Genomic DNA, 140031 nt, shown 5'->3' on the forward strand with positions numbered 1-140031 from the left:
AGTGGAGACGGGTATGTCGGGGAACTTCTTGAGTTGCAGCAAGGGTGTGAAGGACCCTTTGAAAGTTCCGGTGGTTAGATGTGATTAGCCTCGAGAAGCCTCAGCGGAAATGGGCCACATCTCGCCTGGAGGGCAAAACCACCTGGATTTTCTCGAGTTGCGGCAGTTGCTCTCGACTTACGACGGGGATCTCGGGGACCCGCTCTGGTGGCCTCAGGAAAGGCCAGTCCCCATGCGAGTTCCTCGGGGGCCTCTCGGAATTCCTCTCCCGTCGATGCCGGGGCCTAAGACCTTGAGTGGAGTCGGGGCCGGAACCTGAGGATTCCTCTCCAGTGCTGACATGGATTTTGGGGTACTTCTGGTGTCTCCCCAGGGGAGTCAGTCCTCGTGTCGAATGCGGGCATGCACTTGCGCTTTCCTCCAGAGCGGTAGCAGCAGTGTCACGCAGTCCGCCGCGTGGATCAAAGGATCTATGTTTTTCCCTTGAGTCTTTCCCACCAGGCTTTCCCACGAGGCTTTCCCACAGGGCTGTCCCACGTGCACACGTGGTGGGAGTCGATCCTCGGCTTGAACGTCAAGGCAGTGCAGGGAAAACAGGTTCCTCTGGAATGGACTGACACGTCTGGGGGACTCTTGGAATGGTGACACGACCCTGGACTTCCTCTCGCCTTTACTGTGGAGAGCGACTCCTTTTGAGATGCGACGGGAAAGCCGGGAATTCTTTCCCTACGAAACAGGGAAAGGATCCCTCATCTCGAGCTAGGAGGCGGAAACGGGGCTCCGCTGGATGTGTGTGCGACCCTCGTGCTTCCTCTCGAGTGGAGACGGGTATGTCGGGGAACTTCTTGAGTTGCAGCAAGGGTGTGAAGGACCCTTTGGAAGTTCCAGTGATTAGATGTGATTAGCCTCGAGAATCCTCAGCGGAAATGGGCCTCATCTCGCCTGGAGGGCAAAACCTCCTGGATTTTCTCGAGTTGCGGCAGGTGCTCTCGACTTACGACGGGGACCTCGGGGACCCGCTCTGGTGGCCTCAGGAAAGGCCAGTCCCCATGCGAGTTCCTCGGGGGCCTCTCGGGATTCCTCTCCCGTCGATGCCGGGGCCTAAGACCTTGTGTGGAGTCGGGGCCGGAACCTGAGGATTCCTCTCCAGTGCTGACATGGATCTTGGGGTACTTCTGGAGTCTCCCCAGGGGAGTCAGTCCTCGTCTCGAATGCGGGCATGCACTTGCGCTTTCCTCCAGAGCGTTAGCAGCAGTGTCACGCAGTCCACCGCGTGGATCAAAGGATCTATGGTTTTCCCTCGAGTCTTTCCCACGAGGCTTTTCCACGAGGCTTTCCCACAGGGCTGTCCCACGTGCACATGTGGTGGGAGTCGATCCTCGGCTTGAACGTCAAGGCAGTGCAGGGAAAACAGGTTCCTCTGGAATGGACTGACACATCTGGGGGACTCTTGGAATGGTGGCACGACCATGGAGTTCTTCTCGCCTTTCCTGTGGAGAGCGCCTCCTCTTGAGATGCGACGGAACGCCGGGAATTCTTTCCCTACGAAACAGGGAAAGGATCCCTCATCTCGAGCTAGGAGGCGGAAACGGGGCTCCCCTGAATGTGTGCGCGACCCTCGTGCTTCCTCTCGAGTGGAGACGGGTATGTCGGGGACCTTCTTGAGTTGCAGCAAGGGTGTGAAGGACCCTTTGGAAGTTCCAGTGGTTAGATGTGATTAGCCTCGAGAAGCCTCAGCGGACATGGGCCTCATCTCGCCTGGAGGGCAAAACCTCCTGGATTTTCTCGAGTTGCGGCAGGTGCTCTCGACTTACGACGGGGACCTCGGGGACCCGCTCTGGTGGCCTCAGGAAAGGCCAGTCCCCATGCGAGTTCCTCGGGGGCCTCTCGGGATTCCTCTCCCGTCGAGGCCGGGGCCTAAGACCTTGTGTGGAGTTGGGGCCCGAACCTGAGGATTCCTCTCCAGTGCTGACATGGATCTTGGGGTACTTCTGGAGTCTCCCCAGGGGAGTCAGTCCTCGTCTCGAATGCGGGCATGCACTTGCGCTTTCCTCCAAAGCGGTAGCAGCAGTGTCACACAGTCCGCCGCGTGGATCAAAGGATCTATGGTTTTCCCTCGAGTCTTTCCCACGAGGCTTTCCCACGAGGCTTTCCCACAGGGCTGTCCCACGTGCACACGTGTTGGGAGTCGATCCTCGGCTTGAACGTCAAGGCAGTGCAGGGAAAACAGGTTCCTCTGGAATGGACTGGCACATCTGGGGGACTCTTGGAATGGTGGCAAGACCATGGAGTTCCTCTCGCCTTTCCTGTGGAGAGCGCCTCCTCTTGAGATGCGACGGTAACGCCGGGAATTCTTTCCCTACGAAACAGGGAAAGGATCCCTCATCTCGAGCTAGGCGGTGGAAACGGGGCTCCCCTGGATGTGTGCGGGACCCTCGTGCTTCCTCTCGAGTGGAGACGGGTATGTCGGGGTACTTCTTGAGTTGCAGCAAGGGTGTGAAGGACCCTTTGGAAGTTCCAGTGGTTAGATGTGATTAGCCTCGAGAAGCCTAAGCGGAAATGGGCCTCATCTCGCCTGGAGGGCAAAACCACCTGGATTTTCTCGAGTTGCGGCAGGTGCCCTCGACTTACGACGGGGACCTCGGGGACCCGCTCTGGTGGCCTCAGGAAAGGCCAGTCCCCATGCGAGTTCCTCGGGGGCCTCTCGGGATTCCTCTCCCGTCGATGCCGGGGCCTAAGACCTTGTGTGGAGTCGGGGACGGAACCTGAGGATTCCTCTCCAATGCTGACATGGATCTTGGGGTACTTCTGGAGTCTCCCCAGGGGAGTCAGTCCTCGTCTCGAATGCGGGCATGCACTTGCGCTTTCCTCCAAAGCGGTAGCAGCAGTGTCACGCAGTCCGCCGCGTGGATCAAAGGATCTATGGTTTTCCCTCGAGTCTTTCCCACGAGGCTTTCCCACGAGGCTTTCCCACAGGGCTGTCCCACGTGCACACGTGTTGGGAGTCGATCCTCGGCTTGAACGTCAAGGAAGTGCAGGGAAAACAGGTTCCTCTGGAATGGACTGACACATCTGGGGGACTCTTGGAATGGTGGCAAGACCCTGGAGTTCCTCTCGCCTTTCCTGTGGAGAGCGCCTCCTCTTGAGATGCGACGGGAATGCCGGGAATTCTTTCCCTACGAAACAGGGAAAGGATCCCTCATCTCTAGCTAGGAGGCGGAAACGGGGCTCCCCTGGATGTGTGCGGGACCCTCGTGCTTCCTCTCGAGTGGAGACGGGTATGTCGGGGAACTTCTTGAGTTGCAGCAAGGGTGTGAAGGACCCTTTGAAAGTTCCGGTGGTTAGATGTGATTAGCCTCGAGAAGCCTCAGCGGAAATGGGCCACATCTCGCCTGGAGGGCAAAACCACCTGGATTTTCTCGAGTTGCGGCAGTTGCTCTCGACTTACGACGGGGATCTCGGGGACCCGCTCTGGTGGCCTCAGGAAAGGCCAGTCCCCATGCGAGTTCCTCGGGGGCCTCTCGGAATTCCTCTCCCGTCGATGCCGGGGCCTAAGACCTTGAGTGGAGTCGGGGCCGGAACCTGAGGATTCCTCTCCAGTGCTGACATGGATCTTGGGGTACTTCTGGTGTCTCCCCAGGGGAGTCAGTCCTCGTGTCGAATGCGGGCATGCACTTGCGCTTTCCTCCAGAGCGGTAGCAGCAGTGTCACGCAGTCCGCCGCGTGGATCAAAGGATCTATGTTTTTCCCTTGAGTCTTTCCCACCAGGCTTTCCCACGAGGCTTTCCCACAGGGCTGTCCCACGTGCACACGTGGTGGGAGTCGATCCTCGGCTTGAACGTCAAGGCAGTGCAGGGAAAACAGGTTCCTCTGGAATGGACTGACACGTCTGGGGGACTCTTGGAATGGTGACACGACCCTGGACTTCCTCTCGCCTTTACTGTGGAGAGCGACTCCTTTTGAGATGCGACGGGAAAGCCGGGAATTCTTTCCCTACGAAACAGGGAAAGGATCCCTCATCTCGAGCTAGGAGGCGGAAACGGGGCTCCGCTGGATGTGTGTGCGACCCTCGTGCTTCCTCTCGAGTGGAGACGGGTATGTCGGGGAACTTCTTGAGTTGCAGCAAGGGTGTGAAGGACCCTTTGGAAGTTCCAGTGATTAGATGTGATTAGCCTCGAGAATCCTCAGCGGAAATGGGCCTCATCTCGCCTGGAGGGCAAAACCTCCTGGATTTTCTCGAGTTGCGGCAGGTGCTCTCGACTTACGACGGGGACCTCGGGGACCCGCTCTGGTGGCCTCAGGAAAGGCCAGTCCCCATGCGAGTTCCTCGGGGGCCTCTCGGGATTCCTCTCCCGTCGATGCCGGGGCCTAAGACCTTGTGTGGAGTCGGGGCCGGAACCTGAGGATTCCTCTCCAGTGCTGACATGGATCTTGGGGTACTTCTGGAGTCTCCCCAGGGGAGTCAGTCCTCGTCTCGAATGCGGGCATGCACTTGCGCTTTCCTCCAGAGCGGTAGCAGCAGTGTCACGCAGTCCACCGCGTGGATCAAAGGATCTATGGTTTTCCCTCGAGTCTTTCCCACGAGGCTTTTCCACGAGGCTTTCCCACAGGGCTGTCCCACGTGCACATGTGGTGGGAGTCGATCCTCGGCTTGAACGTCAAGGCAGTGCAGGGAAAACAGGTTCCTCTGGAATGGACTGACACATCTGGGGGACTCTTGGAATGGTGGCACGACCATGGAGTTCTTCTCGCCTTTCCTGTGGAGAGCGCCTCCTCTTGAGATGCGACGGAACGCCGGGAATTCTTTCCCTACGAAACAGGGAAAGGATCCCTCATCTCGAGCTAGGAGGCGGAAACGGGGCTCCCCTGAATGTGTGCGCGACCCTCGTGCTTCCTCTCGAGTGGAGACGGGTATGTCGGGGAACTTCTTGAGTTGCAGCAAGGGTGTGAAGGACCCTTTGGAAGTTCCAGTGGTTAGATGTGATTAGCCTCGAGAAGCCTCAGCGGACATGGGCCTCATCTCGCCTGGAGGGCAAAACCTCCTGGATTTTCTCGAGTTGCGGCAGGTGCTCTCGACTTACGACGGGGACCTCGGGGACCCGCTCTGGTGGCCTCAGGAAAGGCCAGTCCCCATGCGAGTTCCTCGGGGGCCTCTCGGGATTCCTCTCCCGTCGAGGCCGGGGCCTAAGACCTTGTGTGGAGTTGGGGCCCGAACCTGAGGATTCCTCTCCAGTGCTGACATGGATCTTGGGGTACTTCTGGAGTCTCCCCAGGGGAGTCAGTCCTCGTCTCGAATGCGGGCATGCACTTGCGCTTTCCTCCAAAGCGGTAGCAGCAGTGTCACACAGTCCGCCGCGTGGATCAAAGGATCTATGGTTTTCCCTCGAGTCTTTCCCACGAGGCTTTCCCACGAGGCTTTCCCACAGGGCTGTCCCACGTGCACACGTGTTGGGAGTCGATCCTCGGCTTGAACGTCAAGGCAGTGCAGGGAAAACAGGTTCCTCTGGAATGGACTGACACATCTGGGGGACTCTTGGAATGGTGGCAAGACCATGGAGTTCCTCTCGCCTTTCCTGTGGAGAGCGCCTCCTCTTGAGATGCGACGGTAACGCCGGGAATTCTTTCCCTACGAAACAGGGAAAGGATCCCTCATCTCGAGCTAGGCGGCGGAAACGGGGCTCCCCTGGATGTGTGCGGGACCCTCGTGCTTCCTCTCGAGTGGAGACGGGTATGTCGGGGTACTTCTTGAGTTGCAGCAAGGGTGTGAAGGACCCTTTGGAAGTTCCAGTGGTTAGATGTGATTAGCCTCGAGAAGCCGCAGCAGAAATGGGCCTCATCTCGCCTGGACGGCAAAACCTCCTGGATTTTCTCGAGTTGCGGCAGGTGCTCTCGACTTACGACGGGGACCTCGGGGACCCGCTCTGGTGGCCTCAGGAAAGGCCAGTCCCCATGCGAGTTCCTCGGGGGCCTCTCGGGATTCCTCTCCTGTCGATGCCGGGGCCTAAGACCTTGTGTGGAGTCGGGGCCGAAACCTGAGGATTCCTCTGCAGTGCTGACATGGATCTTGGGGTACTTCTGGAGTCTCCCCAGGGGAGTCAGTCGTCGTCTCGTATGCGGACATGCACTTGCGCTTACCTCCAGAGCGGTAGCAGCAGTGTCACACAGTCCGCCGCGTGGATCAAAGGATCTATGGTTTTCCCTCGAGTCTTTCCCACGAGGCTTTCCCACGAGGCTTTCCCACAGGGCTGTCCCACGTGCACACGTGGTGGGAGTCGATCCTCGGCTTGAACGTCAAGGCAGTGCAGGGAAAACAGGTTCCTCTGGAATGGACTGACTCATCTGGGGGACTCTTGGAATGGTGGCACGACCCTGGAGTTCCTCTCGCCTTTCCTGTGGAGAGCGCCTCCTCTTGAGATGCGACGGGAACGCCGGGAATTCTTTCCCTACGAAACAGGGAAAGGATCCCACATCTCGAGCTTGGAGGCGGAAACGGGGCTCCCCTGGATGTGTGCGGGACCCTCGTGCTTCCTCTCGAGTGGAGACGGGTATGTCGGGGAACTTCTTGAGTTGCAGCAAGGGTGTGAAGGACCCTTTGGAAGTTCCAGTGGTTAGATGTGATTAGCCTCGAGAAGCCTCAGCGGAAATGGGCCACATCTCGCCTGAAGGGCAAAACCTCCTGGATTTTCTCGAGTTGCGGCAGTTGCTCTCGACTTACGCGTGGGATCTCGGGGACACGCTCTGGTGGCCTCAGGAAAGGCCAGTCCCCATGCGAGTTCCTCGGGGGCCTCTCGGGATTCCTCTCCCGTCGATGCCGGGGCCTAAGACCTTGAGTGGAGTCGGGGCCGGAACCTGAGGATTCCTCTCCAGTGCCGACATGGATCTTGGGGTACTTCTGGAGTCTCCCCAGGGGAGTCAGTCCTCGTGTCGAATGCGGGCATGCACTTGCGCTTTCCTCCAGAGCGGTAGCAGCAGTGTCACGCAGTCTGCCGCGTGGATCAAAGGATCTATGGTTTTCCCTCGAGTCTTTCCCACGAGGCTTTCCCAAGAGGCTTTCCCACAGGGCTGTCCCACGTGCCCACGTGGTGGGAGTCGATCCTCGGCTTGAACGTCAAGGCAGTGCAGGGAAAAGAGGTTCCTCTGGAATGGACTGACACATCTGGGGGACTCTTGGAATAGTGGCACGACCCTGGAGTTCCTCTCGCCTTTCCTGTGGAGAGCGCCTCCTCTTGAAATGCGACGGGATCGCCGGGAATTCTTTCCCTAAGAAACAGGGAAAGGATCCCTCATCTCGAGCTAGGAGGCGGAAACGGGGCTCCCCTGGATGTGTTCGGGACCCTCGTGCTTCCTCTCGAGTGGAGACGGGTATGTCGGGGAACTTCTTGAGTTGCAGCAAGGGTGTGAAGGACCCTTTGGAAGTTCCAGTGGTTAGATGTGATTAGCCTCGAGAAGCCTCAGCGGAAATGGGCCTCATCTCGCCTGGAGGGCAAAACCTCCTGGATTTTCTCGAGTTGCTGCAGGTGCTCTCGACTTACGACGGGGACCTCGGGGACCCGCTCTGGTGGCCTCAGGAAAGGCCAGTCCCCATGCGAGTTCCTCGGGGGCCTCTCGGGATTCCTCTCCCGTCGATGCCGGGGCCTAAGACCTTGTGTGGAGTCAGGGCCGGAACCTGAGGATTCCTCTCCAGTGCTGCCATGGATCTTGGGCTACTTCTGGAGTCTCCCCAGGGGAGTCAGTCGTCGTCTCGAATGCGGGCATGCACTTGCGCTTTCCTCCAGAGCGGTAGCAGCAGTGTCACGCAGTCCGCCGCGTGGATCAAAGGATCTATGTTTTTCCCTTGAGTCTTTCTCACGAGGCTTTCCCACGAGGCTTTCCCACAGGGCTGTCCCACGTGCACACGTGGTGGGAGTCGATCCTCGGCTTGAACGTCAAGGCAGTGCAGGGAAAACAGGTTCCTCTGGAATGGACTGACACATCTGGGGGACTCTTGGAATGGGGCACGACCCTGGAGTTCCACTCGCCTTTCCTGTGGAGAGCGCCTCCTCTTGAGATGCGACGGGAACGCCGGGAATTCTTTCCCTTCGAAACAGGGAAAGGATCCCTCATCTCGAGCTAGGAGGCGGAAACGGGGCTCCCCTGGATGTGTGCGGGACCCTCGTGCTTCCTTTCGAGTGGAGACAGGTATGTCGGGGAACTTTTTGAGTTGCAGCAAGGGTGTGAGGGACCCTTTGGATGTTCCAGTGGTTAGATGTGATTAGCCTCGAGAAGCCTCAGCGGAAATGGGCCACGTCTCGCCTGGAGGGCAAAACCTCCTGGATTTTCTTGAGTTGCAGCAGGTGCTCTCGACTTACGACGGGGAACTCGGGGACACGCTCTGGTGGCCTCAGGAAAGGCCAGTCCCCATGCGAGTTCCTCGGGGGCCTCTCGGGATTCCTCCCCCGTCGATGCCGGGGTCTAAGACCCTGTGTGGAGTCGGGGCCGGAATCTGAGGATTCCTCTCCAGTGCTGACATGGATCTTGGGGTACTTCTGGAGTCTCCCCAGGGGAGTCAGTCCTCGTCTCGAATGCGGGCATGCACTTGCGCTTTCCTCCAGAGCGGTAGCAGCAGTGTCACGCAGTCTGCCGCGTGGATCAAAGGATCTATGTTTTTCCCTCGAGTCTTTCCCACGAGGCTTTCCCACGAGGCTTTCCCACAGGGCTGTCCCACGTCCACACGTGGTGGGAGTCGATCCTCGGCTTGAACGTCAAGGCAGTGCAGGGAAAACAGGTTCCTCTGGAATGGACTGACACATCTGGGGGACTCTTGGAATGGTGGCACGACCCTGTAGTTCCTCTCACCTTTCCTGTGGAGAGCGACTCCTTTTGAGATGCGCCGGGAACGCCGGGAATTCTTTCCCTAGGAAACAGGGAAAGGATCCCTCATCTCGAGCTAGGAGGCGGAAACGGGGCTCCCCTGGATGTGTGCGGGACCCTGGTGCTTCCTCTCGAGTGGAGACGGCTATGTTGGGGAACTTCTTGAGTTGCAGAAAGGGTGTGAAGGACCCTTTGGAAGTTCCAGTGGTTAGATGTGATTAGCCTCGAGAACCCTCAGCGGAAATGGGCCTCATCTCGCCTGGAGGGCAAAACCTCCTGGATTTTCTCGAGTTGCAGCAGGTGCTCTCGACTTACGACTGGGACCTCAGGGACCCTCTCTGGTGGCATTAGGAAAGGCCAGTCCCCGTGCGAGTTCCTCAGGGGGCTCTCGGGATTCCTCTCCCGTCGATGCTGGGGCCTAAGACCTTGTGTGGAGTCGGGGCCAGAACCTGAGAATTCCTCTCCAGTACTGACATTGATCTTGGGCTACTTCTGGAGTCTCCCCAGGGGAGTCAGTCCTCGTCTCGAATGCGGGCATGCACTTGCGCTTTCCTCCAGAGCGGTAGCAGCAGTGTCACGCAGTCCGCCGCGTGGATAAAAGGATCTATGGTTTTCCCTCGAGTCTTTCCCACGAGGCTTTCCCACGAGGCTTTCCCACAGGGCTGTCCCACGTGCACTCGTGGTGGGAGTCGATCCTCTGCTTGAACGTCAAGGCAGTGCAGGGAAAACAGGTTCCTCTGGAATAGACTGACACATCTGGGGGACTCTTGGAATGGTGGCACGGCCCTGGAGTTCCTCTCGCCTTTCCTGTGGAGAGCGCCTCCTCTTGAGATGCGACGGGAACGCCGGGAATTCTTTCCCTATGAAACAGGGAAAGGATCCCTCATCTCGAGCTAGGAGGCGGAAACGGGGCTCCCCTGGATGTGTGCGGGACCCTCGTGCTTCCTCTCCAGTGGAGACGTTTATGTCGCGGAACTTCATGAGTTGCAGCAAGGGTGTGAAGGACCCTTTGGAAGTTCCAGAGGTTAGATGTGATTAGCCTCGAGAAGCCTCAGCGGAAATGGGCCTCATCTCGCCTGGAGGGCAAAACCTCCTGGATTTTCTCGAGTTGCGGCAGGTGCTCTCGACTTACGACGGGGACATCAGGGACCCGCTCTGGTGGCCTCAGGAAAGGCCAGTCCCCAAGCGAGTTCCTCGGGGGCCTCTCGGGATTCCTCTCCCGTCGATGCCGGGGCCTAAGACCTTGTGTGGAGTCGGGGCCGGAACCTAAGGATTCCTCTGCAGTGCTGACATGGATCCTGGGGTACTTCTGGAGTCTCCCCAGGGGAGTCAGTCCTCGTCTCGAATGCGGACATGCACTTGCGCTTTCCTCCAGAGCGGCAGCAGCAGTGTCACGCAGTCCGCCGCGTGGATCAAAGGATCTATGGTTTTCCCTCGAGTCTTTCCCACGAGGCTTTCCCACGAGGCTTTCCCACAGGGCTGTCCCACGTGCACACGTGGTGGGAGTCGATCCTCGGCTTGAATGTCAAGGCAGTGCAGGGAAAACAGGTTCCTCTGGAATGGACTGACACATCTGGGGGACTCTTGGAATGGTGGCAGGACCCTGGAGTTCCTCTCGCCTTTCTTATGGAGAGCGCCTCCTCTTGAGATGCGACGGGAACGCCGGGAATTCTTTCCCTACGAAACAGGGAAAGGATACCTCATCTCGAGCTAGGAGGCGGAAACGGGGCTCCCCTGGATGTGTGCGGAACCGTCGTGCTTCCTCTCGAGTGGAGACGGGTATGTCGGGGAACTTCTTGAGTTGCAGCAAGGGTGTGAAGGACCCTTTGGAAGTTCCAGTGGTTAGATGTGATTAGCCTCGAGAAGCCTCAGCGGAAATGGGCCTCATCTCGCCTGGAGGGCAAAACCTCCTGGATCTTCTCGAGTTGCGGCAGGTGCTCTCGACTTACGACGGGGACCTCGGGGACCCGCTCTGGTGGCCTCAGGAAAGGCCAGTCCCCATGCGAGTTCCTCGGGGTCCTCTCGGGATTCCTCTCCCGTCGATGCCGAGGCCTAAGACCTTGTGTGGAGTCGGGGCCGGAACCTGAGGATTCCTCTCCAGTGCTGACATGGATCCTGGGGTACTTCTGGAGTCTCCCCAGGGGAGTCAGTCCTCGTCTCGAATGCGGACATGCACTTGCGCTTTTCTCCGGAGCGGTAGCAGCAGAGTCACGCAGTCCGCCGCGTGGATCAAAGGATCTATGGTTTTCCCTCGAGTCTTTCCCACGAGGCTTTCCCACGAGGCTTTCCCACAAGGCTGTCCCACGTGCACACGTGGTGGGACTCGATCCTCGGCTTGAACGTCAAGGCAGTGCAGGGAAAACAGATTCCTCTGGAATGGACTGACACATCTGGGGGACTCTTGGAATGGTGGCACGACCCTGGAGTTCCTCTCGCCTTTCCTGTGGAGAGCGCCTTCTCTTGAGATGCGACGGGAACGCCGGGAATTCTTTCCCTACGAAACAGGGAAAGGATCCCTCATCTCAAGCTAGGAGGCAGAAACGGGGCTCCCCTGGATGTGTGCGGGACCCTCGTGCTTCCTCTCGAGTGGAGACGGGTATGTCGGGGAACTTCTTGAGTTGCAGCAAGGGTGTGAAGGACCCTTTGGAAGTTCCAGTGGTTAGATGTGATTAGCCTCGAGAAACCTCAGCTGAAATGGGCCTCATCTCGCCTGGAGGGCAAAACCTCCTGGATTTTCTCGAGTTGCGGCAGGTGCTCTCGACTTACGATGGGGACCTCGGGGACCCGCTCTGGTGGCCTCAGGAAAGGCCAGTCCCCATGCGAGTTCCTCGGGGGCCTCTCGGGATTCCTCTCCAGTCGATGCTGGGGCCTAAGACCTTGTGTGGAGTCGGGGCCGGAACCTGAGAATTCCTCTCCAGTGCTGACATGGATCTTGGGCTACTTCTGGAGTCTCCCCAGGGGAGTCAGTCCTCGTCTCGAATGCGGGCATGCACTTGCGCTTTCCTCCAGAGCGGTAGCAGCAGTGTCACGCAGTCCGCCGCGTGGATCAAAGGATCTATGGTTTTCCCTCGAGTCTTTCCCACGAGGCTTTCCCACGAGGCTTTCCCACAGGGCTGTCCCACGTGCACACGTGGTGGGAGTCGATCCTCGGCTTGAACGTCAAGGCAGTGCAGCGAAAACAGGTTCCTCTGGAATGGACTGACACATCTGGGGGACTCTTGAAATGGTGGCACGACCCTGGAGTTCCTCTCGCCTTTCCTGTGGAGAGCGCCTCCTCTTGAGATGCGACGGGAACGCCGGGAATTCTTTCCCTATGAAACAGGGAAAGGATCCCTCATCTCGAGCTAGGAGGCGGAAACGGGGCTCCCCTGGATGTGTGCGGGAACATCGTGCTTCCTCTCGAGTGGAGACGTTTATGTCGGGGAACTTCTTGAGTTGCAGCAACGGTGTAAAGGACCCTTTGGAAGTTACAGTGGTTAGATGTGATTAGCCTCGAGAAGCCTCAGCAGAAATGGGCCTCATCTCGCCTGGAGGGCAAAACCTCCTGGATTTTCTCGAGTTGCGGCAGGTGCTCTCGACTTATGACGGGGATATCAGGGACCCGCTCTGGTGGCCTCAGGAAAGGCCAGTCCCCAAGCGAGTTCCGCGGGGGCCTCTCGGGATTCCTCTCCCGTCGATGCCGGGGCCTAAGACCTTGTGTGGAGTCGGGGCCGGAACCTGAGGATTCCTCTGCAGTGCTGACATGGATCCTGGGGTACTTCTGGAGTCTCCCCAGGGGAGTCAGTCCTCGTCTCGAATGCGGACATGCACTTGCGCTTTCCTCCAGAGCAGCAGCAGCAGTGTCACGCAGTCCGCTGCGTGGATCAAAGGATCTATGGTTTTCCCTCGAGTCTTTCCCACGAGGCTTTCCAACGAGGCTTTCCCACAGGACTGTCCCACGTGCACACGTGGTGGGAGTCGATCCTCGGGTTGAATGTCAAGGCAGTGCAGGGAAAAAAGGTTCCTCTGGAATGGACTGACACATCTTGGGGACTCTTGGAATGGTGGCAGGACCCTGCAGTTCCTCTCGCCTTTCCTGTGGAGAGCGCCTCCTCTTGAGATGCGACGGGAACGCCGGGAATTCTTTCCCTACGAAAAAGGGAAAGGATCCCTCATCTCGAGCTAGGAGGCGGAAACGGGGCTCCCCTGGATGTGTGCGTGACCGTCGTGCTTCCTCTCGAGTGGAGACGGGTATGTCGGGGACTTCTTGAGTTGCAGCAAGGGTGTGAAGGACCCTTTGGAAGTTCAAGTGGTTAGATGTGATTAGCCTCGAGAAGCCTCAGCGGAAATGGGCCTCATCTCGCCTGGAGGGCAAAACCTCCTGGATTTTCTCGAGTTGCGGCATGTGCTCTCGACTTACGACGGGGACCTCGGGGACCCGCTCTGGTGGCCTCAGGAAAGGCCAGTCCCCATGCGAGTTCCTCGGGGGCCTCTCGGGATTAATCAACCGTCGATGCCGGGGCCTAAGACCTTGTGTGGAGTCGGGGCCGGAACCTGAGGATTCTTCTCCAGTGCTGACATGGATCCTGGGGTACTTCTGGAGTCTCCCCAGGGGAGTCAGTCCTCGTCTCGAATGCGGACATGCACTTGCGCTTTCCTCCAGAGCGGTAGCAGCAGAGTCACGCAGTCCGCCGCGTGGATCAAAGGATCTATGGTTTTCCCTCGAGTCTTTCCCACGAGGCTTTCCCACGAGGCTTTCACACAGGGCTGTCCCACGTGCACACGTGGTGGGAGTCGATCCTCGGCTTGAACGTCAAGGCAGTGCAGGGAAAACAGATTCCTCTGGAATGGACTGACACATCTGGGGGACTCTTGGAATTGTGGCACGACCCTGGAGTTCCTCTCGCCTTTCCTGTGGAGAGCGCCTTCTCTTGAGATGCGACGGGAACGCCGGGAATTCTTTCCCTTCGAAACAGGGAAAGGATCCCTCATCTCAAGCTAGGAGGCGGAAACGGGGCTCCCCTGGATGTGTCGGGACCCTCGTGCTTCCTCTCGAGTGGAGACGGGTATGTCGGGGAACTTCTTGAGTTGCAGCAAGGGTGTGAAGGACCCTTTGGAAGTTCCAGTGGTTAGATGTGATTAGCCTCGAGAAACCTCAGCGGAAATGGGCCTCATCTCGCGTGGAGGGCAAAACCTCCTGGATTTTCTCGAGTTGCGGCAGGTGCTCTCGACTTACGATGGGGACCTCGGGGACGCGCTCTGGTGCCCTAGGAAAGGCCAGTCCCCATGCGAGTTCCTCGGGAGCCTCTCGGGATTCCTCTCCCGTCGATGCCGGGGCCTAAGACCTTGTGTGGAGTCGGGGCCGGAACCTGAGGATTCCGCTCCAGTGCTGACATGGATCTTGGGGTACTTCTGGAGTCTCCCCAGGGGAGTCAGTCCTCGTCTCGAATGCGGGAATGCCCTTGCGCTTTCCTCCAGAGCGGTAGGAGCAGTGTCACGCAGTCCGCCGCGTGGATCAAAGGATCTATGGTTTTCCCTCGAGTCTTTCCCACGAGGCTTTCCCACGAGGCTTTCCCACAGGGCTGTCCCACGTGCACACGTGGTGGGAGTCGATCCTCGGCTTGAACGTCAAGGCAGTGCAGGGAAAACAGGTTCCTCTGGAATGGACTGACACATCTGGGGGACTCTTGGAATGGTGGCACGACCCTGGAGTTCCTCTCGCCTTTCCTGTGGAGAGCGCCTCCTCTTGAGATGCGACGGGAACGCCGGGAATTCTTTCCCTACGAAACAGGGAAAGGATCCCTCATCTCGAGCTAGGAGGCGGAAACGGGGCTCCCCTGGATGTGTGCGGGACCCACGTGCTTCCTCTCGAGTGGAGACGTGTATGTCGGGGAACTTCTTGAGGTACAGCAAGGGTGTGAAGGACCCTTTGGAAGTTCCAGAGGTTAGATGTGATTAGCCTCGAGAAGCCTCAGCGGACATGGGCCTCATCTCGCCTGGAGGGCAAAACCTCCTGGATTTTGTCGAGTTGCGGCAGGTGCTCTCGACTTACGACGGGGACCTCGGGGACCCGCTCTGGTGCCCTCAGGAAAGGCCAGTCCCCAAGCGAGTTCCTCGGGGGCCTCTCGGGATTCCTCTCCCGTCGATGCCGGGGCCTAAGACCTTGTTTGGAGTCGGGGCCGGAACCTGAGGATTCCTCTCCAGTGCTGACATGGATCTTGGGGTACTTCTGGAGTCTCCCCAGGGGAGGTAGTCCTTCTCTCGAATGCGGGCATGCACTTGCGCTTTCCTCCAGAGTGGTAGCAGCAGTGTCACGCAGTGCGCCGCGTGGATCAAAGGATCTATGGTTTTCCCTCGAGGCTTTCCCACGAGGCTTTCCCACTGGGCTGTCCCACGTGCACACGTGGTGGGAGTCGATCCTCGGCTTGAACGTCAAGGCAGTGCAGGGAAAACAGGTTCCTCTGGAATGGACTGACACATCTGAGTGACTCTTGGAATGGTGGCACGACCCTGCAGTTCCTCTCGCCTTTCCTGTGGAGAGCGACTCCTCTTGAGATGCGACGGGAACGCCGGGAATTCTTTCCCTACGAAACAGGGAAAGGATCCCACATCTCGAGCTAGGAGGCGGAAACGGGGATCCCCTGGATGCGTGCGGGACCCTCGTGCTTCCTCTCGAGTGGAGACGGGTATGTCGGGGAACTTCTTGAGTTGCAGCAAGGGTGTGAAGGACCCTTTGGAAGTTCCAGTGGTTAGATGTGATTAGCCTCGAGAAGAATCAGCGGAAATGGGCCTCATCTCTCCTGGAGGGCAAAACCTACTGGATTTTCTCGAGTTGCGGCATGTGCTCTCGACTTACGACGGGGACCTCGGGGACCCGCTCTGGTGGCCTCAGGAAAGGCCAGTCCCCATGCGAGTTCCTCGGGGGCCTCTCGGGATTCCTCTCCCGTCGATGCCGGGGCCTAAGACCTTGTGTGGAGTCGGGCCGGAACCTGAGGATTCCTCTCCAGTGCTGACATGGATCTTGGGCTACTTCTGGAGTCTCCGAAGGGGAGTCAGTCCTCTTCTCGAATGCGGGCATGCACTTGTGCTTTCCTCCAGAGCGGTAGCAGCAGTGTCACGCAGTCCGCCGCGTGGATCAAAGGATCTATGATTTTCCCTCGAGTCTTTCCCACGAGGCTTTCCCACAGGGCTGTTCCACGTGCACACGTGGTGGGAGTCGATCCTCGGCTTGAACGTCAAGGCAGTGCAGGGAAAACAGGTTCCTCTGGAATGGACTGACACATCTGGGGGACTGTTGGAATGGTGGCACGACCCTGGAGTTCCTCTCGCCTTTCCTGTGGAGAGCGCCTCCTCTTGAGATGCGACGGGAACGCTGGGAATTCTTTCCCTACGAAACAGGGAAAGGATCCCTCATCTCGAGCTAGGAGGCGGAAACGGGGCTCCCCTGGATGTGTGCGGGACCCTCGTGCTTCCTCTCGAGTGGAGACGGGTATGTCGGGGAACTTCTTGAGTTGCAGCAAGGGTGTGAAGGACCCTTTGGAAGTTCCAGTGGTTAGATGTGATTAGCCTCGAGAAGCCTCAGCGGAAATGGGCCACATCTCGCCTGGAGGGCAAAACCTCCTGGATTTTCTCGAGTTGCGGCAGGTGCCCTCGACTTATGACGGGGACCTCGGGGACGCGCTCTGGTGGCCTCAGGAAAGGCCAGTCCCCATGCGAGTTCCTCGGGGGCCTCTCGGGATTCCTCTCCGGTCGATGCCGGGGCCTAAGACCTTGTGTGGAGTCGGGGCCGGAACCTGAGGATTCCTCTCCAGTGTTGACATGGATCTTGGGGTACTTCTGGAGTCTCCCCAGGGAGTCAGTCCTCGTCTCGAATGCGGGCATGCAATTGCGCTTTCCTCCAGAGCGGTAGCAGCAGTGTCACGCAGTCCGCCGCGTGGATCACAGGATCTATGATTTTCCCTCGAGTCTTTCCCACGAGGCTTTCCCACGAGGCTTTCCCACAGGGCTGTTCCACGTGCACACGTGGTGGGAGTCGATCCTCGCCTTGAATGTCAAGGCAGTGCAGGGAAAACAGGTTCCTCTGGAATGGACTGACACATCTGGGGGACTCTTTGAATGGTGGCACGACCCTGGAGTTCCTCTCGCCTTTCCTGTGGAGAGCGCCTCCTCTTGAGATGCGACGGGAACGCCGGAAATTCTTTCCCTACGAAACAGGGAAAGGATCCCTCATCTCGAGCTAGGAGGCGGAAACGGGGCTCCCCTGGATGTGTGCGGGACCTTGGTGCTTCCTCTCGAGTGGAGACGGGTATGTCGGGGAACTTCTTGAGTTGCAGCAAGGGTGTGATGGACCCTTTGGAAGTTCCAGTGGTTAGATGTGATTAGCCTCGAGAAGCCTCAGCGGAAATGGGCCTCATTTCGCCTGGAGGGCAAAACCTCCTGGATTCTCTCGAGTTGCGGCAGGTGCTCTCGACTAACGACGAGGACCTCAGGGACCCGCTCTGGTGGCCTCAGGAATGGCCAGTCCCCATGCGAGTTCCTCGGGGGCCTCTCGGGATTCCTCTCCCGTCGATGCCGGGGCCTAAGACCTTGTGTGGAGTTGGGGCCGGAACCTGAGGATTCCTCTCCAGTGCTGACATGGATCTTGGGGTACTTCTGGAGTCTCCCCAGGGGAGTCAGTCCTCGTGTCGAATACGGGCATGCACTTGTGCTTTCCTCCAGAGCGGTAGCAGCAGTGTCACACAGTCCGCCGCGTGGATCAAAGGATCTATGGTTTTCCCTGGAGTCTTTCCAACGAGGCCTTCCCACGAGGCTTTCCCACAGGGCTGTCCCACGTGCACACGTGGTGGGAGTCGATCCTCGGATTGAACGTCAAGGCAGTGCAGGGAAAACAGGTTCCTCTGGAATGGACTGACACATCTGAGTGACTCTTGGAATGGTGGCACGACCCTGGAGTTCCTCTCGCCTTTCCTGTGGAGAGCGACTCCTCTTGAGATGCGACGGGAACGCCGGGAATTCTTTCCCTACGAAACAGGGAAAGGATCCCTCATCTCGAGCTAGGAGGCGGAAACGGGGCTCCCCTGGATGTGTGCGGGACCCTCGTGCTTCCTCTCGAGTGGAGACGGGTATGTCGGGGAACTTCTTGAGTTGCAGCAAGGGTGTGAAGGACCCTTTGGAAGTTCCAGTGGTTAGATGTGATTAGCCTCGAGAAGCCTCAGCGGAAATGGGCCACATCTCGCCTGGAGGGCAAAACCTCCTGGATTTTCTCGAGTTGCGGCAGGTGCCCTCGACTTATGACGGGGACCTCGGGGACCCGCTCTGGTGGCCTCAGGAAAGGCCAGTCCCCATGCGAGTTCCTCGGGGGCCTCTCGGGATTCCTCTCCGGTCGATGCCGGGGCCTAAGACCTTGTGTGGAGTCGGGGCCGGAACCTGAGGATTCCTCTCCAGTGTTGACATGGATCTTGGGGTACTTCTGGAGTCTCCCCAGGGAGTCAGTCCTCGTCTCGAATGCGGGCATGCAATTGCGCTTTCCTCCAGAGCGGTAGCAGCAGTGTCACGCAGTCCGCCGCGTGGATCAAAGGATCTATGATTTTCCCTCGAGTCTTTCCCACGAGGCTTTCCCACGAGGCTTTCCCACAGGGCTGTTCCACGTGCACACGTGGTGGGAGTCGATACTCGGCTTGAATGTCAAGGCAGTGCAGGGAAAACAGGTTCCTCTGGAATGGACTGACACATCTGGGGGACTCTTTGAATGGTGGCACGACCCTGGAGTTCCTCTCGCCTTTCCTGTGGAGAGCGCCTCCTCTTGAGATGCGACGGGAACGCCGGAAATTCTTTCCCTACGAAACAGGGAAAGGATCCCTCATCTCGAGCTAGGAGGCGGAAACGGGGCTCCCCTGGATGTGTGCGGGACCTTGGTGCTTCCTCTCGAGTGGAGACGGGTATGTCGGGGAACTTCTTGAGTTGCAGCAAGGGTGTGATGGACCCTTTGGAAGTTCCAGTGGTTAGATGTGATTAGCCTCGAGAAGCCTCAGCGGAAATGGGCCTCATTTCGCCTGGAGGGCAAAACCTCCTGGATTTTCTCGAGTTGCGGCAGGTGCTCTCGACTAACGACGAGGACCTCAGGGACCCGCTCTGGTGGCCTCAGGAATGGCCAGTCCCCATGCGAGTTCCTCGGGGGCCTCTCGGGATTCCTCTCCCGTCGATGCCGGGGCCTAAGGCCTTGTGTGGAGTTGGGGCCGGAACCTGAGGATTCCTCTCCAGTGCTGACATGGATCTTGGGGTACTTCTGGAGTCTCCCCAGGGGAGTCAGTCCTCGTGTCGAATACGGGCATGCACTTGTGCTTTCCTCCAGAGCGGTAGCAGCAGTGTCACACAGTCCGCCGCGTGGATCAAAGGATCTATGGTTTTCCCTGGAGTCTTTCCAACGAGGCCTTCCCACGAGGCTTTCCCACAGGGCTGTCCCACGTGCACACGTGGTGGGAGTCGATCCTCGGATTGAACGTCAAGGCAGTGCAGGGAAAACAGGTTCCTCTGGAATGGACTGACACATCTGAGTGACTCTTGGAATGGTGGCACGACCCTGGAGTTCCTCTCGCCTTTCCTGTGGAGAGCGACTCCTCTTGAGATGCGACGGGAACGCCGGGAATTCTTTCCCTACGAAACAGGGAAAGGATCCCTCATCTCGAGCTAGGAGGCGGAAACGGGGCTCCCCTGGATGTGTGCGGGACCCTCATGTTTCCTCTCGAGTGGAGACGTGTATGTCGGGGAACTTCTTGAGTTGCAACAAGGGTGTGAAGGACCCTTTGAAAGTTCCAGTGGTTAGATGTGATTAGCCTCGAGAAGCGTCAGCGGAAATGGGCCTCATCTCGCCAGGAGGGCAAAACCTCCTGGATTTTCTCGAGTTGCGGCAGGTGCTCTCGACTTACGACGGGGACCTCAGGGACCCGCTCTGGTGGCCTCAGGAAAGGCCAGTCCCCATGCGAGTTCCTCGATGGCCTTTCGGGATTCCTCTTCCGTCGATGCCGGGGCCTAAGACCTTGTGTGGAGTCGGGGCCGGAACCTGAGGATTCCTCTGCAGTGCTGACATGGATCTTGGGGTACTTCTGGAGTCTCCGCAGGGGAGTCAGTCCTCGTCTCGAATGCGGGCATGCACTTGCGCTTTCCTCCAGAGCGGTAGCAGCAGTGTCACGCAGTCCGCCGCGTGGAACAAAGGGTCTATGGTTTTCTCTCGAGTCTTTCCCACGAGGCTTTCCCACGAGGCTTTCCCACAGGGCTGTCCCACGTGCACACGTGGTGGGACTCGATCCTCGGCTTGAACGTCAAGGCAGTGCAGGGAAAACAGGTTCCTCTGGAATGGACTGACACATCTGGGGGACTCTTGGAATGGTGGCCCGACCCTGGAGTTCCTCTCGCCTTTCCTTTGGAGAGCGCCTTCTCTTGAGATGCGACGGGAACGCCGGGAATCTTTCCCTACGAAACAGAGAAAGGATCCCTCATCTCGAGCTAGGAGGCGGAAACGGGGCTCCCCTGGATGTGTGCGGGACCCCACGTGCATCCTCTCGAGTGGAGACGGGTATGTCGGGGAACTTCTTGAGTTGCAGCAAGGGTGTGAAGGACCCTTTGGAAGTTCCAGTGGTAAGACGTGATTGGCCTCGAGAAGACTCAGCGGAAATGGGCCTCATCTCGCCTGGAGGGCAAAACCTCCTGGATTTTCTCGAGTTGCGGCAGGTGCTCTCGACTTACGACGGGGACCTCAGGGACCCGCTCTGGTGGCCTCAGGAAAGGCCAGTCCCCATGCGAGTTCCTCGGGGGCCTCTCGGGATTCCTCTCCCGTCGATGCCGGGGCCTAAGACCTTGTGTGGAGTCGGGGCCGGAACCTGAGGATTCCTCTCCAGTGCTGACATGGATCTTGGGGTACTTCTGGAGTCTCCCCAGGGGGGTCAGTCCTCGTCTCGAATGCGGGCATGCACTTGCGCTTTCCTCCAGAGCGGTAGCAGCAGTGTCACGCAGTCCGCCGCGTGGATCAAAGGATCTCTGGGTTTCCCTCGAGTCTTTCCCACGAGGCTGTCCCACGAGGCTTTCCCACAGGGCTGTCCCACGTGCACACGTGGTGGGACTCGATCCTCGGCTTGAACGTCAAGGCAGTGCAGGGAAAACAGGTTCCTCTGGAATGGACTGCCACATCTGGGGGTCTCTTGGAATGGCGGCACGACTCTGGAGTTCCTCTTCCCTTTCCTGTGGAGAGCGCCTCCTCTTGAGATGCGACAGGAACGCCGGGAATTCTTTCCCTACGAAACAGGGAAAGGATCCTTCATCTCAAGCTAGGAGGCGGAAACGGGGCTCCCCTGGATGTGTGCGGGACCCTCATGCTTCCTCTCGAGTGGAGACGTGTATGTCGGGGAACTTCTTGAGTTGCAGCGAGGGTGTGAAAGACCCTTTGGAAGTTCCAGTGGTTAGATGTGATTAGCCTCGTGAAGCCTCAGCGGAAATGGGCCTCATCTCACCTTGAGGGTAAAACCTCCTGGATTTTTTCGAGTTGCGGCAGGTGCTCTCGACTTACGACGGGGACCTCAGGGACCCGCTCTGGTGGCCTCAGGAAAGGCCAGTCCCCATGCGAGTTCCTCGTGGGCCTCTCGGGATTCCTCTCCCGTCGATGCCGGTGTCTAAGACATTGTGTGAAGTCCCGGCCGGAACCTGAAGATTCCTCTCCAGAGCTGACATGGATCTTGGGGTACTTCTGGAGTCTCCCCGGGAGAGTCAGTCCTCGTCTCGAATGCGGGCATGCACTTGCGCTTTCCTCCAGAGCGGTAGCAGCAGTGTCACGCAGTCCGCCGCGTGGATCAAAGGATCTATGGTTTTCCCTCGAGTCTTTCCCACGAGGCTTTCCCACGAGGCTTTCCCACAGGGCTGTCCCACGTGCACACGTGGTGGGAGTCGATCCTCGGCTTGAACGTCAAGGCAGTGCAGGGAAAACAGGTTCCTCTGGAATGGACTGACACATCTGGGGGACTCTTGGAATGGTCTCACGACCCTGGAGTTCCTCTCGCCTTTCCTGTGGAGAGCGCCTCCTCTTGAGATGCGACGGGAACGCCGGGAATCTTTCCCTACGAAACAGGGAAAGGATCCCTCATCTCGAGCTAGGAGGCGGAAACGGGGCTCCCCTGGATGTGTGCGGGACCCTCATGCTTCCTCTCGAGTGGAGACGTGTATGTCGGGGAACTTCTTGAGTTGCAACAAGGGTGTGAAGGACCCTTTGGAAGTTCCAGTGGTTAGATGTGATTAGCCTCGAGAAGCGTCAGCGGAAATGGGCCTCATCTCGCCAGGAGGGCAAAACCTCCTGGATTTTCTCGAGTTGCGGCAGGTGCTCTCGACTTACGACGGGGACCTCAGGGACCCGCTCTGGTGGCCTCAGGAAAGGCCAGTCCCCATGCGAGTTCCTCGATGGCCTTTCGGGATTCCTCTCCCGTCGATGCCGGGGCCTAAGACCTTGTGTGGAATCGGGGCCGGAACCTGAGGATTCCTCTGCAGTGCTGACATGGATCTTGGGGTACTTCTGGAGTCTCCGCAGGGGAGTCAGTCCTCGTCTCGAATGCGGGCATGCACTTGCGCTTTCCTCCAGAGCGGTAGCAGCAGTGTCACGCAGTCCGCCGCGTGGAACAAAGGATCTATGGTTTTCCCTCGAGTCTTTCCCATGAGGCTTTCCCACGAGGCTTTCCCACAGGGCTGTCCCACGTGCACACGTGGTGGGACTCGATCCTCGGCTTGAACGTCAAGGCAGTGCAGGGAAAACAGGTTCCTCTGGAATGGACTGACACATCTGGGGGACTCTTGGAATGGTGGCCCGACCCTGGAGTTCCTCTCGCCTTTCCTGTGGAGAGCGCCTTCTCTTGAGATGCGACGGGAACGCCGGGAATCTTTCCCTACGAAACAGAGAAAGGATCCCTCATCTCGAGCTAGGAGGCGGAAACGGGGCTCCCTTGGATGTGTGCGGGAACCTCGTGCTGCCTCTCGAGTGGAGACAGGTATGTCGGGGAACTTCTTGAGTTGCAGCAAGGGTGTGAAGTACCCTTTGGAAGTTCCAGTGGTTTGATGTGATTAGCCTCGAGAAGGCTCATCGGAAATGGGCCTCATCTCGCCTGGAGGGCAAAACCTCCTGGATTTTCTCGAGTTGCGGCAGGTGCTCTCGACTTACGACGGGGACCTCAGGGACCCGCTCTGGTGGCCTCAGGAAAGGCCAGTCCCCATGCGAGTTCCTCGGGGGCCTCTCGGGATTCCTCTCCCGTGGATGCCGGGGCCTAAGACCTTGTGTGGAGTCGGGGCCGGAACCTGAGGATTCCTCTCCAGTGCTGACATGGATCTTGGAGTACTTCTGGAGTCTCCCCAGGGGAGTCAGTCCTCGTCTCGAATGCGGGCATGCATTGCGCTTTCCTCCAGAGCGGTAGCAGCAGTGTCACGCAGTCCGCCGCGTGGATCAAAGGATCTATGGTTTTCCCTCGAGTCTTTCACACGAGGCTTTCCCACGAGGCTTTGCCACAGGGCTGTCCCACGTGCACGCGTGTTGGGAGTCGATCCTCGGCTTGATCGTCAAGGCAGTGCAGGGAAACAGGTTCCTCTGTAATGGACTGACACATCTGGGGGTCTCTTGGAATGGCGGCACGACTCTGGAGTTCCTCTTCCCTTTCCTGTGGAGAGCGCCTCCTCTTGATGCGACGGGAACGCCGGGAATTCTTTCCCTACGAAACTGGGAAAGGATCCCTCATCTCGAGCTAGGAGGCGGAAATGGGCTCCCCTGGATGTGTGCGGGACCCCACGTGCTTCCTCTCGAGTGGAGACGGGTATGTCGGGGAACTTCTTCAGTTGTAGCAAGGGTGTGAAGGACCCTTTGGAAGTTCCAGTGGTTAGACGTTATTAGCCTCGAGAAGCCTCACTGGAAATGGGCCTCATCTCGCCTGGAGGGCAAAACCTCCAGGAATTTCTCGAGATGCGGCAGGTGCTCTCGACTTACGACGAGGTCCTCAGGGACCCGCTCTGGTGGCCTCAGGAAAGGCCAGTCCCCATGCGAGTTCCTCGGGGGCCTCTCGGGATTCCTCTCCCGTCGATGCCGGGCCTAAGACCTTGTGTGGAGTCGGGGCCGGAACCTGAGGATTCCTCTCCAGTGCTGAAATGGATCTTGGGGTACTTCTGGAGTCTCCCCAGGAGAGTCAGTCCTCGTCTCGAATGTGGGAATGCCCTTGCGCTTTCCTCCAGAGCGGTAGGAGCAGTGTCACGCAGTCCGCCGCGTGTATCAAAGGATCTATGGTTTCCCTCGAGTCTTTCCCAAGAGGCTTTCCCACGAGGCTTTCCCACAGGGCTGTCCCACGTGCACACGTGGTGGGAGTCGATCCTCGGCTTGAACGTCAAGGCAGTGCAGGGAAAACAGGTTCCTCTGGAATGGACTGACACATCTGGGGGACTCTTGGAATGGTGGCACGACCCTGGAGTTCCTCTCGCCTTTCCTGTTGAGAGCAATTTCTCTTGAGATGCGACGGGAACGCCGGGAATTCTTTGCCTACGAAACAGGGAAAGGATCCCTCATCTCGAGCTATGAGGGGGAAACGGGGCTCCCCTGGATGTGTGCGGGACCCTCGTGCTTCCTCTCGAGTGGAGACGGGTATGTCGCGGAACTGCTTGAGTTGCAGCAAGGGTGTGAAGGACCCTTTGGAAGTTCCAGTGGTTAGATGTGATTAGCCTCGAGAAGCCTCAGCGGAAATGGGCCTCATCTCGCCTGGAGGGCAAAACCTCCTGGATTTTCTCGAGTTGCGGCAGGTGCTCTCGACTTACGCCGGGGACCTCAGGGACCCGCTCTGGTGGCCACATGAAAGGCCAGCCCCCATGCGAGTTCCTCGGGGGCGTCTCGGGATTCCTCTCCCGTCGATGCCGGGGCCTAAGACCTTGTGTGGAGTCGGGGCCGGAATCTGCGGATTCCTCTCCAGTGCTGACATGGATCTTGGGGTACTTCTGGAGTCTCCCCAGGGGAGTCAGTCCTCGTCTCGAATGCGGGCATGCACTTGCGCTTTCCTCCAGAGCGGTAGCAGCAGTGTCACGCAGTCCGTCGCGTGGATCAAAGGAGCTATGTTTTTCCCTCGAGGCTTTTCCACGAGGCTTTCCCACAGGGCTGTCCCACGTGCAAACGTGGTGGGAGTCGATCCTCGGCTTGAACTTCAAGGCAGTGCATGGAAAACAGTGTCCTCTGGAATGGACTGACACATCTGGGGGACTCTAGGAATGGTGGCACGACCCTGGAGTTCCTCTCGCCTTTCCTGTGGAGAGCGCCTCCTCTTGAGATGCGACGGGAACGCCGGGAATTCTTTCCCTATGAAACAGGGAAAGGATCCCTCATCTCGAGCTAGGAGGAGGAAACGGGGCTCTCCTGGATGTGTGCGGGAACCTCGTGCTTCCTCTCGAGTGGAGACGTTTATGTCGGGGAACTTCTTGAGTGGCAGAAAGGGTGTGAAGGACCCTTTGGAAGTTCCAGTGGTTAGATGTGATTAGCCTCGAGAAGCCTCAGCGGAAATGGGCCTCATCTCGCCTGGAGGGCAAAACCTCCTGGATTTTCTCGAGTTGCCGCAGGTGCTCTCGACTTACGACGGGGACCTCAGGGACCCGCTCTGTTGGCCTCAGGAAAGGCCAGTCCCCATGCGAGTTCCTCGGGGGCCTCTCGGGATTACTCTCCCGTCGATGCCGGGGCCTAAGACCTTGTGTGGAGTCGGGGCCGGAACCTGAGGTTTCCTCTCCAGTGCTGACATGGATCTTAGAGTACTTCTGGAGTCTCCCCAGGGGAGTCAGTCCTCGTCTCGAATGCGGGCATGCACTTGCGCTTTCCTCCAGAGCGGTAGCAGCAGTGTCACGCAGTCCGCCGCGTGGATCAAAGGATCTATGGTTTTCCCTCGAGTCTTTCCCACGAGGCTTTCCCACGAGGCTTTGCCACAGGCCTGTCCCACGTGCACACGTGGTGGGAGTCGATCCTCGGCTTGAACGTCAAAGCAGTGTATGGAAAACAGGTTCCTCTGGAATGGACTGACACATCTGGGGGTCTCTTGGAATGGCAGCACGACTCTGGAGTTCCTCTTCCCTTTCCTGTGGAGAGCGCCTCCTCTTGAGATGCGACGGGAACGCCGGGAATTCTTTCCCTACGAAACAGGGAAAGGATCCGTCATCTCGAGCTAGGAGGCGGAAACGGGGCTCCCCTGGATGTGTGCGGGACCCCACCTGCTTCCTCTCGAGTGGAGACGGGTATGTCGGGGAACTTCTTGTGTTGCAGCAAGGGTGTGAAGGACCCTTTGGAAGTTCCAGTGGTTAGACGTGATTAGCCTCGAGAAGCCTCAGCGGAAATGGGCCTCATCTCGCCTGGAGGGCAAAACCTCCTGGATTTTCTCGAGATGCGGCAGGTACTCTCGACTTACGACGGGGACCTCAGGGACCCGCTCTGGTGGCCTCAGGAAAGGCCAGTCCCCATGCGAGTTCCTCGGGGGCCTCTCGGGATTCCTCTCCCGTCGATGCCGGGGCCTAAGACCTTGTGTGGAGTCGGGGCCGGAACCTGAGGATTCCTCTCCAGTGCTGACACGGATCTTGGGGTAGTTCTGGAGTCTCCCCAGGGGAGTCAGTCCTCGTCTCGAATGCGGGAATGCCCTTGCGCTTTCCTCCAGAGCGGTAGGAGCAGTGTCACGCAGTCCGCTGCGTGGATCAAAGGATCTATGGTTTCCCTCGAGTCTTTCCCACGAGGCTTTCCCACGAGGCTTTCCCATAGGGCTGTCCCACGTGCACACGTGGTGGGAGTCGATCCTCGGCTTGAACGTCAAGGCAGTGCAGGGAAAACAGGTTCCTCTGGAATGGACTGACACATCTGGGGGTCTCTTGGAATGGTGGCACGACCCTGGAGTTCCTCTCGCCTTTCCTGTGGAGAGCGCCCCCTCTTCAGATGCGACGGGAACGCCGGGAATTCTTTCCCTACGAAACAGGGAAAGGATCCCTCATCTCGAGCTAGGAGGCGGAAACGGGGCTCCCTTGGATGTGTGCGGGAACCTCGTGCTGCCTCTCGAGTGGAGACAGGTATGTCGGGGAACTTCTTGAGTTGCAGCAAGGGTGTGAAGGACCCTTTGGAAGTTCCAGTGGTTTGATGTGATTAGCCTCGAGAAGCCTCATCGGAAATGGGCCTCATCTCGCCTGGAGGGCAAAACCTCCTGGATTTTCTCGAGTTGCGGCAGGTGCTCTCGACTTACGACGGGGACCTCAGGGACCCGCTCTGGTGGCCTCAGGAAAGGCCAGTCCCCATGCGAGTTCCTCGGGGGCCTCTCGGGATTCCTCTCCCGTCGATGCCGGGGCCTAAGACCTTGTGTGGAGTCGGGGCCGGAACCTGAGGATTCCTCTCCAGTGCTGACATGGATCTTGGAGTACTTCTGGAGTCTCCCCAGGGGAGTCAGTCCTCGTCTCGAATGCGGGCATGCATTGCGCTTTCCTCCAGAGCGGTAGCAGCAGTGTCACGCAGTCCGCCGCGTGGATCAAAGGATCTATGGTTTTCCCTCGAGTCTTTCACACGAGGCTTTCCCACGAGGCTTTGCCACAGGGCTGTCCCACGTGCACGCGTGTTGGGAGTCGATCCTCGGCTTGAACGTCAAGGCAGAGCAGGGAAACAGGTTCCTCTGTAATGGACTGACACATCTGGGGGTCTCTTGGAATGGCGGCACGACTCTGGAGTTCCTCTTCCCTTTCCTGTGGAGAGCGCCTCCTCTTGAGATGCGACGGGAACGCCGGGAATTCTTTCCCTACGAAACTGGGAAAGGATCCCTCATCTCGAGCTAGGAGGCGGAAATGGGCTCCCCTGGATGTGTGCGGGACCCCACGTGCTTCCTCTCGAGTGGAGACGGGTATGTCGGGGAACTTCTTCAGTTGTAGCAAGGGTGTGAAGGACCCTTTGGAAGTTCCAGTGGTTAGACGTTATTAGCCTCGAGAAGCCTCACTGGAAATGGGCCTCATCTCGCCTGGAGGGCAAAACCTCCAGGATTTTCTCGAGATGCGGCAGGTGCTCTCGACTTACGACGGGGACCTCAGGGACCCGCTCTGGTGGCCTCAGGAAAGGCCAGTCCCCATGCGAGTTCCTCGGGGGCCTCTCGGGATTCCTCTCCCGTCGATGCCGGGCCTAAGACCTTGTGTGGAGTCGGGGCCGGAACCTGAGGATTCCTCTCCAGTGCTGAAATGGATCTTGGGGTACTTCTGGAGTCTCCCCAGGAGAGTCAGTCCTCGTCTCGAATGTGGGAATGCCCTTGCGCTTTCCTCCAGAGCGGTAGGAGCAGTGTCACGCAGTCCGCCGCGTATATCAAAGGATCTATGGTTTCCCTCGAGTCTTTCCCAAGAGGCTTTCCCACGAGGCTTTCCCACAGGGCTGTCCCACGTGCACACGTGGTGGGAGTCGATCCTCGGCTTGAACGTCAAGGCAGTGCAGGGAAAACAGGTTCCTCTGGAATGGACTGACACATCTGGGGGACTCTTGGAATGGTGGCACGACCCTGGAGTTCCTCTCGCCTTTCCTGTTGAGAGCACCTTCTCTTGAGATGCGACGGGAACGCCGGGAATTCTTTGCCTACGAAACAGGGAAAGGATCCCTCATCTCGAGCTATGAGGGGGAAACGGGGCTCCCCTGGATGTGTGCGGGACCCTCGTGCTTCCTCTCGAGTGGAGACGGGTCTGTCGCGGAACTGCTTGAGTTGCAGCAAGGGTGTGAAGGACCCTTTGGAAGTTCCAGTGGTTAGATGTGATTAGCCTCGAGAAGCCTCAGCGGAAATGGGCCTCATCTCGCCTGGAGGGCAAAACCTCCTGGATTTTCTCGAGTTGCGGCAGGTGCTCTCGACTTACGACGGGGACCTCAGGGACCCGCTCTGGTGGCCACATGAAAGGCCAGCCCCCATGCGAGTTCCTCGGGGGCCTCTCGGGATTCCTCTCCCGTCGATGCCGGGGCCTAAGACCTTGTGTGGAGTCGGGGCCGGAATCTGCGGATTCCTCTCCAGTGCTGACATGGATCTTGGGGTACTTCTGGAGTCTCCCCAGGGGAGTCAGTCCTCGTCTCGAATGCGGGCATGCACTTGCGCTTTCCTCCAGAGCGGTAGCAGCAGTGTCACGCAGTCCGTCGCGTGGATCAAAGGAGCTATGGTTTTCCCTCGAGGCTTTTCCACGAGGCTTTCCCACAGGGCTGTCCCACGTGCAAACGTGGTGGGAGTCGATCCTCGGCTTGACCTTCAAGGCAGTGCATGGAAAACAGTGTCCTCTGGAATGGACTGACACATCTGGGGGACTCTAGGAATGGTGGCACGACCCTGGAGTTCCTCTCGCCTTTCCTGTGGAGAGCGCCTCCTCTTGAGATGCGACGGGAACGCCGGGAATTCTTTCCCTATGAAACAGGGAAAGGATCCCTCATCTCGAGCTAGGAGGAGGAAACGGGGCTCTCCTGGATGTGTGCGGGAACCTCGTGCTTCCTCTCGAGTGGAGACGTTTATGTCGGGGAACTTCTTGAGTGGCAGAAAGGGTGTGAAGGACCCTTTGGAAGTTCCAGTGGTTAGATGTGATTAGCCTCGAGAAGCCTCAGCGGAAATGGGCCTCATCTCGCCTGGAGGGCAAAACCTCCTGGATTTTCTCGAGTTGCGGCAGGTGCTCTCGACTTACGAGGGGGACCTCAGGGACCCGCTCTGGTGGCCTCAGGAAAGGCCAGTCCCCATGCGAGTTCCTCGGGGGCCTCTCGGGATTACTCTCCCGTCGATGCCGGGGCCTAAGACCTTGTGTGGAGTCGGGGCCGGAACCTGAGGTTTCCTCTCCAGTGCTGACATGGATCTTAGAGTACTTCTGGAGTCTCCCCAGGGGAGTCAGTCCTCGTCTCGAATGCGGGCATGCACTTGCGCTTTCCTCCAGAGCGGTAGCAGCAGTGTCACGCAGTCCGCCGCGTGGATCAAAGGATCTATGGTTTTCCCTCGAGTCTTTCCCACGAGGCTTTCCCACGAGGCTTTGCCACAGGCCTGTCCCACGTGCACACGTGGTGGGAGTCGATCCTCGGCTTGAACGTCAAAGCAGTGTATGGAAAACAGGTTCCTCTGGAATGGACTGACACATCTGGGGGTCTCTTGGAATGGCAGCACGACTCTGGAGTTCCTCTTCCCTTTCCTGTGGAGAGCGCCTCCTCTTGAGATGCGACGGGAACGCCGGGAATTCTTTCCCTACGAAACAGGGAAAGGATCCGTCATCTCGAGCTAGGAGGCGGAAACGGGGCTCCCCTGGATGTGTGCGGGACCCCACCTGCTTCCTCTCGAGTGGAGACGGGTATGTCGGGGAACTTCTTGTGTTGCAGCAAGGGTGTGAAGGACCCTTTGGAAGTTCCAGTGGTTAGACGTGATTAGCCTCGAGAAGCCTCAGCGGAAATGGGCCTCATCTCGCCTGGAGGGCAAAACCTCCTGGATTTTCTCGAGATGCGGTAGGTGCTCTCGACTTACGACGGGGACCTCAGGGACCCGCTCTGGTGGCCTCAGGAAAGGCCAGTCCCCATGCGAGTTCCTCGGGGGCCTCTCGGGATTCCTCTCCCGTCGATGCCGGGGCCTAAGACCTTGTGTGGAGTCGGGGCCGGAACCTGAGGATTCCTCTCCAGTGATGACATGGATCTTGGGGTACTTATGGAGTCTCCCCAGGGGAGTCAGTCCTCGTCTCGAATGCGGGCATGCACTTGCGCTTTCCTCCAGAGCGGTAGCAGCAGTGTCACGCAGTCCGCCGCGTGGATCAAAGGAGCTATGGTTTTCCCTCAAGGCTTTCCCACGAGGCTTTCCCACAGGGCTGTCCCACGTGCAAACGTGGTGGGAGTCGATCCTCGGCTTGAACTTCAAGGCAGTGCAGGGAAAACAGGTTCCTCTGGATGGCCGGACAAATCTGGGGGACTCTTGGTATGGTGGCATGACACTGGAGTTCCTCTCGCCTTTCCTCTGGAGAGCGCCTCCTCTTGAGATGCGACGGGAACGCCGGGAATTCTTTCCCTACGAAACAGGGAAAGGATCCCTCATCTCGAGCTAGGAGGCGGAAACGGGGCTCCCCTGGATGTGTGCGGGACCCCACGTGCTTCCTCTCGAGTGGAGACGGGCATGTCGGGGAACTTCTTGAGTTGCAGCAAGGTTGTGAAGGACCCTTCGGAAGTTCCAGTGGTTAGACGTGATTAGCCTCGAGAAACCTCAGCGGAAATGGGCCTCATCTCGCCTGGAGGGCAAAACCTCCTGGATTTTCTCGTGTTGCGACAGGTGCTCTCGACTTACGAGGGGGACCTCAGGGACCCGCTCTGGTGGCCTCAGGAAAGGCCAGTCCCATGCGAGTTCCTCGGGGCCTCTCGGGATTCCTCTCCCGTCGATGCCGGGGCCTAAGACCTTGTGTGGAGTCGGGGCCGGAACCTGAGGATTCCTCTCCAGTGCTGACATGGATCTTGGGGTACTTCTGGAGTCTCCCCAGGGGAGTCAGTCCTCGTCTCGAATGCGGGCATGCACTTGCGCTTTCCTCCAGAGCGGTAGCAGCAGTGTCACGCAGTCCGCCGCGTGGATCAAAGGATCTATGGTTTTCCCTCGAGTCTAGCCCACGAGGCTTTCCCACGAGGCTTTCCCAGAGGGCTGTCCCACGTGCACACGTGGTGGGAGTCGATCCTCGGCTTGAACGTCAAGGCAGTGCAGGGAAAACAGGTTCCTCTGGAATGGACTGACACATCTGGGGGACTCTTGGAATGGTGGCACGACCCTGGAGTTCCTCTCGCCTTTCCTGTGGAGAGCGCCTCCTCTTGAGATGCGACGGGAACGCCGGGAATTCTTTCCCTACGAAACAGGGAAAGGATCCCTCATCTCGAGCTAGGAGGCGGAAACGGGGCTCCCCTGGATGTGTGCGGGACCCTCATGTTTCCTCTCGAGTGGAGACGTGTATGTCGGGGAACTTCTTGAGTTGCAACAAGGGTGTGAAGGACCCTTTGGAAGTTCCAGTGGTTAGATGTGATTAGCCTCGAGAAGCGTCAGCGGAAATGGGCCTCATCTCGCCAGGAGGGCAAAACCTCCTGGATTTTCTCGAGTTGCGGCAGGTGCTCTCGACTTACGACGGGGACCTCAGGGACCCGCTCTGGTGGCCTCAGGAAAGGCCAGTCCCCATGCGAGTTCCTCGATGGCCTTTCGGGATTCCTCTCCCGTCGATGCCGGGGCCTAAGACCTTGTGTGGAGTCGGGGCCGGAACCTGAGGATTCCTCTGCAGTGCTGACATGGATCTTGGGGTACTTCTGGAGTCTCCGCAGGGGAGTCAGTCCTCGTCTCGAATGCGGGCATGCACTTGCGCTTTCCTCCAGAGCGGTAGCAGCAGTGTCACGCAGTCCGCCGCGTGGAACAAAGGGTCTATGGTTTTCTCTCGAGTCTTTCCCACGAGGCTTTCCCACGAGGCTTTCCCACAGGGCTGTCCCACGTGCACACGTGGTGGGACTCGATCCTCGGCTTGAACGTCAAGGCAGTGCAGGGAAAACAGGTTCCTCTGGAATGGACTGACACATCTGGGGGACTCTTGGAATGGTGGCCCGACCCTGGAGTTCCTCTCGCCTTTCCTGTGGAGAGCGCCTTCTCTTGAGATGCGACGGGAACGCCGGGAATCTTTCCCTACGAAACAGAGAAAGGATCCCTCATCTCGAGCTAGGAGGCGGAAACGGGGCTCCCCTGGATGTGTGCGGGACCCCACGTGCATCCTCTCGAGTGGAGACGGGTATGTCGGGGAACTTCTTGAGTTGCAGCAAGGGTGTGAAGGACCCTTTGGAAGTTCCAGTGGTAAGACGTGATTGGCCTCGAGAAGACTCAGCGGAAATGGGCCTCATCTCGCCTGGAGGGCAAAACCTCCTGGATTTTCTCGAGTTGCGGCAGGTGCTCTCGACTTACGACGGGGAACTCAGGGACCCGCTCTGGTGGCCTCAGGAAAGGCCAGTCCCCATGCGAGTTCCTCGGGGGCCTCTCGGGATTCCTCTCCCGTCGATGCCGGGGCCTAAGACCTTGTGTGGAGTCGGGGCCGGAACCTGAGGATTCCTCTCCAGTGCTGACATGGATCTTGGAGTACTTCTGGAGTCTCCCCAGGGGAGTCAGTCCTCGTCTCGAATGCGGGCATGCATTGCGCTTTCCTCCAGAGCGGTAGCAGCAGTGTCACGCAGTCTGCCGCGTGGATCAAAGGATCTATGGTTTTCCCTCGAGTCTTTCACACGAGGCTTTCCCACGAGGCTTTGCCACAGGGCTGTCCCACGTGCACGCGTGTTGGGAGTCGATCCTCGGCTTGAACGTCAAGGCAGTGCAGGGAAAACAGGTTCCTCTGTAATGGACTGACACATCTGGGGGTCTCTTGGAATGGCGGCACGACTCTGGAGTTCCTCTTCCCTTTCCTGTGGAGAGCGCCTCCTCTTGAGATGCGACGGGAACGCCGGGAATTCTTTCCCTACGAAACTGGGAAAGGATCCCTCATCTCGAGCTAGGAGGCGGAAATGGGCTCCCCTGGATGTGTGCGGGACCCCACGTGCTTCCTCTCGAGTGGAGACGGGTATGTCGGGGAACTTCTTCAGTTGTAGCAAGGGTGTGAAGGACCCTTTGGAAGTTCCAGTGGTTAGACGTTATTAGCCTCGAGAAACCTCAGCGGAAATGGGCCTCATCTCGCCTGGAGGGCAAAACCTCCTGGATTTTCTCGTGTTGCGACAGGTGCTCTCGACTTACGAGGGGGACCTCAGGGACCCGCTCTGGTGGCCTCAGGAAAGGCCAGTCCCATGCGAGTTCCTCGGGGCCTCTCGGGATTCCTCTCCCGTCGATGCCGGGGCCTAAGACCTTGTGTGGAGTCGGGGCCGGAACCTGAGGATTCCTCTCGAGTGCTGACATGGATCTTGGGGTACTTCTTGAGTCTCCCCAGGGGAGTCAGTCCTCGTCTCGAATGCGGGCATGCACTTGCGCTTTCCTCCAGAGCGGTAGCAGCAGTGTCACGCAGTCCGCCGCGTGGATCAAAGGATCTATGGTTTTCCCTCGAGTCTTTCCCACGAGGCTTTCCCACGAGGCTTTCCCAGAGGGCTGTCCCACGTGCACACGTGGTGGGAGTCGATCCTCGGTTTGAACGTCAAGGCAGTGCAGGGAAAACAGGTTCCTCTGGAATGGACTGACATATCTGGGGGGCTCTTGGAATGGTGGCACGACCCTGGAGTTCCTCTCGCCTTTCCTGTGGAGAGCGCCTCCTCTTGAGATGCGACTGGAACGCAGGGAATTCTTTCCCTACGAAACAGGGAAAGGATCCCTCACCTCGAGCTAGGAGGCGGAAACGGGGCTCCCCTGGATGTGTGCGGGAACCTCGGGCTTCCTCTCGAGTGGAGACGGATATGTTGGGCAACTTCTTGAGTTGCAGCAAGGGTGTGAAGGACCCTTTGGAAGTTCCAGTGGTTAGATGTGATTAGCCTCGAGAAGCCTCAGCGGAAATGGGCCTCATCTCGCCTGGAGGGCAAAACCACCTGGATTTTCTCGAGTTGCGGCAGGTGCTCTCGACTTACGACGGGGACCTCAGGGACCCGCTCTGGTGGCCTCAGGAAAGGCCAGTCCCCATGCGAGTTCCTCTGGGGCCTCTCGGGATTCCTCTCCCGTCGATGCCGGGGCCTAAGACCTTGTGTGGAGTCGGGGCCGGAACCTGAGGATTCCTCTCCAGTGCTGACATGGATCTTGGGTTACTTCTGGAGTCTCCCCAGGAGAGTCAGTCCTCGTCTCGAATGCGGGAATGCCCTTGCGCTTTCCTCCAAAGCGGTAGGAGCAGTGTCACGCAGTCCGCCGCGTGGATCAAAGGATCTATGGTTTCCCTCGAGTCTTTCCCACGAGGCTTTCCCACGAGGCTTTCCCACAGGGCTGTCCCACGTGCACACGTGGTGGGAGTCGATCCTCGGCTTGAACGTCAAGGCAGTGCAGGGAAAACAGGTTCCTCTGGAATGGACTGACACATCTGTGGGACTCTTGGAATGGTGGCACGACCCTGGAGTTCCTCTCGCCTTTCCTGTGGAGAGCACCTTCTGATGAGATGCGACGGGAACGCCGGGAATTCTTTCCCTAAGAAACAGGGAAAGGATCCCTCATCTCGAGCTATGAGGGGGAAACGGGGCTCCCCTGGATGTGTGCGGGACCCTCGTGCTTCCTCTCGAGTGGAGACGGGTATGTCGCGGAACTGCTTGAGTTGCAGCAAGGGTGTGAAGGACCCTTTGGAAGTTCCAGTGGTTAGATGTGATTAGCCTCGAGAAGCCTCAGCGGAAATGGGCCTCATCTTGCCTGGAGGGCAAAACTTCCTGGATTTTCTCGAGTTGCGGCAGGTGCTCTCGAGTTACGACGATCACATCAGGGACCTGCTCTGGTGGCCTCAGGAAAAGCCAGTCCCTATGCGAGTTCCTCGGGGGCCTCTCGGGATTCCTCTCCCGTCGATGCCGGGGCCTAAGACCTTGTGTGGCGTCGGGGCCGGAACCTGAGGATTCCTCTCCAGAGCTAACATGGATCTTGGGGTACTTCTGGAGTCTCCCCAGGGGAGTCAGTGCTCGTCTCGAATGCGGGCATGCACTTGCGCTTTCCTCCAGAGCGGTAGCAGCAGTGTCACGCAGTCCGCCGCGTGGATCAAAGGATCTATGGTTTTCCCTCGAGTCTTTCCCACGAGGCTTTCCCACGAGGCTTTCCCACAGGGTTGTCCCACGTGCACGCGTGGTGGGAGTCGATCCTCGGCTTGAACGTCAAGGCAGTGCAGGGAAAAGAGGTTCCTCTGTAATGGACTGACACATCTGTGGGTCTCTTGGAATGGTGGCACGACTCTGGAGATCCTCTCCCCTTTCCTGTTGAGAGCGCCTCCTCTTGAGATGCGACGGGAACGCGGGGAATTCTTACCCTACGAAACAGGGAAAGGATCCCTCATCTCGAGCTATGAGGGGGAAACGGGGCTCCCCTGGATGTGTGCGGGACCCTCGTGCTTCCTCTCGAGTGGAGACGGGTATGTCGCGGAACTGCTTGAGTTGCAGCAAGGGTGTGAAGGACCCTTTGGAAGTTCCAGTGGTTAGATGTGATTAGCCTCGAGAAGCCTCAGCGGAAATGGGCCTCATCTCGCCTGGAGGGCAAAACCTCCTGGATTTTCTCGAGTTGCGGCAGGTGCTCTCGACTTACGACGGGGACCTCAGGGACCCGCTCTGGTGGCCACATGAAAGGCCAGCCCCTATGCGAGTTCCTCGGGGGCCTCTCGGGATTCCTCTCCCGTCGATGCCGGGGCCTAAGACCTTGTGTGGAGTCGGGGCCGGAATCTGAGGATTCCTCTCCAGTGCTGACATGGATCTTGGGGTACTTCTGGAGTCTCCCCAGGGGAGTCAGTCCTCGTCTCGAATGCGGGCATGCACTTGCGCTTTCCTCCAGAGGGGTAGCAGCAGTGTCACGCAGTCCGCCGCGTGGATCAAAGGAGCTATGGTTTTCCCTCGAGGCTTTTCCACGAGGCTTTCCCACAGGGCTGTCCCACGTGCAAACGTGGTGGGAGTCGATCCTCGGCTTGAACATCAAGGCAGTGCATGGAAAACAGGTTCCTCTGGATGGACGGACAAATCTGGGGGACTCTTGGTATGTTGGCATGACACTGGAGTTCCTCTCGCCTATCCTGTGGAGAACGCCTCCTCTTGAGATGCGACGGGAACGCCGGGAATTCTTTCCCTACGATACAGGGAAAGGATCCCTCATCTCGAGCTAGGAGGCGGAAACGGGGCTCCCCTGGATGTGTGCGGGACCCCACGTACTTCCTCTCGAGTGGAGACGGGCATGTCGGGGAACTTCTTGAGTTGCAGCAAGGTTGTGAAGGACCCTTCGGAAGTTCCAGTGGTTAGACGTGATTAGCCTCGAGAAACCTCAGCGGAAATGGGCCTCATCTCGCCTGGAGGGCAAAACCTCCTGGATTTTCTCGAGTTGCGGCAGGTGCTCTCGACTTACGACGGGCACATCAGGGACCCGCTCTGGTGGCCTCAGGAAAGGCCAGTCCCATGCGAGTTCCTCGGGGCCTCTCGGGATTCCTCTCCCGTCGATGCCGGGGCCTAAGACCTTGTGTGGAGTCGGGGCCGGAAACTGAGGATTCCTCTCCAGTGCTGACATGGATCTTGGGGTACTTATGGAGTCTCCCCAGGGGAGTCAGTCCTCGTCTCGAATGCGGGCATGCACTTGCGCTTTCCTCCAGAGCGGTAGCAGCAGTGTCACGCAGTCCGCCGCGTGGATCAAAGGAGCTATGGTTTTCCCTCGAGGCTTCCCACGAGGCTTTCCCACAGGGCTGTCCCACGTGCACACGTGGTGGGAGTCGATCCTCGGCTTGAAGGTCAAGGCAGTGCAGGGAAAACAGTTTCCTCTGGAATGGACTGACACATCTGGGGGACTCTTGGAATGGTGGCACGACCCTGGAGTTCCTCTCGCCTTTCCTGTGGAGAGCGCCTCCTCTTGAGATGCGACGGGAACGCCGGGAATTCTTTCCCTATGAAACAGGGAAAGGATCCCTCATCTCGAGCTAGGAGGAGGAAACGGGGCTTCCCTGGATGTGTGCGGGAACCTCGTGCTTCCTCTCGAGTGGAGACGTTTATGTCGGGGAACTTCTTGAGTGGCAGAAAGGGTGTGAAGGACCCTTTGGAAGTTCCAGTGGTTAGACGTGATTAGCCTCGAGAAGCCTCAGCGGAAATGGGCCTCATTTCGCCTGGAGGGCAAAACCTCCTGGATTTTCTCGAGATGCGGTAGGTGCTCTCGACTTACGACGGGGACCTCAGGGACCCGCTCTGGTGGCCTCAGGAAAGGCCAGTCCCCATGCGAGTTCCTCGGGGGCCTCTCCGGATACCTCTCCCGTCGATGCCGGGTCCTAAGACCTTGTGTGGAGTCGGGGCCGGAACCTGAGGATTCCTCTCCAGTGCTGACATGGATCTTGGGGTACTTCTGGAGTCTCCCCAGGGGAGTCAGTCCTCGTCTCGAATGCGGGCATGCACTTGCGCTTTCCTCCAGAGCGGTAGCAGCAGTGTCACGCAGTTCGCCGCGTGGATCAAAGGATCTATGGTTTTCCCTCGAGTCTTTCCCAAGAGTCTTTCCCACGAGGCTTTCCCACAGGGCTGTCCCACGTGCACACCTGGTGGGAGTCGATCCTCGGCTTGAACGTCATGGCAGTGCAGGGAAAACAGGTTCCTCTGGAATGGACTGACACATCTGGGGGTCTCCTGGAATGGTGGCACGACCCTGGAGTTCCTCTCGCCTTTCCTGTGGAGAGCGCCCCCTCTTGAGGTGCGACGGGAACGCCGGGAATTCTTTCCCTACGAAACAGGGAAAGGATCCCTCATCTCGAGCTAGGAGGAGGAAACGGGGCTCCCCTGGATGTGTGCGGGACCCTCGTGCTTCCTCTCGAGTGGAAACGGGTATGTCGGGGAACTTCTTGAGTTGCAGCAAGGGTGTGAAGGACCCTTTGGAAGTTCCAGTGGTTAGATGTGATTAGCCTCGAGAAACCTCAGCGGAAATGGGCCTCATCTCGCCTGGAGTGCAAAACCTCCTGGATTTTCTCGAGTCGCGGCAGGTGCTCTCGACTTACGATGGGGACCTCAGGGACCCGCTCTGCTGGCCTCAGGAAAGGCCAGTCCCTATGCGAATTCCTCGGGGGCCTCTCGGGATTCCTCTCCCGTCGATGCCGGGGTTAAGACCTTGTGTGGAGTCGGGCCCGGAACCTGAGGATTCCTCTCCAGAGCTGACATGGATCTTGGGGTACTTCTGGAGTCTCCCCAGGGGAGTCAGTGCTCGTCTCGAATGCGGGCATGCACTTGCGCTTTCCTCCAGAGCGGTAGCATCAGTGTCACGAAGTCCGCCACAGGGATCAAAGGATCTATGGTTTTCCCTCGAGTCTTTCCCACGAGGCTTTCCCACGAGGCTTTCCCACAGGGCTGTCCCAGGTTCACGCGTGGTGGGAGTCGATCCTCGGCTTCAACGTCAAGGCAGTGCAGGGAAAAGAGGTTCCTCTGTAATGGACTGACACATCTGTGGGTCTCTTGGAATGGTGGCACGACTCTGGAGATCCTCTCCCCTTTCCTGTTGAGAGCGCCTCCTCTTGAGATGCGACGGGAACGCGGGTAATTCTTTCCCTACCAAACAGGGAAAGGATCCCTCATCTCGAGCTAGCAGGCGGAAACGGGGTTCCCCTGGATGTGTGCTGGACCCCACGTGCTTCCTCTCGAGTGGAGACGGGTATGTCGGGGAACTTCTTGAGTTGCAGCAAGGGTGTGAAGGACCCTTTGGAAGTTCCAGGGGTTAGACGTGATTAGCCTCGAGAAGCCTCAGCGGAAATGGGCCTCATCTCGCCTGGAGGGTAAAACCTCCTGGATTTTCTCGAGTTGCGGCAGGTGCTCTCAACTTACGACGGGGACCTCAGGGACCCGCTCTGGTGGCCTCAGGAAAGGCCAGTCCTCATGCGAGTTCCTCGGGGGCCTCGCGGGATTCCTCTCCCGTCGATGCCGGGGCCTAAGACCTTGTGTGGAGTCGGGGCCGGAACCTGAGGATTCCTCTCCAGTGCTGACATGGATCTTGGGGTACTTCTGGAGTCTCCCCAGGGGAATCAGTCCTCGTCTCGAATGCGGGCATGCACTTGCGCTTTCCCCCTGAGCGGTAGCAGCAGTGTCACGCAATCCGCCGCGTGGATCAAAGGATCTATGGTTTTCCCTCGAGTCTTTCCCACGAGGCTTTCCCACGAGGCTTTCCCAGAGGGCTGTCCCACGTGCACACGTGGTGGGAGTCGATCCTCGGCTTGAACGTCAAGGCAGTGCAGGGAAAAAAGGTTCCTCTGGAATGGACTGACACATCTGGGGGGCTCTTGGAATGGTGGCACGACCCTGGAGTTCCTCTCGCCTTTCCTGTGGAGAGCGCCTCCTCTTGAGATGCGACGGGAACGCCGAGAATTCTTTCCCTACGAAACAGGGAAAGGATCCCTCATCTCGAGCTATGAGGCGGCAACGGGGTTCCCCTGGATGTGTGCGGGAACCTCGTGCTTCCTCTCGAGTGCAGACGGGTATGTCGGGGAACTGCTTGAGTTGCAGCAAGGGTGTGAAGGACCCTTTGGAAGTTCCAGTGGTTAGATGTGATTAGCCTCGAGAAGCCTCAGCGGAAATGGGCCTCATCTCGCCTGGAGGGCAAAACCTCCTGGATTTTCTCGAGTTGCGGCAGGTGCTCTCGACTTACGACGGGGACTCAGGGACCCGCTCTGGTGGCCTCAGGAAAGGCCAGTCCCCATGCGAGTTCCTCGGGGGCCTCACGGGATTCCTCTCCCGTCGATGCCGGGGCCTAAGACCTTGTGTGGAGTCGGGGCCGGAACCTGAGGATTCCTCTCCAGTGCTGACATGGATCTTGGGGTACTTCTGGAGTCTCCCCAGGGGAGTCAGTCCTCGTCTCGAATGCGGGCATGCACTTGCGCTTTCCCCCTGAGCGGTAGCAGCAGTGTCACGCAATCCGCCGCGTGGATCAAAGGATCTATGGTTTTCCCTCGAGTCTTTCCCACGAGGCTTTCCCACGAGGCTTTCCCACAGGGCTGTCCCACGTGCACACGTGGTGGGAATCGATCCTCGGCTTGAACGTCAAGGCAGTGCAGGGAAAACAGGTTCCTCTGGAATGGACTGACACATCTGGGGGGCTCTTGGAATGGTGGCACGACCCTGGAGTTCCTCTCGCCTTTCCTGTGGAGAGCGCCTCCTCTTGAGATGCGACGGGAACGCCGGGAATTCTTTCCCTACGAAACAGGGAAAGGATCCCTCATCTCGAGCTAGCAGGCGGAAACGGGGTTCCCCTGGATGTGTGCGGGACCCCACGTGCTTCCTCTCGAGTGGAGACGGGTATGTCGGGGAACTTCTTGAGTTGCAGCAAGGGTGTGAAGGACCCTTTGGAAGTTTGAGTGGTTAGATGTGATTAGCCACGAGAAGCCTCAGTGGAAATGGGCCTCATCTCGCCTGGAGGGCAACCCTCCTGGATTTTCTCGAGTTGCGGTAGGTGCTCTCGACTTACGACGGGGACCTCAGGGACCCGCTCTGGTGGCCTCAGGAAAGGCCAGTCCCCATGCGAGTTCCTCGGGGGCCTCTCGGGATTCCTCTCCCGTGGATGCCGGGGCCTAAGACCTTGTGTGGAGTCAGGGCCGGAACCTGAGGATTCCTCTCCAGTGCTGACATGGATCTTGGGGTACTTCTGGAGTCTCCCCAGGGGAGTCAGTCCTCGTCTCGAATGCGGCCATGCACTTGCGCTTTCCTCCAGAGCGGTAGCAGCAGTGTCACGCAGTCCGCCGCGTGGATCAAAGGATCTATGGTTTTCCCTCGAGTCTTTCCCACGAGGCTGTCCCACAGGGCTGTCCCACGTGCACACGTGGTGGGAGTCGATCCTCGGCTTGAATGTCAAGGCAGTGCAGGGAAAACAGGTTCCTCTGGAATGGACTGACACATCTGGGGGACTCTTGGAATGGTGGCACGACCCTGGAGTTCCTCTCGCCTTTCCTGTGGAGAGCGCCTCCTCTTGAGATGCGACGGGAACGCCGGGAATTCTTTCCCTACGAAACAGGGAAAGGATCCCTCATCTGGAGCTAGGAGGCGGAAACGGGTTCTCCCCTGGATGTGTGCGGGACCCCACGTGCTTCCTCTCGAGTGGAGACGGGTATGTCGGGGAACTTCTTGAGTTGCAGCAAGGGTGTGAAGGACCCTTTGGAAGTTCCAGTGGTTAGACGTGATTAGCCTCGAGAATCCTCAGCGGAAATGGGCCTCATCTCGCCAGGAGGGCAAAACCTCCTGGAATTTCTCGAGATGCGGCAGGTGCTCTCGACTTACGACGGGGACCTCAGGGACCCGCTCTGGTGGCCTCATGAAAGGCCAGTCCCCATGCGAGTTCCTCGGGGGCGTCTCGGGATTCCTCTCCCGTCGATGCCGGGGCCTAAGACGTTGTGTGGAGTCGGGGCCGGAACCTGAGGATTCCTCTCCAGTGCTGACATGGACCTTGGGGTACTTCTGGAGTCTCCCCAGGGGAGTCAGTCCTCGTCTCGAATGCGGGCATGCACTTGCGCTTTTCTCCAGAGCGGTAGCAGCAGTGTCACGCAGTCCGCCGCGTGGATCAAAGGATCTATGGTTTTCCCTCGAGTCTTTCCCACGAGGCTTTCCCACGAGGCTTTCCCACAGGGCTGTCCCACGTGCACACGTGGTGGGAGTCGATCCTCGGCTTGAACGTCAAGGCAGTGCAGGGAAAAGAGGTTCCTCTGCAATGGACTGACACATCTGGGAGTCTCTTGGAATGGTGGCACGACTCTGGAGTTCCTCTTCCCTTTCCTGTGGAGAGCGCCTCCTCTTGAGATGCGACGGGAACGCCGGGGATTCTTTTCCTACGAAGCAGGGAAAGGATCCCTCATCTCGAGCTATGAGGCGGAAACGGGGCTCCCCTGGATGTGTGCTGGACCACACGTGCTTCCTCTCGAGTGGAGACGGGTATGTCAGGGAACTTCTTGAGTTGCAGCAAGGGTGTGAAGGACCCTTTGGAAGTTCCAGTGGTTAGACGTGATTAGCCTCGCGAAGCCTCAGCGGAAATGGGCCTCATCTCGCCTGGAGGGAAAAACCTCCTGGATTTTTTCGAGTTGCGGCAGGTGCTCTCGACTTACGACGGGGACCTCAGGGACCCGCTCTGGTGGCCTCAGGAAAGGCCAGTCCCCATGCGAGTTCCTCGGGGGCCTCGCGGGATTCCTCTCCCGTCGATGCCGGGGCCTAAGACCTTGTGTGGAGTCGGGGCCGGAACCTGAGGATTCCTCTCCAGTGCTGACATGGATCTTGGGGTACTTCTGGAGTCTCCCCAGGGGAGTCAGTCCTCGTCTCGAATGCGGGCATGCACTTGCGCTTTCCCCCTGAGCGGTAGCAGCAGTGTCACGCAATCCGCCGCGTGGATCAAAGGATCTATGGTTTTCCCTCGAGTCTTTCCCACGAGGCTTTCCCACGAGGCTTTCCCACAGGGCTGTCCCACGTGCACACGTGGTGGGAATCGATCCTCGGCTTGAACGTCAAGGCAGTGCAGGGAAAACAGGTTCCTCTGGAATGGACTGACACATCTGGGGGGCTCTTGGAATGGTGGCACGACCCTGGAGTTCCTCTCGCCTTTCCTGTGGAGAGCGCCTCCTCTTGAGATGCGACGGGAACGCCGGGAATTCTTTCCCTACGAAACAGGGAAAGGATCCCTCATCTCGAGCTAGCAGGCGGAAACGGGGTTCCCCTGGATGTGTGCGGGACCCCACGTGCTTCCTCTCGAGTGGAGACGGGTATGTCGGGGAACTTCTTGAGTTGCAGCAAGGGTGTGAAGGACCCTTTGGAAGTTTGAGTGGTTAGATGTGATTAGCCACGAGAAGCCTCAGTGGAAATGGGCCTCATCTCGCCTGGAGGGCAACCCTCCTGGATTTTCTCGAGTTGCGGTAGGTGCTCTCGACTTACGACGGGGACCTCAGGGACCCGCTCTGGTGGCCTCAGGAAAGGCCAGTCCCCATGCGAGTTCCTCGGGGGCCTCTCGGGATTCCTCTCCCGTGGATGCCGGGGCCTAAGACCTTGTGTGGAGTCAGGGCCGGAACCTGAGGATTCCTCTCCAGTGCTGACATGGATCTTGGGGTACTTCTGGAGTCTCCCCAGGGGAGTCAGTCCTCGTCTCGAATGCGGCCATGCACTTGCGCTTTCCTCCAGAGCGGTAGCAGCAGTGTCACGCAGTCCGCCGCGTGGATCAAAGGATCTATGGTTTTCCCTCGAGTCTTTCCCACGAGGCTGTCCCACAGGGCTGTCCCACGTGCACACGTGGTGGGAGTCGATCCTCGGCTTGAATGTCAAGGCAGTGCAGGGAAAACAGGTTCCTCTGGAATGGACTGACACATCTGGGGGACTCTTGGAATGGTGGCACGACCCTGGAGTTCCTCTCGCCTTTCCTGTGGAGAGCGCCTCCTCTTGAGATGCGACGGGAACGCCGGGAATTCTTTCCCTACGAAACAGGGAAAGGATCCCTCATCTGGAGCTAGGAGGCGGAAACGGGTTCTCCCCTGGATGTGTGCGGGACCCCACGTGCTTCCTCTCGAGTGGAGACGGGTATGTCGGGGAACTTCTTGAGTTGCAGCAAGGGTGTGAAGGACCCTTTGGAAGTTCCAGTGGTTAGACGTGATTAGCCTCGAGAAGCCTCAGCGGAAATGGGCCTCATCTCGCCAGGAGGGCAAAACCTCCTGGAATTTCTCGAGATGCGGCAGGTGCTCTCGACTTACGACGGGGACCTCAGGGACCCGCTCTGGTGGCCTCATGAAAGGCCAGTCCCCATGCGAGTTCCTCGGGGGCGTCTCGGGATTCCTCTCCCGTCGATGCCGGGGCCTAAGACGTTGTGTGGAGTCGGGGCCGGAACCTGAGGATTCCTCTCCAGTGCTGACATGGACCTTGGGGTACTTCTGGAGTCTCCCCAGGGGAGTCAGTCCTCGTCTCGAATGCGGGCATGCACTTGCGCTTTTCTCCAGAGCGGTAGCAGCAGTGTCACGCAGTCCGCCGCGTGGATCAAAGGATCTATGGTTTTCCCTCGAGTCTTTCCCACGAGGCTTTCCCACGAGGCTTTCCCACAGGGCTGTCCCACGTGCACACGTGGTGGGAGTCGATCCTCGGCTTGAACGTCAAGGCAGTGCAGGGAAAAGAGGTTCCTCTGCAATGGACTGACACATCTGGGAGTCTCTTGGAATGGTGGCACGACTCTGGAGTTCCTCTTCCCTTTCCTGTGGAGAGCGCCTCCTCTTGAGATGCGACGGGAACGCCGGGGATTCTTTTCCTACGAAGCAGGGAAAGGATCCCTCATCTCGAGCTATGAGGCGGAAACGGGGCTCCCCTGGATGTGTGCTGGACCACACGTGCTTCCTCTCGAGTGGAGACGGGTATGTCGGGGAACTTCTTGAGTTGCAGCAAGGGTGTGAAGGACCCTTTGGAAGTTCCAGTGGTTAGACGTGATTAGCCTCGCGAAGCCTCAGCGGAAATGGGCCTCATCTCGCCTGGAGGGAAAAACCTCCTGGATTTTTTCGAGTTGCGGCAGGTGCTCTCGACTTACGACGGGGACCTCAGGGACCCGCTCTGGTGGCCTCAGGAAAGGCCAGTCCCCATGCGAGTTCCTCGGGGGCCTCGCGGGATTCCTCTCCCGTCGATGCCGGGGCCTAAGACCTTGTGTGGAGTCGGGGCCGGAACCTGAGGATTCCTCTCCAGTGCTGACATGGATCTTGGGGTACTTCTGGAGTCTCCCCAGGGGAGTCAGTCCTCGTCTCGAATGCGGGCATGCACTTGCGCTTTCCCCCTGAGCGGTAGCAGCAGTGTCACGCAATCCGCCGCGTGGATCAAAGGATCTATGGTTTTACCTCGAGTCTTTCCCACGAGGCTTTCCCACGAGGCTTTCCCAGAGGGCTGTCCCACGTGCACACGTGGTGGGAGTCGATCCTGGGCTTGAACGTCAAGGCAGTGCAGGGAAAACAGGTTCCTCTGGAATGGACTGACACATCTGGGGGGCTCTTGGAATGGTGGCACGACCCTGGAGTTCCTCTCGCCTTTCCTGTGGAGAGCGCCTCCTCTTGAGATGCGACGGGAACGCCGGGAATTCTTTCCCTACGAAACAGGGAAAGGATCCCTCATCTCGAGCTATGAGGCGGAAACGGGGTTCCCCTGGATGTGTGCGGGAACCTCCTGCTTCCTCTCGAGTGGAGACGGGTATGTCGGGGAACTACTTGAGTTGCAGCAAGGGTGTGAAGGACCCTTTGGAAGTTCCAGTGGTTAGATGTGATTAGCCTCGAGAAGCCTCAGCGGAAATGGGCCTCACCTCGCCTGGAGGGCAAAACCTCCTGGATTTTCTCGAGTTGCGGCAGGTGCTCCCGACTTACGACGGGGACCTCAGGGACCCGCTCTGGTGGCCTCAGGAAAGGCCAGTCCCTATGCGAATTCCTCGGGGGCCTCTCGGGATTCCTCTCCCGTCGATGCCGGGGCCTAAAACCTTGTGTGGAGTCGGGGCCGGAACCTGAGGATTCCTCTCCAGAGCTGACATGGATCTTGGGGTACTTCTGGAGTCTCCCCAGGGGAGTCAGTGCTCGTCTCGAATGCGGGCATGCACTTGTGCTTTCCTCCAGAGCGGTAGCAGCGGTGTCACGCAGTCCGCCACAGGGATCAAAGGATCTATGGTTTTCCCTCGAGTCTTTCCCACGAGGCTTTCCCACGAGGCTTTCCCACAGGGCTGTCCCACGTGCACGCGTGGTGGGAGTCGATCCTCGGCTTGAACGTCAAGGCAGTGCAGGGAAAAGAGGTTCCTCTGTAATGGACTGACACATCTGTGGGTCTCTTGGAATGGTGGCACAACTCTGGAGATCCTCTCCCCTTTCCTGTTGAGAGCGCCTCCTCTTGAGATGCGACGGGAACGCGGGGAATTCTTTCCCTACGAAACAGGGAAAGGATCCCTCATCTCGAGCTAGCAGGTGGAAACGGGGTTCCCCTGGATGTGTGCTGGACCCCACGTGCTTCCTCTCGAGTGGAGACGGGTATGTCGGGGAACTTCTTGAGTTCAGCAAGGGTGTGAAGGACCCTTTGGAAGTTCCAGGGGTTAGACGTGATTAGCCTCGAGAAGCCTCAGCGGAAATGGGCCTCATCTCGCCTGGAGGGTAAAACCTCCTGGATTTTCTCGAGTTGCGGCAGGTGCTCTCGACTTACGACGGGGACGTCGGGGACCCGCTCTGGTGGCCTCAGGAAAGGCCAGTCCCCATGCGAGTTCCTCGGGGGCCTCTCGGGATTCCTCTCCCGTCGATGCCGGGGCCTAAGACCTTGTGTGGAGTCGGGGCCGGAACCTGAGGATTCCTCTCCAGTGCTGACATTGATTTTGGGGTACTTCTGGAGTCTCCCCAGGGGAGTCAGTGCTCGTCTCGAATGCGGGCATGCACTTGCGCTTTCCTCCAGAGCGGTGGCAGCAGTGTCACTCAGTCCGCCCCGTGGATCAAAGGATCTATGGTTTTCCCTCGAGTCTTTCCCACGAGGCTTTCCCACGAGGCTTTCCCTCAGGGCTGTCCCACGTGCACACGTGGTGGGAGTCGATCCTCGGCTTGAACGTCAAGGCAGTGCAGGGAAAACAGGTTCCTCTGGAATGGACTGACACATCTAGGGGACTCTTGGAATGGTGGCACGACCCTGGAGTTCCTCTCGCCTTTCCTGTGGAGAGCGCCTCCTCTTGAGATGCGACGGGAACGCCGAGAATTCTTTCCCTACGAAACAGGGAAAGGATCCCTCATCTCGAGCTATGAGGCGGCAACGGGGTTCCCCTGGATGTGTGCGGGAACCTCGTGCTTCCTCTCGAGTGCAGACGGGTATGTCGGGGAACTGCTTGAGTTGCAGCAAGGGTGTGAAGGACCCTTTGGAAGTTCCAGTGGTTAGATGTGATTAGCCTCGAGAAGCCTCAGCGGAAATGGGCCTCATCTCGCCTGGAGGGCAAAACCTCCTGGATTTTCTCGAGTTGCGGCAGGTGCTCTCGACTTACGACGGGGACTCAGGGACCCGCTCTGGTGGCCTCAGGAAAGGCCAGTCCCCATGCGAGTTCCTCGGGGGCCTCACGGGATTCCTCTCCCGTCGATGCCGGGGCCTAAGACCTTGTGTGGAGTCGGGGCCGGAACCTGAGGATTCCTCTCCAGTGCTGACATGGATCTTGGGGTACTTCTGGAGTCTCCCCAGGGGAGTCAGTGCTCGTCTCGAATGCGGGCATGCACTTGCGCTTTCCCCCTGAGCGGTAGCAGCAGTGTCACGCAATCCGCCGCGTGGATCAAAGGATCTATGGTTTTCCCTCGAGTCTTTCCCACGAGGCTTTCCCACGAGGCTTTCCCACAGGGCTGTCCCACGTGCACACGTGGTGGGAGTCGATCCTCGGCTTGAACGTCAAGGCAGTGCAGGGAAAACAGGTTCCTCTGGAATGGACTGACACATCTGGGGGGCTCTTGGAATGGTGGCACGACCCTGGAGTTCCTCTCGCCTTTCCTGTGGAGAGCGCCTCCTCTTGAGATGCGACGGGAACGCCGGGAATTCTTTCCCTACGAATCAGGGAAAGGATCCCTCATCTCGAGCTAGCAGGCGGAAACGGGGTTCCCCTGGATGTGTGCGGGACCCCACGTGCTTCCTCTCGAGTGGAGACGGGTATGTCGGGGAACTTCTTGAGTTGCAGCAAGGGTGTGAAGGACCCTTTGGAAGTTTGAGTGGTTAGATGTGATTAGCCACGAGAAGCCTCAGTGGAAATGGGCCTCATCTCGCCTGGAGGGCAACCCTCCTGGATTTTCTCGAGTTGCGGTAGGTGCTCTCGACTTACGACGGGGACCTCAGGGACCCGCTCTGGTGGCCTCAGGAAAGGCCAGTCCCCATGCGAGTTCCTCGGGGGCCTCTCGGGATTCCTCTCCCGTCGATGCCGGGGCCTAAGACCTTGTGTGGAGTCAGGGCCGGAACCTGAGGATTCCTCTCCAGTGCTGACATGGATCTTGGGGTACTTCTGGAGTCTCCCCAGGGGAGTCAGTCCTCGTCTCGAATGCGGCCATGCACTTGCGCTTTCCTCCAGAGCGGCAGCAGCAGTGTCACGCAGTCCGCCGCGTGGATCAAAGGATCTATGGTTTTCCCTCGAGTCTTTCCCACGAGGCTGTCCCACAGGGCTGTCCCACGTGCACACGTGGTGGGAGTCGATCCTCGGCTTGAACGTCAAGGCAGCTCAGGTAAAACAGGTTCCTCTGCAATGGACTGACACATCTGGGAGTCTATTGGAATGGTGGCACGACTCTGGAGTTCCTCTTCCCTTTCCTGTGGAGAGCGCCTCCTCTTGAGATGCGACGGGAACGCCGGGGATTCTTTTCCTACGAAGCAGGGAAAGGATCCCTCATCTCGAGCTATGAGGCGGAAACGGGGCTCCCCTGGATGTGTGCTGGACCACACGTGCTTCCTCTCGAGTGGAGACGGGTATGTCGGGGAACTTCTTGAGTTGCAGAAAGGGTGTGAAGGACCCTTTGGAAGTTCCAGTGGTTAGACGTGATTAGCCTCGAGAAGCCTCAGCGGAAATGGGCCTCATCTCGCCTGGAGGGAAAAACCTCCTGGATTTTCTCGAGTTGCGGCAGGTGCTCTCGACTTACGACGGGGACTCAGGGACCCGCTCTGGTGGCCTCAGGAAAGGCCAGTCCCCATGCGAGTTCCTCGGGGGCCTCGCGGGATTCCTCTCCCGTCGATGCCGGGGCCTAAGACCTTGTGTGGAGTCGGGGCCGGAACCTGAGGATTCCTCTCCAGTGCTGACATGGATCTTGGGGTACTTCTGGAGTCTCCCCAGGGGAGTCAGTCCTCATCTCGAATGCAGGCATGCACTTGCGCTTTCCTCCAGAGCGGTAGCAGCAGTGTCACGCAGTCCGCCGCGTGGATCAAAGGATCTATGGTTTTCCCTCGAGTCTTTCCCACAGGCTTTTCCACGAGGCTTTCCCACAGGGCTGTCCCACGTGCACACGTGGTGCGAGTAGATCCTCAGCTTGAACGTCAAGGCAGTGCAGGGAAAACAGGTTCCTCTGGAATGGACTGACACATCCGGGGGACTCTTGGAATGGTGGCACGACCCTGGAGTTCCTCTCGCCTTTCCTGTGGAGAGCGCCTCCTCTTGAGATGCGACGGGAACGCCGGGAATTCTTTCCCTACGAAACAGGGAAAGGATCCCTCATCTCGAGCTAGGAGGCGGAAACGGGGCTCCCCTGGATGTGTGCGGGACCCTCGTGCTTCCTCTCGAGTGGAGACGGGTATGTCGGGGAACTTATTGAGTTGCAGCAAGGGTGTGAAGGACCCATTGGAAGTTCCAGTGGTTAGATGTGATTAGCCTCGAGAAACCTCAGCGGAAATGGGCCTCATCTCGCCTGGAGGGCAAAACCTCCTGGATTTTCTCGAGACGCGGCAGATGCTCCCGACTTACGACGGGGACCTCAGGGACCCGCTCTGGTGGCCTCAGGAAAGGCCAGTCCCTATGCGAATTCCTCGGGGGCCTCTCGGGATTCCTCTCCCGTCGATGCCGGGGCCTAAGACCTTGTGTGGAGTCGGGGCCGGAACCTGAGGATTCCTCTCCAGAGCTGACATGGATCTTGGGGTACTTCTGGAGTCTCCCCAGGGGAGTCAGTCCTCGTCTCGAATGCGGGCATGCACTTGCGCTTTCCTCCAGAGCCGTAGCAGCAGTGTCACGGAGTCCGCCCCGTGGATCAAAGGATCTATGGTTTTCCCTCGAGTCTTTCCCACGAGGCTTTTCCACGAGGCTTTCCCACAGGGCTGTCCCACGTGCACACGTGGTGGGAGTCGATCCTCGGCTTGAACGTCAAGGCAGTGCAGGGAAAACAGGTTCCTCTGGAATGGACTGACACATCTAGGGGACTCTTGGAATGGTGGCACGACCCTGGAGTTCCTCTCGCCTTTCCTGTGGAGAGCGCCTCCTCTTGAGATGCGACGGGAACGCCGGGAATTCTTTCCCTACGAAACAGGGAAAGGATCCCTCATCTCGAGCTAGGAGGCGGAAACGGGGCTCGCCTGGATGTGTGCGGGAACCTCCTGCTTCCTCTCGAGTGGAGACGGTTATGTCGGGGAACTTCTTGAGTTGCAGCAAGGGGGTGAAGGACCCTTTGGAAGTTCCAGTGGTTAGATGTGATTAGCCTCGAGAAGCCTCAGTGGAAATGGGCCTCATCTCGCCTGGAGGGCAAACCTCCTGGATTTTCTCGAGTTGAGGCAGGTGCTCTCGACTTACGACGGGGACCTCAGGGACCCGCTCTGGTGGCCTCAGGAAAGGCCAGTCCCCATGCGAGTTCCTCGGGGGCCTCTCGGGATTCCTCTCCCGTCGATGCCAGGGCCTAAGACCTTGTGTGGAGTCAGGGCCGGAACCTGAGGATTCCTCTCCAGTGCTGACATGGATCTTGGGGTACTTCTGGAGTCTCCCCAGGGGAGTCAGTCCTCGTCTCGAATGCGGGCATGCACTTGCGCTTTCCTCCAGAGCGGTAGAAGCAGTGTCACGCAGTCCGCCGCGTTGATCAAAGGATCTATGGTTTTCCCTCGAGTCTGTCCCACGAGGCTGTCCCACAGGGCTGTCCCACGTGCACACGTGGTGGGAGTCGATCCTCGGCTTGAACGTCAAGGCAGTGCAGGGAAAAGAGGTTCCTCTGCAATGGACTGACACATCTGGGAGTCTCTTGGAATGGTGGCACGACTCTGGAGTTCCTCTTCCCTTTCCTGTGGAGAGCGCCTCCTCTTGAGATGCGACGGGAACGCCGGGGATTCTTTTCCTACGAAGCAGGGAAAGGATCCCTCATCTCGAGCTATGAGGCGGAAACGGGGCTCCCCTGGATGTGTGCTGGACCACACGTGCTTCCTCTCGAGTGGAGACGGGTATGTCAGGGAAATTCTTGAGTTGCAGCAAGGGTGTGAAGGACCCTTTGGAAGTTCCAGTGCTTAGACGTGATTAGCCTCGAGAAGCCTCAGCGGAAATGGGCCTCATCTCGCCTGGAGGGAAAAACCTCCTGGATTTTCTCGAGTTGCGGCAGGTGCTCTCGACTTACGACGGGGACCAAAGGAACCCGCTCTGGTGGCCTCAGGAAAGGCCAGTCCCCATGCGAGTTCCTCGGGGGCCTCTCGGGATTCCTCTCCCGTCGATGCCGGGGCCTAAGACCTTGTGTGGAGTCGGGGCCGGAACCTGAGGATTCCTCTCCAGTGCTCACATGGATCTTGGGGTACTTCTGGAGTCTCCCCAGGGGAGTCAGTCCTCGTCTCGAATGCGGGCGTGCACTTGCGCTTTCCTCCAGAGCGGTAGCAGCAGTGTCACACAGTCCGCCCCGTGGATCAAAGGATCTATGGTTTTCCCTCGAGTCTTTCCCACGAAGCTTTTCCACGAGGCTTTCCCACAGGGCTGTCCCACGTGCACACGTGGTGGGAGTCGATCCTCGGCTTGAACGTCAAGGCAATGCAGGGAAAACATGTTCCTCTGGAATGGACTGACACATCTGGGGGACTCTTGGAATGGTGGCACGACCCTGGAGTTCCTCTCGCCTTTCCTGTGGAGAGCGCCTCCTCTTGAGATGCGACGGGAACGCCGGGAATTCTTTCCCTACGAAACAGGGAAAGGATCCCTCATCTCGAGCTAGGAGGCGGAAACGGGGCTCCCCTGGATGTGTGCTCTACCCTCGTGCTTCCTCTCTAGTGGAGACGGGTATGTCGGGGAACTTCTTGAGTTGCAGCAAGGGTGTGAAGGACCCTTTGAAAGTTCCAGTGGTTAGATGTGATTAGCCTCGAGATGCCTCAGTGGAAATGGGCCTCATCTCGCCTGGAGGGCAAACCTCCTGGATTTTTTCGAGTTGCGGCAGGTGCTCTCGACTTACGACGGGGACCTCAGGGACCCGCTCTGGTGGCCTCAGGAAAGGCCAGTCCCCATGCGAGTTCCTCGGGGGCCTCTCGGGATTCCTCTCCCGTCGATGCCGGGGCCTAAGATCTTGTGTGGAGTCAGGGCCGGAACCTGAGGATTCCTCTCCAGTGCTGACATGGATCTTGGGGTATTTCTGGAGTCTCCCCAGGGGAGTCAGTCCTCGTCTCGAATGCGGCCATGCACTTGCGCTTTCCTCCAGAGCGGTAGCAGCAGTGTCACGCAGTCCGCCGCGTGGATCAAAGGATCTATGGTTTTCCCTCGAGTCTTTCCCACGAGGCTGTCCCACAGGGCTGTCCCACGTGCACACGTGGTGGGAGTCGATCCTCGGCTTGAACGTCAAGGCAGTGCAGGGAAAACAGGTTCCTCTGGAATGGACTGACACATCTGGGGGACTCTTGGAATGGTGGCACGACCCTGGAGTTCCTCTCGCCTTTCCTGTGGAGAGCGCCTCCTCTTGAGATGCGACGGGAACGCCGGGAATTCTTTCCCTACGAAACAGGGAAAGGATCCCTCATCTGGAGCTAGGAGGCGGAAACGGGTTCTCCCCTGGATGTGTGCGGGACCCCACGTGCTTCCTCTCGAGTGGAGACGGGTATGTCGGGGAACTTCTTGAGTTGCAGCAAGGGTGTGAAGGACCCTTTGGAAGTTCCAGTGGTTAGACGTGATTAGCCTCGAGAAGCCTCAGAGGATATGGGCCTCATCTCGCCAGGAGGGCAAAACCTCCTGGAATTTCTCGAGATGCGGCAGGTGCTCTCGACTTACGACGGGGACCTCAGGGACCCGCTCTGGTGGCCTCATGAAAGGCCAGTCCCCTTGCGAGTTCCTCGGGGGCGTCTCGGGATTCCTCTCCCGTCGATGCCGGGGCCTAAGACGTTGTGTGGAGTCGGGGCCCGAACCTGAGGATTCCTCTCCAGTGCTGACATGGATCTTGGGGTACTTCTGGAGTCTCCCCAGGGGAGTCAGTCCTCGTCTCGAATGCGGGCATGCACTTGCGCTTTTCTCCAGAGCGGTATCAGCAGTGTCACGCAGTCCGCCGCGTGGATCAAAGGATCTATGGTTTTCCCTCGAGTCTTTCCCACGAGGCTTTCCCACGAGGCTTTCCCACAGGGCTGTCCCACGTGCACACGTGGTGGGAGTCGATCCTCGGCTTGAACGTCAAGGCAGTGCAGGGAAAATAGGTTCTTCTGCAATGGACTGACACATCTGGGAGTCTCTTGGAATGGTGGCACGACTCTGGAGTTCCTCTTCCCTTTCCTGTGGAGAGCGCCTCCTCTTGAGATGCGACGGGAACGCCGGGGATTCTTTTCCTACGAAGCAGGGAAAGGATCCCTCATCTCGAGCTATGAGGCGGAAACGGGGCTCCCCTGGATGTGTGCTGGACCACACGTGCTTCCTCTCGAGTGGAGACGGGTATGTCGGGGAACTTCTTGAGTTGCAGCAAGGGTGTGAAGGACCCTTTGGAAGTTCCAGTGGTTAGACGTGATTAGCCTCGAGAAGCCTCAGCGGAAATGGGCCTCATCTCGCCTGGAGGGAAAAACCTCCTGGATTTTCTCGAGTTGCGGCAGGTGCTCTCGACTTACGACGGGGACCTCAGGGACCCGCTCTGGTGGCCTCAGGAAAGGCCAGTCCCCATGCGAGTTCCTCGGGGGCCTCTCGGGATTCCTTTCCCGTCGATGCCGGGGCCTAAGACCTTGTGTGGAGTCGGCGCCGGAACCTGAGGATTCCTCTCCAGTGCTGACATGGATCTTGGGGTACTTCTGGAGTCTCCATAGGGGAGTCAGTCCTCGTCTCGAATGCGGCCATTTACTTGCGCTTTCCTCCAGAGCGGTAGCAGCAGTGTCACGCAGTCCGCCGCGTGGATCAAAGGATCTATGGTTTTCCCTCGAGTCTTTCCCACAGGCTTTCCCATGAGGCTTTCCCACAGGGCTGTCCCACGTGCACACGTGGTGTGAGTCGATCCTCAGCTTGAACGTCAAGGCAGTGCAGGGAAAACAGGTTACTCTGGAATGGACTGACACATCCGGGGGACTCTTGGAATGGTGGCACGACTCTGGAGTTCCTCTTCCCTTTCCTGTGGAGAGCGCCTCCTCTTGAGATGCGACGGGAACGCCGGGGATTCTTTTCCTACGAAGCAGGGAAAGGATCCCTCATCTCGAGCTATGAGGCGGAAACGGGGCTCCCCTGGATGTGTGCTGGACCACACGTGCTTCCTCTCGAGTGGAGACGGGTATGTCGGGGAACTTCTTGAGTTGCAGCAAGGGTGTGAAGGACCCTTTGGAAGTTCCAGTGGTTAGACGTGATTAGCCTCGAGAAGCCTCAGCGGAAATGGGCCTCATCTCGCCTGGAGGGAAAAACCTCCTGGATTTTCTCGAGTTGCGGCAGGTGCTCTCGACTTACGACGGGGACCTCAGGGACCCGCTCTGGTGGCCTCAGGAAAGGCCAGTCCCCATGCGAGTTCCTCGGGGGCCTCGCGGGATTCCTCTCCCGTCGATGCCGGGGCCAAAGACCTTGTGTGGAGTCGGGGCCGGAACCTGAGGATTCCTCTCCAGTGCTGACATGGATCTTGGGGTACTTCTGGAGTCTCCCCAGGGGAGTCAGTCCTCGTCTCGAATGCGGGCATGCACTTGCGCTTTCCCCCTGAGCGGTAGCAGCAGTGTCACGCAATCAGCCGCGTGGATCAAAGGATCTATGGTTTTCCCTCGAGTCTTTCCCACGAGGCTTTCCCACGAGGCTTTCCCAGAGGGCTGTCCCACGTGCACACGTGGTGGGAGTCGATCCTCGGCTTGAACGTCAAGGCAGTGCAGGGAAAACAGGTTCCTCTGGAATGGACTGACACATCTGGGGGTCTCTTGGAATGGTGGCACGACCCTGGAGTTCCTCTCGCCTTTCCTGTGGAGAGCGCCTCCTCTTGAGATGCGACGGGAACGCCGGGAATTCTTTCCCTACGAAACAGGGAAAGGATCCCTCATCTCGAGCTAGGAGGCGGAATCGGGGCTCCCCTGGATGTGTGCGGGACCCTCGTGCTTCCTCTCGAGTGGAGACGGGTATGTCGGGGAACTTCTTGAGTTGCAGCAAGGGTGTGAAGGACCCTTTGGAAGTTCCAGTGGTTAGATGTGATTAGCCTCGAGAAACCTCAGCGGAAATGGGCCTCATCTCTCCTGGAGGGCAAAACCTCCTGGATTTTCTCGAGTCGCGGCAGGTGCTCTCGACGTAAGACGGGGACCTCAGGGACCCGCTCTGGTGGCCTCAGGAAAGGCCAGTCCCTATGCGAATTCCTCGGGGGCCTCTCGGGATTCCTCTCCCATCGATGCCGGGGCCTAAGACCTTGTGTGGAGTCGGGGCCGGAACCTGAGGATTCCTCTCCAGAGCTGACATGGATCTTGGGGTACTTCTGGAGTCTCCCCAGGGGAGTCAGTGCTCGTCTCGAATGCGGGCATGCACTTGCGCTTTCCTCCAGAGCGGTAGCAGCAGTGTCACGCAGTCCGCCACAGGGATCAAAGGATCTATGGTTTTCCCTCGAGTCTTTCCCACGAGGCTTTCCCACGAGGCTTTCCCACAGGGCTGTCCCACGTGCACGTGTGGTGGGAGTCGATCCTCGGCTTGAACGTCAAGGCAGTGCAGGGAAAAGAGTTTCCTCTGTAATGGACTGACACATCTGTGGGTCTCTTGGAATGGTGGCACGACTCTGGAGATCCTCTCCCCTTTCCTGTTGAGAGCGCCTCCTCTTGAGATGCGACGGGAACGCGGGGAATTCTTTCCCTACGAAACAGGGAAAGGATCCCTCATCTCGAGCTAGCAGGCGGAAACGGGGTTCCCCTGGATGTGTGCTGGACCCCACGTGCTTCCTCTCGAGTGGAGACGGGTATGTCGGGGAACTTCTTGAGTTGCAGCAAGGGTGTGAAGGACCCTTTGAAAGTTCCAGTGGTTAGATGTGATTAGCCTCGAGATGCCTCAGTGGAAATGGGCCTCATCTCGCCTGGAGGGCAAACCTCCTGGATTTTTTCGAGTTGCGGCAGGTGCTCTCGACTTACGACGGGGACCTCAGGGACCCGCTCTGGTGGCCTCAGGAAAGGCCAGTCCCCATGCGAGTTCCTGGGGGCCTCTCGGGATTCCTCTCCCGTCGATGCCGGGGCCTAAGATCTTGTGTGGAGTCAGGGCCGGAACCTGAGGATTCCTCTCCAGTGCTGACATGGATCTTGGGGTACTTCTGGAGTCTCCCCAGGGGAGTCAGTCCTCGTCTCGAATGCGGCCATGCACTTGCGCTTTCCTCCAGAGCGGTAGCAGCAGTGTCACGCAGTCCGCCGCGTGGATCAAAGGATCTATGGTTTTCCCTCGAGTCTTTCCCACGAGGCTGTCCCACAGGGCTGTCCCACGTGCACACGTGGTGGGAGTCGATCCTCGGCTTGAACGTCAAGGCAGTGCAGGGAAAACAGGTTCCTCTGGAATGGACTGACACATCTGGGGGACTCTTGGAATGGTGGCATGACCCTGGAGTTCCTCTCGCCTTTCCTGTGGAGAGCGCCTCCTCTTGAGATGCGACGGGAACGCCGGGAATTCTTTCCCTACGAAACAGGGAAAGGATCCCTCATCTGGAGCTAGGAGGCGGAAACGGGTTCTCCCCTGGATGTGTGCGGGACCCCACGTGCTTCCTCTCGAGTGGAGACGGGTATGTCGGGGAGCTTCTTGAGTTGCAGCAAGGGTGTGAAGGACCCTTTGGAAGTTCCAGTGGTTAGACGTGATTAGCCTCGAGAAGCCTCAGCGGATATGGGCCTCATCTCGCCAGGAGGGCAAAACCTCCTGGAATTTCTCGAGATGCGGCAGGTGCTCTCGACTTACGACGGGGACCTCAGGGACCCGCTCTGGTGGCCTCAGGAAAGGCCAGTCCCCATGCGAGTTCCTCGGGGGCCTCTCGGGATTCCTTTCCCGTCGATGCCGGGGCCTAAGACCTTGTGTGGAGTCGGCGCCGGAACCTGAGGATTCCTCTCCAGTGCTGACATGGATCTTGGGGTACTTCTGGAGTCTCCATAGGGGAGTCAGTCCTCGTCTCGAATGCGGCCATGCACTTGCGCTTTCCTCCAGAGCGGTAGCAGCAGTGTCACGCAGTCCGCCGCGTGGATCAAAGGATCTATGGTTTTCCCTCGAGTCTTTCCCACAGGCTTTCCCATGAGGCTTTCCCACAGGGCTGTCCCACGTGCACACGTGGTGTGAGTCGATCCTCAGCTTGAACGTCAAGGCAGTGCAGGGAAAACAGGTTCCTCTGGAATGGACTGACACATCCGGGGGACTCTTGGAATGGTGGCACGACCCTGGAGTTCCTCTCGCCTTTCCTGTGGAGAGCGCCTCCTCTTGAGATGCGACGGGAACGCCGGGAATTCTTTCCCTACGAAACAGGGAAAGGATCCCTCATCTCGAGCTAGGAGGCGGAAACGGGGCTCCCCTGGATGTGTGCGGGAACCTCGTGCTTCCTCTCGGGTGGAGACGGTTATGTCGGGGAACTTCTTGAGTTGCAGCAAGGGTGTGAAGGACCCTTTGGAAGTTCCAGTGGTTAGATGTGATTAGCCTCGAGAAGCCTCAGCGGAAATGGGCCTCATCTCGCCTGGAGGGCAAAACCTCCTGGATTTTCTCGAGTTGCGGCAGGTGCTCTCGACTTACGACCGGGACCTCAGGGACCCGCTCTGGTGGCCTCAGGAAAGGCCAGTCCCCATGCAAGTTCCTCGGGGGCCTCACGGGATTCCTCTCCCGTCGATGCCGGGGCCTAAGACCTTGTGTGGAGTCGGGGCCGGAACCTGAGGATTCCTCTCCAGTGCTGACATGGATCTTGGGGTACTTCTGGAGTCTCCCCAGGGGAGTCAGTCCTCGTCTCGAATGCGGGCATGCACTTGCGCTTTCCCCCTGAGCGGTAGCAGCAGTGTCACGCAATCCGCCGCGTGGATCAAAGGATCTATGGTTTTCCCTCGAGTCTTTCCCACGAGGCTTTCCCACGAGGCTTTCCCAGAGGGCTGTCCCACGTGCACACGTGGTGGGAGTCGATCCTCGGCTTGAACGTCAAGGCAGTGCAGGGAAAACAGGTTCCTCTGGAATGGACTGACACATCTGGGGGGCTCTTGGAATGGTGGCACGACCCTGGAGTTCCTCTCGCCTTTCCTGTGGAGAGCGCCTCCTCTTGAGATGCGACGGGAACGCCGGGAATTCTTTCCCTACGAAACAGGGAAAGGATCCCTCATCTCGAGCTATGAGGCGGAAACGGGGTTCCCCTGGATGTGTGCGGGAACCTCGTGCTTCCTCTCGAGTGGAGACGGGTATGTCGGGGAACTTCTTGAGTTGCAGCAAGGGTGTGAAGGACCCTTTGGAAGTTCCAGTGGTTAGATGTGATTAGCCACGAGAAGCCTCAGTGGAAATGGGCCTCATCTCGCCTGGAGGGCAACCCTCCTGGATTTTCTCGAGTTGCGGCAGGTGCTCTCGACTTACGACGGGGACCTCAGGGACCCGCTCTGGTGGCCTCAGGAAAGGCCAGTCCCCATGCGAGTTCCTCGGGGGCCTCTCGGGATTCCTCTCCCGTCGATGCCGGGGCCTAACACCTTGTGTGGAGTCAGGGCCGGAACCTGAGTATTCCTCTCCAGTGCTGACATGGATCTTGGGGTACTTCTGGAGTCTCCCCAGGGGAGTCAGTCCTCGTCTCGAATGCGGGCATGCACTTGCGCTTTCCTCCAGAGCGGCAGCAGCAGTGTCACGCAGTCCGCCGCGTGGATCAAAGGATCTATGGTTGTCCCTCGAGTCTTTCCCACGAGGCTGTCCCACAGGGCTGTCCCACGTGCACACGTGGTGGGAGTCGATCCTCGGCTTGAACGTCAAGGCAGTGCAGGGAAAAGAGTTTCCTCTGCAATGGACTGACACATCTGGGAGTCTCTTGGAATGGTGGCACGACTCTGGAGTTCCTCTTCCCTTTCCTGTGGAGAGCGCCTCCTCTTGAGATGCGACGGGAACGCCGGGGATTCTTTTCCTACGAAGCAGGGAAAGGATCCCTCATCTGGAGCTAGGAGGCGGAAACGGGGCTCCCCTGGATGTGTGCTGGACCACACGTGCTTCCTCTCGAGTGGAGACGGGTATGTCGGGGAACTTCTGGAGTTGCAGCAAGGGTGTGAAGGACCCTTTGGAAGTTCCAGTGGTTAGACGTGATTAGCCTCGAGAAGCCTCAGCGGAAATGGGCCTCATCTCGCCTGGAGGGAAAAACCTCCTGGATTTTCTCGAGTTGCGGCAGGTGCTCTCGACTTACAACGGGGACCTCAGGGACCCGCTCTGGTGGCCTCAGGAAAGGCCAGTCCCCATGCGAGTTCCTCGGGGGCCTCGCGGGATTCCTCTCCCGTCGATGCCGGGGCCTAAGACCTTGTGTGGAGTCGGGGCCGGAACCTGAGGATTCCTCTCCAGAGCTGACATGGATCTTGGGGTACTTCTGGAGTCTCCCCAGGGGAGTCAGTCCTCGACTCGAATGCGGGCATGCACTTGCGCTTTCCTCCAGAGCGGTAGCAGCAGTGTCACGCAGTCCGCCGCGTGGATCAAAGGATCTATGGTTTTCCCTCGAGTCTTTCCCACGAGGCTTTCCCACGAGGCTTTCCCACAGGGCTGTCCCACGTGCACACGTGGTGGGAGTCGATCCTCGGCTTGAACGTCATGGCAGTGCAGGGAAAACAGGTTCCTCTGGAATGGACTGACACATCTGGGGGTCTCTTAAAATGGTGGCACGACCCTGGAGTTCCTCTCGCCTTTCCTGTGGAGAGCGCCCCCTCTTGAGATGCGACGGGAACGCCGGGAATTCTTTCCCTATGAAACAGGGAAAGGATCCCTCATCTCGAGCTAGGAGGCGGAAACGGGGCTCGCCTGGATGTGTGCGGGAACCTCCTGCTTCCTCTCGAGTGGAGACGGTTATGTCGGGGAACTTCTTGAGTTGCAGCAAGGGGGTGAAGGACCCTTTGGAAGTTCCAGTGGTTAGATGTGATTTGCCTCGAGAAGCCTCAGTGGAAATGGGCCTCATCTCGCCTAGAGGGCAAACCTCCTGGATTTTCTCGAGTTGCGGCAGGTGCTCTCGACTTACGACGGGGACCTCAGGGACCCGCTCTGGTGGCCTCAGGAAAGGCCAGTCCCCATGCGAGTTCCTCGGGGGCCTCTCGGGATTCCTCTCCCGTCGATGCCGGGGCCTAAGACGTTGTGTGGAGTCGGGGCCGGAACCTGAGGATTCCTCTCCAGTGCTGACATGGACCTTGGGGTACTTCTGGAGTCTCCCCAGGGGAGTCAGTCCTCGTCTCGAATGCGGGCATGCACTTGCGCTTTTCTCCAGAGCGGTAGCAGCAGTGTCACGCAGTCCGCCGCGTGGATCAAAGGATCTATGGTTTTCCCTCGAGTCTTTCCCACGAGGCTTTCCCACGAGGCTTTCTCACAGGGCTGTCCCACGTGCACACGTGGTGGGAGTCGATCCTCGGCTTGAACGTCAAGGCAGTGCAGGGAAAACAGGTTCCTCTGGAATGGACTGACACATCTGGGGGGCTCTTGGAATGGTGGCACGACCCTGGAGTTCCTCTCGCCTTTCCTGTGGAGAGCGCCTCCTCTTGAGATGCGACGGGAACGCCGGGAATTCTTTCCCTACGAAACAGGGAAAGGATCCCTCATCTCGAGCTATGAGGCGGAAACGGGGTTCCCCTGGATGTGTGCGGGAACCTCGTGCTTCCTCTCGAGTGCAGACAGGTATGTCCGGGAACTTCTTGAGTTGCAGCATGGGTGTGAAGGACCCTTTGGAAGTTCCAGTGGTTAGATGTGATTAGCCTCGAGAAGCCTCAGCGGAAATGGGCCTCATCTCGCCTGGAGGGCAAAACCTCCTGGATTTTCTCGAGTTGCGGCAGGTGCTCTCGACTTACGACGGGGACCTCAGGGAGCCGCTCTGGTGGCCTCAGGAAAGGCCAGTCCCCATGCGAGTTCCTCGGGGGCCTCACGGGATTCCTCTCCCGTCGATGCCGGGGCCTAAGACCTTGTGTGGAGTCGGGGCCGGAACCTGAGGATTCCTCTCCAGTGCTGACATGGATCTTGGGGTACTTCTGGAGTCTCCCCAGGGGAGTCAGTCCTCGTCTCGAATGCGGGCATGCACTTGCGCTTTCCCCCTGAGTGGTAGCAGCAGTGTCACGCAATCCGCCGCGTGGATCAAAGGATCTATGGTTTTCCCTCGAGTCTTTCCCACGAGGCTTTCCCACGAGGCTTTCCCAGAGGGCTGTCCCACGTGCACACGTGGTGGGAGTCGATCCTCGGCTTGAACGTCAAGGCAGTGCAGGGAAAACAGGTTCCTCTGGAATGGACTGACACATCTGGGCGGCTCTTGGAATGGTGGCACGACCCTGGAGTTCCTCTCGCCTTTCCTGTGGAGATCGCCTCCTCTTGAGATGCGACGGGAACGCGGGGAATTCTTTCCCTACGAAACAGGGAAAGGATCCCTCATCTCGAGCTAGCAGGCGGAAACGGGGTTCCCCTGGATGTGTGCGGGACCCCACGTGCTTCCTCTCGAGTGGAGACGGGTATTTCGGGGAACTTCTTGAGTTGCAGCAATGGTGTGAAGGACCCTTTGGAAGTTCCAGTGGTTAGATGTGATTAGCCACGAGAAGCCTCAGTGGAAATGGGCCTCATCTCGCCTGGAGGGCAACCCTCCTGGATTTTCTCGAGTTGCGGCAGGTGCTCTCGACTTACGACGGGGACCTCAGGGACCCGCTCTGGTGGCCTCAGGAAAGGCCAGTCCCCATGCGAGTTCCTCGGGGGCCTCTCGGGATTCCTCTCCCGTCGATGCCGGGGCCTAACACCTTGTGTGGAGTCAGGGCCGGAACCTGAGTATTCCTCTCCAGTGCTGACATGGATCTTGGGGTACTTCTGGAGTCTCCCCAGGGGAGTCAGTCCTCGTCTCGAATGCGGGCATGCACTTGCGCTTTCCTCCAGAGCGGCAGCAGCAGTGTCACGCAGTCCGCCGCGTGGATCAAAGGATCTATGGTTTTCCCTCGAGTCTTTCCCACGAGGCTGTCCCACAGGGCTGTCCCACGTGCACACGTGGTGGGAGTCGATCCTCGGCTTGAACGTCAAGGCAGTGCAGGGAAAAGAGTTTCCTCTGCAATGGACTGACACATCTGGGAGTCTCTTGGAATGGTGGCACGACTCTGGAGTTCCTCTTCCCTTTCCTGTGGAGAGCGCCTCCTCTTGAGATGCGACGGGAACGCCGGGGATTCTTTTCCTACGAAGCAGGGAAAGGATCCCTCATCTCGAGCTATGAGGCGGAAACGGGGCTCCCCTGGATGTGTGCTGGACCACACGTGCTTCCTCTCGAGTGGAGACGGGTATGTCGGGGAACTTCTTGAGTTGCAGCAAGGGTGTGAAGGACCCTTTGGAAGTTCCAGTGGTTAGACGTGATTAGCCTCGAGAAGCCTCAGCGGAAATGGGCCTCATCTCGCCTGGAGGGAAAAACCTCCTGGATTTTCTCGAGTTGCGGCAGGTGCTCTCGACTTACGACGGGGACCTCAGGGACCCGCTCTGGTGGCCTCAGGAAAGGCCAGTCCCCATGCGAGTTCCTCGGGGGCCTCGCGGGATTCCTCTCCCGTCGATGCCGGGGCCTAAGACCTTGTGTGGAGTCGGGGCCGGAACCTGAGGATTCCTCTCCAGTGCTGACATGGATCTTGGGGTACTTCTGGAGTCTCCCCAGGGGAGTCAGTCCTCGTCTCGAATGCGGGCATGCACTTGCGCTTTCCCCCTGAGCGGTAGCAGCAGTGTCACGCAATCCGCCGCGTGGATCAAAGGATCTATGGTTTTCCCTCGAGTCTTTCCCACGAGGCTTTCCCACGAGGCTTTCCCAGAGGGCTGTCCCACGTGCACACGTGGTGGGAGTCGATCCTCGGCTTGAACGTCAAGGCAGTGCAGGGAAAACAGGTTCCTCTGGAATGGACTGACACATCTGGGGGGCTCTTGGAATGGTGGCACGACCCTGGAGTTCCTCTCGCCTTTCCTGTGGAGAGCGCCTCCTCTTGAGATGCGACGGGAACGCCCGGAATTCTTTCCCTACGAAACAGGGAAAGGATCCCTCATCTCGAGCTATGAGGCGGAAACGGGGTTCCCCTGGATGTGTGCGGGAACCTCGTGCTTCCTCTCGAGTGGAGACGGGTATGTCGGGGAAGTTCTTGAGTTGCAGCAAGGGTGTGAAGGACCCTTTGGAAGTTCCAGTGGTTAGATGTGATTAGCCTCGAGAAGCCTCAGCGGAAATGGGCCTCATCTCGCCTGGAGGGAAAAACCTCCTGGATTTTCTCGAGTTGCGGCAGGTGCTCCCGACTTACGACGGGGACCTCAGGGACCCGCTCTGGTAGCCTCAGGAAAGGCCAGTCCCTATGCGAATTCCTCGGGGGCCTCTCGGGATTCCTCTCCGTCGATGCCGGGGCCTAAGACCTTGTGTGGAGTCCGGCCCGGAACCTGAGGATTCCTCTCCAGAGCTGACATGGATCTTGGGGTACTTCTGGAGTCTCCCCAGGGGAGTCAGTCCTCGACTCGAATGCGGGCATGCACTTGCGCTTTCCTCCAGAGCGGTAGCAGCAGTGTCACGCAGTTCGCCACAGGGATCAAAGGATCTATGGTTTTCCCTCGAGTCTTTCCCACGAGGCTTTCCCACGAGGCTTTCCCACAGGGCTGTCCCACGTGCACGCGTGGTGGGAGTCGATCCTCGGCTTGAACGTCAAGGCAGTGCAGGGAAAAGAGGTTCCTCTGTAATGGACTGACACATCTGTGGGTGTCTTGGAATGGTGGCACAACTCTGGAGATCCTCTCCCCTTTCCTGTTGAGAGCGCCTCCTCTTGAGATGCGACGGGAACGCGGGGAATTCTTTCCCTACGAATCAGGGAAAGGATCCCTCATCTCGAGCTAGCAGGTGGAAACGGGGTTCCCCTGGATGTGTGCTGGACCCCACGTGCTTCCTCTCGAGTGGAGACGGGTATGTCGGGGAACTTCTTGAGTTCAGCAAGGGTGTGAAGGACCCTTTGGAAGTTCCAGGGGTTAGACGTGATTAGCCTCGAGAAGCCTCAGCGGAAATGGGCCTCATCTCGCCTGGAGGGTAAAACCTCCTGGATTTTCTCGAGTTGCGGCAGGTGCTCTCGACTTACGACGGGGACCTCGGGGACCCGCTCTGGTGGCCTCAGGAAAGGCCAGTCCCCATGCGAGTTCCTCGGGGGCCACTCGGGATTCCTCTCCCGTCGATGCCGGGGCCTAAGACCTTGTGTGGAGTCGGGGCCGGAACCTGAGGATTCCTCTCCAGTGCTGACATTGATTTTGGGGTACTTCTGGAGTCTCCCCAGGGGAGTCAGTGCTCGTCTCGAATGCGGGCATGCACTTGCGCTTTCCTCCAGAGCGGTAGCAGCAGTGTCACTCAGTCCGCCCCGTGGATCAAAGGATCTATGGTTTTCCCTCGAGTCTTTCCCACGAGGCTTTTCCACGAGGCTTTCCCACAGGGCTGTCCCACGTGCACACGTGGTGGGAGTCGATCCTCGGCTTGAACGTCAAGGCAGTGCAGGGAAAACAGGTTCCTCTGGAATGGACTGACACATCTAAGGGACTCTTGGAATGGTGGCACGACCCTGGAGTTCCTCTCGCCTTTCCTGTGGAGAGCGCCTCCTCTTGAGATGCGACGGGAACGCCGGGAATTCTTTCCCTACGAAACAGGGAAAGGATCCCTCATCTCGAGCTAGGAGGCGGAAACGGGGCTCCCCTGGATGTGTGCTCTACCCTCGTGCTTCCTCTCGAGTGGAGACGGGTATGTCGGGGAACTTCTTGAGTTGCAGCAAGGGTGTGAAGGACCCTTTGAAAGTTCCAGTGGTTAGATGTGATTAGCCTCGAGATGCCTCAGTGGAAATGGGCCTCATCTCGCCTGGAGGGCAAACCTCCTGGATTTTTTCGAGTTGCGGCAGGTGCTCTCGACTTACGACGGGGACCTCAGGGACCCGCTCTGGTGGCCTCAGGAAAGGCCAGTCCCCATGCGAGTTCCTCGGGGGCCTCTCGGGATTCCTCTCCCGTCGATGCCGGGGCCTAAGATCTTGTGTGGAGTCAGGGCCGGAACCTGAGGATTCCTCTCCAGTGCTGACATGGATCTTGGGGTACTTCTGGAGTCTCCCCAGGGGAGTCAGTCCTCGTCTCGAATGCGGCCATGCACTTGCGCTTTCCTCCAGAGCGGTAGCAGCAGTGTCACGCAGTCCGCCGCGTGGATCAAAGGATCTATGGTTTTCCCTCGAGTCTTTCCCACGAGGCTGTCCCACAGGGCTGTCCCACGTGCACACGTGGTGGGAGTCGATCCTCGGCTTGAACGTCAAGGCAGTGCAGGGAAAACAGGTTCCTCTGGAATGGACTGACACATCTGGGGGACTCTTGGAATGGTGGCACGACCCTGGAGTTCCTCTCGCCTTTCCTGTGGAGAGCGCCTCCTCTTGAGATGCGACGGGAACGCCGGGAATTCTTTCCCTACGAAACAGGGAAAGGATCCCTCATCTGGAGCTAGGAGGCGGAAACGGGTTCTCCCCTGGATGTGTGCGGGACCCCACGTGCTTCCTCTCGAGTGGAGACGGGTATGTCGGGGTCCTTCTTGAGTTGCAGCAAGGGTGTGAAGGACCCTTTGGAAGTTCCAGTGGTTAGACGTGATTAGCCTCGAGAAGCCTCAGCGGATATGGGCCTCATCTCGCCAGGAGTGCAAAACCTCCTGGAATTTCTCGAGATGCGGCAGGTGCTCTCGACTTACGACGGGGACCTCAGGGACCCGCTCTGGTGGCCTCATGAAAGGCCAGTCCCCATGCGAGTTCCTCGGGGGCGTCTCGGGATTCCTCTCCCGTCGATGCCGGGGCCTAAGACGTTGTGTGGAGTCGGGGCCGGAACCTGAGGATTCCTCTCCAGTGCTGACATGGACCTTGGGGTACTTCTGGAGTCTCCCCAGGGGAGTCAGTCCTCGTCTCGAATGCGGGCATGCACTTGCGCTTTTCTCCAGAGCGGTATCAGCAGTGTCACGCAGTCCGCCGCGTGGATCAAAGGATCTATGGTTTTCCCTCGAGTCTTTCCCACGAGGCTTTCCCACGAGGCTTTCCCAGAGGGCTGTCCCACGTGCACACGTGGTGGGAGTCGATCCTCGGCTTGAACGTCAAGGCAGTGCAGGGAAAATAGGTTCTTCTGCAATGGACTGACACATCTGGGAGTCTCTTGGAATGGTGGCACGACTCTGGAGTTCCTCTTCCCTTTCCTGTGGAGAGCGCCTCCTCTTGAGATGCGACGGGAACGCCGGGGATTCTTTTCCTACGAAGCAGGGAAAGGATCCCTCATCTCGAGCTATGAGGCGGAAACGGGGCTCCCCTGGATGTGTGCTGGACCACACGTGCTTCCTCTCGAGTGGAGACGGGTATGTCGGGGAACTTCTTGAGTTGCAGCAAGGGTGTGAAGGACCCTTTGGAAGTTCCAGTGGTTAGACGTGATTAGCCTCGAGAAGCCTCAGCGGAAATGGGCCTCATCTCGCCTGGAGGGAAAAACCTCCTGGATTTTCTCGAGTTGCGGCAGGTGCTCTCGACTTACGACGGGGACCTCAGGGACCCGCTCTGGTGGCCTCAGGAAAGGCCAGTCCCCATGCGAGTTCCTCGGGGGCCTCTCGGGATTCCTTTCCCGTCGATGCCGGGGCCTAAGACCTTGTGTGGAGTCGGCGCCGGAACCTGAGGATTCCTCTCCAGTGCTGACATGGATCTTGGGGTACTTCTGGAGTCTCCATAGGGGAGTCAGTCCTCGTCTCGAATGCGGCCATGCACTTGCGCTTTCCTCCAGAGCGGTAGCAGCAGTGTCACGCAGTCCGCCGCGTGGATCAAAGGATCTATGGTTTTCCCTCGAGTCTTTCCCACAGGCTTTCCCATGAGGCTTTCCCACAGGGCTGTCCCACGTGCACACGTGGTGTGAGTCGATCCTCAGCTTGAACGTCAAGGCAGTGCAGGGAAAACAGGTTCCTCTGGAATGGACTGACACATCCGGGGGACTCTTGGAATGGTGGCACGACCCTGGAGTTCCTCTCGCCTTTCCTGTGGAGAGCGCCTCCTCTTGAGATGCGACGGGAACGCCGGGAATTCTTTCCCTACGAAACAGGGAAAGGATCCCTCATCTCGAGCTAGGAGGCGGAAACGGGGCTCCCCTGGATGTGTGCGGGAACCTCGTGCTTCCTCTCGAGTGGAGACGGGTATGTCGGGGAAGTTCTTGAGTTGCAGCAAGGGTGTGAAGGACCCTTTGGAAGTTCCAGTGGTTAGATGTGATTAGCCTCGAGAAGCCTCAGCGGAAATGGGCCTCATCTCGCCTGGAGGGAAAAACCTCCTGGATTTTCTCGAGTTGCGGCAGGTGCTCCCGACTTACGACGGGGACCTCAGGGACCCGCTCTGGTAGCCTCAGGAAAGGCCAGTCCCTATGCGAATTCCTCGGGGGCCTCTCGGGATTCCTCTCCCGTCGATGCCGGGGCCTAAGACCTTGTGTGGAGTCGGGCCCGGAACCTGAGGATTCCTCTCCAGAGCTGACATGGATCTTGGGGTACTTCTGGAGTCTCCCCAGGGGAGTCAGTCCTCGACTCGAATGCGGGCATGCACTTGCGCTTTCCTCCAGAGCGGTAGCAGCAGTGTCACGCAGTCCGCCACAGGGATCAAAGGATCTATGGTTTTCCCTCGAGTCTTTCCCACGAGGCTTTCCCACGAGGCTTTCCCACAGGGCTGTCCCACGTGCACGCGTGGTGGGAGTCGATCCTCGGCTTGAACGTCAAGGCAGTGCAGGGAAAAGAGGTTCCTCTGTAATGGACTGACACATCTGTGGGTCTCTTGGAATGGTGGCACAACTCTGGAGATCCTCTCCCCTTTCCTGTTGAGAGCGCCTCCTCTTGAGATGCGACGGGAACGCGGGGAATTCTTTCCCTACGAATCAGGGAAAGGATCCCTCATCTCGAGCTAGCAGGTGGAAACGGGGTTCCCCTGGATGTGTGCTGGACCCCACGTGCTTCCTCTCGAGTGGAGACGGGTATGTCGGGGAACTTCTTGAGTTCAGCAAGGGTGTGAAGGACCCTTTGGAAGTTCCAGGGGTTAGACGTGATTAGCCTCGAGAAGCCTCAGCGGAAATGGGCCTCATCTCGCCTGGAGGGTAAAACCTCCTGGATTTTCTCGAGTTGCGGCAGGTGCTCTCGACTTACGACGGGGACCTCGGGGACCCGCTCTGGTGGCCTCAGGAAAGGCCAGTCCCCATGCGAGTTCCTCGGGGGCCACTCGGGATTCCTCTCCCGTCGATGCCGGGGCCTAAGACCTTGTGTGGAGTCGGGGCCGGAACCTGAGGATTCCTCTCCAGTGCTGACATTGATTTTGGGGTACTTCTGGAGTCTCCCCAGGGGAGTCAGTGCTCGTCTCGAATGCGGGCATGCACTTGCGCTTTCCTCCAGAGCGGTAGCAGCAGTGTCACTCAGTCCGCCCCGTGGATCAAAGGATCTATGGTTTTCCCTCGAGTCTTTCCCACGAGGCTTTTCCACGAGGCTTTCCCACAGGGCTGTCCCACGTGCACACGTGGTGGGAGTCGATCCTCGGCTTGAACGTCAAGGCAGTGCAGGGAAAACAGGTTCCTCTGGAATGGACTGACACATCTAAGGGACTCTTGGAATGGTGGCACGACCCTGGAGTTCCTCTCGCCTTTCCTGTGGAGAGCGCCTCCTCTTGAGATGCGACGGGAACGCCGGGAATTCTTTCCCTACGAAACAGGGAAAGGATCCCTCATCTCGAGCTAGGAGGCGGAAACGGGGCTCCCCTGGATGTGTGCTCTACCCTCGTGCTTCCTCTCGAGTGGAGACGGGTATGTCGGGGAACTTCTTGAGTTGCAGCAAGGGTGTGAAGGACCCTTTGAAAGTTCCAGTGGTTAGATGTGATTAGCCTCGAGATGCCTCAGTGGAAATGGGCCTCATCTCGCCTGGAGGGCAAACCTCCTGGATTTTTTCGAGTTGCGGCAGGTGCTCTCGACTTACGACGGGGACCTCAGGGACCCGCTCTGGTGGCCTCAGGAAAGGCCAGTCCCCATGCGAGTTCCTCGGGGGCCTCTCGGGATTCCTCTCCCGTCGATGCCGGGGCCTAAGATCTTGTGTGGAGTCAGGGCCGGAACCTGAGGATTCCTCTCCAGTGCTGACATGGATCTTGGGGTACTTCTGGAGTCTCCCCAGGGGAGTCAGTCCTCGTCTCGAATGCGGCCATGCACTTGCGCTTTCCTCCAGAGCGGTAGCAGCAGTGTCACGCAGTCCGCCGCGTGGATCAAAGGATCTATGGTTTTCCCTCGAGTCTTTCCCACGAGGCTGTCCCACAGGGCTGTCCCACGTGCACACGTGGTGGGAGTCGATCCTCGGCTTGAACGTCAAGGCAGTGCAGGGAAAACAGGTTCCTCTGGAATGGACTGACACATCTGGGGGACTCTTGGAATGGTGGCACGACCCTGGAGTTCCTCTCGCCTTTCCTGTGGAGAGCGCCTCCTCTTGAGATGCGACGGGAACGCCGGGAATTCTTTCCCTACGAAACAGGGAAAGGATCCCTCATCTGGAGCTAGGAGGCGGAAACGGGTTCTCCCCTGGATGTGTGCGGGACCCCACGTGCTTCCTCTCGAGTGGAGACGGGTATGTCGGGGAGCTTCTTGAGTTGCAGCAAGGGTGTGAAGGACCCTTTGGAAGTTCCAGTGGTTAGACGTGATTAGCCTCGAGAAGCCTCAGCGGATATGGGCCTCATCTCGCCAGGAGTGCAAAACCTCCTGGAATTTCTCGAGATGCGGCAGGTGCTCTCGACTTACGACGGGGACCTCAGGGACCCGCTCTGGTGGCCTCATGAAAGGCCAGTCCCCATGCGAGTTCCTCGGGGGCGTCTCGGGATTCCTCTCCCGTCGATGCCGGGGCCTAAGACGTTGTGTGGAGTCGGGGCCGGAACCTGAGGATTCCTCTCCAGTGCTGACATGGACCTTGGGGTACTTCTGGAGTCTCCCCAGGGGAGTCAGTCCTCGTCTCGAATGCGGGCATGCACTTGCGCTTTTCTCCAGAGCGGTATCAGCAGTGTCACGCAGTCCGCCGCGTGGATCAAAGGATCTATGGTTTTCCCTCGAGTCTTTCCCACGAGGCTTTCCCACGAGGCTTTCCCAGAGGGCTGTCCCACGTGCACACGTGGTGGGAGTCGATCCTCGGCTTGAACGTCAAGGCAGTGCAGGGAAAATAGGTTCTTCTGCAATGGACTGACACATCTGGGAGTCTCTTGGAATGGTGGCACGACTCTGGAGTTCCTCTTCCCTTTCCTGTGGAGAGCGCCTCCTCTTGAGATGCGACGGGAACGCCGGGGATTCTTTTCCTACGAAGCAGGGAAAGGATCCCTCATCTCGAGCTATGAGGCGGAAACGGGGCTCCCCTGGATGTGTGCTGGACCACACGTGCTTCCTCTCGAGTGGAGACGGGTATGTCGGGGAACTTCTTGAGTTGCAGCAAGGGTGTGAAGGACCCTTTGGAAGTTCCAGTGGTTAGACGTGATTAGCCTCGAGAAGCCTCAGCGGAAATGGGCCTCATCTCGCCTGGAGGGAAAAACCTCCTGGATTTTCTCGAGTTGCGGCAGGTGCTCTCGACTTACGACGGGGACCTCAGGGACCCGCTCTGGTGGCCTCAGGAAAGGCCAGTCCCCATGCGAGTTCCTCGGGGGCCTCTCGGGATTCCTTTCCCGTCGATGCCGGGGCCTAAGACCTTGTGTGGAGTCGGCGCCGGAACCTGAGGATTCCTCTCCAGTGCTGACATGGATCTTGGGGTACTTCTGGAGTCTCCATAGGGGAGTCAGTCCTCGTCTCGAATGCGGCCATGCACTTGCGCTTTCCTCCAGAGCGGTAGCAGCAGTGTCACGCAGTCCGCCGCGTGGATCAAAGGATCTATGGTTTTCCCTCGAGTCTTTCCCACAGGCTTTCCCATGAGGCTTTCCCACAGGGCTGTCCCACGTGCACACGTGGTGTGAGTCGATCCTCAGCTTGAACGTCAAGGCAGTGCAGGGAAAACAGGTTCCTCTGGAATGGACTGACACATCCGGGGGACTCTTGGAATGGTGGCACGACCCTGGAGTTCCTCTCGCCTTTCCTGTGGAGAGCGCCTCCTCTTGAGATGCGACGGGAACGCCGGGAATTCTTTCCCTACGAAACAGGGAAAGGATCCCTCATCTCGAGCTAGGAGGCGGAAACGGGGCTCCCCTGGATGTGTGCGGGAACCTCGTGCTTCCTCTCGGGTGGAGACGGTTATGTCGGGGAACTTCTTGAGTTGCAGCAAGGGTGTGAAGGACCCTTTGGAAGTTCCAGTGGTTAGATGTGATTAGCCTCGAGAAGCCTCAGCGGAAATGGGCCTCATCTCGCCTGGAGGGCAAAACCTCCTGGATTTTCTCGAGTTGCGGCAGGTGCTCTCGACTTACGACCGGGACCTCAGGGACCCGCTCTGGTGGCCTCAGGAAAGGCCAGTCCCCATGCAAGTTCCTCGGGGGCCTCACGGGATTCCTCTCCCGTCGATGCCGGGGCCTAAGACCTTGTGTGGAGTCGGGGCCGGAACCTGAGGATTCCTCTCCAGTGCTGACATGGATCTTGGGGTACTTCTGGAGTCTCCCCAGGGGAGTCAGTCCTCGTCTCGAATGCGGGCATGCACTTGCGCTTTCCCCCTGAGCGGTAGCAGCAGTGTCACGCAATCCGCCGCGTGGATCAAAGGATCTATGGTTTTCCCTCGAGTCTTTCCCACGAGGCTTTCCCACGAGGCTTTCCCAGAGGGCTGTCCCACGTGCACACGTGGTGGGAGTCGATCCTCGGCTTGAACGTCAAGGCAGTGCAGGGAAAACAGGTTCCTCTGGAATGGACTGACACATCTGGGGGGCTCTTGGAATGGTGGCACGACCCTGGAGTTCCTCTCGCCTTTCCTGTGGAGAGCGCCTCCTCTTGAGATGCGACGGGAACGCCGGGAATTCTTTCCCTACGAAACAGGGAAAGGATCCCTCATCTCGAGCTATGAGGCGGAAACGGGGTTCCCCTGGATGTGTGCGGGAACCTCGTGCTTCCTCTCGAGTGGAGACGGGTATGTCGGGGAACTTCTTGAGTTGCAGCAAGGGTGTGAAGGACCCTTTGGAAGTTCCAGTGGTTAGATGTGATTAGCCACGAGAAGCCTCAGTGGAAATGGGCCTCATCTCGCCTGGAGGGCAACCCTCCTGGATTTTCTCGAGTTGCGGCAGGTGCTCTCGACTTACGACGGGGACCTCAGGGACCCGCTCTGGTGGCCTCAGGAAAGGCCAGTCCCCATGCGAGTTCCTCGGGGGCCTCTCGGGATTCCTCTCCCGTCGATGCCGGGGCCTAACACCTTGTGTGGAGTCAGGGCCGGAACCTGAGTATTCCTCTCCAGTGCTGACATGGATCTTGGGGTACTTCCTGAGTCTCCCCAGGGGAGTCAGTCCTCGTCTCGAATGCGGGCATGCACTTGCGCTTTCCTCCAGAGCGGCAGCAGCAGTGTCACGCAGTCCGCCGCGTGGATCAAAGGATCTATGGTTTTCCCTCGAGTCTTTCCCACGAGGCTGTCCCACAGGGCTGTCCCACGTGCACACGTGGTGGGAGTCGATCCTCGGCTTGAACGTCAAGGCAGTGCAGGGAAAAGAGTTTCCTCTGCAATGGACTGACACATCTGGGAGTCTCTTGGAATGGTGGCACGACTCTGGAGTTCCTCTTCCCTTTCCTGTGGAGAGCGCCTCCTCTTGAGATGCGACGGGAACGCCGGGGATTCTTTTCCTACGAAGCAGGGAAAGGATCCCTCATCTCGAGCTATGAGGCGGAAACGGGGCTCCCCTGGATGTGTGCTGGACCACACGTGCTTCCTCTCGAGTGGAGACGGGTATGTCGGGGAACTTCTTGAGTTGCAGCAAGGGTGTGAAGGACCCTTTGGAAGTTCCAGTGGTTAGACGTGATTAGCCTCGAGAAGCCTCAGCGGAAATGGGCCTCATCTCGCCTGGAGGGCAAAACCTCCTGGATTTTCTCGAGTTGCGGCAGGTGCTCTCGACTTACGACGGGGACCTCAGGGACCCGCTCTGGTGGCCTCAGGAAAGGCCAGTCCCCATGCGAGTTCCTCGGGGGCCTCGCGGGATTCCTCTCCCGTCGATGCCGGGGCCTAAGACCTTGTGTGGAGTCGGGGCCGGAACCTGAGGATTCCTCTCCAGAGCTGACATGGATCTTGGGCTACTTCTGGAGTCTCCCCAGGGGAGTCAGTCCTCGACTCGAATGCGGGCATGCACTTGCGCTTTCCTCCAGAGCGGTAGCAGCAGTGTCACGCAGTCCGCCGCGTGGATCAAAGGATCTATGGTTTTCCCTCGAGTCTTTCCCACGAGGCTTTCCCACGAGGCTTTCCCACAGGGCTGTCCCACGTGCACACGTGGTGGGAGTCGATCCTCGGCTTGAACGTCATGGCAGTGCAGGGAAAACAGGTTCCTCTGGAATGGACTGACACATCTGGGGGTCTCTTAAAATGGTGGCACGACCCTGGAGTTCCTCTCGCCTTTCCTGTGGAGAGCGCCCCCTCTTGAGATGCGACGGGAACGCCGGGAATTCTTTCCCTACGAAACAGGGAAAGGATCCCTCATCTCGAGCTAGGAGGCGGAAACGGGGCTCGCCTGGATGTGTGCGGGAACCTCCTGCTTCCTCTCGAGTGGAGACGGTTATGTCGGGGAACTTCTTGAGTTGCAGCAAGGGGGTGAAGGACCCTTTGGAAGTTCCAGTGGTTAGATGTGATTTGCCTCGAGAAGCCTCAGTGGAAATGGGCCTCATCTCGCCTAGAGGGCAAACCTCCTGGATTTTCTCGAGTTGCGGCAGGTGCTCTCGACTTACGACGGGGACCTCAGGGACCCGCTCTGGTGGCCTCAGGAAAGGCCAGTCCCCATGCGAGTTCCTCGGGGGCCTCTCGGGATTCCTCTCCCGTCGATGCCGGGGCCTAAGACGTTGTGTGGAGTCGGGGCCGGAACCTGAGGATTCCTCTCCAGTGCTGACATGGACCTTGGGGTACTTCTGGAGTCTCCCCAGGGGAGTCAGTCCTCGTCTCGAATGCGGGCATGCACTTGCGCTTTTCTCCAGAGCGGTAGCAGCAGTGTCACGCAGTCCGCCGCGTGGATCAAAGGATCTATGGTTTTCCCTCGAGTCTTTCCCACGAGGCTTTCCCACGAGGCTTTCCCAGAGGGCTGTCCCACGTGCACACGTGGTGGGAGTCGATCCTCGGCTTGAACGTCAAGGCAGTGCAGGGAAAACAGGTTCCTCTGGAATGGACTGACACATCTGGGCGGCTCTTGGAATGGTGGCACGACCCTGGAGTTCCTCTCGCCTTTCCTGTGGAGATCGCCTCCTCTTGAGATGCGACGGGAACGCGGGGAATTCTTTCCCTACGAAACAGGGAAAGGATCCCTCATCTCGAGCTAGCAGGCGGAAACGGGGTTCCCCTGGATGTGTGCGGGACCCCACGTGCTTCCTCTCGAGTGGAGACGGGTATGTCGGGGAACTTCTTGAGTTGCAGCAATGGTGTGAAGGACCCTTTGGAAGTTCCAGTGGTTAGATGTGATTAGCCACGAGAAGCCTCAGTGGAAATGGGCCTCATCTCGCCTGGAGGGCAACCCTCCTGGATTTTCTCGAGTTGCGGCAGGTGCTCTCGACTTACGACGGGGACCTCAGGGACCCGCTCTGGTGGCCTCAGGAAAGGCCAGTCCCCATGCGAGTTCCTCGGGGGCCTCTCGGGATTCCTCTCCCGTCGATGCCGGGGCCTAACACCTTGTGTGGAGTCAGGGCCGGAACCTGAGTATTCCTCTCCAGTGCTGACATGGATCTTGGGGTACTTCTGGAGTCTCCCCAGGGGAGTCAGTCCTCGTCTCGAATGCGGGCATGCACTTGCGCTTTCCTCCAGAGCGGCAGCAGCAGTGTCACGCAGTCCGCCGCGTGGATCAAAGGATCTATGGTTTTCCCTCGAGTCTTTCCCACGAGGCTGTCCCACAGGGCTGTCCCACGTGCACACGTGGTGGGAGTCGATCCTCGGCTTGAACGTCAAGGCAGTGCAGGGAAAAGAGTTTCCTCTGCAATGGACTGACACATCTGGGAGTCTCTTGGAATGGTGGCACGACTCTGGAGTTCCTCTTCCCTTTCCTGTGGAGAGCGCCTCCTCTTGAGATGCGACGGGAACGCCGGGGATTCTTTTCCTACGAAGCAGGGAAAGGATCCCTCATCTCGAGCTATGAGGCGGAAACGGGGCTCCCCTGGATGTGTGCTGGACCACACGTGCTTCCTCTCGAGTGGAGACGGGTATGTCGGGGAACTTCTTGAGTTGCAGCAAGGGTGTGAAGGACCCTTTGGAAGTTCCAGTGGTTAGACGTGATTAGCCTCGAGAAGCCTCAGCGGAAATGGGCCTCATCTCGCCTGGAGGGAAAAACCTCCTGGATTTTCTCGAGTTGCGGCAGGTGCTCTCGACTTACGACGGGGACCTCAGGGACCCGCTCTGGTGGCCTCAGGAAAGGCCAGTCCCCATGCGAGTTCCTCGGGGGCCTCGCGGGATTCCTCTCCCGTCGATGCCGGGGCCTAAGACCTTGTGTGGAGTCGGGGCCGGAACCTGAGGATTCCTCTCCAGTGCTGACATGGATCTTGGGGTACTTCTGGAGTCTCCCCAGGGGAGTCAGTCCTCGTCTCGAATGCGGGCATGCACTTGCGCTTTCCCCCTGAGCGGTAGCAGCAGTGTCACGCAATCCGCCGCGTGGATCAAAGGATCTATGGTTTTCCCTCGAGTCTTTCCCACGAGGCTTTCCCACGAGGCTTTCCCAGAGGGCTGTCCCACGTGCACACGTGGTGGGAGTCGATCCTCGGCTTGAACGTCAAGGCAGTGCAGGGAAAACAGGTTCCTCTGGAATGGACTGACACATCTGGGGGGCTCTTGGAATGGTGGCACGACCCTGGAGTTCCTCTCGCCTTTCCTGTGGAGAGCGCCTCCTCTTGAGATGCGACGGGAACGCCCGGAATTCTTTCCCTACGAAACAGGGAAAGGATCCCTCATCTCGAGCTATGAGGCGGAAACGGGGTTCCCCTGGATGTGTGCGGGAACCTCGTGCTTCCTCTCGAGTGGAGACGGGTATGTCGGGGAACTTCTTGAGTTGCAGCAATGGTGTGAAGGACCCTTTGGAAGTTCCAGTGGTTAGATGTGATTAGCCACGAGAAGCCTCAGTGGAAATGGGCCTCATCTCGCCTGGAGGGCAACCCTCCTGGATTTTCTCGAGTTGCGGCAGGTGCTCTCGACTTACGACGGGGACCTCAGGGACCCGCTCTGGTGGCCTCAGGAAAGGCCAGTCCCCATGCGAGTTCCTCGGGGGCCTCTCGGGATTCCTCTCCCGTCGATGCCGGGGCCTAACACCTTGTGTGGAGTCAGGGCCGGAACCTGAGTATTCCTCTCCAGTGCTGACATGGATCTTGGGGTACTTCTGGAGTCTCCCCAGGGGAGTCAGTCCTCGTCTCGAATGCGGGCATGCACTTGCGCTTTCCTCCAGAGCGGCAGCAGCAGTGTCACGCAGTCCGCCGCGTGGATCAAAGGATCTATGGTTTTCCCTCGAGTCTTTCCCACGAGGCTGTCCCACAGGGCTGTCCCACGTGCACACGTGGTGGGAGTCGATCCTCGGCTTGAACGTCAAGGCAGTGCAGGGAAAAGAGTTTCCTCTGCAATGGACTGACACATCTGGGAGTCTCTTGGAATGGTGGCACGACTCTGGAGTTCCTCTTCCCTTTCCTGTGGAGAGCGCCTCCTCTTGAGATGCGACGGGAACGCCGGGGATTCTTTTCCTACGAAGCAGGGAAAGGATCCCTCATCTCGAGCTATGAGGCGGAAACGGGGCTCCCCTGGATGTGTGCTGGACCACACGTGCTTCCTCTCGAGTGGAGACGGGTATGTCGGGGAACTTCTTGAGTTGCAGCAAGGGTGTGAAGGACCCTTTGGAAGTTCCAGTGGTTAGACGTGATTAGCCTCGAGAAGCCTCAGCGGAAATGGGCCTCATCTCGCCTGGAGGGAAAAACCTCCTGGATTTTCTCGAGTTGCGGCAGGTGCTCTCGACTTACGACGGGGACCTCAGGGACCCGCTCTGGTGGCCTCAGGAAAGGCCAGTCCCCATGCGAGTTCCTCGGGGGCCTCGCGGGATTCCTCTCCCGTCGATGCCGGGGCCTAAGACCTTGTGTGGAGTCGGGGCCGGAACCTGAGGATTCCTCTCCAGTGCTGACATGGATCTTGGGGTACTTCTGGAGTCTCCCCAGGGGAGTCAGTCCTCGTCTCGAATGCGGGCATGCACTTGCGCTTTCCCCCTGAGCGGTAGCAGCAGTGTCACGCAATCCGCCGCGTGGATCAAAGGATCTATGGTTTTCCCTCGAGTCTTTCCCACGAGGCTTTCCCACGAGGCTTTCCCAGAGGGCTGTCCCACGTGCACACGTGGTGGGAGTCGATCCTCGGCTTGAACGTCAAGGCAGTGCAGGGAAAACAGGTTCCTCTGAAATGGACTGACACATCTGGGGGGCTCTTGGAATGGTGGCACGACCCTGGAGTTCCTCTCGCCTTTCCTGTGGAGAGCGCCTCCTCTTGAGATGCGACGGGAACGCCCGGAATTCTTTCCCTACGAAACAGGGAAAGGATCCCTCATCTCGAGCTATGAGGCGGAAACGGGGTTCCCCTGGATGTGTGCGGGAACCTCGTGCTTCCTCTCGAGTGGAGACGGGTATGTCGGGGAAGTTCTTGAGTTGCAGCAAGGGTGTGAAGGACCCTTTGGAAGTTCCAGTGGTTAGATGTGATTAGCCTCGAGAAGCCTCAGCGGAAATGGGCCTCATCTCGCCTGGAGGGAAAAACCTCCTGGATTTTCTCGAGTTGCGGCAGGTGCTCCCGACTTACGACGGGGACCTCAGGGACCCGCTCTGGTAGCCTCAGGAAAGGCCAGTCCCTATGCGAATTCCTCGGGGGCCTCTCGGGATTCCTCTCCCGTCGATGCCGGGGCCTAAGACCTTGTGTGGAGTCGGGCCCGGAACCTGAGGATTCCTCTCCAGAGCTGACATGGATCTTGGGGTACTTCTGGAGTCTCCCCAGGGGAGTCAGTCCTCGACTCGAATGCGGGCATGCACTTGCGCTTTCCTCCAGAGCGGTAGCAGCAGTGTCACGCAGTCCGCCACAGGGATCAAAGGATCTATGGTTTTCCCTCGAGTCTTTCCCACGAGGCTTTCCCACGAGGCTTTCCCACAGGGCTGTCCCACGTGCACGCGTGGTGGGAGTCGATCCTCGGCTTGAACGTCAAGGCAGTGCAGGGAAAAGAGGTTCCTCTGTAATGGACTGACACATCTGTGGGTCTCTTGGAATGGTGGCACAACTCTGGAGATCCTCTCCCCTTTCCTGTTGAGAGCGCCTCCTCTTGAGATGCGACGGGAACGCGGGGAATTCTTTCCCTACGAAACAGGGAAAGGATCCCTCATCTCGAGCTAGCAGGTGGAAACGGGGTTCCCCTGGATGTGTGCTGGACCCCACGTGCTTCCTCTCGAGTGGAGACGGGTATGTCGGGGAACTTCTTGAGTTCAGCAAGGGTGTGAAGGACCCTTTGGAAGTTCCAGGGGTTAGACGTGATTAGCCTCGAGAAGCCTCAGCGGAAATGGGCCTCATCTCGCCTGGAGGGTAAAACCTCCTGGATTTTCTCGAGTTGCGGCAGGTGCTCTCGACTTACGACGGGGACCTCGGGGACCCGCTCTGGTGGCCTCAGGAAAGGCCAGTCCCCATGCGAGTTCCTCGGGGGCCACTCGGGATTCCTCTCCCGTCGATGCCGGGGCCTAAGACCTTGTGTGGAGTCGGGGCCGGAACCTGAGGATTCCTCTCCAGTGCTGACATTGATTTTGGGGTACTTCTGGAGTCTCCCCAGGGGAGTCAGTGCTCGTCTCGAATGCGGGCATGCACTTGCGCTTTCCTCCAGAGCGGTAGCAGCAGTGTCACTCAGTCCGCCCCGTGGATCAAAGGATCTATGGTTTTCCCTCGAGTCTTTCCCACGAGGCTTTTCCACGAGGCTTTCCCACAGGGCTGTCCCACGTGCACACGTGGTGGGAGTCGATCCTCGGCTTGAACGTCAAGGCAGTGCAGGGAAAACAGGTTCCTCTGGAATGGACTGACACATCTGGGGGTCTCTTGGAATGGTGGCACGACCCTGGAGTTCCTCTCGCCTTTCCTGTGGAGAGCGCCCCCTCTTGAGATGCGACGGGAACGCCGGGAATTCTTTCCCTACGAAACAGGGAAAGGATCCCTCATCTCGAGCTAGGAGGCGGAAACGGGGCTCCCCTGGATGTGTGCGGGACCCTCGTGCTTCCTCTCGAGTGGAGACGGGTATGTCGGGGAACTTATTGAGTTGCAGCAAGGGTGTGAAGGACCCATTGGAAGTTTCAGTGGTTAGATGTGATTAGCCTCGAGAAACCTCAGCGGAAATGGGCCTCATCTCGCCTGGAGGGCAAAACCTCCTGGATTTTCTCGAGTCGCGGCAGATGCTCCCGACTTACGACGGGGACCTCAGGGACCCACTCTGGTGGCCTCAGGAAAGGCCAGTCCCTATGCGAATTCCTCGGGGGCCTCTCGGGATTCCTCTCCCGTCGATGCCGGGGCCTAAGACCTTGTGTGGAGTCGGGGCCGGAACCTGAGGATTCCTCTCCAGAGCTGACATGGATCTTGGGGTACTTCTGGAGTCTCCCCAGGGGAGTCAGTGCTCGTCTCGAATGCGGGCATGCACTTGCGCTTTCCTCCAGAGCGGTAGCAGCAGTATCACGCAGTCCGCCCCGTGGATCAAAGGATCTATGGTTTTCCCTCGAGTCTTTCCCACGAGGCTTTTCCACGAGGTTTTCCCACAGGGCTGTCCCACGTGCACACGTGGTGGGAGTCGATCCTCGGCTTGAACGTCAAGGCAGTGCAGGGAAAACAGGTTCCTCTGGAATGGACTGACACATCTAGGGGACTCTTGGAATGGTGGCACGACCCTGGAGTTCCTCTCGCCTTTCCTGTGGAGAGCGCCTCCTCTTGAGATGCGACGGGAACGCCGGGAATTCTTTCCCTACGAAACAGGGAAAGGATCCCTCATCTCGAGCTAGGAGGCGGAAACGGGGCTCGCCTGGATGTGTGCGGGAACCTCCTGCTTCCTCTCGAGTGGAGACGGTTATGTCGGGGAACTTCTTGAGTTGCAGCAAGGGGGTGAAGGACCCTTTGGAAGTTCCAGTGGTTAGATGTGATTTGCCTCGAGAAGCCTCAGTGGAAATGGGCCTCATCTCGCCTAGAGGGCAAACCTCCTGGATTTTCTCGAGTTGCGGCAGGTGCTCTCGACTTACGACGGGGACCTCAGGGACCCGCTCTGGTGGCCTCAGGAAAGGCCAGTCCCCATGGGAGTTCCTCGGGGGCCTCTCGGGATTCCTCTCCCGTCGATGCCGGGGCCTAAGACGTTGTGTGGAGTCGGGGCCGGAACCTGAGGATTCCTCTCCAGTGCTGACATGGACCTTGGGGTACTTCTGGAGTCTCCCCAGGGGAGTCAGTCCTCGTCTCGAATGCGGGCATGCACTTGCGCTTTTCTCCAGAGCGGTAGCAGCAGTGTCACGCAGTCCGCCGCGTGGATCAAAGGATCTATGGTTTTCCCTCGAGTCTTTCCCACGAGGCTGTCCCACGAGGCTTTCCCACAGGGCTGTCCCACGTGCACACGTGGTGGGAGTCGATCCTCGGCTTGAACGTCAGGCAGTGCAGGGAAAAGAGGTTCCTCTGCAATGGACTGACACATCTGGGAGTCTCTTGGAATGGTGGCACGACTCTGGAGTTCCTCTTCCCTTTCCTGTGGAGAGCGCCTCCTCTTGAGATGCGACGGGAACGCCGGGGATTCTTTTCCTACGAAGCAGGGAAAGGATCCCTCATCTCGAGCTAGCAGGTGGAAACGGGGTTCCCCTGGATGTGTGCTGGACCACACGTGCTTCCTCTCGAGTGGAGACGGGTATGTCAGGGAACTTCTTGAGTTGCAGCAAGGGTGTGAAGGACCCTTTGGAAGTTCCAGTGGTTAGACGTGATTAGCCTCGAGAAGCCTCAGCGGAAATGGGCCTCATCTCGCCTGGAGGGAAAAACCTCCTGGATTTTCTCGAGTTGCGGCAGGTGCTCTCGACTTACGACGGGGACCAAAGGAACCCGCTCTGGTGGCCTCAGGAAAGGCCAGTCCCCATGCGAGTTCCTCGGGGGCCTCTCGGGATTCCTCTCCCGTCGATGCCGGGGCCTAAGACCTTGTGTGGAGTCGGGGCCGGAACCTGAGGATTCCTCTCCAGTGCTGACATGGATCTTGGGGTACTTCTGGAGTCTCCCCAGGGGAGTCAGTCCTCGTCTCGAATGCGGCCATGCACTTGCGCTTTCCTCCAGAGCGGTAGCAGCAGTATCACGCAGTCCGCCGCGTGGATCAAAGGATCTATGGTTTTCCCTCGAGTCTTTCCCACAGGCTTTCCCACGAGGCTTTCCCACAGGGCTGTCCCACGTGCACACGTGGTGGGAGTCGATCCTCGGCTTGAACGTCAAGGCAGTGCAGGGAAAACAGCTTCCTCTGGAATGGACTGACACATCCGGGGGACTCTTGGAATGGTGGCACGACCCTGGAGTTCCTCTCGCCTTTCCTGTGGAGAGCGCCTCCTCTTGAGATCTGACGGGAACGCCGGGAATTCTTTCCCTACGAAACAGGGAAAGGATCCCTCATCTCGAGCTAGGAGGTGGAAACGGGTCTCCCCTGGATGTGTGCGGGACCCCACGTGCTTCCTCTCGAGTGGAGACGGGTATGTCGGGGAACTGCTTGAGTTGCAGCAAGTGTGTGAAGGACCCTTTGGAAGTTCCAGTGGTTAGATGTGATTGGCCTCGAAAAGCCTCAGCGGAAATGGGCCTCATCTCGCCTGGAGGGCAAAACCTCCTGGATTTTCTCGAGTTGCGGCAGGTGCTCTCGACTTACGACGGGGACCTCAGGGACTCGCTCTGGTGGCCTCAGGAAAGGCCAGTCCCCATGCGAGTTCCTCGGGGGCCTCTCGGGATTCCTCTCCCTTCAATACCGGGGACTAAGACATTGTGTGGAGTCGGGCCCGGCACCTGAGGATTCCTCTCCAGTGTTGACATGGATCTTGGGGTATTTCTGGAGTCTCCCCAGGGGAGTCAGTCCTCGTCTCGAATGCGGGCATGCACTTGCGCTTTCCTCCAGAGGGGTAGCAGCAGTGTCACGCAGTCCGCCGCGTGGATCAATGGATCTATGGTTTTCCCTCGAGTCTTTCCCACGAGGCTTTCCCACGAGGCTTTCCCACAGGGCTGTCCCACGTGCACACGTGGTGGGAGTCGATCCTCGGCTTGAACGTCAAGGCAGTGCAGGGAAAACAGCTTCCTCTCTAATGGACTGACACATCTGGGGGATTCGTGGAATGGTGGCACGACCCTGGAGTTCCTCTCGCCTTTCCTGTGGAGAGCGCCTCCTCTTGAGATGCGACGGGAACCCCGGGAATTCTTTCCCTACGAAACAGGGAAAGGATCCCTTATCTCGAGATAGGAGGCCGAAACGGGGCTCCCCTGGATGTGTGCGGGACCCTCCTGCTTCCTCTCGAGTGGAGACGGGTATGTCGGGGAACTTCTTGAGTTGCAGCAAGGGTGTGAAGGACCCTTTGAAAGTTCCAGTGGTTAGATGTGATTAGCCTCGAGAAGCCTCAGCAGAAATGGGCCTCATCTCGCCTGGAGGGCAAAATCTCCTGGATTTTCTCGAGTTGCGGCGGGTGCTCTCGACTTACGACGGGGACCTCAGGGACCAGCTCAGGTGGCCTCAGGAAAGGCCAGTCCCCATGCGAGTTCCTCGGGGGGGTCTCGGGATTCCTCTCCCGTCGATGCCGGGGCCTAAGACCTTGTGTGGAATAGGGGCCGGAACCTGAGGATTCCTCTCCAGTGCTGACATGGATCTTGGGGTAATTCTGGAGTCTCCACAGGGTAGTCAGTCCTCGTCTCGAATGCGGGTATGCACTTGCGCTTTCCTCCAGAGCGGTAGCAGCAGTGTCACGCAGTCCGCCGCGTGGATCAAAGGATCTATGGTTTTCCCTCGAGTCTTTCCCACGAGGCTTTCCCACGAGGCTTTCCCACAGGGCTGTCCAACGTGCACACGTGGTGGTAGTCGATCCTCGGCTTGAACGTCAAGGCAGTGCAGGGAAAACAGGTTCCTCTAGAATGGACTGACACATCTGGGGGACTCTTGGAATGGTGGCACGACCCTGGAGTTCCTCTCGCCTTTCCTGTGGAGTGCGCCTCCTCTTGAGATGCGACGGGAACGCCGGGAATTCTTTCCCTACGAAACAGGGAAAGGATCCCTCATCTCGAGCTAGGAGGCGGAAACGGGTCTCCCCTGGATGTGTGTTTGACCCTCGTGCTTCCTCTCGAGTGGAGACGGGTATGTCGGGGAACTTCTTGAGTTGCAGCAAGGGTGAGAAGGACCCTTTGGATGTTCCAGTGGTTAGATGTGATTAGCCACGAGAAGCCTCAGCGGAAATGGGCCTGATCTCGCCAGGAGGGCAAAACCTCCTGGATTTTCTCGAGTTGCGGCAGGTGCTCTCGACTTACGACGGGGACCTCAGGGACCCGCTCTGGTGGCCTCAGGAAAGGCCAGTCCCCATGCGAGTTCCTCGGGGGCCTCTCGGGATTCCTCTCCCGTCGATGCCGGGGCCTAAGACCTTGTGTGGAGTCGGGGCCGGAACCTGAGGATTCCTCTCCAGTGCTGACATGGATCTTGGGGTACTTCTGGAGTCTCCCCAGGGGAGTCAGTCCTCGTCTCGAATGCGGGCATGCACTTGCGCTTTCCTCCAGAGCGGTAGCAGCAGTGTCACGCAGTCCGCCGCGTGGATCAAAGGATCTATGGTTTTCCCTCGAGTCTTTCCCATGAGGCTTTCCCACGAGGCTTTCCCACAGGGCTGTCCCACGTGCACACGTGGTGGGAGTCGATCCTCGGCTTGAACGTCAAGGCAGTGCAGGGAAAACAGGTTCCTCTGGAATGGACTGACACATCTGGGGGACTCTTGGAATGGTGGCACGACCCTGGAGTTCCTCTCGCCTTTCCTGTGGAGAGCGCCTCCTCTTGAGATGCCACGGGAACACCGGGAATTCTTTCCCTACGAAACAGGGAAAGGATCCCTCATCTCGAGCTAGGAGGCGGAAACGGGGCTCCCCTGGATGTGTGCGGGACCCTCGTGCTTCCTCTCGAGTGGAGACGGGTATGTCGGGGAACTTCTTGAGTTGAAGCAAGGGTGTGAAGGACCCTTGGGAAGTTCCAGTGGTTAGATGTGATTAGCCTAGAGAAGCCTCAGCGGAAATGGGCCTCATCTCGCCTGGAGGGCAAAACCTCCTGGATTTTCTCGAGTTGCGCAGGTGCTCTCGACTTATGACGGGGACCTCAGGGACCCGCTCTTGTGGCCTCAGGAAAGGCCAGTCCACATGCGAGTTCCTCGGGGGCCTCTCGGGATTCCTCTCCCGTCGATTCCGGGGCCTAAGACCTTGTGTGGAGTCGGGGCCGGAACCTGAGGATTCCTCTCCAGTGCTGACATGGATCTTGGGGTACTTCTGGGGTCTCCCCAGGGGAGTCAGTCCTCGTCTCGAATGCGGGCATGCACTTGCGCTTTCCTCCAGAGCGGTAGCAGCAGTGTCACGAAGTCCACCGCGTGGATCAAAGGATCTATGGTTTTCCCTCGAGTCTGTCCCACGAGGCTTTCCCACGAGGCTATCCCACAGGACTGTCCCACGTGCACACGTGGTGGGACTCGATCTTCGGCTTGAACGTCAAGGCAGTGCAGGGAAAACATGTTCCTATTGAATGGACTGACACATCTGGGGGACTCTGGAATGGTGGCACGACCCTGGAGGTCCTCTCGCCTTTCCTGTGGAGAGCGCCTCCTCTTGAGTTGCGACGGGAACGCCGGGAATTCTTTCCCTACGAAACAGGGAAAGGATCCCTCATCTCGAGCTAGGAGGTGGAAACGGGGCTCCCCTGGATGTGTGCGGGAACCCACGTGATTCCTCTCGAGTGGAGACGGTTATGTCGGGTAAATTCTTGAGTTGCAGCAAGGGTGTGAAGGACCCTTTGGAAGTTCCAGTGGTGAGATGTGATTAGCCTCGAGAAGCCTCAGCGGAAATGGGCCTCATCTCGCATGGAGGGCAAAACCTCCTGGATTTTCTGGAGTTGCGGCAGGTGCTCTCGACTTACGATGGGGACCTTAGGGACCCGCTCTGGTGGCCTCAGGAAAGGCCAGTCCCCATGCGAGTTCCTCGGGGGCCTCTCGGGATTCCTGTTCCGTTGATGCCAGGGCCTAAGACCTTGTGTGGAGTAGGGGCCGGAACCTAAGGATTCCTCTCCAGTGCTGACATGGATCTTGGGTACTTCTGGAGTCTCCCCAGGGGAGTCAGTCCTCGTCTCGAATGCGGGCATGCACTTGCGCTTTCCTCCAGAGCGGTAGCAGCAGTGTCACGCAGTCCGCCGCGTGGATCAAAGGATCTATGGTTTTCCCTCGAGTCTTTCCCACGAGGCTTTCCCACGAGGCTTTCCCACAGGGCTATCCCACGTGCACACGTGGTGGGGGTCGATCCTCGGCTTGAACGTCATGGCAGTGCAGGGAAAACAGGTTCCTCTGGAATGGACTGACCCATCTGGGGGACTCTTGGAATGGTAGCACGACCCTGGAGTTCCTCTCGCCTTTCCTGTGGAGAGCGCCTCCTCTTGAGTTGCGACGGGAACGCCGGGAATTCTTTCCCTACGAAACAGGGAAAGGATCCCTCATCTCGAGCTAGGAGGCGGAAACGGGGCTCCCCTGGATGTGTGCTTGACCCTCGTGCTTCCTCTCGAGTGGAGACGGGTATGTCGCGGAACTGCTTGAGTTGCAGCAAGGGTGTGAAGGACCCTTTGGAAGGTCCAGTGGTTAGATGTGATTAGCCTCGAGAAGCCTCAGCGGAAATGGGCCTCATCTCGCCTGGATGGCAAAACCTCCTGGATTTTCTCGAGTTGCGGCAGGTGCTCTCGACTTACGACGGGGACCTCAGGGACCCGTTCTGGTGGCCTCAGGAAAGGCCAGTCCCCATGCGAGTTCCTCGGGGGCCTCTCGGGATTCCTCTCCCGTCGATGCCGGGGCCTAAGACCTTGTGTGGAGTCGGGGCCGGAACCTGAGGATTCCTCTCCAGTGCTGACATGGATCTTGGGGTACTTCTGGAGTCTCCCCAGGGGAGTCAGTCCTCGTCTCGAATGCGGGCATGCACTTGCGCTTTCCTCCAGAGCGGTAGCAGCAGTGTCACGCAGTCCGCCGCGTGGATCAAAGGATCTATGGTTTTCCCTCGAGTCTTTCCCATGAGGCTTTCCCACGAGGCTTTCCCACAGGGCTGTCCCACGTGCACACGTGGTGGGAGTCGATCCTCGGCTTGAACGTCAAGGCAGTGCAGGGAAAACAGGTTCCTCTGGAATGGACTGACACATCTGGGGGACTCTTGGAATGGTGGCACGACCCTGGAGTTCCTCTCGCCTTTCCTGTGGAGAGCGCCTCCTCTTGAGATGCCACGGGAACACCGGGAATTCTTTCCCTACGAAACAGGGAAAGGATCCCTCATCTCGAGCTAGGAGGCGGAAACGGGGCTCCCCTGGATGTGTGCGGGACCCTCGTGCTTCCTCTCGAGTGGAGACGGGTATGTCGGGGAACTTCTTGAGTTGAAGCAAGGGTGTGAAGGACCCTTGGGAAGTTCCAGTGGTTAGATGTGATTAGCCTAGAGAAGCCTCAGCGGAAATGGACCTCATCTCGCCTGGAGCGCAAAACCTCCTGGATTTTCTCGAGTTGCGGCAGGTGCTCTCGACTTACGACGGGGACCTCAGGGACCCGCTCTGGTGGCCTCAGGAAAGGCCAGTCCCCATGCGAGTTCCTCGGGGGCCTCTCGGGATTCCTCTCCCGTCGATGCCGGGGCCTAAAACCTTGTGTGGAGTCGGGGCCGGAACCTGAGGATTCCTCTCCAGTGCTGACATGGATCTTGGGGTACTTCTGGAGTCTCCCCAGGGGAGTCAGTCCTCGTCTCGAATGCGGGCATGCACTTGCGCTTTCCTCCAGAGCGGTAGCAGCAGTGTCACGCAGTCCGCCGGGTGGATCAAAGGATCTATGGTTTTCCCTCGAGTCTTTCCCATGAGGCTTTCCTACGAGGCTTTCCCACAGGGCTGTCCCACGTGCACACGTGGTGGGAGTCTATCTTCGGCTTGAACGTCAAGGCAGTACATGGAAAACAGGTTCCTCTGGAATGGACTGACACATCTGGGGTCTCTTGGAATGGTGGCACGACCCTGGAGTTCCTCTCGCCTTTCCTGTGGAGAGCGCCTCCTCTTGAGATGCGACGGGAACGCCGGGAATTCTTTCCCTACGAAACAAGGAAAGGATCCCTCATCTCGAGCTAGGAGGCAGAAACGGGGCTCCCCTGGATGTGTGCGGGACCCTCGTGCTTCCTCTCGAGTGGAGACGGGTATGTTGGGGAACTTCTTGAGTTGCAGCAAGGGTGTGAAGGACTCTTTGGAAGTTGCATTGGTTAGATGTGATTAGCCTCGAGAAGCCTCAGCGGAAATGGGCCTCATCTCGCCTGGAAGGCAAAACCTCCTGGATTTTCTCGAGTTGCGGGAGGTGCTCTCGACTTACGACGGGGACCTCAGGGACCCGCTCTGGTGGCCTCAGGAAAGGCCAGTCCCCATGCGAGTTTTTCGGGGGCCTCTCGGGATTCCTCTCCCGTCGATGCCGGTCCCTAAGACCTTGTGTGCAGTCGGGGCCGGAACCTGAGGATTCCTCTCCAGTGCTGACATGGATCTTGGGGTACTTCTGGAGTCCCCCAGGGGAGTCAGTCCTCGTCTCGAATGCGGGCATGCACTTGCGCTTTCCTCCAGACCAGTAGCAGCAGTGTCACGCTGTCCGCCGCGTGGATCAAAGGATCTATGGTTTTCCCTCGAGTCTTTCCCACGAGGCTTTCCCACGAGGCTTTCCCACAGGGCTGTCCCACGTGCACACGTGGTGGGAGTCGATCCTCGGCTTGAACGTCAAGGCAGTGCAGGGAAAACAGGTTCCTCTGGAATGGACTGACACATCTGGGGGACTCCTCGAATGGTGGCACGACCCTGGAGTTCCTCTCGCCTTTCCTGTGGAGAGCGCCTCCTCTTGAGATGCGACGGGAACGCCGGGAATTCTTTCCCTACGAAACAAGGAAAGGATCCCTCATCTCGAGCCAGGAGGCGGAAACGGGGCTCCCCTGGATGTGTGCGGGACCCCACGTGCTTCCTCTAGAGTGGAGACGGGTATGTCGCGGAACTTCTTGAGTTGCAGCAAGGGTGTGAAGGACCCTTTGGAAGTTCCAGTGGTTAGATGTGATTAGCCTCGAGAAGCCTCAGCGGAAATGGGCCTCATCTCGCCTGGAGGGCAAAACCTCCTGGATTTTCTCGAGTTGCGGCAGGTGCTCTCGACTTACGACGGGGACCTCAGGGACCCATTCTGGTGGCCTCAGGAAAGGCCAGTCCCCATGCGAGTTCCTCCGGGGCCTCTCGGGATTCCTCTCCGGTCGATGCCGGGGCCTAGGACCTAGTGTGGAGTCGGGGCCGGAACCTGAGGATTCCTCTCCAGTGCTGACATGGATCTTGGGGTACTTCTGGAGTCTCCCCAGGGGAGTCAGTCCTCGTCTCGAATGCGGGCATGCACTTGTGCTTTCCTTCAGAGCGGTAGCAGCAGTGTCACGCAGTCCGCCGCGTGGATCAAAGGATCTATGGTTTTCCCTCGAGTCTTTCCCACGAGGCTTTCCCACGAGGCTTTCCCACAGGGCTGTCCCACGTGCACACGTGGTGGGAGTCGATCCTCGGCTTGAACGTCAAGGAAGTGCAGGGAAAACAGGTTCCTCTGGAATGGACTGACACATCTGGGGGACTCTTGGAATGGTGGCACGACCCTGGAGTTCCTCTCGCCTTTCCTGTTGAGAGCGCCTCCTCTTGAGATGCGACGGGAACGCCGGGAATTCTTTCCCTACGAAACAGGGAAAGGATCACTCATTTCGAGCTAGGAGGCGGAAACAGGGCTCCTCTGGATGTGTGCGGGACCCTCGTGCTTCCTCTCGAGTGGAGACGGGTATGTCGGGGAACTTCTTGAGTTGCAGCAAGGGTGTGAAGGACCCTTTGGAAGTTATAGTTGTTAGATGTGATTAGCCTCGAGAAGCCTCAGCGGAAATGGACCTCATCTCGCCTGGAGCGCAAAACCTCCTGGATTTTCTCGAGTTGCGGCAGGTGCTCTCGACTTACGACGGGGACCTCAGGGACCCGCTCTGGTGGCCTCAGGAAAGGCCAGTCCCCATGCGAGTTCCTCGGGGGCCTCTCGGGATTCCTCTCCCGTCGATGCCGGGGCCTAAAACCTTGTGTGGAGTCGGGGCCGGAACCTGAGGATTCCTCTCCAGTGCTGACATGGATCTTGGGGTACTTCTGGAGTCTCCCCAGGGGAGTCAGTCCTCGTCTCGAATGCGGGCCTGCACTTGCGCTTTCCTCCAGAGCGGTAGCAGCAGTGTCACGCAGTCCGCCGGGTGGATCAAAGGATCTATGGTTTTCCCTCGAGTCTTTCCCATGAGGCTTTCCTACGAGGCTTTCCCACAGGGCTGTCCCACGTGCACACGTGGTGGGACTCTATCTTCGGCTTGAACGTCAAGGCAGTACATGCAAAACAGGTTCCTTTGGAATGGACTGACACATCTGGGGTCTCTTGGAATGGTGGCACGACCCTGGAGTTCCTCTCGCCTTTCCTGTGGAGAGCGCCTCCTCTTGAGATGCGACGGGAACGCCGGGAATTCTTTCCCTACGAAACAAGGAAAGGATCCCTCATCTCGAGCTAGGAGGCAGAAACGGGGCTCCCCTGGATGTGTGCGGGAACCTCGTGCTTCCTCTCGAGTGGAGACGGGTATGTTGGGGAACTTCTTGAGTTGCAGCAAGGGTGTGAAGGACCCTTTGGAAGTTCCATTGGTTAGATGTGATTAGCCTCGAGAAGCCTCAGCGGAAATGGTCCTCATCTCGCCTGGAAGGCAAAACCTCCTGGATTTTCTCGAGTTGCGGGAGGTGCTCTCGACTTACGACGGGGACCTCAGGGACCCGCTCTGGTGGCCTCAGGAAAGGCCAGTCCCCATGCGAGTTCCTCGGGGGCCTCTCGGGATTTCTCTCCCGTCGATGCCGGTCCCTAAGACCTTGTGTGCAGTCGGGGCCGGAACCTGAGGATTCCTCTCCAGTGCTGACATGGATCTTGGGGTACTTCTGGAGTCTCCCCAGGGGAGTCAGTCCTCGTCTCGAATGCGGGCATGCACTTGCGCTTTCCTCCAGACCAGTAGCAGCAGTGTCACGCAGTCCGCCGCGTGGATCAAAGGATCTATGGTTTTCCCTCGAGTCTTTCCCACGAGGCTTTCCCACGAGGCTTTCCCACAGGGCTGTCCCACGTGCACACGTGGTGGGAGTCGATCGTCGGCTTGAACGTCAAGGCAGTGCAGGGAAAACAGGTTCCTCTGGAATGGACTGACCCATCTGGGGGACTCTTGGAATGGTGGCACGACCCTGGAGTTCCTCTCGCCTTTCCTGTGGAGAGAGCCTCCTCTTGAGATGCGACGGGAACGCCGGGAATTCTTTCCCTACGGAAGAGGGAAAGGATCCCTCATCTCGAGCTAGGAGGCGGAAACGGGGCTCCCCTGGATGTGTGCGGGACCCCACGTGCTTCCTCTCGAGTGGAGACGGGTATGTCGCGGAAATTCTTGTGTTGCAGCAAGGGTGTGAAGGACCCATTGGAAGTTCCAGTGGTTAGATATGATTAGCCTCGAGAAGCCTCAGCGGAAATGGGCCTCATCTCGCCTGGAGGGCAAAACCTCCTGGATTTTCTCGAGTTGCGGCAGGTGCTCTCGACTTACGACGGGGACCACAGGGACCCGCTCTGGTGGCCTCAGGAAAGGCCAGTCCCCATGCGAGTTCCTCGGGGGCCTCTCGGGATTCCTCTCCCGTCGATGCCGGGCCCTAAGAGCTTGTGTTGAGTCGGGTCCGGAAGCTGAGGATTCCTCTCCAGTGCTGACATGGATCTTGGGGTACTTCTGGAGTCTCCCCAGGGGAGTCAGTGCTCGTCTCGAATGCGGGCATGCACTTGTGCTTTCCTCCAGAGCGGTAGCAGCAGTGTCACGGAGTCCGCCGCGTGGATCAAAGGATCTATGGTTTTCCCTCGAGTCTTTCCCACGAGGCTTTCCCACGGGGCTTTCCCACAGGGCTGTCCCACGTGCACACGTGGTGGGAGTCGATCGTCGGCTTGAACGTCAAGGCAGTGCAGGGAAAACAGGTTCCTCTGGAATGGACTGACACATCTGGGGGACTCTTGGAATGGTGGCACGACCCTGGAGTTCCTCTCCCCTTTCCTGTGGAGAGCACCTCCTCTTGAGATTCGACGGGAACACCGGGAATTCTTTCCCTACGAAACAGGGAAAGGATCCCTCATCTCGAGCTAGGAGGCGGAAACGGGGCTCCCCTGGATGTGTGCGGGACCCCACGTGCTTCCTCTCGAGTGGAGTCGGGTATGTCGGGGAACTTCTTGAGTTGCAGCAAGGGTGTGAAGGACCCTTAGGAAGTTCCAGTGGTTAGATGTGATTAGCCTCGAGAAGCCTCAGCTGAAATGGGCCTCATCTCGCCTGGAGGGCAAAACCTCCTGGAATTTCTCGAGTTGCGTCAGGTGCACTCAACTTACGACAGGGACCTCAGGGACCCGCTCTGGTGGCCTCAGGAAAGGCCAGTCCCCATGCGAGTTCCTCGGGGGCCTCTCGGGATTCCTCTCCCGTCGATTCCGGGGCCTAAGACTTTGTGTGGAGTCGGGGCCGGAACATGAGGATTCCTCTCCAGTGCTGACATGGAATTCGGGGTACTTCTGGAGTCTCCCCAGGGGAGTCAGTCCTCGTCTCGAATGCGGGCATGCACTTGCGCTTTCCTCCAGAGCGGTAGCAGCAGTGTCACGCAGTCCGCCACGTGGATCAAAGGATCTATGGTTTTCCCTCGAGTCTTTCCCACGAGTCTTTCCCACGAGGCTTTCCCACAGGGCTGTCCCTCGTGCACACGTGGTGGGAGTCGATCCTCGGCTTGAACGTCAAGGCAGTGCAGGGAAAACAGGTTCCTCTGGAATGGACTGACACATCTGGGGGACTCTTGGAATGGTGGCACGACCCTGGAGTTCCTCTCGCCTTTCCTGTGGAGAGCGCCTCCTCTTGATATGCGACGGGAATGCGGGAATTCTTTCCCTACGAAACAAGGAAAGGATCCCTCATCTCGAGCTAGGAGGCGGAAACGGGGCTCCCCTGGATGTGTGCGGGACCCAACGTGCTTCCTCTCGAGTGGAGACGGGTATGTCGCGGAACTGCTTGAGTTGCAGCAAGGGTGTGAAAGACCCTTTGGAAGTTAAGTTGTTAGATGTGATTAGCCTCGAGAAGCCTCAGCGGAAATGGACCTCATCTCGCCTGGAGCGAAAAACCTCCTGGATTTTCTCGAGTTGCGGCAGGTGCTCTCGACTTACGACGGGGACCTCAGGGACCCGCTCTGGTGGCCTCAGGAAAGGCCAGTCCGCATGCGAGTTCCTCGGGGGCCTCTCGGGATTCCTCTCCCGTCGATGCCGGGGCCTAAGACCTTGTGTGGAGTCGGGGCCGGAACCTGAGGATTCCTCTCCAGTGCTGACATGGATCTTGGGGTACTTCTGGAGTCTCCCCAGGTGAGTCAGTCCTCGTCTCGAATGCGGGCATGCACTTGCGCTTTCCTCCAGATCGGTAGCAGCAGTGTCACGCAGTCCGCCGCGTGGATCAAAGGATCTATGGTTTTCCCTCGAGTCTTTCCCACGAGGCTTTCCTACGAGGCTTTCCCACAGGGCTGTCCCACGTGCACACGTGGTGGAAGTCTATCTTCGGCTTGAACGTCAAGGCAGTACATGGAAAACAGGTTCCTCTGGAATGGACTGACACATCTGGGGTCTCTTGGAATGGTGGCACGACCCTGGAGTTCCTCTCGCCTTTCCTGTGGAGAGCGCCTCCTCTTGAGATGCGACGGGAACGCCGGGAATTCTTTCCCTAGGAAACAAGGAAAGGATCCCTCATCTCGAGCTGGGAGGCGGAAACGGGGCTCCCCTGGATGTGTGCGGGACCCTCGTGCTTCCTCTCGAGTGGAGACGGGTATGTTGGGGAACTTCTTGAGTTGCAGCAAGGGTGTGAAGGACCCTTTGGAAGTTCCATTGGTGAGATGTGATTAGCCTCGAGAAGCCTCAGCGGAAATGGGCCTCATCTCGCCTGGAGGGCAAAACCTCCTGGATTTTCTCGAGTTGCGGCAGGTGCTCTCGACTTACGACGGGGACCACAGGGACCCGCTCTGGTGGCCTCAGGAAAGGCCAGTCCCCATGCGAGTTCCTCGGGGGCCTCTCGGGATTCCTCTCCCGTCGATGCCGGGGCCTAAGACCTTGTGTGGAGTCGGGGCCGGAAGCTGAGGATTCCTCTCCAGTGCTGACATGGATCTTGGGGTACTTCTGGAGTCTCCCCAGGGGAGTCAGTCCTCGTCTCGAATGCGGGCCTGCACTTGCGCTTTCCTCCAGAGCGGTAGCAGCAGTGTCACGCAGTCCGCCGTGTGGATCAAAGGATCTATGGTTTTCCCTCGAGTCTTTCCCACGAGGCTTTCCCACGAGGCTTTCCCACAGGGCTGTCCCACGTGCACACGTGGTGGGAGTCGATCCTCGGCTTGAACGTCAAGGCAGTGCAGGGAAAACAGGTTCCTCTGGAATGGACTGACACATCTGCGGGACTCTTGGAATGGTTGCACGACCCTGGAGTTCCTCTCGCCTTTCCTGTGGAGAGCGCCTCCTCTTGAGATGCGACGGGAACGCCGGGAATTCTTTCCCTACGAAACAGGGAAAGGATCCCTCATCTGGAGCTAGGAGGCGGAAACGGGGCACCCCTGGATGTGTGCGGGACCCCACGTGCTTCCTCTCGAGTGGAGACGATTATGTCGCGGAACTGCTTGAGTTGCAGCAAGGGTGTGAAGGACCCTTTGGAAGTTTCAGTGGTTAGATGTGATTAGCCTCGAGAAGCCTCAGCGGAAATGGGCCTCGTCTCGCCTGGAGGGCAAAACCTCCTGAATTTTCTCGAATTGCGGCAGGTGCTCTTGACTTACGACCGGGACCTCAGGGACCCGCTCTGGAGGCCTCAGGAAAGGCCAGTCCCCATGCGAGTTCCTCGGGGGCCGCTCGGGATTCCTCTCCCGTCGATGCCGGGGCCTAAGACCTTGTGTGGATTCGGGGCCGGAACATGAGGATTACTCTCCAGTGCTGACATCGATCTTGGGGTACTTCTGGAGTCTCCCCAGGGGAGTCAGTCCTCGTCTCGAATGCGGGCATGCACTTGCGCTTTCCTCCAGAGTGGTAGCAGCAGTGTCATGCAGTCCGCCGCGTGGATCAAAGGATCTATGGTTTTCCCTCGAGTCTTTCCCAAGAGGCTTTCCCAAGGGGCTTTCCCACAGGGCTGTCCCACGTGCACACGTGGTGGGAGTCGATCCATGGCTTGAACGTCAAGGCAGTGCAGGGAAAACAGGTTCCTATGGAATGGACTGACACATCTGGGGGTCTCTTGGAATGGTGACACGACCCTGGAGTTCCTCTCGACTTTCCTGTGGAGAGCGCCTCCTCTTGAGATGCGACGGGAACGCCGGGAATTCTTTCCCTACGAAACAGTGAAAGGATCCCTCATCTCGTGCTAGGAGGCGGAACGGGTCTCCCCTGGATGTGTGCTGGACCCTCGTGCTTCCTCTCGAGTGGAGACGGGTATGTCGCGGAACTGCTTGAGTTGCAGCAAGGGTGTGAAGGACCCTTTGGAAGTTCCAGTGGTTAGATGTGATTGGCCTCGAGAAGCCTCAGCGGAAATGGGCCTCATATCGCCTGGAGGGCAAAACCTCCTGAATTTTCTCGAATTGCGGCAGGTGCTCTCGACTTACGACGGGGACCTCAGGGACCCGCTCTGGAGGCCTCAGGAAAGGCCAGTCCCCATGCGAGTTCCTCGGGGGCCGCTCGGGATTCCTCTTCCGTCGATGCCGGGGCCTAAGACCTTGTGTGGATTCGGGGCCGGAACATGAGGATTCCTCTCCAGTGCTGACATCGATCTTGGGGTACTTCTGGAGTCTCCCCAGGGGAGTCAGTCCTCGTCTCGAATGTGGGCATGCACTTGCGCTTTCCTCCAGAGCGGTAGCAGCACTGTCATGCAGTCCGCCGCGTGGATCAAAGGATCTATGGTTTTCCCTCCAGTCTTTCCCACGAGGCTTTCCCACGAGGCTTTCCCACAGGGCTGTCCCACGTGTACACGTGGTGGGAGTCGATGCTCGGCTTGAAAGTCAAGGCAGAGCAGCGAAAACAGGTTCCTCTGGAATGGACTGACACATATGGGGGACTCTTGGAATGGTGGCACGACCCTGGAGTTCCTCTCGCCTTTCCTGTGGAGAGCGCCTCCTCTTGAGATGCGACGGGAACGACGGGAATTCTTTCCCTATGAAACAGGGAAAGGATCTCTCATCTTGAGCTAGGAGGCGGAAACAGGGCTCCCCTAGATGTGTGCGGGACCCTCGTGCTTAATCTCGAGTGGAGACGGGTATGTCGGGGAACTTCTTGAGTTGCAGCAAGCGTGTGAAGGACCCTTTGGGAGTTCCAGTGGTTAGATATGATTAACCTCGAGAAGCCTCAGCGGAAATGGGCCTCATCTCGCCTGGAGGGCAAAACCTCATGGATTTTCACGAGTCGCGGCAGGTGCTCTCGACTTACGACGGGGACCTCAGGGACCCGCTCTGGTGGCCTCAGGAAAGGCCAGTCCCAATTCGAGTTCGTCGGGGGCCTCTCGGGATTCCTCTCCCGTCGATGCCGGGGCCTAAGACCTTGTTTGGAGTCAGGGCCGGAACCTGAGGATTCCTCTCCAGTGCTGATATGGATCTTGGGGTACTTCTGGTGTCTCCCCAGGGGAGTCAGTCTTCGTCTCGAATGCGGGCATGCACTTGCGCTTTCCTCCAGAGCGGTAGCAGCAGTGTCATGCAGTCCGCCGCGTGGATCAAAGGATCTATGGTTTTCCCTCCAGTCTTTCCCACGTAGCTTTCCCACGAGGCTTTCCCACGAGGCTTTCCCACAGGGCTGTCCCACGTGCACACGTGGTGGGAGTCGATCCTCGACTTGAACGTCAAGGCAGTGCAGGGAAAACCGGTTCCTCTGGAATGGACTGACACATCTGGGGGACTCTTGGAATGGTGGCACGACCCTGGAGTTCCTCTCGTCTTTCCTGTGGAGAGCGCCTCCTCTTGAGATGCGACGGAAAGGCCGGGAATTCTTTCCCTACGAAACAGGGAAAGGATCCCTCATCTCGAGCTAGGAGGCGGAAACGGGGCTCCCCTGGATGTGTGCGTGACCCTCGTGCTTCCTCTCGTGAGAAGACGGGTATGTCGGGGAACTTCTTGAGTTGCAGCAAGGGTGTGAAGGACCCTTTGGAAGTTCCAGTGGTTAGATGTGATTAGAGTCGAGAAGCCTCAGCGGAAATGGGCCTCATCTCGCCTGGAGGGCAAAAACTCCTGGATTTTCTCGAGTTGCGGCAGGTGCTCTCGACTTACGACGGGGACCTCAGGGACCCGCTCTGGTGGCCTCAGGAAAGGCCAGTCCCCATGCGAGTTCCTAGAGGGCCTCTCGGGATTCCTCTCCCGTCGATCCCGGGGCCTAAGACCTTGTGTGGAGTCGGGGCCGGAACCTGAGGATTCCTCTCCAGTGCTGACATGGATCTTGGGGTACTTCTGGAGTCTCCCCAGGGGAGTCAGTCCTCGTCTCGAATGCGGGCATGCACTTGCGCTTTCCTCCAGAGCGGTAGCAGCAGTGTCAGGCAGTCCGCCGCGTGGATCAAAGGATCTATGGTTTTCCCTCGAGTCTTTCCCACGAGGCTTTCCCATGAGGCTTTCCCACAGGGCTGTCCCACGTGCACACGTGGTGGGAGTCGATCCTCGGCTTGAACGTCAAGGCAGTGCAGGGTAAACAGGTCCCTCTGGAATGGACTGACACATCTGGGGGACTCTTGGAATGGTGGCACGACCCTGGAGTTCCTCTCGCCTTTCCTGTGGAGAGCGCCTCCTCTTGAGATGCGACGGGAACGCCGGGAATTCTTTCCCTACGAAACAGGGAAAGGATCCCTCATCTCGAGCTAGGAGGTGGAAACGGGACTCCCCTGGATGTGTGCGGGACCCTCGTGCGTCCTCTCGAGTGGAGACGGGTGTGTCGGGGAACTTCTTGAGTTGCAGAAAGGGTGTGTAGGACCCTTTGGAAGTTCCAGTGGTTAGATGCGATTAGCCTGGAGAAGCCTCAGCGGAAATGGGCCTCATCTCGCCTGGAGGGCAAAACCTCCTGGATTTTTCGAGTTGCGGCAGGTGCTATCGACTTATGACGGTGACCTCAGGGACCCGCTCTGGTGGCCTCAGGAAAGGCCAGTCCCCATGCGAGGTCCTCGGGGGCCTCTCGGGATTCCTCTCCCGTCGATGCCGGTGCCTAAGACCTTGTGTGGCTCGGGGCCGGAACCTGAGGATTCCTCTCCAGTGCTGACATGGATCTTGGGCTACTTCTGGAGTCTCCCCAGGGGAGTCAGTCCTCGTCTCGAATGTGGGCATGCACTTGCGCTTTCCTCCAGAGCGGTAGCAGCAGTGTCACGCAGTCCGCCGTGTGGATCAAAGGATCTATGGATTTCCCTCGAGTCTTTCCCACGAGGCTTTCCCACGAAGCTTTCCCACAGGGCTGTCCCACGTGCACACGTGGTGGGAGTCGATCCTCGGCTTGAACGTCAAGGCAGTGCAGGGAAACAGGTTCCTCTCGAATGGACTGACACATCTGGGCGTCTCTTGGAATGGTGGCACGACCCTGGAGTTCCTCTCCACTTTCCTGTGGAGAGCGCCTCCTCTTGAGATGCGACGGGAATGCCGGGAATTCTTTCCCTACGAAACAGGGAAAGGATCCCTCATCTCGAGCTAGGAGTCGGAAACGGGGCTCCCCTGGATGTGTGCGGGACCCTCGTGCTTCCTCTCGAGTGGAGACGGTTATGTCGGGGAACTTCTTGAGTTGCAGCAAGGGTGTGAGGGACCCTTGGGAAGTTCCAGTGGTTAGATGTGATTAGCCTCAATAAGCCTCAGCGGAAATGGGCCTCATCTCGCCTGGAGGGCAAAAACTCCTGGAATTTCTCGAGTTGCGGCAGGTGCTCTCGACTTACGACGGGGAATTCGGGGAGACGCTCTGGAGGCTGCAGGAAAGGCCAGTCCCCATGCGAGTTCCTCGGGGGCCTCTCGGGATTCCTCTCCCGTCGATGCCGGGGCCTAAGACCTTGTGTGGAGTCGGGGCCGGAACCTGAGAATTCCTCTCCAGTGCTGACATGGATCTTGGGGTACTTCTGGAGTCTCCCCAGGGGAGTCAGTCCTCGTCTCGAATGCGGGCATGCACTTGCGCTTTCCTCCAGAGCGGAGCAGCAGTGTTACCAAGTCCGCCGCGTGGATCAAAGGATCTATGGTTTTCCCTCGAGTCTTTCCCACGAGGCTTTCCCACTAGGCTTTCCCACAGGGCTGTCCCACGTGCACACGTGGTGGAAGTCGATCCTCGGCTTGATCGTCAAGGCAGTGCAGGGAAAACAGGTTCCTCTGGAATGGACTGACACATCTGGGGGACTCTTGGAATGGTGGCCCGACCCTGGAGTTCCTCTCGCCTTTTCTGTGGAGAGCGCTTCATCTTGAGATGCGACGGGAACGCCGGGAATTCTTTCCCTACGAAACAGGGAAAGGATCCCTCATCTCGAGCTAGGAGGCGGAAACGGGGCTCCCCTGGATGTGTGTGGGACCCTCGTGCATCCTCTCGAGTGGAGACGGGTATGTCGGGGAACTTCTTGAGTTGCAGCAAGGGTGTGAAGGACCCTTTGGAAGTTCCAGTGGTTAGATCTGATTAGCCTCGAGAAGCCTCAGTGGAAATGGGCCTCATCTCGCGTGGAGAGCAAAATCTCCTGGATTTTCTCGAGTTGCGTCAGGTTCTCTCGGCTTACGACGGGGACCTCGGGGACCCGCTCTGGTGGCCTCAGGAAAGGCCAGTCCCCATGCGATTTCCTCGGGGGCCTCTCGGGATTCCTCTCCGGTCGATGCCGGGGCCTAAGACCTTGTGTGGAGTCGGGGCCGGAACCTGAGGATTCCTCTCCAGTGCTGACATGGATCTTGGGGGTCTTCTGGAGTCTCCCCAGGAGAGTCAGTCCTCGTCTCGAATGTGGGCATGCACTTGCGCTTTCCCCCAGAGCGGTAGCAGCAGTGTCACGCAGTCCTTCGCCTGGATCAAAGGATCTATGGTTTTCCCTCGAGTCTTTCCCACGAGGCTTTCCCACGAGGCTTTCCCACAGGGCTGTCCCACGTGCACACGTGGTGTGAGTCGATCCTCGGCTTGAACGGCAAGGCAGTGCAGGGAAAACAGTTTCCTCTGGAATGGACTGAAACATCTGGGGGACTCTTGGAATGGTGGCACGTCCCTGGAGTTCCTCTCGCCTTTCCTGTGGAGAGCACCTCCTCTTGAGATGCGACGGGAATGCCGGGAATTCTTTCCCTTCGGAACAGGGAAAGGATCCCTCATCTCGAGCTAGGAGGCGGAAACGGGTCTCCCCTGGATGTGTGCGGGACCCTCGTGCATCCTCTCGAGTGGAGACGGGTATGTCGGGGAACTTCTTGAGTTGCAGCAAGGGTGTGAAGGACCCTTTGGAAGTTCCAGTGGTTAGATGTGATTAGCCTCGAGAAGCCTCAGCGGAAATGGGCCTCATCTTGCCTGGAGGGCAAAACCTCCTGGAATTTCTCGAGTTGCGGCAGGTGCTCTCGACTTACGACGGGGACTTTGGGGACACGCTCTGGAGGCTGCAGGAAAGGCCAGTCCCCATGCGAGTTCCTCGGGGGCCTCTCGGGATTCCTCTCCCGTCGATGCCGGGGCCTAACACCTTGTGTGGAGTCGGGGCCGGAACCTGAGTATTCCTCTCCAGTGCTGACATGGATCTTGGGGTACTTCTGGAGTCTCCCCAGGGGAGTCAGTCCTCGTCTCGAATGCGGGCATGCACATGCGCTTTCCTCCAGAGCGGTAGCAGCAGTGTCACCCAGTCCGCCGCCTGGATCAAAGGATCTATGGTTTTCCCTCGAGTCTTTCCCACGAGGCTTTCCCACGAGGCTTTCCCACAGGGCTGTCCCACGTGCACACGTGGTGGGAGTCGATCCTCGGCTTGAACGTCAAGGCAGTGCAGGGAAAACATGTTCCTCTGGAATGGACTGACACATCTGGGGGCTCTTGGAATGGTGGCACGACCTTTGAGTTCCTCTCGCCTTTTCTGTGGAGAGCGCTTCATCTTGAGATGCGACGGGAACGCCGGGAATTCTTTCCCAACGAAACAGGGAAAGGATCCCTCATCTCGAGCTATTAGGTGGAAACGGGGCTCCCCTGGATGTGTGCGGGATCCTCATGCTTCCTCTCGAGTGGAGACGGGTATGTCGGGGAACTTCTTGAGTTGCAGCAAGGGTGTGAAGGACCCTTTGGAAGTTCCAGTGGTTAGATGTGATTAGCATCGAGAAGCCTCATAGGAAATGGGCCTCATCTCGCCTGGAGGGCAAAACCTCCTGGATTTTCTCGAGTTGCGGCAGGTGATCTCGACTTACGACGGGGACTTCGGGGACCCGCTCTGGTGGCCTCAGGAAAGGCCAGTCCCCATGCGAGTTCCTCGGGGGCCTCTCGGGATTCCTCTCCCGTCGATGCCGGGGCCTAAGACCTAGTGTGGAGTCGGGGCCGGAACCTGAGGATTCCTCTCCAGTGCCGACATGGATCTTGGGATATTTCTGGAGTCTCCCCAGGGGAGTCAGTCCTCGTCTCGAATGCGGGCATGAACTTGCACATTCCCACAGAGCGGTAGCAGCAGTGTCACGCAGTCCGCCGCGTGGATAAAAGGATCTATGGTTTTCCCTCCAGTCTTTCCCACGAGGCTTTCCCACGAGGCTTTCCCACAGGGGTGTCCCACGTGCACACGTGGTGGGAGTCGATCCTCGGCTTGAACGGCAAGGCAGTGCAGGGAAAACAGGTTCCTCTGGAATGGACTGTCACATCTGGGGGACTCTTGGAATGGTGGCACGACCCTGGAGTTCCTCTCGCCTTTCCTGTGGAGAGCGCCTCCTCTTGAGATGCGAGGGGAACGCCGGGAATTCTTTCCCTACGAAACAGGGAAAGGATCCCTCATCTCGAGCAAGGAGGCGGAAACGGGGCTCCCCTGGATGTGTGCGGGACCCTCGTGCTTCCTCTGGAGTGGACACGGGTATGTCGGGGAACTTCTTGAGTTGCAGCAAGGGTGTGAAGGACCCTTTGGAAGTTCCAGTGGTTAGATGTGATTAGCCTCGAGAAGCTTCAGCGGAAATGGGCCTCATCTCGCCTGGAGGGCAAAACCTCCTGGATTTCTCGATTTGCGGCAGGTGCTCTCGACTTACGACGGGGACCTCGGGGACCCGCTCTGGTGGCCTCAGGAAAGGCCAGTCCCCATGCGAGTTCCTCGGGGGCCTCTCGGGATTCCTCTCCCGTCGATGCCGGGGCCTAAGACCTTGTTTGGAGTCGGGGCCGGAACCTGAGGATTCCTCTCCAGTGCTGACATGGATCTTGGGCTACTTCTGGAGTCTCCCCAGGGGAGTCAGTCCTCGTCTCGAATGCGGACATGCACTTGCGCTTTCCTCCCGAGCGGTAGCAGCCGTGTCACGCAGTCCGCCGCGTGGATGAAAGGATCTATGGTTTTCCCTCGAGTCTTTCCCACGAGTCTTTCCCACGAGGCTTTCCCACAGGGCTGTCCCACGTGCACACGTGGTGGGAGTCGATCCTCGGCTTGAACGTCAAGGCAGTGCAGGGAAAGCAGGTTCCTCTGGAATGGACTGACACATCTGGGGGACTCTTGGAATGGTGGCACGACCCTTGAGTTCCTCTCGCCTTTCCTGTGGAAAGCGCCTCCTCTTGAGATGCGACGGGAACGCCGGGAATTCTTTCCCTACGAAACAGGGAAAGGATCCCTCATCTCGAGCAAGGAGGCGGAAACGGGGCTCCCCTGGATGTGTGCGGGACCCTCGTGCTTCCTCTCGAGTGGAGACGGGTATGTCGGGGAACTTCTTGAGTTGCAGCAAGGGTGTGAAGGACCCTTTGGAAGTTCCAGTGGTTAGACGTGATTGGCCTCGAGAAGCCTCAGCGGAAATGGGTCTCATCTCGCCTGGAGGGCAAAACCTCCTGGATTTTTTCGAGTTGCGGCAGGTGCTCTCGACTTACGACGGGGACCACAGGGACCCCCTCTGGTGGCCTCAGGAAAGGCCAGTCCCCATGCGAGTTCCTCGGGGGCCTCTCGGGATTCCTCTCCCGTCGATGCCGGGGCCTAAGACCTTGTGTGGAGTGGGGGCCGGAACCTGAGGATTCCTCTCCAGTGCTGACATGGATCTTGGGGTACTTCTGGAGTCTCCCCAGGGGAGCAATTCCTCGTCTCGAATGCGGGCATGCACTTGCGCTTTCCTCCAGAGCGGTAGCAGCAGTGTCACGCAGTCCGCCGCGTGGATCAAAGGATCTATGGCTTTCCCTCGATTCTTTCCCACGAGGCTTTCCCACGAGGTTTTCCCACAGGGCTGTCCCACGTGCACACGTGGTGGGAGTCGATCCTCGGCTTGAACGTCAAGGCAGTGCAGGGAAAACAGGTTCCTCTGGAATGGACTGACACATCTGCGGGCTCTTGGAATGGTGGCACGACCCTGGAGTTCCTCTCGCCTTTCCTGTGGAGAGCGCCTCCTCTTGAGATGCGACGGGAAAGCCGGGAATCTTTCCCTACGAAACAGGGAAAGGATCCTTCATCTCGAGCTAGGAGGCGGAAACGGGGCTCCCCTGGATGTGTGCGGGACCCCACGTGCTTCCTCTCGACTGGAGACGGGTATGTCGGGGAACTTCTTGAGTTGCAGCAAGGGTGTGAAGGACCCTTTGGAAGTTCCAGTGGTTAGACGTGATTGGCCTCGAGAAGCCTCAGCGGAAATGGGCCTCATCTCGCCTGGAGGGCAAAACCTCCTGGATTTTCTGGAGTTGCGGCAGGTGCTCTCGACTTACGACTGGGACCTCAGGGACCCGCTCTGGTGGCCTCAGGAAAGGCCAGTCCGCATGCGAGTTCCTCGGGGGCCTCTCGGGATTCCTCTACCGTCGATGCCGAGGCCTAAGACCTTGTGTGGTGTCGGGGCCAGAACCTGAGGATTTCTCTCCAGTGCTGACATGGATCTTGGGGTACTTCTGGAGTCTCCACAGGGGAGTCAGTCCTCGTCTCGAATGCGGGCATGCACTTGGGCTTTCCTCCAGAGCGGTAGCAGCAGTGTCACGCAGTCCGCCGCGTGGATCAAAGGATCTATGGTTTTCCCTCGAGTCTTTCCCACGAGGCTTTATCACGAGGCTTTCCCACAGTGCTGTCCCACGTGCACACGTGGTGGGAGTCGATCCTCGGCTTGAACGTCAAGGCAGTGCAGGGAAAACAGGTTCCTCTGGAATGGCCTGACACATCTGGGGGACTCTTGGAATGGTGGCACGACCCTGGAGTTCCTCTCGCCTTTCCTGTGGAGAGCGCCTCCTCTTGAGATGCGACGGGAACGCCGGGAATTCTTTCCCTACGAAACAGGGAAAGGATCCCTCATCTCGAGCTAGGAGGCGGATACGGGGATTCCCTGGATGTGTGCGGGACCCCCGTGCTTCCTCTCGAGTGGAGACGGGTATGTCGGGGATCTTCTTGAGTTGCAGCAAGGGTGTGAAAGACCCTTTGGAAGTTCCAGTGGTTAGACGTGATTAGCCTCGAGAAGCCTCAGTGGAAATGGGCCTCATCTCGCCTGGAGAGCAAAACCTCCTGGATTTTCTCGAGTTGCGGCAGGTGCTCTCGGCTTACGACGGGGACCTCGGGGACCCGCTCTGGTGGCCTCAGGAAAGGCCAGTCCCCATGCGATTTCCTCGGGGGCCTCTCGGGATTACTCTCCCGTCGATGCCGGGGCCTAAGACCTTGTGTGGAGTCGGGGCCGGAACCTGAGGATTCCTCTCCAGTGCTGACATGGATCTTGGGGTTCTTCTGGAGTCTCCCCAGGGGAGTCAGTCCTCGTCTCGAATGCGGGCATGCACTTGCGCTTTCCCCCAGAGCGGTAGCAGCAGTGTCACGCAGTCCGCCGCCTGGATCAAAGGATCTATGGTTTTCCCTCGAGTCTTTCCCACGAGGCTTTCCCACGAGGCTTTCCCACAGGGCTGTCCCACGTGCACACGTGGTGGGAGTCGATCCTCGGCTTGAACGTCAAGGCAGTGCAGGGAAAACAGGTTCCTCTGGAATGGACTGACACATCTGGGGGCTCTTGGAATGGTGGCACGACCTTGGAGTTCCTCTCGCCTTTTCTGTGGAGAGCGCTTCATCTTGAGATGCGACGGGAACGCCGGGAATTCTTTCCCTACGAAACAGGGAAAGGATCCCTCATCTCGAGCTATTAGGTGGAAACGGGGCTCCCCTGGATGTGTGCGGGACCCTCATGCTTCCTCTCGAGTGGAGACGGGTATGTCGGGGAACTTCTTGAGTTGCAGCAAGGGTGTGAAGGACCCTTTGGAAGTTCCAGTGGTTAGATGTGATTAGCATCGAGAATCCTCAGCGGAAATGGGCCTCATCTCGCCTGGAGGGCAAAACCTCCTGGATTTTCTCGAGTTGCGGCAGGTGATCTCGACTTACGACGGGGACTTCGGGGACCCGCTCTGGTGGCCTCAGGAAAGGCCAGTCCCCATGCGAGTTCCTCGGGGGCCTCTCGGGATTCCTCTCCCGTCGATGCCGGTGCCTAAGACCTTGTGTGGAGTCGGGGCCGGAACCTGAGGATTCCTCTCCAGTGCTGACATGGATGTTGGGGTACTTCTGGAATCTCCCCAGGGGAGTCAGTCCTCGTCTCGAATGCGGGCATGCACTTACGCTTTCCTCCAGAGCGGTAGCAGCAGTGTCACGCAGTCCGCCACGTGGATCAAAGGATCTATGGTTTCCCCTCGAGTCTTTCCCACGAGGCTTTCCCACGAGGCTTTCCCACGAGGCTTTCCCACAGGGCTGTCCCACGTGCACACGTGGTGGGAGTCGATCCTCGGCTTGAACGTCAAGGCAGTGCAGGGAAAACAGGTTCCTCTAGAATGGACTGACACATCTGGGGGACACATGGAATGGTGGCACGACCCTTGAGTTCCTCTCGCCTTTCCTGTGGAAAGCGCCTCCTCTTGAGATGCGACGGGAACGCCGGGAATTCTTTCCCTACGAAACAGGGAAAGGATCCCTCATCTCGAGCAAGGAGGCGGAAACGGGGCTCCCCTGGATGTGTGCGGGACCCTCGTGCTTCCTCTCGAGTGGAGACGGGTATGTCGGGGAACTTCTTGATTTGCAGCAAGGGTGTGAAGGACCCTTTGGAAGTTCCAGTGGTTAGACGTGATTGGCCTCGAGAAGCCTCAGCGGAAATGGGCCTCATCTCGCCTGGAGGGCAAAACCTCCTGGATTTTTTCGAGTTGCGGCAGGTGCTCTCGACTTACGACGGGGACCACAGGGACCCCCTCTGGTGGCCTCAGGAAAGGCCAGTCCCCATGCGAGTTCCTCGGGGGCCTCTCGGGATTCCTCTCCCGTCGATGCCGGGGCCTAAGACCTTGTGTGGAGTGGGGGCCGGAACCTGAGGATTCCTCTCCAGTGCTGACATGGTTCTTGGGGTACTTCTGGAGTCTCCCCAGGGGAGTCATTCCTCGTCTCGAATGCGGGCATGCACTTGCGCTTTCCTCCAGAGCGGTAGCAGCAGTGTCACGCAGTCCGCCGCGTGGATCAAAGGATCTATGGCTTTCCCTCGATTCTTTCCCACGAGGCTTTCCCACGAGGTTTTCCCACAGGGCTGTCCCACGTGCACACGTGGTGGGAGTCGATCCTCGGCTTGAACGTCAAGGCAGTGCAGGGAAAACAGGTTCCTCTGGAATGGACTGACACATCTGGGGGCTCTTGGAATGGTGGCACTACCCTGGAGTTCCTCTCGCCTTTCCTGTGGAGAGCGCCTCCTCTTGAGATGCGACGGGAAAGCCGGGAATCTTTCCCTACGAAACAGGGAAAGGATCCTTCATCTCGAGCTAGGAGGCGGAAACGGGGCTCCCCTGGATGTGTGCGGGACCCCACGTGCTTCCTCTCGACTGGAGACGGGTATGTCGGGGAACTTCTTGAGTTGCAGCAAGGGTGTGAAGGACCCTTTGGAAGTTCCAGTGGTTAGACGTGATTGGCCTCGAGAAGCCTCAGCGGAAATGAGCCTCATCTCGCCTGGAGGGCAAAACCTCCTGGATTTTCTGGAGTTGCGGCAGGTGCTCTCGACTTACGACTGGGACCTCAGGGACCCGCTCTGGTGGCCTCAGGAAAGGCCAGTCCGCATGCGAGTTCCTCGGGGGCCTCTCGGGATTCCTCTACCGTCGATGCCGAGGCCTAAGACCTTGTGTGGAGTCGGGGCCAGAACCTGAGGATTCCTCTCCAGTGCTGACATGGACCTAGGGGTACTTCTGGAGTCTCCCCAGGGGAGTCAGTCCTCGTCTCGAATGCGGGCATGCACTTGCGCTTTCCTCCAGAGCGGTAGCAGCAGTGTCACGCAGTCCGCCGCGTGGATCAAAGGATCTATGGTTTTCCCTCGATTCTTTCCCACGAGGCTTTCCCACGAGGCTTTCCCACCGGGCTGTCCCACGTGCACACGTGGTGGGAGTCGATCCTCGGCTTGAACGGCAAGGCAGTGCAGGGAAAACAGGTTCCTCTGGAATGGACTGACACATCTGGGGGACTCTTGAAATGGTGGCACGACCCTGGAGTTCCTCTCACCTATCCTGTGGATAGCGCCTCCTCTTGAGATGAGACGGGAACACCGTGAATTCGTTCCCTACGGAACAGGGAAAGGATCCCTCATCTCGAGCTAGGAGGCGGAAACGGGGCTCCCCTGGATGTGTGCGGGACCCTCGTGCTTCCTCTCGAGTGGAGAAGGGTATGTCAGGGAACTTCTTGAGTTGCAGCAAGGGTGTGAAGGACCCTTTTGAAGTTCCAGTGGTTAGATGTGATTAGCCTCGAGAAGCCTCAGCTGAAATGGGCCTCATCTCGCCTGGAGGGCAAAACCTCCTGGATTTTCTCGAGTTGCGGCAGGTGCTCTCGACTTACCACGGGGACCTCGGGGACCCGCTCTGGTGGCCTCAGTAAAGGCCAGTCCCCATGCGAGTTCCTCGGGGGCCTCTCGGGATTCCTCTCCCGTCGATGCAGGGGCCTAAGACCTTGTGTGGAGTCGGGGCCGGAACCTGAGGATTCCTCTCCAGTGCTGACATGGATCTTTGGGTACTTCTGGAGTCTCCCCAGGGGAGTCAGTCCTCGTCTCCATTGCGGGCATGCACTTGCGCTTTCCTCCAGAGCGGTAGCAGCAGTGTCACGCAGTCCGCCGCCTGGATCAAAGGATCTATGGTTTTCCCTCGAGTCTTTCCCATGAGGCTTTCCCACGAGGCTTTCCCTCAGGGCTGTCCCACGTGCACACGTGGTGGGAGTCGATCCTCGGCTTGAACGTCAAGGCAGTGCAGGGAAAACAGGTTCCTCTGGAATGGACTGACACATCTGGGGGACTCTTGGAATGGTGGCACGACCCCGGAGTTCCTCTCGCCTTTCCTGTGGAGAGCGCCTCCTCTTGAGATGCGACGGGACCGCCGGGAATTCTTTCCCTACGGAACAGGGAAAGGATCCCTCATCTCGAGCTAGGAGGCGGAAACGGGGCTCCCCTGGATGTGTGCGGGACCCTCGTGCTTCCTCTGGAGTGGACACGGGTATGTCGGGGAACTTCTTGAGTTGCAGCAAGGGTGTGAAGGACCCTTTGGAAGTTCCAGTGGTTAGATGTGATTAGCCTCGAGAAGCTTCAGCGGAAATGGGCCTCATCTCGCCTGGAGGGCAAAACCTCCTGGATTTCTCGAGTTGCGGCAGGTGCTCTCGACTTACGACGGGGACCTCGGGGACCCGCTCTGGTGGCCTCAGGAAAGGCCAGTCCCCATGCGAGTTCCTCTGGGGCCTCTCGGGATTCCTCTCCCGTCGATGCCGGGGCCTAAGACCTTGTTTGGAGTCGGGGCCGGAATATGAGGATTCCTCTCCAGTGCTGACATGGATCTTGGGCTACTTCTGGAGTCTCCCCAGGGGAGTCAGTCCTCGTCTCGAATGCGGACATGCACTTGCGCTTTCCTCCAGAGCGGTAGCAGCCGTGTCACGCAGTCCGCCGCGTGGATCAAAGGATCTATGGTTTTCCCTCGAGTCTTTCCCACGAGTCTTTCCCACGAGGCTTTCCCACAGGGCTGTCCCACGTGCACACGTGGTGGGAGTCGATCCTCGGCTTGAACGTCAAGGCAGTGCAGGGAAAACAGGTTCCTCTGGAATGGACTGACACATCTGGGGGACTCTTGGAATGGTGGCACGACCCCGGAGTTCCTCTCGCCTTTCCTGTGGTGAGCGCCTCCTCTTGAGATGCGACGGGACCGCCGGGAATTCTTTCCCTACGGAACAGGGAAAGGATCCCTCATCTCGAGCTAGGAGGCGGAAACGGGGCTCCCCTGGATGTGTGCGGTACCCTCGTGCTTCCTCTCGAGTGGAGACGGGTATGTTGGGGAACTTCTTGAGTTGAAGCAAGGGTGTGAAGGACCCTTTGGAAGTTTCAGTGGTTAGATGTGATTAGCCTCGAGAAGCCTCAGCGGAAATGGGCCTCATCTCGCCTGGAGGGCAGGACCTCCTGGATTTTCTCGATTTGCGGCAGGTGCTCTCGACTTTCGACGGGTACCTCGGGACCCGCTCTAGTGGCCTCAGGAAAGGCCAGTCCCCATGCGAGTTCCTCTGGGGCCTCTCGGGATTCCTCTCCCGTCGATGCCGGGGCCTAAGACCTTGTGTGGAGTCGGGGCCGGAACCTGAGGATTCCTCTCCAGTGCTGACATGGATCTTGGGGTACTTCTGGAGTCTCCCCAGGGGAGTCAGTCCTCGTCTCAAATGCGGGCATGCACTTGCGCTTTCCCCCAGAGCGGTTGCAGCAGTGTCACGCAGTCCGCCACGTGGATCAAAGGATCTATGGTTTTCCCTCGAGTCTTTCCCACGAGTCTTTACCACGAGGCTTTCCCAGAGGGCTGTCCAACGTGCACACGTGGTGGGAGTCGATCCTCGGCTTGAACGTCAAGGCAGTGCAGGGAAAACAGGTTCCTCTAGAATGGACTGACACATCTGGGGGACACTTGTAATGGTGGCACGACCCTTGAGTTCCTCTCGCCTTTCCTGTGGAAAGCGCCTCCTCTTGAGATGCGACGGGAACGCCGGGAATTCTTTCCCTACGAAACAGGGAAAGGATCCCTCATCTCGAGCAAGGAGGCGGAAACGGGGCTCCCCTGGATGTGTGCGCGACCCTCGTGCTTCCTCTCGAGTGGAGACGGGTATGTCGGGGAACTTCTTGAGTTGCAGCAAGGGTGTGAAGGACCCTTTGGAAGTTCCAGTGGTTTGACGTGATTGGCCTCGAGAAGCCTCAGCGGAAATGGGCCTCATCTCGCCTGGAGGGCAAAACCTCCTGGATTTTTTCGAGTTGCGGCAGGTGCTCTCGACTTACGACGGGGACCACAGGGACCCCCTCTGGTGGCCTCAGGAAAGGCCAGTCCCCATGCGAGTTCCTCGGGGGCCTCTCGGGATTCCTCTCCCGTCGATGCCGGGGCCTAAGACCTTGTGTGGAGTGGGGGCCGGAACCTGAGGATTCCTCTCCAGTGCTGACATGGATCTTGGGGTACTTCTGGAGTCTCCCCAGGGGAGTCATTCCTCGTCTCGAATGCGGGCATGCACTTGCGCTTTCCTCCAGAGCGGTAGCAGCAGTGTCACGCAGTCCGCCGCGTGGATCAAAGGATCTATGGCTTTCCCTCGATTCTTTCCCACGAGGCTTTCCCACGAGGTTTTCCCACAGGGCTGTCCCACGTGCACACGTGGTGGGAGTCGATCCTCGGCTTGAACGTCAAGGCAGTGCAGGGAAAACAGGTTCCTCTGGAATGGACTGACACATCTGGGGGCTCTTGGAATGGTGGCACGACCCTGGAGTTCCTCTCGCCTTTCCTGTGGAGAGCGCCTCCTCTTGAGATGCGACGGGAAAGCCGGGAATCTTTCCCTACGAAACAGGGAAAGGATCCTTCATCTCGAGCTAGGAGGCGGAAACGGGGCTCCCCTGGATGTGTGCGGGACCCCACGTGCTTCCTCTCGACTGGAGACGGGTATGTCGGGGAACTTCTTGAGTTGCAGCAAGGGTGTGAAGGACCCTTTGGAAGTTCCAGTGGTTAGACGTGATTGGCCTCGAGAAGCCTCAGCGGAAATGGGCCTCATCTCGCCTGGAGGGCAAAACCTCCTGGATTTTCTGGAGTTGCGGCAGGTGCTCTCGACTTACGACTGGGACCTCAGGGACCCGCTCTGGTGGCCTCAGGAAAGGCCAGTCCGCATGCGAGTTCCTCGGGGGCCTCTCGGGATTCCTCTACCGTCGATGCCGAGGCCTAAGTCCTTGTGTGGAGTCGGGGCCAGAACCTGAGGATTTCTCTCCAGTGCTGACATGGATCTTGGGGTACTTCTGGAGTCTCCACAGGGGAGTCAGTCCTCGTCTCGAATGCGGGCATGCACTTGGGCTTTCCTCCAGAGCGGTAGCAGCAGTGTCACGCAGTCCGCCGCGTGGATCAAAGGATCTATGGTTTTCCCTCGAGTCTTTCCCATGAGGCTTTATCACGAGGCTTTCCCACAGTGCTGTCCCACGTGCACACGTGGTGGGAGTCGATCCTCGGCTGAACGTCAAGGCAGTGCAGGGAAAACAGGTTCCTCTGGAATGGCCTGACACATCTGGGGGACTCTTGGAATGGTGGCACGACCCTGGAGTTCCTCTCGCCTTTCCTGTGGAGAGCGCCTCCTCTTGAGATGCGACGGGAACGCCGGGAATTCTTTCCCTACGAAACAGGGAAAGGATCCCTCATCTCGACCTAGGAGGCGGAAACGGGGCTCCCGTGGATGTGTGCGGGACCCTCGTGCTTCCTCTCGAGTGGAGACGGGTATGTCGTGGAACCTCTTGAGTTGCAGCAAGGGTGTGAAGGATCTTTTGGAAGTTCCAGTGGTTAGATGTGATTAGCCTCGAGAAGCCTCAGAGGAAATGGGCCTCATCTCGCATGGAGGGCAAAACCTCCGGGAATTTCTCGAGTTGCGGCAGGTGCTCTCGACTTACGACGGGGACCTCAGGGACCCGCTCTGGTGGCCTCAGGAAAGGCCAGTCCCCATGCGAGTTCCTCGGGGGCCTCTCGGGATTCCTCTCCCGTCGATGCCGGGGCCTAAGACCTTGTGTGGAGTCGGGGCCGGAACCTGAGGATTCCTCTCCAGTGCTGACATGGATGTTGGGGTACTTCTGGAATCTCCCCAGGGGAGTCAGTCCTCGTCTCGAATGCGGGCATGCACTTGCGCTTTCCTCCAGAGCGGTAGCAGCAGTGTCACGCAGTCCGCCACGTGGATCAAAGGATCTATGGTTTCCCCTCGAGTCTTTCCCACGAGGCTTTCCCACGAGGCTTTCCCACGAGGCTTTCCCACAGGGCTGTCCCACGTGCACACGTGGTGGGAGTCGATCCTCGGCTTGAACGTCAAGGCAGTTCAGGGAAAACAGGTTCCTCTGGAATGGACTGACACATCTGGGGGACTCTTGGAATGGTGGCACGACCCTGGAGTTCCTCTCGCCTTTCCTGTGGAGAGCGCCTCCTCTTGAGATGCGACGGGAACGCCGGGAATTATTTCCCGACGAAACAGGGAAAGGATCCCTCATCTCGAGCTAGGAGGCGGAAACGGGGCTCCCCTGGATGTGTGCGGGACCCTCGTGCATCCTCTCGAGTGGACACGTGTATGTCGGGGAACTTCTTGAGTTGCAGCAAGGGTGAGAAGGACCCTTTGGATGTTCCAGTGGTTAGATGTGATTAGCCTCGAGAAGCCTCAGCGGAAATGGGCCTCATCTCGCCTGGAGGGCAAAACCTCCTGGATTTTCTCGAGTTGCGGCAGGTGCTCTCGACTTACGACGGGGACCTCAGCGACCCGCTCTGGTGGCCTCAGGAAAGGCCAGTCCTCATGCGAGTTCCTCGGGGGCCTATCGGGATTCCTCTCCCGTCAATGCCGGGGCCTAAGACCTTGTGTGGAGTGAGGGCCGGAACCTGAGTATTACTCTCCAGTGCTGACATGGATCTTGGGGTACTTCTGGAGTCTCCCCAGGGGAGTCAGTCCTCGTCTCGAATGCGGGCATGCACTTGCGCTTTCTTCCAGAGCGGTAGCAGCAGTGTCACGCAGTCCGCCGCGTGGAACAAAAGCACTATGGTTTTCCCTCGAGTCTTTCCCACGAGGCTTTCCCACAGGGCTGTCCCACGTGCACACGTGGTGGGAGTCGATCCTCGGCTTGAACGTCAAGGCAGTGCAGGGAAAACAGGTTCCTCTGGAATGGACTGACACATCTGGGGGCTCTTGGAATGGTGGCACGACCTTGGAGTTCCTCTCGCCTTTTCTGTGGAGAGCGCTTCATCTTGAGATGCGACGGGAACGCCGGGAATTCTTTCCCTACGAAACAGGGAAAGGATCCCTCATCTCGAGCTATTAGGTGGAAACGGGGCTCCCCTGGATGTGTGCGGGACCCTCATGCTTCCTCTCGAGTGGAGACGGGTATGTCGGGGAACTTCTTGAGTTGCAGCAAGGGTGTGAAGGACCCTTTGGAAGTTCCAGTGGTTAGATGTGATTAGCATCGAGAATCCTCAGCGGAAATGGGCCTCATCTCGCCTGGAGGGCAAAACCTCCTGGATTTTCTCGAGTTGCGGCAGGTGCTCTCGACTTACGACGGGGACCTCAGCGACCCGCTCTGGTGGCCTCAGGAAAGGCCAGTCCTCATGCGAGTTCCTCGGGGGCCTCTCGGGATTCCTCTCCCGTCAATGCCGGGGCCTAAGACCTTGTGTGGAGTGAGGGCCGGAACCTGAGTATTACTCTCCAGTGCTGACATGGATCTTGGGGTACTTATGGAGTCTCCCCAGGGGAGTCAGTCCTCGTCTCGAATGCGGGCATGCACTTGCGCTTTCTTCCAGAGCGGTAGCAGCAGTGTCACGCAGTCCGCCGCGTGGAACAAAAGCACTATGGTTTTCCCTCGAGTCTTTCCCACGAGGCTTTCCCACAGGGCTGTCCCACGTGCACACGTGGTGGGAGTCGATCCTCGGCTTGAACGTCAAGGCAGTGCAGGGAAAACAGGTTCCTCTGGAATGGACTAACACATCTGGGGGTCTCTTGGAATGGTGGCACGACCCTGGAGTTCCTCTCGCCTTTCCTGTGGAGAGCGCCTCCTCTTGAGATGGGACGGGAACGCCGGGAATTCTTTCCCTACGAAACAGGGAAAGGATCCCTCATCTCGAGCTAGGAGGCGGAAACGGGGCTCCCCTGGATGTGTGTGGGACCCCACGTGATTCCTCTCGATTGGAGACGGGTATGTCGCGGAACTGTTTGAGTTGCAGCAAGGGTGTGAAGGTCCCTTTGGAAGTTCCAGTGGTTAGATTTGATTAGCCTCGAGAAGCCTCAGCGGAAATTGGCCTCATCTCGCCTGGAGGGCAAAACCTCCTGGATTTTCTCGAGTTGCGGCAGGTGCTCTCGACTTACGACGGGGACCTCAGGGACCCGCTCTGGTGGCCTCAGGAAAGGCCAGTCCCCATGCAAGTTCCTCGGGGGCCTCTCGGGATTCCTCTCCCGTCGATGCCGGGGCCTAAGACCTTGTGTGGAGTCGGGGCCGGAACCTGAGGATTCCTCTCCAGTGCTGACATGGACCTTGGGGTACTTCTGGAGTCTCCCCAGGGGAGTCACTCCTCGTCTCGAATGCGGGCATGCACTTGCGCTTTCCTTCAGAGCGGTAGCAGCAGTGTCACGCAGTCCGCCGCGTGGATCAAAGGATCTATGGTTTTCCCTCGAGTCTTTCCCACGAGGCTTTCCCACGAGGCTTTCCCACAGGGCTGTCCCACGTGCACACGTGGTGGGACTCGATCCTCGGCTTGAACGTCAAGGCAGTGCAGGGAAAACATGTTACTCTGGAATGGACTGACACATCTGGGGGACTCTTGGAATGGTGGCACGACCCTGGAGTTCCTCTCGCCTTTCCTGTGGAGAGCGCCTCCTCTTGAGATGCGACGGGAACGCCGGGAATTCTTTCCCTACGAAACAGGGAAAGGATCCCTCATCTCGAGCTAGGAGGCGGAAACGGGGCTCCCCTGGATGTGTGCGGAACCCTCGTGCTTCCTCTCGAGTGGAGACGGGTATGTCAGGGAACTTCTTGAGTTGCAGCAAGGGTGAGAAGGACCCTTTGGATGTTCCAGTGGTTAGATGTGATTAGCCTCGAGAAGCCTCAGCGGAAATGGGCCTCATCTCGCCTGGAGGGCAAAACCTCCTGGATTTTCTCGAGTTGCAGCAGGTGCTCTCGACTTACGACGGGGACCTCAGCGACCCGCTCTGGTGGCCTCAGGAAAGGCCATTCCTCATGCGAGTTCCTCGGGGGCCTCTCGGGATTCCTCTCCCGTCGATGCCGGGGCCTAAGACCTTGTGTGGAGTGAGGGCCGGAACCTGAGTATTACTCTCCAGTGCTGACATGGATCTTGGGGTACTTCTGGAGTCTCCCCAGGGGAGTCAGTCCTCGTCTCGAATGCGGGCATGCACTTGCGCTTTCTTTCAGAGTGGTAGCAGCAGTGTCACGCAGTCCGCCGCGTGGAACAAAAGCACTATGGTTTTCCCTCGAGTCTTTCCCACGAGGCTTTCCCACAGGGCTGTCGCACGTGCACACGTGGTGGGAGTCGATCCTCGGCTTGAACGTCAAGGCAGTGCAGGGAAAACAGGTTCCTCTGGAATGGACTGACACATCTGCGGGACTCTTGGAATGGTGGCAGGACCCTGGAGTTCCTTTCAGCTTTCCTGTGGAGTGCGCCTCCTCTTGAGATGGGACGGGAACGCCGGGAATTCTTTCCCTACGAAACAGGGAAAGGATCCCTCATCTCGAGCTAGGAGGCGGAAACGGGGCTCCCCTATATGTGTGCGGGAACCTCGTGCTTCCTCTCGAGTGGAGACGGGTATGTCGGGGAACTTCTTGAGTTGCAGCAAGGGTGTGAAGGACCCTTTGGAAGTTCCAGTGGTTAGATGTGATTAGCCTCGAGAAGCCTCAGTGGAAATGGGCCTCATCTCGCCTGGAGGGCAAAACCCCGTGGAATTTCTCGAGTTGCGGCAGGTGCTCTCGACTTACGACGGGGACCTCAGGGACCCGCTCTGGTGGCCTCAGGAAAGGCCAGTCCCCATGCGAGTTCCTCGGGGGCCTCTCGGGATTCCTCTCCCGTTGATGCCGGGGACTAAGACCTTGTGTGGAGTCGGGGCCGGAACCTGAGGATTCCTTTCCAGTGCTGACATGGACCTTGGGGTACTTCTGGAGTCTCCCCAGGGGAGTCAGTCCTCGTCTCGAATGCGGGCATGCACTTGCGCTTTCCTCCAGAGCGGTAGCAGCAGTGTCACGCAGTCCGCCGCGTGGATCAAAGGATCTATGGTTTTCCCTCGAGTCTTTCCCACGAGGCTTTCCCACGAGGCTTTCCCACAGGGCTGTCCCACGTGCACACGTGGTGGGAGTCGATCCTCGGCTTGAACGTCAAGGCAGTGCAGGGAAAACAGGTTCCTCTGGAATGGACTGACACATCTGGGGGACTCTTGGAATGGTGGCACGACCCTGGAGTTCCTCTCGCCTTTCCTGAGAAGAGCGCCTCCACTTGAGATGGGACGGGAACGCCGGGAATTCTTTCCCTACGAAACAGGGAAAGGATCCCTCATCTCGAGCTAGGAGGCGGAAACGGGGCTCCCCTGGATGTGTGTGGGACCCCACGTGATTCCTCTCGATTGGAGACGGGTATGTCGCGGAACTGTTTGAGTTGCAGCAAGGGTGTGAAGGTCCCTTTGGAAGTTCCAGTGGTTAGATTTGATTAGCCTCGAGAAGCCTCAGCGGAAATTGGCCTCATCTCGCCTGGAGGGCAAAACCTCCTGGATTTTCTCGAGTTGCGGCAGGTGCTCTCGACTTACGACGGGGACCTCAGGGACCCGCTCTGGTGGCCTCAGGAAAGGCCAGTCCCCATGCAAGTTCCTCGGGGGCCTCTCGGGATTCCTCTCCCGTCGATGCCGGGGCCTAAGACCTTGTGTGGAGTCGGGGCCGGAACCTGAGGATTCCTCTCCAGTGCTGACATGGACCTTGGGGTACTTCTGGAGTCTCCCCAGGGGAGTCACTCCTCGTCTCGAATGCGGGCATGCACTTGCGCTTTCCTTCAGAGCGGTAGCAGCAGTGTCACGCAGTCCGCCGCGTGGATCAAAGGATCTATGGTTTTCCCTCGAGTCTTTCCCACGAGGCTTTCCCACGAGGCTTTCCCACAGGGCTGTCCCACGTGCACACGTGGTGGGACTCGATCCTCGGCTTGAACGTCAAGGCAGTGCAGGGAAAACATGTTACTCTGGAATGGACTGACACATCTGGGGGACTCTTGGAATGGTGGCACGACCCTGGAGTTCCTCTCGCCTTTCCTGTGGAGAGCGCCTCCTCTTGAGATGCGACGGGAACGCCGGGAATTCTTTCCCTACGAAACAGGGAAAGGATCCCTCATCTCGAGCTAGGAGGCGGAAACGGGGCTCCCCTGGATGTGTGCGGAACCCTCGTGCTTCCTCTCGAGTGGAGACGGGTATGTCAGGGAACTTCTTGAGTTGCAGCAAGGGTGAGAAGGACCCTTTGGATGTTCCAGTGGTTAGATGTGATTAGCCTCGAGAAGCCTCAGCGGAAATGGGCCTCATCTCGCCTGGAGGGCAAAACCTCCTGGATTTTCTCGAGTTGCAGCAGGTGCTCTCGACTTACGACGGGGACCTCAGCGACCCGCTCTGGTGGCCTCAGGAAAGGCCATTCCTCATGCGAGTTCCTCGGGGGCCTCTCGGGATTCCTCTCCCGTCGATGCCGGGGCCTAAGACCTTGTGTGGAGTGAGGGCCGGAACCTGAGTATTACTCTCCAGTGCTGACATGGATCTTGGGGTACTTCTGGAGTCTCCCCAGGGGAGTCAGTCCTCGTCTCGAATGCGGGCATGCACTTGCGCTTTCTTTCAGAGTGGTAGCAGCAGTGTCACGCAGTCCGCCGCGTGGAACAAAAGCACTATGGTTTTCCCTCGAGTCTTTCCCACGAGGCTTTCCCACAGGGCTGTCGCACGTGCACACGTGGTGGGAGTCGATCCTCGGCTTGAACGTCAAGGCAGTGCAGGGAAAACAGGTTCCTCTGGAATGGACTGACACATCTGCGGGACTCTTGGAATGGTGGCAGGACCCTGGAGTTCCTTTCAGCTTTCCTGTGGAGTGCGCCTCCTCTTGAGATGGGACGGGAACGCCGGGAATTCTTTCCCTACGAAACAGGGAAAGGATCCCTCATCTCGAGCTAGGAGGCGGAAACGGGGCTCCCCTATATGTGTGCGGGAACCTCGTGCTTCCTCTCGAGTGGAGACGGGTATGTCGGGGAACTTCTTGAGTTGCAGCAAGGGTGTGAAGGACCCTTTGGAAGTTCCAGTGGTTAGATGTGATTAGCCTCGAGAAGCCTCAGTGGAAATGGGCCTCATCTCGCCTGGAGGGCAAAACCCCGTGGAATTTCTCGAGTTGCGGCAGGTGCTCTCGACTTACGACGGGGACCTCAGGGACCCGCTCTGGTGGCCTCAGGAAAGGCCAGTCCCCATGCGAGTTCCTCGGGGGCCTCTCGGGATTCCTCTCCCGTTGATGCCGGGGACTAAGACCTTGTGTGGAGTCGGGGCCGGAACCTGAGGATTCCTTTCCAGTGCTGACATGGACCTTGGGGTACTTCTGGAGTCTCCCCAGGGGAGTCAGTCCTCGTCTCGAATGCGGGCATGCACTTGCGCTTTCCTCCAGAGCGGTAGCAGCAGTGTCACGCAGTCCGCCGCGTGGATCAAAGGATCTATGGTTTTCCCTCGAGTCTTTCCCACGAGGCTTTCCCACGAGGCTTTCCCACAGGGCTGTCCCACGTGCACACGTGGTGGGAGTCGATCCTCGGCTTGAACGTCAAGGCAGTGCAGGGAAAACAGGTTCCTCTGCAATGGACTGACACATCTGGGGGACTCTTGGAATGGTGGCACGACCCTGGAGTTCCTCTCGCCTTTCCTGAGAAGAGCGCCTCCACTTGAGATGGGACGGGAACGCCGGGAATTCTTTCCCTACGAATCAGGGAAAGGATCCCTTATCTCCAGCTAGGAGGCGGAAACGGGGCTCCCCTGGATGTGTGCGGGACCCTCGTGCTTCCTCTCGAGTGGAGACGGGTATGTCGGGGAACCTCTTGAGTTGCAGCAAGCGTGTGAAGGACCTTTTGGAAGTTCCAGTGGTTAGATGTGATTAGCCTCGAGAAGCCTCAGCGGAAATGGGCTTCATCTCGCCTGGAGGGCAAAACCTCCTGGAATTTCTCGAGTTGCGGCAGGTGCTCTCGACTTACGACGGGGACCTCAGGGACCCGCTCTGGTGGCCTCAGGAAAGGCCAGTCCCCATGCGAGTTCCTCGGGGGCCTCTCGGGATTCCTCTCCCGTCGATGCCGGTGCCTAAGACCTTGTGTGGAGTCGGGGCCAGAACCTGAGTATTCCTCTCCAGTGCTGACATGGACCTTGGGGTACTTCTGGAGTCTCCCCAGGGGAGTCAGTCCTCGTCTCGAATGCGGGCATGCACTTGCGCTTTCCTCCAGAGCGGTAGCAGCAGTGTCACGCAGTCCGCCGCATGGATCAAAGGATCTATGGTTTCCCCTCGAGTCTTTCCCACGAGGCTTTCCCACGAGGCTTTCCCACGAGGCTTTCCCACAGGGCTGTCCCACGTGCACACGTGGTGGGAGTCGATCCTCGGCTTGAACGTCAAGGCAGTGCAGGGAAAACAGGTTCCTCTGGAATGGACTGACCCATCTGGGGGACTCTTGGAATGGTGGCACGACCCTGGATTTCCTCTCCCCTTTCCTGTGGAGAGCGCCTCCTCTTGAGATGGGATGGGAACGCCGGGAATTCTTTCCCTACGAAAGAGGGAAAGGATCCCTCATCTCGAGCTAGGAGGCGGAAACGTGGCTCCCCTGGATGTGTGCGGGACCCCACGTGCTTCCTCTCGAGTGGAGACGGGTATGTCGGGGAACTTCTTGAGTTGCAGCAAAGTTGTGACGGACCCTTTGGAAGTTCCAGTGGTTAGATGTGATTAGCCTCGAGAAGCCTCAGCGGAAATGGGCCTCATCTCGCCTGGAGGGCAAAACCTCCTGGATTTTCTCGAGTTGCGGCAGGTGCTCTCGACTTACCACGGGGACCTTAGGGACCCGCTCTGGTGGCCTCAGGAAAGGCCAGTCCCCATGCGAGTTCCTCGGGGGCCTCTCGGGATTCCTCTCCCTTCGATGCCGGGGACTAAGACCTTGTGTGGAGTCGGGGCCGGAACCTGAGGATTCCTCTCCAGTGCTGACATGGATCTTGGGGTACTTCTGGAGTCTCCCCAGGGGAGTCAGTCCTCGTCTCGAATGCGGGCATGCACTTGCGCTTTCCTCCAGAGCAGTAGCACCACTGTCACACAGTCCGCCGCGTGGATCAAAGGATCTATGGTTTTCCATCGAGTTTTTCCCACGAGGCTTTCCCACGAGGCTTTCCCACAGGGCCGTCCCACGTGCACACGTGGTGGGACTCGATCCTCGGCTTGAACGTCAAGGCAGTGCAGGGAAAACAGGTTCCTCTGGAATGGACTGACCCATCTCGGGGTCTCTTGGAATGGTGGCACGACCCTGGAGTTCCTCTCGCCTTTCCTGTGGAGAGCGCCTCCTTTGAGATGCGACGGGAACGCCGGGAATTCTTTCCCTACGAAACAGGGAAAGGATCCCTCATCTCGAGCTAGGAGGCGGAAACGGGGCTCCCCTGGATGTGTGCGGGACCCCACGTGCTTCCTCTCGAGTGGAGATGGGTATGTCGGGGAACTTTTGAGTTGCAGCAAGGGTGTGAAGGAACCTTAGGAAGTTCCAGTGGTTAGACTTGATTAGCCTCGAGAAGCCTCAGCGGAAATGGGCCTCATCTCGCCTGGAGGGCAAAACCTCCTGGATTTTCTCGAGTTGCGGCAGGTGCTCTCGACTTACGACGGGGACCTCATGGACCCGCTCTGGTGGCCTCAGGAAAGGCCAGTCCCCATGCAAGTTCCTCGGGGGCCTCTCGGGATTCCTCTCCCGTCGATGCCGGGGCCTAAGACCTTGTGTGGAGTCGGGGCCGGAACCTGAGGATTCCTCTCCAGTGCTGACATGGACCTTGGGGTACTTCTGGAGTCTCCCCAGGGGAGTCACTCCTCGTCTCGAATGCGGGCATGCACTTGCGCTTTCCTTCAGAGCGGTAGCAGCAGTGTCACGCAGTCCGCCGCGTGGATCAAAGGATCTATGGTTTTCCCTCGAGTCTTTCCCACGAGGCTTTCCCACGAGGCTTTCCCACAGGGCTGTCCCACGTGCACACGTGGTGGGACTCGATCCTCGGCTTGAACGTCAAGGCAGTGCAGGGAAAACATGTTACTCTGGAATGGACTGACACATCTGGGGGACTCTTGGAATGGTGGCACGACCCTGGAGTTCCTCTCGCCTTTCCTGTGGAGAGCGCCTCCTCTTGAGATGCGACGGGAACGCCGGGAATTCTTTCCCTACGAAACAGGGAAAGGATCCCTCATCTCGAGCTAGGAGGCGGAAACGGGGCTCCCCTGGATGTGTGCGGAACCCTCGTGCTTCCTCTCGAGTGGAGACGTGTATGTCAGGGAACTTCTTGAGTTGCAGCAAGGGTGAGAAGGACCCTTTGGATGTTCCAGTGGTTAGATGTGATTAGCCTCGAGAAGCCTCAGCGGAAATGGGCCTCATCTCGCCTGGAGGGCAAAACCTCCTGGATTTTCTCGAGTTGCAGCAGGTGCTCTCGACTTACGACGGGGACCTCAGCGACCCGCTCTGGTGGCCTCAGGAAAGGCCAGTCCTCATGCGAGTTCCTCGGGGGCCTCTCGGGATTCCTCTCCCGTCGATGCCGGGGCCTAAGACCTTGTGTGGAGTGAGGGCCGGAACCTGAGTATTACTCTCCAGTGCTGACATGGATCTTGGGGTACTTCTGGAGTCTCCCCAGGGGAGTCAGTCCTCGTCTCGAATGCGGGCATGCACTTGCGCTTTCTTTCAGAGTGGTAGCAGCAGTGTCACGCAGTCCGCCGCGTGGAACAAAAGCACTATGGTTTTCCCTCGAGTCTTTCCCACGAGGCTTTCCCACAGGGCTGTCGCACGTGCACACGTGGTGGGAGTCGATCCTCGGCTTGAACGTCAAGGCAGTGCAGGGAAAACAGGTTCCTCTGGAATGGACTGACACATCTGCGGGACTCTTGGAATGGTGGCAGGACCCTGGAGTTCCTTTCAGCTTTCCTGTGGAGTGCGCCTCCTCTTGAGATGGGACGGGAACGCCGGGAATTCTTTCCCTACGAAACAGGGAAAGGATCCCTCATCTCGAGCTAGGAGGCGGAAACGGGGCTCCCCTATATGTGTGCGGGAACCTCGTGCTTCCTCTCGAGTGGAGACGGGTATGTCGGGGAACTTCTTGAGTTGCAGCAAGGGTGTGAAGGACCCTTTGGAAGTTCCAGTGGTTAGATGTGATTAGCCTCGAGAAGCCTCAGTGGAAATGGGCCTCATCTCGCCTGGAGGGCAAAACCCCGTGGAATTTCTCGAGTTGCGGCAGGTGCTCTCGACTTACGACGGGGACCTCAGGGACCCGCTCTGGTGGCCTCAGGAAAGGCCAGTCCCCATGCGAGTTCCTCGGGGGCCTCTCGGGATTCCTCTCCCGTTGATGCCGGGGACTAAGACCTTGTGTGGAGTCGGGGCCGGAACCTGAGGATTCCTTTCCAGTGCTGACATGGACCTTGGGGTACTTCTGGAGTCTCCCCAGGGGAGTCAGTCCTCGTCTCGAATGCGGGCATGCACTTGCGCCTTCCTCCAGAGCGGTAGCAGCAGTGTCACGCAGTCCGCCGCGTGGATCAAAGGATCTATGGTTTCCCCTCGAGTCTTTCCCACGAGGCTTTCCCACGAGGCTTTCCCACGAGGCTTTCCCACAGGGCTGTCCCACGTGCACACGTGGTGGGAGTCGATCCTCGGCTTGAACGTCAAGGCAGTGCAGGGAAAACAGGTTCCTCTGGAATGGACTGACCCATCTGGGGGACTCTTGGAATGGTGGCACGACCCTGGATTTCCTCTCCCCTTTCCTGTGGAGAGCGCCTCCTCTTGAGATGGGATGGGAACGCCGGGAATTCTTTCCCTACGAAAGAGGGAAAGGATCCCTCATCTCGAGCTAGGAGGCGGAAACGTGGCTCCCCTGGATGTGTGCGGGACCCCACGTGCTTCCTCTCGAGTGGAGACGGGTATGTCGGGGAACTTCTTGAGTTGCAGCAAAGTTGTGACGGACCCTTTGGAAGTTCCAGTGGTTAGATGTGATTAGCCTCGAGAAGCCTCAGCGGAAATGGGCCTCATCTCGCCTGGAGGGCAAAACCTCCTGGATTTTCTCGAGTTGCGGCAGGTGCTCTCGACTTACCACGGGGACCTTAGGGACCCGCTCTGGTGGCCTCAGGAAAGGCCAGTCCCCATGCGAGTTCCTCGGGGGCCTCTCGGGATTCCTCTCCCTTCGATGCCGGGGACTAAGACCTTGTGTGGAGTCGGGGCCGGAACCTGAGGATTCCTCTCCAGTGCTGACATGGATCTTGGGGTACTTCTGGAGTCTCCCCAGGGGAGTCAGTCCTCGTCTCGAATGCGGGCATGCACTTGCGCTTTCCTCCAGAGCAGTAGCACCACTGTCACACAGTCCGCCGCGTGGATCAAAGGATCTATGGTTTTCCATCGAGTTTTTCCCACGAGGCTTTCCCACGAGGCTTTCCCACAGGGCCGTCCCACGTGCACACGTGGTGGGACTCGATCCTCGGCTTGAACGTCAAGGCAGTGCAGGGAAAACAGGTTCCTCTGGAATGGACTGACCCATCTCGGGGTCTCTTGGAATGGTGGCACGACCCTGGAGTTCCTCTCGCCTTTCCTGTGGAGAGCGCCTCCTCTTGAGATGCGACGGGAACGCCGGGAATTCTTTCCCTAGGAAACAGGGAAAGGATCCCTCATCTCGAGCTAGGAGGCGGAAACGGGGCTCCCCTGGATGTGTGCGGGACCCCACGTGCTTCCTCTCGAGTGAAGATGGGTATGTCGGGGAACTTTTGAGTTGCAGCAAGGGTGTGAAGGAACCTTAGGAAGTTCCAGTGGTTAGACTTGATTAGCCTCGAGAAGCCTCAGCGGAAATGGGCCTCATCTCGCCTGGAGGGCAAAACCTCCTGGATTTTCTCAAGTTGCGGCAGGTGCTCTCGACTTACGACGGGGACCTCAGGGACCCGCTCTGGTGGCCTCAGGAAAGGCCAGTCCCCATGCGAGTTCCTCGGGGGCCTCTCGGGATTCCTCTCCCGTCGATGCTGGGGCCTAAGGCCTTGTGTGGAGTCGGGGCCGGAACCTGAGGATTCCTCTACAGTGCTGACATGGATCTTGGGGTACTTCTGGAGTCTCCCCAGGGGAGTCAGTCCTCGTCTCGAATGCGGTCATGCGCTTGCGCTTTCCTCCAGAGCGGTAGCAGCAGTGTCACGCAGTCCGCCGTGTGGATCAAAGGATCTATGGTTTTCCCTCGAGTCTTTCCCACGAGGCTTTCCCACAGGGCTGTCCCACGTGCACACGTGGTGGGAGTCGATCCTCGGCTTGAACGTCAAGGCAGTGCAGGGAAAACAGGTTCCTCTGGAATGGACTGACACATCTGGGGGACTCTTGGAATGGTGGCACGACCCTGGAGTTCCTCTCGCCTTTCCTGTGGAGAGTGCCTCCTCTTGAGATGCGATGGGAACGCCGGGAATTCTTTCCCTACGAAACAGGGAAAGGATCCCTCATCTCGAGCTAGGAGGCGGAAACGGGTCTCCCCTGTATGTGTGCGGGACCCCACGTGCTTCCTCTCGAGTGGAGACGGGTATGTCGGGGAACTTCTTGAGTTGCAGCAAGGGTGTGAATGACCTTTGGAAGTTCCAGTGGTTAGAGGTGATTAGCCTCGAGAAGCCTCAGCGGAAATGGGCCTCATCTCGCCTGGAGGGCAAAACCACCTGGATTTTCTCGAGTTGCGGCAGGTGCTCTCGACTTACGACGGGGACCTCAGGGACCCGCTCTGGAGGCCTCAGGAAAGGCCAGTCCCCATGCGAGTTACTCGAGGGCCTCTCTGGATTCCTCTCCCGTCGATGCCGGGGCCTAAGACCTTGTGTGGAGTCGGGGCCGGAACCTGAGGATTCCTCTCCAGTGCTGACATGGATCTTGGGGTACTTCTGGAGTCTCCCCAGGGGAGTCAGTTCTCGTCTCGAATGCGGGCATGCACTTGAGCTTTCCTCCAGGGCGGTAGCAGCAGTGTCACGCAGTACACCGCGTGGATCAAAGGATCTATGGTTTTCCCTCGAGTCTTTCCCACGAGGCTTTCCCACGAGGCTTTCCCACGAGGCTTTCCCACAGGGCTGTCCCACGTGCACACGTGGTGGGAGTCGATCCTCGGCTTGAACGTCAAGGCAGTGCAGGGAAAACAGGTTCCTCTGGAATGGACTGACACATCGGGGGACTCTTGGAATCGTGGCACGACCCTGGAGTTCCTCTCGCCTTTCCTGTGGAGAGAGCCTCCTCTTGAGATGCGAAGGAAACGCCGGGAATTCTTTCCCTACGAAACAGGGAAGGGATCCCTCATTTTCAGCTAGGAGGCGGAAACGGGGCTCCCCTGGATGTGTGCGGCACCGCACGGGCTTCCTCTCGAGTGGAGACGGGTATGTCGCGGAACTGCTTGAGTTGCAGCAAGGGTGTGAAGAACCCTTTGGAAGTTCCAGTGGTTAGATGTGATTAGCCTCGAGAAGCCTCAGCGGAAATGGGCCTCATCTCGCCTGGAGGGCAAAACCTCATGGATTTTCTCGAGTTGCGGCAGGTGCTCTCGACTTACGACGCGACCTCAGGGACCCGCTCTGGTGGCCTCAGGAAAGGCCAGTCCCCATGCGAGTTCCTCGGTGGCCTCTCCGGATTCCTCTCCCGTCGATGCCGGGGCCTAAGACCTTGTGTGGAGTCGGGGCCGGAACCTGAGGATTCCTCTCCAGTGCTGACATGGCTCTTGGGGTACTTCTGGAGTCTCCCCAGGGGAGTCAGTCCTCGTCTCGAAGGCGGGCATGCACTTGCGCTTTCCTCCAGAGCGGTAGCAGCAGTGTCACGCAGTCCGCCGCGTGGATCAAAGGATCTATGGTTTTCCCTCGAGTCTTTCCCACGAGGCTTTCCCACGAGGCTTTCCCACAGGGCTGTCCCACGTGCGCACGTGGTGGGAGTCGATCCTCGGCTTGAACGTCAAGGCAGTACAGGGAAAAGAGGTTCCTCTGGAATAGACTGACACATCTGGGGTCTCTTGGAATGGTGGCACGACCCTGGAGTTCCTCTCGCCTTTCCTTTGGAGAGCGCCTCCTCTTGATGTGCGACGGGAAAGCCGGGAATTCTTTCCCTACGAAACAGGGAAGGGATCCCTCATTTTGAGCTACGAGGCGGAAACGGGGCTCCTCTGGATGTGTGCGGGACCCTCGTGCTTCCTCTCGAGTTTAGACGGGTATGTCGGGGAACTTCTTGAGTTGCAGCAAGGGTGTGAAGGACCCTTTGGAAGTTCCAGTGGTTAGATGTGATTAGCCTCGAGAAGCCTCAGCGGAAATGGCCCTCGTCTCGCCTGGAGGGCAAAACCTCCTGGGTTTTCTCGACTTGCGGCAGGTGCTCTCGACTTACGACGGGGACCTCAGGGACCCGCTCTGGTGGCCTCAGGAAAGGCCAGTCCCCATGCGAGTTCCTCGGGGGCCTCTTGGGATTCCTCTCCCTTCGATGCCGGGGCCTAAGACCTTGTGTGGAGTCGGGGCCGGAAACTGAGGATTCCTCTCCAGTGCTGACATGGATCTTGGGGTACTTCTGGAGTCTCCCCAGGGGAGTCAGTCCTCGTCTCGCATGCAGGCATGCAATTGCGCTTTCCTCCAGAGCGGTAGCAGCAGTGTCACGCAGTCCGCCGCGTGGATCAAAGGATCTATGGTTTTCCCTCGAGTCTTTCCCAGGAGGCTTTCCCACAGGGCTGTCCCACGTGCACACGTGGTGGGAGTCGATCCTCGGCTTGAACGTCAAGGCAGTGCAGGGAAAACAGGTTCCTCTGGAATGGACTGACACATCTGGGGGACTCCTGGAATGGTGGCACGACCATGGAGTTCCTCTCGCCTTTCCTGTGGAGAGTGCCTCCTCTTGAGATGCGATGGGAACGCCGGGAATTCTTTCCCTACGAAACAGGGAAAGGATCCCTCATCTCGAGCTAGTAGGCGGAAACGGGTCTCCCCTGTATGTGTGCGGGACCCCACGTGCGTCCTCTCGAGTGGAGACGGGTATGTCGGGGAACTTCTTGAGTTGCAGCAAGGGTGTGAAGGACCCTTAGGAAGTTCCAGTGGTTAGACGTGATTAGCCTCGAGAAGCCTCAGCGGAAATGGGCCTCATCTCGCCTGGAGGGCAAAACCTCCTGGATTTTCTCGAGTTGCGGCAGGTGCTCTCGACTTACGACGGGGACCTCAGCGACCCGCTCTGGTGGCCTCAGGAAAGGCCAGTCCCCATGCAAGTTCCTCAGGGGCCTCTCGGGATTCCTCTCCCGTCGATCGCTGGGACTAAGACCTTGTGTGGAGTCGGGGCCGGAACCTGAGGATTCCTCTCCAGTGCTGACATGGATCTTGGGGTACTTCTGGAGTCTCCCCAGGGGAGTCAGTCCTCGTCTCGAATGCGGGCATGCCCTTGCGCTTTCCTCCAGAGCTGTAGCAGCAGTGTTACGCTGTCGGCCGCGTGGATCAAAGGATCTATGGTTTTCCCTCGAGTCTTTCCCACGAGGCTTTCCCACGAGGCTTTCCCACAGGGCTGTCCCACGTGCACACGTGGTGGGAGTCGACCCTCGGCTTGAACGTCAAGGCAGTGCAGGGAAAACAGGTTCCTCTTGAATGGACAGACACATCTGGGGGACTCTTGGAATGGTGGCACGACCCTGGAGTTCCTCTAGCCTTTCCTATGGAGAGCGCCTCCTCTTGAGATGCGACGGGAACGCCGGGAATTCTTTCCCTACGAAACAGGGAAAGGATCCCTAATCTCGAGCTAGGAGGTGGAAACGGGGCTCCCCTGGATGTGTGCGGAACCCCACGTGCTTCCTCTCGAGTGGAGACGGGTATGTCGGGGAACTTCTTGAGTTGCAGCAAGGGTGTGAAGGACCCTTTGGAAGTTCCAGTGGTTAGATGTGATTAGCCTCGAGAAGCCTCAGCGGAAATGGGCCTCATCTCGCCTGGAGGGCAAAACCTCCTGGATTTTCTCGAGTTGCGGCAGGTGCTCTCGACTTACGACGGGGACCTCAGGGACCCGCTCTGGTGGCCTCAGGAAAGGCCAGTCCACATGCGAGTTCCTCGGGGGCCTCTCGGGATTCCTCTCCCGTCGATGCCGGGGCCTAAGACCTTGTGTGGATTCGGGGCCGGAACCTGAGGATTCCTCTCCAGTGCTGACATGGATCTTGGGGTACTTCTGGAGTCTCCCCAGGGGAGTCAGTCCTCGTCTCGAATGCGGGCATGCACTTGCGCTTTCCTCCAGAGCGGTAGCAGCAGTGTCACGCAGTCCGCCGCCTGGATCAAAGGATCTATGGTTTTCCCTCGAGTTTTTCCCACGAGGCTTTCCCACGAGGCTTTTCCACAGGGCTGTCCCACGTGCACACGTGGTGGGAGTCGATCCTCGGCTTGAACGTCAAGGCAGTACAGGAAAAAGAGGTTCCTCTGGAATGGACTGAAACATCTGGGGTCTCTTGGAATGGTAGCAGGACCCTGGAGTTCCTCTCGCCTTTCCTGTGGAGAGCGCCTCCTCTTGACATGCGACGGGAACGCCGGGAATTCTTTCCCTACGAAACAGGGAAAGGATCCCTCATTTCGAGCTAGGAGGCAGAAACGGGGCTCCTCTGGATGTGTGAGGGACCCTCGTGCTTCCTCTCGAGTGGAGACGGGTATATCGGGGAACTTCTTGAGTTGCAGCAAGGGTGTGAAAGACCCTTTGGAAGTTCCAGTGGTTAGATGTGATTAGCCTCGAGAAGCCTCAGCGGAAATGGGCCTCATCTCGCCTGGAGGGCAAAACCTCCTGGGTTTTCTCGAGTTGCGGCAGGTGCTCTCGACTTACGACGGGGACCTCAGGGACCCCCTCTGGTGGCCTCAGGAAAGGCCAGTCCCCATGCGAGTTCCTCGGGGGCCTCTCGGGATTCCTCTCCCGTCGATGCTGGGGCCTAAGACCTTGTGTGGAGTCGGGGCCGGAACCTGAGGATTCCTCTCCAGTGTTGAGATGGTTCTTGGGGTACTTCTGGAGTCTCCCCAGGGGAGTCAGTCCTCGTCTCGAATGCGGGCATGCACTTGCGCTTTCCTCCAGAGCGGTAGCAGCAGTGTCACGCAGTCCGCCGCCTGGATCAAAGGATCTATGGTTTTCCCTCGAGTCTTTCCCACGAGGCTGTCCCACGAGGCTTTCCCACAGGGCTGTCCCACGTGCACACGTGGTGGGAGTCGATCCTCGGCTTGAACGTCAAGGCAGTTCAGGGAAATCAGGTTCCTCTGGAATGGACTGACACATCTGGGGGACTTTTGGAATGGTGGCACGACCCTGGAGTTCCTCTCGCCTTTCCTGTGGAGAGCGCCTCCTCTTGAGATGCGAAGGAATCGCCGGGAATTCTTTCCCTACGAAACAGGGAAAGGATCCCTCATTTTCAGCTAGGAGGCGGAAACGGGGCTCCCCTGGATGTGTGCGGCACCGCACGGGCTTCCTCTCGAGTGGAGACGGGTATGTCGCGGAACTGCTTGAGTTGCAGCAAGGGTGTGAAGAACCCTTTGGAAGTTCCAGTGGTTAGATGTGATTAGCCTCGAGAAGCCTCAATGGAAATGGGCCTCATCTCGCCTGGAGGGCAAAACCTCATGGATTTTCTCGAGTTGCGGCAGGTGCTCTCGACTTACGACGCGACCTCAGTTACCCGCTCTGGTGGCCTCAGGAAAGGCCAGTCCCCATGCGAGTTCCTCGGTGGCCTCTCCGGATTCCTCTCCCGTCGATGCCGGGGCCTAAGACCTTGTGTGGAGTCGGGGCCGGAACCTGAGGATTCCTCTCCAGTGCTGACATGGCTCTTGGGGTACTTCTGGAGTCTCCCCAGGGGAGTCAGTCCTCGTCTCGAATGCGGGCATGCACTTGCACTTTCCTCCAGAGCGGTAGCAGCAGTGTCACGCAGTCCGCCGCGTGGATCAAAGGATCTATGGTTTTCCCTCAAGTCTTTCCCACGAGGCTTTCCCACGAGGCTTTCCCACAGGGCTGTCCCACGTGCACACGTGGTGGGAATCGATCCTCGGCTTGAACGTCAAGGCAGTACAGGGAAAAGAGGTTCCTCTGGAATAGACTGACACATCTGGGGTCTCTTGGAATGGTGGCACGACCCTGGAGTTCCTCTCGCCTTTCCTTTGGAGAGCGCCTCCTCTTGAGATGCGACGGGAACGCCGGGAATTCTTTCCCTACGAAACAGCGAAAGGATCCCTCATTTTGAGCTACGAGGCGGAAACGGGGCTCCTCTGGATGTGTGCGGGACCCTCGTGCTTCCTCTCGAGTTTAGACGGGTATGTCGGGGAACTTCTTGAGTTGCAGCAAGGGTGTGAAGGACCCTTTGGAAGTTCCAGTGGTTAGATGTGATTAGCCTCGAGAAGCCTCAGCGGAAATGGCCCTCATCTCGCCTGGAGGGCAAAACCTCCTGGATTTTCTCGAGTTGCGGCAGGTGCTCTCGACTTACGACGGGGACCTCAGGGACCCGCTCTGTTGGCCTCAGGAAAGGCCAGTCCCCATGCGAGTTCCTCGGGGGCCTCTTGGGATTCCTCTCCCTTCGATGCCGGGGCCTAAGACCTTGTGTGGAGTCGGGGCCGGAACTTGAGGATTCCTCTCCAGTGCTGACATGGATCTTGGGGTACTTCTGGAGTCTCCCCAGGGGAGTCAGTCCTCGTCTCGAATGCGGGCATGCACTTGCGCTTTCCTCCAGAGCGGTAGCAGAGTGTCACGCAGTCCGCCGCGTGGATCAAAGGATCTATGGTTTTCCCTCGAGTCTTTCCCACGAGGCTGTCCCAGGAGGCTTTCCCACAGGGCTGTTCCACGTGCACACGTGGTGGGAGTCGATCCTCGGCTTGAACGTCAAGGCAGTGCAGGGAAAACAGGTTCCTCTGGAATGGACTGACACATCTGGGGGACTCTTGGAATGGTGGCACGACCCTGGAGTTCCTCTCGCCTTTCCTGTGGAGAGCGCCTCCTCTTGAGATGCGACGGGAACAACGGGAATTCTTTCCCTACGAAACAGGGAAAGGATCCCTCATCTCGAGCTAGGAGGCGGAAGCGGGGCTCCCCTGGATGTGTACGGGACCCCACGTACTTCCTCTCGAGTGGAGACGGGTATGTCGCGGAACTGCTTGAGTTGCAGCAAGGGTGTGAAGGACCCTTTGGAAGTTCCAGCGGTTAGATGTGATTATCCTCGAGAAGCCTCAGCGGAAATGGGCCTCATCTCGCCTGGAGGGCAAAACCTCCTGGATTTTCTCGAGTTGCGGCAGGTGCTCTCGACTTACGACGGGGAACTCAGGGACCCGCTCTGGTGGCCTCAGGAAAGGCCAGTCCCCATGCGAGTTCCTCGGGGGCCTCTCCGGATTCCTCTCCCGTCGATGCCGGGGACTAAGACCTTGTGTGGAGTCGGGGCCGAAACCTGAGGATTCCTCTCCAGTGCTGACATGGATCTTGGGGTACTTCTGGAGTCTCCCCAGGGGAGTCAGTTCTCGTCTCGAATGCGGGCATGCACTTGCGCTTTCCTCCAGAGCGGTAGCAGCAGTGTCACGCAGTCCACCGCGTGGATCAAAGGATCTATGGTTTTCCCTCGAGTCTTTCCCACGAGGCTTTTCCACGAGGCTTTCCCACAGGGCTGTCCCACGTGCACACGTTGTGGGAGTCGATCCTCGGCTTGAACGTCAAGGCAGTGCAGGGAAAACAGATTCCTTAGTAATGGACTGACACATCTGGGGGTCTCTTGAAATGCTGGCACGACCCTGGAGTTCCTCTCCCCTTTCCTGTGGAGAGCGCCTCCTCTTGAGATGCGACGGGAACGCCGGGAATTCTTTCCCTACGAAACAGGGAAGGATCCCTAATTTCGAGCTAGGAGGCGGAAACGGGGCTCCCCTGGATGTGTGCGGGACCCCACGTGAATCCTCTCGAGTGGAGACGGGTATGTCGGGGAACTTCTCGAGTTGCAGCAAGGGTGTGAAGGACCCTTTGGAAGTTCCAGTGGTTAGATGTGATTAGCCTCGAGAAGCCTCAGCGGAAATGGGCCTCATCTTGCCTGGAGGTCAAAACCTCCTGGATTTTCTCGAGTTGCGGCAGGTGCTCTCGACTTATGATGGGGACCTCAGGGACCCGCCCTGGTGGCCTCAGGAAAGGCCAGTCCCCATGCGAGTTCCTCGGGGGCCTCTTGGGATTCCTCTCCCGTCGATGCCGGGGCCTAAGACCTTGTGTGGAGTCGGGGCCGGAATCTGAGGATTCCTCTCCAGTGCTGACATGGATCTTGGGGTACTTCTGGAGTCTCCCCAGGGGAGTCAGTCCTCATCTCTAATGCGGGCATGCCCTTGCGCTTTCCTCCAGAGTTGTAGCAGCAGTGTTATGCTGTCGGCCGCGTGGATCAAAGGATCTATGGTTTTCCCTCGAGTCTTTCCCACGAGGCTTTCCCACGAGGCTTTCCCACAGGGCTGTCCCACGTGCACACGTGGTGGGAGTCGATCCTCGGCTTGAACGTCAAGGCAGTGCAGGGAAAACAGGTTCCTCTTGAATGGACAGACACATCTGGGGGACTCTTGGAATGGTGGCACGACCCTGGAGTTCCTCTAGCCTTTCCTATGGAGAGCGCCTCCTCTTGAGATGCGACGGGAACGCCGGGAATTCTTTCCCTACGAAACAGGGAAAGGATCCCTCATCTCGAGCTAGGAGGCGGAAACGGGGCTCTCCTGGATGTGTGCGGAACCCCACGTGCTTCCTCTCGAGTGGAGACGGGTATGTCGGGGAACTTCTTGAGTTGCAGCAAGGGTGTGAAGGACCCTTTGGAAGTTCCAGTGGTTAGATGTGATTAGCCTCGAGAAGCCTCAGCAGAAATGGGCCTCATCTCGCCTGGAGGGCAAAACCTCCTGGATTTTCTCGAGTTGCGGCAGGTGCTCTCGACTTACGACGGGGACCTCAGGGACCCGCTCTGGTGGCCTCAGGAAAGGCCAGTCCCCATGCGAGTTCCTCGGGGGCCTCTCGGGATTCCTCTCCCGTCGATGCCGGGGCCTAAGACCTTGTGTGGATTCGGGGCCGGAACCTGAGGATTCCTCTCCAGTGCTGACATGGATCTTGGGGTACTTCTGGAGTCTCCCCAGGGGAGTCAGTCCTCGTCTCGAATGCGGGCATGCACTTGCGCTTTCCTCCAGAGCGGTAGCAGCAGTGTCACGCAGTCCGCCGCGTGGATCAAAGGATCTATGGTTTTCCCTCGAGTCTTTCCCACGAGGCTTTCCCACGAGGCTTTCCCGCAGGGCTGTCCCACGTGCACACGTGGTGGGAGTCGATCCTCGGCTTGAACTTCAAGGCAGTACAGGAAAAAGAGGTTCCTCTGGAATGGACTGACACATCTGGGGTCTCTTGGAATGGTAGCAGGACCCTGGAGTTCCTCTCGCCTTTCCTGTGGAGAGCGCCTCCTCTTGACATGCGACGGGAACGCCGGGAATTCTTTCCCTACGAAACAGGGAAAGGATCCCTCATTTCGAGCTAGGAGGCAGAAACGGGGCTCCTCTGGATGTGTGCGGGACCCTCGTGCTTCCTCTCGAGTGGAGACGGGTATGTCGGGGAACTTCTTGAGTTGCAGCAAGGGTGTGAAAGACCCTTTGGAAGTTCCAGTGGTTAGATGTGATTAGCCTCGAGAAGCCTCAGCGGAAATGGGCCTCATCTCGCCTGGAGGGCAAAACCTCCTGGGTTTTCTCGAGTTGCGGCAGGTGCTCTCGACTTACGACGGGGACCTCAGGGACCCCCTCTGGTGGCCTCAGGAAAGGCCAGTCCCCATGCGAGTTCCTCGGGGGCCTCTCGGGATTCCTCTCCCGTCGATGCTGGGGCCTAAGACCTTGTGTGGAGTCGGGGCCGGAACCTGAGGATTCCTCTCCAGTGCTGACATGGATCTTGGGGTACTTCTGGAGTCTCCCCAGGGGATTCAGTCCTCGTCTCGAATGCGGGCATGCCCTTGCGCTTTCCTCCAGAGCGGTAGCAGCAGTGTCACGCAGTCCGCCGCGTGGATCAAAGGATCTATGGTTTTCCCTCGAGTCTTTCCCACGAGGCTTTCCCACGAGCCTTTCCCACAGGGCTGTCCCACGTGCACACGTGGTGGGAGTCGATCCTCGGCTTGAACGTCAAGGCAGTGCAGGGAAAACAGGTTCCTCTGGAATGGACTGACACATCTGGGGGACTCTTGGAATGGTGGCACGACCCTGGAGTTCCTCTCGCCTTTCCTGTGGAGAGCGCCTCCTCTTGAGATGCGACGGGAACGCCGGGAATCTTTCCCTACGAAACAGGGAAAGGATCCGTCATCTCGAGCTAGGAGGCGGAAACGGGGCTCCCCTGGATGTGTGCGGGATCCCACGTGCTTCCTCTCGAGTGGAGACGGGTATGTCGGGGAACTTCTTGAGTTGCAGCAAGGGTGTGAAGGACCCTTTGGAAGTTCCAGTGGTTAGAAGTGATTGGCCTCGAGAAGCCTCAGCGGAAATGGGCCTCATCTCGCCTGGAGGGCAAAACCTCCTGGATTTTTTCTAGTTGCGGCAGGTGCTCTCGACTTACGACGCGGACCACAGGGACCCGCTCTGGTGGCCTCAGGAAAGGCCAGTCCCCATGCGAGTTCCTCGGGGGCCTCTCGGGATTCCTCTCCCGTCGATGCCGGGGCCTAAGACCTTGTGTGGAGTCGGGGCCGGAACCTGAGGATTCCTCTCCAGTGCTGACATGGATCTTGGGGTACTTCTGGAGTCTCCCCAGGGGAGTCAGTCCTCGTCTCGAATGCGGGCATGCACTTGCGCTTTCCTCCAGAGCGGTAGCAGCAGTGTCACGCAGTCCGCCGCGTGGATCAAAGGATCTATGGTTTTCCCTCGAGTCTTTCCCACGAGGCTTTCCCACGAGGCTTTCCCACAGGGCTGTCCCACGTGCACACGTGGTGGGAGTCGATCCTCGGCTTGAACGTCAAGGCAGTGCAGGGAAAACAGGTTCCTCTGGAATGGACTGACACATCTGGGGGTCTCTTGGAATGGTGGCACGACTCTGGAGTTCCTCTTCCCTTTCCTGTGGAGAGCGCCTCCTCTTGAGATGCGACGGGAACGCCGGGAATTCTTTCCCTACGAAACAGGGAAAGGATCCCTCATCTCGAACTTGGAGGCGGAAACGGGGCTCCCCTGGATGTGTGCGGGACCCCACGTGCTTCCTCTCGAGTGGAGACGGGTATGCCGCGGAACTGCTTGAGTTGCAGCAAGGGTGTGAAGGACCCTTTGGAAGTTCCAGTGGTTAGATGTGATTAGCCTCGATAAGCCTCAGCGGAAATGTGCCTCTTCTCGCCTGGAGGGCAAAACCTCCTGGATTTTCTCGAGTTGCGGCAGGTGCTCTCGACTTACGACGGGGACCTCGGGGACCCGCTCTGGTGGCCTCAGGAAAGGCCAGTCCCCATGCGAGTTCCTCGGGGGCCTCTCGGGATTCCTTTCCCGTTGATGCCGGTGCCTAAGACCTTGTGTGGAGTCGGGGCCGGAACCTGAGGATTCCTCTCCAGTGCTGACTTGGATCTTGGGGTACTTCTGGAGTCTCCCCAGGGGAGTCAGTCCTCGTCTCGAATGCGGGCATGCACTTGCGCTTTCCTCCAGAGCGGTAGCAGCAGTGTCACGCAGTCCGCCGCGTGGATCAAAGGATCTATGGTTTTCCCTCGAGTCTTTCCCACGAGGCTTTCCCACGAGGCTTTCCCACAGGGCTGTCCCACGTGCACACGTGTTGGGAGTCGATCCTCGGCTTGAACGTCAAGGCAGTGCAGGGAAAACAGGTTCCTCTGGAATGGACTGACACATCTGGGGGACTCTTGGAATGGTGGCACGACCCTGGAGTTCCTCTCGCCTTTCCTGTGGAGAGCGCCTCCTCTTGAGATGCGACGGGAACGCCGGGAATTCTTTCCCTACGAAATAGGGAAAGGATACCTCATCTCGAGCTAGGAGGCGGAAACGGGGCTCCCCTGGATGTGTGCGGGACCCTCGGGCTTCCTCTCGAGTGGAGACGGTATGTCGGGGAACTTCTTGAGTTGCAGCAAGGGTGTGAAGGACCCTTGGGAAGTTCCAGTGGTTAGATGTGATTAGCCTCGAGAAGCCTCAGCGGAAATGGGCCTCATCTCGCCTGCAGGGCAAAACCTCCTGGATTTTCTCGACTTGCGGCACGTGCTCTCCACTTATGACGGGGACCTCAGGGACCCGCTCTGGTGGCCTCAGGAATGGCCAGTCCCCATGCGAGTTCCTCGGGGGCCTCTCGGGATTCCTCTCCCTTCGATGCCGGGGCCTAAGACCTTGTGTGGATTCGGGGCCGGAACCTGAGGATTCCTCTCCAGTGCTGACATGGATCTTGGGGTACTTCTGGAGTCTCCCCAGGGGAGTCAGTCCTTGTCTCGAATGCGGGCATGCACTTGTGCTTTCCTCCAGAGCGGTAGCAGCAGTGTCACGCAGTCCGCCGCGTGGATCAAAGGATCTATGGTTTTCCCTCGAGTCTTTCCCACGAGGCTTTCCCACGAGGCTTTCCCACACGTCTGTCCCACGTGCACACGTGGTGGGAGTCGATCCTCGGCTTGAACGTCAAGGCAGTGCAGGGAAAACAGGTTCCTCTGGAATGGACTGACACATCTGGGGGACTCTTGGAATGGTGGCACGACCCTGGAGTTCCTCTCCCCTTTCCTGTGGAGAGCGCCTCCTCTTGAGATGCGACGGGAACGACGGGAATTCTTTCCCTACGAAACAGGGAAAGGATCCCTCATCTCGAGCTAGGAGGCCGAAACGGGGCTCCCCTGGATGTGTGCGGGACCCTCGTGCTTCCTCTCGAGTGGAGACGGGTATGTCGGGGAACTTCTTGAGTTGCAGCAAGGGTGAGAAGGACCCTTTGGATGTTCCAGTGGTTAGATGTGATTAGCCTGGAGAAGCCTCAGCGGAAATGGGCCTCATCTCGCCTGGAGGGCAAAACCTCCTGGATTTTCTCGAGTTGCGGCAGGTGCTCTCGACTTACGACGGGGACCTCATGGACCCGCTCTGGTGGCCTCAGGAAAGGCCAGTCCCCATGCGAGTTCCTCGGGGGCTTCTCGGGATTCCTCTCCCGTCGATGCCGGGGCCTAAGACCTTGTGTGGAGTCGGGGCCGGAACCTGAGGATTCCTCTCCAGTGCTGACATGGATCTTGGGGTACTTCTGGAGTCTCCCCAGGGGAGTCAGTCCTCGTCTCGAATGCGGGCATGCACTTGTGCTTTCCTCCAGAGCGGTAGCAGCAGTGTCACGCAGTCCGCCGCGTGGATCAAAGGATCTATGGTTTTCCCTCGAGTCTTTCCCACGAGGCTTTCCCACGAGGCTTTCCCACAGGGCTGTCCCACGTGCACACGTGTTGGGAGTCGATCCTCGGCTTGAACGTCAAGGCAGTGCAGGGAAAACAGGTTCCTCTGGAATGGACTGACACATCTGGGGGACTCTTGGAATGGTGGCACGACCCTGGAGTTCCTCTCGCCTTTCCTGTGGAGAGCGCCTCCTCTTGAGATGCGACGGGAACGCCGGGAATTCTTTCCCTACGAAACAGGGGAAGGATACCTCATCTCGAGCTAGGAGGCGGAAACGGAGCTCCCCTGGATGTGTGCGGGACCCTCGGGCTTCCTCTCGAGTGGAGACGGTATGTCGGGGAACTTCTTGAGTTGCAGCAAGGGTGTGAAGGACCCTTGGGAAGTTCCAGTGGTTAGATGTGATTAGCCTCGAGAAGCCTCAGCGGAAATGGGCCTCATCTCGCCTGCAGGGCAAAACCTCCTGGATTTTCTCGAGTTGCGGCAGGTGCTCTCGACTTACGACGGGGACCTCAGGGACCCGCTCTGGTGGCCTCAGGAAAGGCCAGTCCCCATGCGAGTTCCTCGGGGGCCTCTCGGGATTCCTCTCCCGTCGATGCCGGGGCCTAAGACCTTGTGTGGAGTCGGGGCCGGAACCTGAGGATTCCTCTCCAGTGCTGACATGGATCTTGGGGTACTTCTGGAGTCTCCCCAGGGGAGTCAGTCCTCGACTCAAATGCGGGCATGCACTTGCGCTTTCCTCCAGAGCGGTAGCAGCAGTGTCACGCAGTCCGCCGCGTGGATCAAAGGATCTATGGTTTTCCCTCGAGTCTTTCCCACGAGGCTTTCCCACGAGGCTTTCCCACACGGCTGTCCCACGTGCACACGTGGTGGGAGTCGATCCTCGGCTTGAACGTCAAGGCAGTGCAGGGAAAACAGGTTCCTCTGGAATGGACTGACACATCTGGGGGACTCTTGGAATGGTGGCACGACCCTGGAGTTCCTCTCCCCTTTCCTGTGGAGAGCGCCTCGTCTTGAGATGCGACGGGAACGCCGGGAATTCTTTCCCTATGAAACAGGGAAAGGATCCCTCATCTCGAGCTAGGAGGCCGAAACGGGGCTCCCCTGGATGTGTGTGGGACCCTCGTGCTTCCTCTCGAGTGGAGACGGGTATGTCAGGGAACTTCTTGAGTTGCAGCAAGGGTGAGAAGGACCCTTTGGATGTTCCAGTGGTTAGATGTGATTAGCCTGGAGAAGCCTCAGCGGAAATGGGCCTCATCTCGCCTGGAGGGCAAAACCTCCTGGATTTTCTCGACTTGCGGCAGGTGCTCTCGACTTACGACGGGGACCTCAGGGACCCGCTCTGGTGGCCTCAGGAAAGGCCAGTCCCCATGCGAGTTCCTCGGGGGCTTCTCGGGATTCCTCTCCCGTCGATGCCGGGGCCTAAGACCTTGTGTGGAGTCGGGGCCGGAACCTGAGGATTCCTCTCCAGTGCTGACATGGATCTTGGGGTACTTCTGGAGTCTCCCCAGGGGAGTCAGTCCTCGACTCGAATGCGGGCATGCACTTGCGCTTTCCTCCAGAGCGGTAGCAGCAGTGTCACGCAGTCCGCCGCGTGGATCAAAGGATCTATGGTTTTCCCTCGAGTCTTTCCCACGAGGCTTTCCCACGAGGCTTTCCCACAGGGCTGTACCACGTGCACACGTGTTGGGAGTAGATCCTCGGCTTGAACGTCAAGGCAGTGCAGGGAAAACAGGTTCCTCTGGAATGGACTGACACATCTGGGGGACTCTTGGAATGGTGGCACGACCCTGGAGTTCCTCTCGCCTTTCCTGTGGAGAGCGCCTCCTCTTGAGATGCGACGGGAACGCCGGGAATTCTTTCCCTACGAAACAGGGAAAGGATCCCTCATCTCGAGCTAGGAGGCGGAAACGGGGCTCCCCTGGATGTGTGCGGGACCCTCGTGCTTCCTCTAGAGTGGAGACGGGTATGTCCGGGAACTTCTTGAGTTGCAGCAAGGGTGAGAAGGACCCTTTGGATGTTCCAGTGGTTAGATGTGTTTAGCCTCGAGAAGCCTCAGCGGAAATGGGCCTCATCTCGCCTGGAGGGCAAAACCTCCTGGATTTTCTCGAGTTGTGGCAGGTGCTCTCGACTTACGACGGGGACCTCAGGGACCCGCTCTGGTGGCCTCAGGAAAGGCCAGTCCCCATGCGAGTTCCTCGGGGGCCTCTCGGGATTCCTCTCCCGTCGATGCCGGGGCCTAAGACCTTGCGTGGAGTCGGGGCCGGAACATGAGGATTCCTCTCCAGTGCTGACAAGGATCTTGGGGTACTTCTGGAGTCTCCCCAGAGGAGTCAGTCCTCGTCTCGAATGCGGGCATGCACTTGCGCTTTCCTCCAGAGCGGTAGCAGCAGTGTCACTCAGTCCGCCGCGTAGATCAATGGATCTATGGTTTTCCCTCGAGTCTTTCCCACGAGGCTTTCCCACGATGCTTTCCCACAGGGCTGTCCCACGTGCACACGTGGTGGGAGTCGATCCTCGGCTTGAACGTCAAGGCAGTGCAGGGAAAACAGCTTCCTCTGTAATGGACTGACACATCTGGGGGTCTCTTGGAA

The sequence above is a fragment of the Ovis canadensis genome, chromosome 22 (assembly GCF_042477335.2).
Source record: "Ovis canadensis isolate MfBH-ARS-UI-01 breed Bighorn chromosome 22, ARS-UI_OviCan_v2, whole genome shotgun sequence".
NCBI lineage: Eukaryota > Metazoa > Chordata > Mammalia > Artiodactyla > Bovidae > Ovis > Ovis canadensis.